Here is a 144179-nt window from a genome sequence, read left to right as displayed (position 1 = left end):
TCAGGGTCTCTCTCTCTCTTGAAGTATCTTTTGCTACTGTATTTGCTCTCTTATCTCATTGTTGGAGTGATCAATTTTTGCATGTATTTGCTCATTTAGGTCATTCTTTAATTCACAGATCACTTAATTATGAACCTTCTGAACTCCTTCTCTGACATTTCACCAACTTTGCTCTCCATGGGTTGTTATTATAATGTCCTGGTTTGTTTGGGGCACTTTCCTCCCTTGTTTTTTCACATTGTCTATGTGTCTTCCTTTCTTGCAGTGCGGATCTGAGATATTACAGTTTCTCCCCTATATTCTTGTAGTACCTGTGCAGATTGTCTGTACCTCACCTTGATGTTGGGCTTCCAGACCCTGCTGGTGTCCCTCAATAGACGCTACTGCATCCTGGGTCTGGGACCTGTGTAAGGTAGAGTGGGTGGATCTGGGCTGCTGGGCTTGACCTCCTGTGGTAGTCTGCTGGTCGGAAGGGGCAGTCCTGTGCCAAAGGCTAGGCTCTGGTGGTATCTGCCCTGCCAGGGGAGGAGTGGACCTGGCCTACTGAAATCCTGGATCCTGGGTGGGCTGTTGTGAGCCGTCTGGTCTGGATCTTGCTCTTGGGGTAGTGCACTGGTCAGAAGGGATGGTCCTGCACCAGAGGCTAGGCTCTGGCGAGTGTCTGCCCCACCAAGAAAGGGGTGGGCCTGGCCTACTGTGTGCCTGGGCCCTGCAGAAGCCAGTGTGGGTGGATCTGCTGCTGGGCTTGACCTAATTATTTTCTTATCTTTTTGTTGTGGTAGTTTAACATACATGCTGTCAAGTGCCCAGATCTCAACATATTTTTACCAATTAATATGATCATAACCACCACCCAGGCAAAAATACGGAACATTTACAGAGGATTCCCCTATGCCTCCACTCAATAAATAAACCTCTGCCCAAAGTGGTCATTAGTTGAATTCTATCTCTATAGATTAGTTTTTCCTGTTCTTAAATTAAATCAAATGGAATCATAGAGTGTCCTTCCTTTGTGTTTAGTTCCTGTCATTGAACATTACTTCTGTGAACTTATCCATGTTGTTGAATGTAACAGTGGTTTGTTTTTTTTTTATTACTGGGTAGTATTTCATTTGAGTTGTTTCCATTTTGGGGCCTACTATGAAATAAAACAAGCATTATATTTCAAAAATTGGTTTTGTAGCTGGATATGGTGGTTCACCACTGTAAATCCAATGCCTCAGGAGGCTGAGGCAGGGAGATTTCAAGCTGGGGGCCAGACTTGCCAGCTTAGTGAGCCCTGTCTCAAAAAAATAAAAATGAAAATGGTTAGGGGTATAGCTCAAAGGGTTAGGGTACAACACCCCTGGGTTCAGTCCCCAAGACCAAAAAACAAATAAACAAAATTTGGTTTTGAGGACACCAAAATAACAAAATAACGGCAATTACAATTGATCTTCCCACAGGGGTTTATTGAGTGAGAGAAATAAAGCTTCACTTACTCCAGGAAGGTCCAAGGGCAGAGTCATCCTTCTCCAGCATGTCCCTCACCTGAGCCAGGTCCCTCCTGGTCACCTTTTCACATTAACGTGTTTCTTTGTCACTTCCCTGAAGGGGGCCTACAAGGTACTGTGGATGTGGGATGTATTCTGTCCATTCTTTATCTTCTTCGCACCTTCTGTCCATTCTTTATCTTTTGGAGGACATGGGCAACATCATTCCTGGTAATAATAGATTCTCGAGAGAGACCTCTAATCTAAGCTGGAAAAAATCAAAAATGTTGGGTGGGGTAATTTTTTTTTTTAATATCTTGTTTTACTTGTAGTTGGACACAATACCTTTATTTTTATGTGGTGCTGAGGATCGAGTCCAGCGCCCTACATGTGCTAGGTGAGCGCTCTACCACTGAGCCACAACCCCAGTCCCTGGATGGGGTAATTTTTAATAATCTTAAAAACATCAAGAGCTGATTCAGCAAATGGAACTTACAGAAAGGACATTCAAAGAATGGAAGGACAAAGGTAGTTAGGCGTTCACCCCTCGTTGGTGGGTTCTACACTGTCCCACTAAGCACAGCCATGGCCACTAGAGGTGGTATATTTTTCTACGGCAGTCTTGTTAATTGCCGCAGTCTGGCTGGGCACAATTCAGGAGCCACTTGTCAAAAGAAATGAACTTTATTTTTAGAACACACACACCCCACCACACAGCTCTTCAGGAAAACCTTCAGAGCCCAACTGCCACCGCCGGCTTCCCACAAGCCTCTCAACCTCCCCCACTCCTCCTGCTCTTGAGGCCGATTGGCTGGGTCATGTGGGCGGAGCCAAAAAGAGTCCCCCAATGAGCAGCTCCGTGGTCTGAAAGGGCGGGGAAACAGCCCAATGAGCATCACCGCAGAGGAGCCAATCAGTTGGCAGCTAGAAGTTTGCTGGGGCCGCTGTGAGCCAATCATCAGCTGGCAGCTGGAAGTTTGCTGGCAGCTGGAAGTTTGCTGGGGCTCCTTCGGCTGTGGCTCTCAACAGTTAATATCCAGTAAACACTCCAAAATTGATTCCTGGCCGGGAGGGTGGCTCTTTTAGAGTCAAATATTGACTGTAAATGAGCAACCAATTCTAGAAATATAGGAAGCCAGTAAGTTGAAGAATAACCATCAGGATGGTAATACTGTATGATTGTGTTAACATTCCAGGCCTTTTGTAAAGTTTCTTCCAAATCTAGAGTTTTCATTTGTTTGTTTGTTTGCTTTATTATCCAGACGGTAGACAACTCCTAGAGGGTGAATTTCAATAAATCATTTTTTTTCAGACTCTGCTATTTCATAGAAACTACACTGGTTATACAAGTGTTATGGTTTAGATGTGAGGTGCCCCCAAGGCTCATGTGTGAGACAGCACAAGAAGGTTCAGAGGAGAAATGATTGAATTGTAAGAGTCTTAACCCAATCAGTGATTTAGTCCTCTGTTAGGGATTAAGCCAGTGGTAACTGAAGTGGTGGGGTGTGGCTGGAGGAAGTGGGAATTGGGGTGTGACTTTGGTGCATATATTTGTATCTGAGTAGTGAAGTCTCTCTGCTTTCTGATCACTGATCATCGTGATGGGAACTGCTTCCCACCACCACTCTCTCCTGCCTGATGAATGGAGCCAGCCTTCTATGGACTAAGACCTCTGAAACTGTGAGTCCTAAATAAACTTCTCCTCCTCTACAGTTGTTCTGGTCAGATCCTTTAGTCATAGCAGAAAAAAAAAAAAAAAGCTGACTAAAACACTGAGAATGTAAAAATTTATCGATCATGTTCAGTGGGGAGAACTATATAAGCAAATAACCATATTATAAAGCATCACATGCAAAAATGCATTTGCCTCTTCTACAATATTGTAATATTCAACAGAGTGTATGAAAAGAGTCTTTGAGGCTGCATTTATTCATCTACCTGGCCTTGGTTCTAAAGTTCTGGATTGGGTTCATACTTAACCCATATTACTTGACAGAAATACATGTGAATCAAAAGCAATGACAAACAACCTATATTTTACTGAACAGGACGCAGAGAGGACAGGGACCACGGAAAGAAGAAAGAAAGAAAAGGGAGCCAGAAAAGGAAAGAAAGAAAGAAGGAAGGGAGGGAGGGAGATCCTCCAAATCAACCATTTGGGAAGTCTATATGCTCATTAGCTATAAAAGTAGCTATACTATATACAGCATTGGGAATCTTAAAGTATATAAGATTAAAATACGTGATAACAAAGGCATAAAAATCAAGAAAGTGGTGAACAGAATTCACAATAAACCTCTAGAGAGCAATTAGAAATACATAATGAATCAACCTTGAGGAATGATTTATATACAATAAAATGTACCAATTTCAAGAGTACAATTAGATAATTTTTTGACAAACACACACACACACACACACACACACAGAGAAAACCATATAACTACTGTCACAAGTAGATACAAAAGACATTTACATCTTCTCAAAAGATTACCTTGTGTCTCTTCTCAGTGGATTCCATATATCCATTGAAGATTCCAATCACTGATCAGCTCTCTATCCTCATAGATGAGATTCTTTCCTAGAATTTTATATGTGTGTAACTATAATTGATATATTTTTTGGTGTGCCTGTATTTTTTACTTGGCATAATAATATTGAGATTTCCCAGTGCTGTTGCATGTATAGCTCACGTTATTCCTTTTCGTTGCTGAGTACTATTCCCTTGTTTGAAGGTAGCACAATTTGTTTAACCAGTCACCTGCTGACAGACTTTTGTATTGTTTCCAGTTTGGAACTCATGAGTAAACCTGTCATGAACCTCAGTATACAAGTCTGGGTATGGATATATTTTCATGAGTGGACGGTTCACAGGGAAATCTACAAATAATCAAACAGTTTTTAAAAGAAACACAAGTAAAACACAGTCTCTCTGTTGTTGCCATATGCCAGGAAGCACTTCTTGTTGGTGCCCTTCCTTTTTCTTCTCGAAGTGTTTCCTTGGTCATTCTTTCTGAATATTCTTCCATGAGATGTGTACAATCAACTTGTCTAGCTCCAGACATTTTTGTGTATGCATGAAGACTTGCTGTTAATTTCCTAACATATTCCTTTATAACAATCTGCAATTGTTTATAATGGCCAACAGAAAAAAAAATCATACACACAAAAGAGAATTCATAGGCAAAGAGAGAATTACATGTATATTTTTACAAATCAAAAGAGTTTACAAAAATCATGAACAATATACGTTTTTCAAGATATGAAATATTCTACTTTTTCCCAAGAGTTAAAAATTTTTTTATTTTACAAAAGAAATGTTATTCTAAGTATTATTATTATTATTATACACATTATTTACTTTATTTATAACATTACTCAAATATAAAATAATTTAACCTCCCCAAAATGCATGACTTGTTTTAGTGAACCTACTTTGGATCCTACTCACCATTAATTAAACGTTTTTCTAAATTATCACAAATTATTTATACAGCAATCCTAGAATATTTCCAGTACTTATTGCTAATAATTCTAGTGTGTGTGTGTATATATATATATATTTTATATTTTAGTTGTAGTTGGACACAACACCTCCATCTTTCATTTTTATATGGTGCTGAGGATTAAACCCTGGGCCCTGCACACACCAGGCGAGTGCTCCACCGCTGAGCCACAACCCCAGCCCAGTATTTATATTTTTTTAATCTGAAGAATTTCCATCCTCAAACTTTTGGCAAAGATACTACTATTAAAGATTGCTGGAAATTATTATTAAAAGAAAAATTTTGGTTTTTTTTTTAATAACATGGGAATTTAATCTGTACATGTGCAAGACAACTCATTTTTAGTGGTCTTCTGACAAACTTTGAATATTTTCTTTGTATTTTCTGCTTACTTTTCTATCACTATAAGCCCCTGTCTTCATTCCCAAATTCTACCCACTTGGGCCCCAGTAGAATCTAAAAACCTACCCTCCACTAATTTTCACTAAATAATTACAATTATCCCTCAAGTCCTAATAAGACAGTCTTATGGAATTAAAAGACATAGGACTTAAAAACAGCATACTACAGGGACACAGCCACATCAATGTTTATAGCAGCACAATTCACAATAGCTAGACTGTGGAGCCAACCTAGATGCCCTTCAGTGGATGAATGAGCCCACGAGGGCTCTGACCTCATCAGTGCACTAACACTGAATGGACTCCTGGGAGGTGTGAGAACTGTGGGCAGCTGGGGCATGGTTGGAAGAAGTCGTTAACTGGGGCTGGGGGCATGACTTTGGGGACTATATCTTATCCCCGGCCCTTTCCTCCCTTTCTCTCTCCCTCTCTTCTGTCTTTACCCCCTGAGCTGAGCTGCTTTCCTGTGACATGCCTTCTGCCACGGTGTTCTGTGTCACTCCAGGTCCAAACAATGTAACCAGCCATCCATGGGCCAAAATATTAGCCAAAATAAATATATGCTCCTCTCAGTGTTCTTTTCAGGTATTTGGGTCACAGCAACAAAAAAGCTGACTAACAGCTGTGAAATTAAAATAATACACTCAGAGATGAGAGGTTAGAAACTCAACGCAGCCTTCTACGACTGTGGTCAGCAGAGATGGCAAGAAACAACTCGAGCCAAGGAAAACAAGACCATTAAAATAAAATCACGAGGCAAGACGATAGTCTGCCCTGTTGTAAAATATGAAGAACGGTCCCAGAGAAGAAGGAGGAACTTGCAGGTGGGAAGGCACAAGATGTCACTGTTACCTTTACTTTGTTAGCATAGCAAAAATCACACCCCAAGGTGGAGACTTGAGATGGCAATGACACCTAAAGAGACAGGAGGGAAAAGAGAGGAGGTGCCGCTAGGTTGTCACCTCTACAGGGGATGACAGGAAGAGAGCGGTGGGTCCCAGCCAGCTATAATAGACGCTATAATAGCTTTGCCTCTCTGTCCTTTGCTTGAGTCCGCCTGGGATTTCCGCCTGCTCCCTGCTGCCTCCCTCCTGCTTGAACACAGCAGTAAAGACTCTTGTTCCGGTCTCACCTGTGATTCTCCTGATAGCACAAAAGCCAGGGGGTTGATAACACTGGACACCGCCAGGTGGACCTTTTCCCAAATGCCCCGTCTTCATTCCAAAATTCCACCACTTGGGCCCTAGTAGGATCCCAAAATCCACCCTCCACTAACTTTCACTAAAATGTCACTTCAAGTGTCAGCAAGGAAAGGTGTAAAAATTACTTACCTCCCATAATTTTCAGCCCTTCAAAACATGTAATTCCAAAATAAGAAATGTAATGAAATAATAATTTTTAAAAAGCCATCATTTCCTTGATTTATTGTGAATGTATGCAGACTCATCTTTGGACTCAGGAGCTGTTTTCCACGTGTTCAGTTCAACTGACCTGGAATAAAGGAAATAGGCCTACCTATTTCTCTCTCTCCCCACCCCCCCACCTCCTTCTTTCTTCAAAAAGAAAACAAAGAGGCTTATTTTGGTTCTAGTTCTGAAGGTGAAAGGTCAAGGGCATCTGGTGATGGCTTTCACGCTGGTGATCCACTGATTATTGGTGCTGCCTGCTCTCTGACCTGTTGAAGTATGACATTAGAGAAGCACTGGGGCAAGCAGATAAATCAGGGTTATAAAGGGGGTAACACAGACTTCTCCTGGGAGGCGAAGGGGGCCCTAGCTGGTCTCCTGGTATCCCTAGACGGGGGTGTTTTGCTGTCCCGGGTTCCTTTGTTCTCCTGCTCTCTAGCCCTTATCTTTCCCTCCTGTGACCATGATGAGGCCCAGGAGAAGCAGATGAGCTGGAGGGGCCATGGGTTGGAGTGATCTGGGCAGGAAGGGGGCATAATCAACAACTCCCTGGAGACAGTGATGTTACCTTAGTGACAGGTAATCTTGATAAGGGTGGAGGAAGGGCTCTGAGGGAATTAACATTTCAATTCATTTTTCTCTGGATTCACCCTTGCCTATCTTCCTGCCTAATTCTGGATTTGGCCTGGAGACACAAAGGGACAGGGAGTGTGCATGTGCATGTCAGTCTCTGGTTCTCTCTTTATTTTCTGCAGTCCTGGGGATTGAACCCAGGAGAACTCTCCTACTGAGCTATATCCCCAGCCCTTTAAAATTTTTTTTTATATTTTGAGATGATCTTCCAAATTGCCCAGGCTGTTCTCAAACTTCCTGTCCTTCTGCCTCAGCCGCCTGAGTAACTGAGATACAGCATGTGCCACAGCACCCCACCTTCTTACCTGGCCCATGGGGCTTCGCTAAAATGACCTTATGGAATCCTAATTACCTCCCAAATGTTTCACCTCTAAATACCATTGAACACCACGGTGAGATTGAATTTCTACCCTTGTAATACTGCACAATGGGAATTCAGTGTCAAAATGTGAAGTCTTGGGAGAGGCTCAGACTACAACAGGATCTCGCGCCCCCCCCCCACCGCCCCCAAACTTGGCCACCTTGCCAAGGAGGAGGGGGTCTAAGTCCAGTCACATTTGTACTTGCAAACAGCTAATCAGAGAAATTTAGGAGGCAACTCTTCTCTAAGAAACTCTCCCCCCTCTTTCATAGACCTGTATTCCTTTATAGGATATTAAAGTGTGAAACAGAAAAGTAGCCTGACAGTCATCAGCGGCTATGGCCCCAGCTGAACATAAACAATTTCACAGAATGTGAACATCAGATGTGGACTGACCTTGACTGTGAATGGAGACAAAAACAAGACATTTCTGCAATCATGTTTGAACAGATCTAAAAACTAAGAAGCTCTGCAACCAGATACACAACCAAAACATTCCCGTGTGAGTAACTGCTTTGTCTCCAGGGACAATCTGAGCCCCTTTCCAATCCTTCTGCTTTGTAGATAAAAACCACCATACTAAATCCCTGAAATGCCTCCACTTTCTGATAGTACTCCATCTTGAGCAAACTACCAGCTCTTGAACCCTCTCATGAAAGACCACGCAAGTCCACACTCTCCAACCAGCACCTTTCCACTCCTTTTCCAGGATGCTGTGTATTTCCCCTAGTGTGTGGTCTTGAAGCAGCTAGCATGCCAAGCACCCCTTTGCTACAAGGTATATTTATGGTGGTCTGACCGGATGGGCCTCTTCAGGTGCAACTAGATCCATTCTGCTGTAAACTGAGAGCTTTAACCCAGCAAGAATGTCCTCACCTACAATTCTGGTCTTCCTTGACGGTGGCCACCTTTGCCTGACACAGCACTGAGTATTTTGAGCTGGATCTGAACTCTGATTATTTGGTGGGAGCTCTTCAGTGTTGGATTTATTTTATTTGTGTTCCTAGACACAACTTCTCTCTGGACTCTTCTTGGCTGTTTGGTCATATTTTTGTCTTTCTTTGGTGAAAAGACACTTAGTCTTCTAAAACGTGCTTCTGTTTTATGGTGATTATCCACTGTCTCATTTTTCTTTAACAGGAAAAGCCTCGGAAAGAGAGAATATGCACAGGCCCAAAGAGCCCATCCACCTGGTGTTCCCAAGGACAGAGGAGCTGCAAAGGTCTCCCGGGACCTCTCCCTTTTGCTATAAATTTTTCCTTAGGTCACCATTTCAAAATCCTTCGAGACTTCAAGAATTCTACTTCATTTTTTTTTCTTTTAATTTTTATCTTCCTAGAAGTGGGAGGGCTCATTTATGATGAAATCTTTGGCCAGGTTTGGGAAATGTGCGATTTCATAAGTGAAAGCGAATCATTCTAGTCAGTCTCAGAAGTCTCCTTCCTCTGAAACTGCTTCCTCCAGCCAGACACGGGCTTTGCTGTGGAGGCCACCTCCGCACCTTTCTGATTTTTCTTTCTTTCATTGTCCTGAGCATGCTGTGTCATTGTCATAGACCAGACATGTCTGTGTCTGAACCAAGGCAAAGGCAGAGAGCAGATATGGATGCAAAGAGTCACTGTATGGGGTCAGATAAGATTAGGAACAAGCGGAAGAACTTGTTTGGGGCGCAAAGCTGTTGAAGTGCAAGAATTGATTCTAGGTCAAGTTTGGATGGACGGCAGCTTCCTGTGTCCCTTTGGAGTAGGTCTTGTGCAGTCACCACAGGCAGGAGAAACCTCACTCTGCGAGAGCCTGCAGACAGAGGTTCTGAGGCTTATCACTGAGGCGGTTTTCCTAGACAAGGTTCGTGATGAGTGACCAGCTGATGGGGTCAGGGTGCCACCGTGTGTCTACTCTTGGGGCACCCCCCTTTTATGTATTGCAAGTGGGGGGTTTGCATCTCTTGATGGTCTGTTGTGTTCGATAAGCTCGTGGGCCTGGTTTTTCTATTGAGTTTGATACACTTGTGAATCCATTAATTAACTAACCCATTAATTAGTTTTGATTTAATTTGATAAGTCATGTGTGAGTCCAGGGTCAGCCTGAGTTGTTTTATCAAAGTTGATTTTTGTGCCATATGTCTGCCATCGTGGCAGGTGATTCCTTTGTTTAATTCCATCCTATGGACCTTTGGAAATATGAATTTTATATCTTCTTGTATGTAGTCTGGGCCATGTGGGAATAATAAAGTGTTTATGTAATAATTTGTCTTGTTTTCATAGGCATCTATGTTTGTACTGTGTTCTGCCTTAAATTTTGTTCATGTGCTCTTCATTGGGTATGTCTTCAGTGATGGAGAGTATGGCCTAATGGCTAGTGGTGAGCTGGAAAGCACCATCACAATTTGGAAATGATACCTCAATGTCATTTATAGTCTAGTGAATTTAAAGAAATTGTATGCTCCATATTTTATTTGTTTGTCATAATGAGTCCATTGCCGCTGCGGAGTAAAGCGTGGGGCATATGACTTACCTCTGAGACTGTCTTTGTTAGGCTTCGGGAGCTGCCTTGAGTGTTCACCTGAGTCCAGGGGTAGTAATGGAATTCATGATGGGATTCTTCCAAGATGATACTGACTTTTGTTTGTCCTGGAAGGTTAGTACCATTTAAATGTATCCATATCTATAATCACATATTTATCCACATTTTCTTCCCATTTTGCAACTTCAAAATGTGTAGTTCATGGAACTGTGTGATGGGAGATCAAATTCTTGGTTTCTCTTAATATTGTGTGTTATGCCAGGCATGGTGGCACACACCTGTGATCCCAGCATCTTGGGTGGCTGAGGCAGGAGAATCACAAGTTCAAAGCTAGCCTCAGCAACTTAGTGAAACTCTGAGCAACCTAGTGAGACCCTGTCTCTAAATAAAATATAAAAAGGGCTGGGGATGTGACTCAGTGGTTAAGTGTCCCTAGTTTTAATCCCCAGTACCATATATATAAATACACACATACACACACAGACACACACACATGTGCAGTGTGTGTGTGTGTGTGTTATGTTGTAATGTGTTTGATTACAGAAAAGTAATGTCTGCATTGTATGGAAAGGATTTTTTTCTGCCAGGAAATTGTAAGTTTTATTTTTATAAAAGAAGTCTTTGATTTGTGCTCTTTGTGCTGCATATAGGTCATGAATTCTTAGGTGTCTTTGTCGCTGTGTGAAAAATGTGTTCCACAGTGGGTAAGGTCAACCTTAGCTTAAAGCATAGCAGGGTTGCTCGTAATTCTATGTATTTGTGTTGGAATATTTATACTGTCAAACTCTCGTGTATTTCTGCTGTAGTTTGGCTAGTAGTGCATCCTGGCATGTGAACTAAGTTAGGGCTAGGGCCAGCTGTGTCAAGCCTGGTGTGACCCTGTAAGGTGCCACGTCCCTATTCCTGATTGTATGTATAGGTTTGGTTGTGTGACTATGGTAGGAGGATTCTGTGTTTCCGGGCTAACTCTGCAGTGACTGCATATGCTAGGTTTTTAACAACATTTTCCTGGTATCATGGGATCTTTGTCTGCCCTTGCCAAGCAGCATTGGTCTGATTGATTCATCATAGGGTCAACTCCAGTGCAGAAGAACGGGAAACTTGGGACTCCTGCTTGCGAAGTGGTAAGCACACCTGGTTCCATGGATCCTTGCTGATGTTGGAAGTCTATGTGTGTGTTCTTCTGGTGGCTGAAATTTAGGATAGATATTGGTAATTAGAAGTCAGTTTTTCATGTTGTTTGTTGCGTATGTTGTATTGTCAGTGCTAGTGTTGTGGTCACGCTATTATTCTTATCCCCATCATCCTCATAAGCATCATGGTCAGTTCTGTCCTGCGTGAGTCCCTGGTGGTTCCAGAACGCATAGAATAAATTTATTAGCCCTTTATAGGAATGTGTAGTGAGATTCATGCATGTAGTGCTTATTGGATTTACATAGGACTCTGTGTAGGATTGGCGAGCATGTGTGTATATGTGTTTTGTATGTCTTGTGTCCTAGTGCCATTTTATATAAATTTATGTGAGATTTTTATACTACTTATTCTCCTTATATTTGTCCAATGAGAGGACTATGGCTGTGTAATATTGTTAAAGTTATATTGCTGTATGGACAAAATTCAGGCTCATCCCATCCACACATGTCCTCTATGCATTCTGATAAATCATGATGTCATGCATAGGCAAATTCCTTCCATCCTTTTGCTGTCTGAATGGCTTGGAAGAATGACTTAAAGCACTATTTTATATCTATGATATAAGAACAAAAAGATCTGGTGGTGACAAAGGTTTCTCTCTTTCAAGATCTTCCATGATATAGTTCTTTCACTAGTCTTGTTGTGTAAGCCATGTCATCAGCAAGGATGTATATAGGTATATGCTTTGCAAGCCCTGAGATGGTAGGGGGATGGTCTCATCCTTGATTGTGGGCTCCCTGTGTGGTTTAAGTATCTTAAGTGGATTTCTTTCCTTCTATAATATTAGTAAGGTTATTAAGTACGTTTTTTAGTCTCCGATAACAAGACAATACTTAGTGCTATTTACATAACATGAAATAGCAAGGCAAACATGAGACCATCAGCATTAAGTGAAGATCATCTGAACAGTTAAATTCATCCTCCAAGTCTGCACATATCGGACCCCCAAATCAAGAGATCACAGGCAATTCACTCAAATGTAAGTTTCCATTCTGTCCTTCACAAAGACTGACCTGTGTCAGTTTAGAAATATATCCAATCAAGTAAATGAGGAGCCAGGATAACTCTGGCAAGCCATAAACTTCAGAGGTTTCTGCTAAACCTTGGATATTGCTTATAGGCTGCCATCAACTCCAGAAGTCTGGGTATATTCCAGTTACCAAATGCGGGTGTGATATCTAACGCTGGTGCTACCAACAGTGCCCTTCAGTTGTGGGATATGAGTCGTCTCACTCACCAGAGTTGTTTTTGTTTGAAGATTTATTAAGGTGAGAGTAGAATATATCCATCAGGATGCATGGAGGTGATGCTGGTTGTGGTGGACCTCCACAATTGGTCTAATAAGACATCACATCTCACCAATAGTTTCTGTGACACAAAGGTCCAGTTGGTACGTTTGCTGCAGTGATGTTTATGGATGCTGCAAGTGGGTGCCTATGCACGTGGAGTTAGAGTGTGTGCTCGTGGTAGGTGCTGAGGTTCAGATAGTGCCTGGGCACAATACCTCCTTTGTAGACAAAATAAGTAATAGGATGTGGTAGCTATGGTGGCACAGATAATTCAAAGTTGAACAATGATGATGATAAGTGTAAGAGGCCGGTAGCTCTGTTTTGTTTTGTCTGAGCTTGGATATTACTGCTCAGACATAAATGCCTGTTATAATCGTATTCCGAGTTTAAATTTTGCATTCTTCATATCCCTGTATTGACCTTCATATCTCATGCCAGCTTACCTTCTGCTTCCTACCAGTCTGAATGCCCATCTGTACTTTGAGTGCACCTACAGTTAATCTCTTTTTGCATGTGAATCTTTCTTAATTGCCCATTTTCTCCTTCTCCTTTTATTTTAATGTTTGTCATGTTGGGTATTTCCCATGTGTCTTCCTCTCCTTTTCTCAGAGTTATAGGTGGGAGTGAATATTGGTAGTTATTATCTCCACCCTTCATTAATTTCAATTTTGATATTTTATCCTCTGCCCTTGAACTTCATGCTAGTGTATCTACTTGGTTATTGTATTTAGTTGTGTCCAAATCACCCTTCTGATGTACTGATTTATGTGTTGTCATCCTGATGCTAAGCTTTGGTGAGGCTTCATGTAATTATTTCCAATATTGACATGACCATAGGTCTTTGTATTTATTTTAAAATTGTTTTGTGTCCATTTGTGTGACCACAGGGCTACCCCATTTGTTTTTTTTCCCATCTAAATAAAACTTCATACCCTTTTTTTTTATTGGTTGCTCACAACATTACAAAGCTCTTGACATATCATATTTCATACATTAGATTCAAGTGGGTTATGAACTCCCAATTTTACCCCAAATGCAGATTGCAGAATCACGTCGGTTACACATCCACAATTTTACATAATGTCCTATTAGTAACTGTTGTATTCTGCTACCTTTCCTATCCCCTACTATCCCCCCTCCCCTTCCCTCACATCTTCTCTCTCTACCCCATCTACTGTAATTCATTTCTCTCCTTGTTTATTTTCCCATTCCCCTCACAACCTCTTATATGTAATTTTGTATAGCAATGAGGGTCTCCCTTCATTTCCATGCAATTTCCCTTTTCTCTCTCCTTCCCTCCCATCTCATGTCTCTGTTTAAAGTTAATCTTTTCTTCCTGCTCTTCCTACCTACTCTGTTCATAGTTGCTCTCATTATATCAAAGAAGACATTGGGTATTTGTTTTTTAGGGATTGGCTAGCTTCACTAAGCATATTCTGCTCTAGTGCCATCCATTTCCCTGCAAATTCCATGGTTTTCTCATTTTTTAGTGCTGCATAATATTCCATGGTGTATAAATGCCACATTTTTTTATCCATTCATCTATTGAAGGGCATCTGGGTTGGTTCCACAGTCTAGCTATTGTGAATTGTGCTGCTATGAACATCGATGTGACAGTATCCCTGTAGCATGCTCTTTTAAGGTCTTCAGGGAATAGTCCGAGAAGGGCAATAGCAGGGTCAAATGATGGTTCCATTCCCAGCTTTCCCAGGAATCTCCAAACTGCTTTCCAAATTGGCTGCACCAATTTGCAGTCCCACCAGCAATGTACAAGTGTACCCTTTTCCCCACATCCTCGCCAGCACTTGTTGTTGTTTGACTTCATAGTGGCTGCCAATCTTACTGGAGTGAGATGGTATCTTAGGGTGGTTTTGATTTGCATTTCTCTGACTGCTAGTGATGGTGAGCATTTTTTCATGTATTTGTTGATTGATTGTATATCCTCCTCTGAGAAGTGTCTGTTCAGGTTCTTGGCCCATTTGTTGATTGGGTTATTTGTTATCTTATTGTCTAATTTTTTGAGTTCTTTGTATACTCTGGATATTAGGGCTCTATCTGAAGTGTGAGGAGTAAAAATTTGTTCCCAGGATATAGGCTCCCTATTTACCTCTCTTATTGTTTCTCTTGCTGAGAAAAAACTTTTTAGTTTAAGTAAGTCCCATTTGTTGATTCTTGTTATTAACTCTTGTGCCATGGGTGTCCTATTAAGGAATTTGGAGCCTGACCCCACAATACGTAGATCGGAGCCAACTTTTTCTTCTATCAGACACAGAGTCTCTGATTTGATATCAAGCTCCTTGATCCATTTTGAGTTAACTTTTGTGCATGGCGAGAGAAAGGGATTCAGTTTCATTTTGTTGCATATGGATTTCCAGTTTTCCCAACACCATTTGTTGAAGATGCTATCCTTCCTCCATTGCATGCTTTTAAGGGCTACCCCATTTATAACTGCCCATGAGTCTGTGAATATATAAATCCTGGATTGTCTGATAGTGAGTACCACCACTATGAGTTCTGCATGTTGTATAGACTTTGAAATACCTTGCTCCACGATGACCACATTGTCCTGGTTTCTGAGGGTGCTGCTTTCTGTTTCATTTTCCCTTGGGCCAAGGAGGCTGGGCCATCTGTAATTCAGGCATTATGGAGGTTATTTTGCCGCAGCCTGGCTGGCTGGGCAAAATAACCGGGGGGTGACGAGGAGCTTGTGTAGATTGATACAGCTGGAGTGGGAGCCGTTTATTGTAGGACAGGAGGGGTATTTATACATTCCACACAGCTTATCTTAATTAACATAAACTAGATACAGCAGTCAACCAATAAGGAATCTCCACACTTAATGGCTCACTGGCGTTACTTCACAAACCACTCCCTCTGGCAAAATCCCAGGCGCCATCTTGACTTGTTTACAGACCCTAACATATTTGACCAGGTGGGACACTCTATCCTATATTAGCATGGATTTGTCCTGCCCTTGGAATGAATTCTGGTGAGTTGATCTCCATCTTATGTATCTTCTCGGCGAGGAGCCTAGGCTGGCTGTTTCCAAGTAATAATCAATTTGGATCATTTTGGATACCTGACAACTCTTTGGGACTAAACTTTGGAGCAAAGTTATCATGCTATCATATGCCCGATTGTAATAGGTCTCCCACCAGTCAGAGGCTCATGTGGAATCCTGTGAGTTTCTTGTGATTTCATACATAGGATTTAATATAATGTTTAGACATTATATTATGCTCTCTCCCATAACCAAATAGTCCTGTCAGCCTCTGTGCTTCTTGTGTAAATGTAGATGTTTCTATTTCCATAGTTTTTGTCTGTCACTGTTGCTGATATTTGTCCTCCATATGATGACCATATAACTCCTAAAAACTCACATGTGGTATCACGTCTTATTGTCTTTTCTTCATTTATTGTCTACTCCCTGTTTCTAAGTTCATTGATTGTTTCTTTTCTGCTTCTAGTTTTTTCTTACTATGATTTATCATTTTTATATTATCTATACAGAATAAAATCAATGAGTCATAATTAGCTTGATGAACTTTGGAGGATAGTATGGAATGAGCCATTCAAATAGCCTGTGGGAGTCTCACAAGTAGATATTGTTTGCCTTCCCATATAAAAGTGGTCTATTCTTGGGCTGGGGTTGTGGCACAGTGGTAGAGTACTTGTCTCATATGTGTGAGGCACTGGGTTCCATCCTTAGCACCACATAAAAATAAAGATATTGTGTCCATCTACAAGTAAACCAAAATTTTTTTTTAAAGTGGTCTATTCTTGGCTTTCTTTATCTATAGGTATTGCAAAGAACATATCTGACATGTCAATTGTCATATAGAATTTTCCATTATATTGTGTCATTTTATGGATGGCTTCTTCTACATGTGGTAAAGCACCTGAGTTGTTTGAGAGATACCTTGTTTAGGTATCTATAATTACTATTAATCTGTATGACCCCTTAGGTTTCAGAACTGGCCATATTGGACTATTAAAGTTCTTACATATACCACATACTATTGTATTTTACTTGATTAATTCCATTATTTTTCTGTAATTTCTTGATGTCTACTCTTTAATGGGTATTGTTTTATACATGCTGTCACCAGGGTGGGGGTAGGTGTGATGGGTGTTATCTACACATTTGCTAGTCTGCATTTCATAATTTTTATGTGTTTTCTTGGCCACCAATTTTTATATATTATATATACATCCATGCCCCAGATGTTTTTTTCTTTAAGTGAGAAATGCATGTTTACTTCTATTGGTTTACTATTAAGAGCATAAAATTTTTGTTCTGGATGGGCTGGCTCAGGTTATTTTGCCACCCAATCTTTCTTTTTCTGTGAGACTATTACATTTGTTAATTAGTCTCTTTAATGAGGTTATCTGTGATCCTGTGTCTATTAAGAAAGTGTCTTTCTATACTTTCCTAAATTTTTATTATCCCCAAGTCCTATGAAGATATTTTTATCCTGAAGCTTTTCTTATTTTTTTTTAAAGAATCACTGTGTGCCTCTTATTCATTTTTTATATGTTTCTTTATTGGTTTCTTGGAAGAAATAAATTCCTTCTCTGAAAGTTGTTTCTAAGTTGTGGGTTATATTCCTGGAATGGTGATGGTGTTGATTTGTTTCTAGGTCTGTTATAGTTCTGTTTGTCTGTTGTGATGTGTTGTTTGTCTTATAAGTATTTGGTTTATTGAATCTTCGGGTGTTGAATGTGAAAAAAAATTGGGGGAGGGGGGCTTGTGATGGTCTGATTTGAAAGTAATTTGGACACAAATGTTATCCTGTGTGACCAGATAGCCCTAATGACAATTTGAATGTCTGTAACTGGTCATGCCTGTTCTGGAAGCCTGCTAATGCACACCAATGAGAATTTCAGATGTTCTGGTGTACCTATTAAGAATACCTTCTTCATCACATTTGTTGCTGATACTTCAAAGGGTGTTGCATATGTCTTTGTCTGTTTTTTATTTTTTATCATTGCTAAGATTGTTAATTTTCTGGTTTTTTTTAAGTGCTTGATCTAGATGTGTTCATTTAAAATTACCCCCAAATTTTGTGGAGTCACAGTGAGGGTTTATTGTTCTTCACCTTATTGCTGTCCAGTCCCATAATGACTGGACTTTGGGCAGTTACTTGTGAGCCATAGTACCTCATCATTTAGATATGTATTTTCTGATAAGGAGTAATAAGCTCATTTTAGAGCTGCTTAAGGCTGTAATATATGCATTACTGTCTAGGCATGCTGGGTTCATTGTGTCTGATCAGCAAAGAATTGAATAGAACACAAAAACAGCAAGCAAGAAGCAGGTTTATTCAAAAGCAACTGGGATACAGAGATAGACTTCTCTAAGAGAAGGGGCCCCAGAGCTGCTAATCTGGTGGGAGACTTTTGGCCTGTTCTTTTCATGATCGCTGGAATTTCCTCCTTTCCTTATCTCCTCCCTGTTCATGCTCTTCGCACCATGATTGATGAGTGCCTTCTCTGTCCTTGCCTCTGTTTTAGTTTCTCTATTGGATCCCCCCTGCCCGGCTTAGGAGTGCAAGTATGGAAGTGTCTGGCTGATGGGGTGCCCCGCGTGTGTCCACGTGTGTCCACAAGCACTGTCATGGACCTCATCACAAGACCTTCTCCATGCTCCTTTGTTCTCTCTCTTCCTCTGACCTCCTCACTCAACATCTTGCCTTGGATGCCTGAGCCCTTCTCCCTCATCTGCTCTTGCATTCCACTGGTGTATAAGCCAATGAGCATCTGCATAAAGACTGTCCTACATTTTTGCAATTCTGTCCTGGTGTATTCCCTATCTTTTACTATGTTTCGAGGCTTTCTTGTTCCTGGTTATAATCTATTACTGTTTTTCTACTTATAATGGATCATGTTGCATTAATCCTTCCCCAAGGATGCAGGATCCCAAGGACAGGTCATGTGGTCCCAGGAGGTCATCTGTTATGGTATCTGTTATTCTATTATCTGCATAGATGTAACACCTGAATACTTCAAATTCCCATTGTTCACCCTGATGTTCATTTTGATAAGGCTAAACAAAACAAACACCCCCTCCCCAATACTGCAGGTACCTCTTCTATTGGTGTTCTCTATATTAATAGGTTTACATTTTTAGAATTCTTTAAATCTAATTTAATATCTTTTGAGGCTGCTATTGGAAACTTTCTTTTAACATCCTTCTCTGTTGGGTACCATAGATCCCTAGAGGCAAGCTCCATTTTAGAGCATTTCCTTTTTACTGTATCCTTTCTCTCTCATCCCAGAGGTAACATGTTTCTTAGCTAATTTTCTTGCCCACTCAAATAATCTCTTAGTAGAGTATAACTCTGTAGTCCACCTTACAGATAAATAATCACAGATGTGTAATATGAGGTTTGCTTTTCTTTCTGCTGCTTTGTATTTTTTTTTTTTTTTTTTTGTTGCTGACCAGTTTCTCATGAGATGAGACCCTGCAATTTAGACAATCTGCCTTTCCACCTCTCCAAAATTAATCCCTGGATCTGCAAGGATCAGGGAGGTGACTGAGCTAGGTTTCACCCCAAATGGCTTGTAACATGATGTGACACAGTCCTTGAATTGCAAAGTGAGCTTTTAGTCTCTGTTCACAAGTCTTTGGTATGGGTGGAAAATTTTATCTATATTGCCAAATGACATAATTTATCTGAAAAAAATTGTGTTCTTCCAATTATTTTGCCAATGATTTGTTTACTTATTGGGTTCTTTCTTCAACAAATGGAATCCTGCCAGCTACACCAATTGTCATGAGGGTGCTATGTCATTAACATAGACCAAACAAAAATTTTGAGTCTTTCTACAATATCATCATAATTTATAGAATAACAATAAATTCAAAAGGATACCCCACTTTCATCAGGGGCCGTTCACTGAATACTTGTGGACCACCTGGTAGTCATAAGCTGTGCCATCACAGGTTCTTTTACTCCAATCTTAATTTCTAATATGTATAACGCTCAAGTCACAGATCACACTTCACACCGTGAGAGCTGCTTAAGGCTGTAATGTCTGTATTACTTTCTAGGCATGCTGGGTTCATAACAGAAAGGCTATGAAAGGGTTAAAGTGACCAGAGGTTCAGAAGGGGTTCCAGAAGGCTGAAGGAGGGCAAAGGCAGAGAGCAGATATGAATGCAGAGTGCTGTAGGTGGTCAGATAAGATTAGGAGCGACCTGAGGAGCTTATTCAGGGCACAGAACTTCAAAGCACAGAAACTTATTGTGGGTCAAGTTTCTGGATGAGGGACAAAAGGACGTCAACAAAGGGCAGTTCCAGGGGTGTCAGCCTGAGATATTAAAGTGGGACTCCTGGGGTCCTCACTTGGCTAAAGCCAGATTTTTGCTGAGGCCATTTACCTGGGCAAGGTTCCTTCCAGTGACCAGGTGATGGGTCAGGGTGCCTGTCCTTTTATGAGTCTGCAGTGAGGGTGTTGTATGATATGGTGGTCTGGTGTGTTTGATAAGCTTGTGGGCCTGGTTTTTAGCAATATGAGTGATACACCCATGCATTCATGTGCTTCTGATTAATTGGATGAGTTCACAGGTGGTCATTCTTATTAGCTCGATTAATTTATTTATCAGTCTGTGCCTTATGGTGGTGCCAGGCAGATGGTTGTTATTTATTTACACAGACAAGATGGGGAGTCACTCCACCTCAGCACTGCAACTCAAAATGGAGTCACTTAGGGCAAACTATTGTTTTACAAAGATGTAGGCACAGCCTGAAAACTGCTTTGCTGCGAATCATGGAGTAACAGAGCAGAGCACAGTCTGCCCCCACACATCTCTCCTTCCTTTCTTCTTTCCTTGTTTTTTTTTTTTTTTAAGGGCAGGAGTAAAATGAACTATTTTTATTTAGTCACTTATTTATTTGTTCTTAAGCAACAAGTAACAATTATGTCTATTTATGGTGTTTCGCAGATACTCATGTACTTATCTTTCCAAGTGGCCCATTTTCATAGGGACAATTTGGGATTACAGTGGCCACTTCTAGAAAACTTTGATATGAACAAGATTGTTCATTTGAGATGCTCCTTGGAACATCTTTTTAAATTCCATCTTGCTGAAAGCCTGCTAGAAGCAAAGCGAAATTCTAACTGTCCAATGGTGGGCTTTCTTTTTTAGTGGAAGGAGGCTTCCAGACACAATTCACACTCTAAAATTACCTCTCTCAAGGACCCTTTAAGACCACTGAAAACTTTTAGAATTTAAAACAGATTCTCATGACTCCGTCTGAATCCTGCTTTCCTTCTTGTTTGTATGATTCCTTTCCTTTTCCAGATTTCAATTGTTATGTACAATTCAGACCCTGATCATATTCAGATCCTTAGACCGTTTTAAGAGACTTTTCAACCCCCAGGGTGGAAAGAAAAAGCTATGTTGAAAAACTAAGAATTGTACTGGCAATTGTCTTAGATGACAACTTTCTAATATTATACGTGTCCAGTATGCATTTGAATTTATAGAGTAGAGGTTTATTTAGCTGACAGTTCTTCAGGGCCAGGAGTTTAATAGTATGACACTGTATTTGCTTGGCATCTGGTCCTACCTGGTGTTTCCTAAGGTAAAGAGGTCATCTCAAGGTGAAACACACCCAAACAGATTTTGGTAAGACCCAGAAGATAATAAACTTGGTTTAAAAAATAGAATTGACATAATCCTGAAATGGATTGGCAACTTGATTTTTAAAGAGAAATTTTAAAAATTTAAACAAAGACATCTGTCAATATTTTAAATACAGGGATTATGGGAAAATTAATAACCCCATCCTCACTAAAGGGGGGGGTCTTTTAAAATTCCATCTTGCTAAAAGCTTGGAGTTCAAAAGGAAAAAATAGGAGGTGGGTATAATTGTGAGTTAAACTAAAATAAATCATAATATCATTCCAAAGCCACTTTACATATACTCTTATTCTGTAGTCATTATAAGAAATAACAGCAAATTAAACTATGTTTATTGATAAAAGTTCTATGTCTTTGTGTTGTTAATATATTGTTCAGGCATTGTATTAAAATTTACTGATGAACTCAAATTTTTTCTAAGGTCTCAAAGCTAATTAAAGGTCTGGAAATCACAGTTTTATGTAACACATTAAGCATTTATGCTCTGTAGCAGTATGACAATTTCACATATTAAGCCTTTTAAAAGACATCTTCTAGATATCTTTAGATTTAAAAAGTTGAATACAAAGAAATTTTGGCAGAACTTGAGTCTTTCAAATTTGGTTATTAAAACAGAGGCTCATAAAATATTTTTTAATGGTCCCTGTGGTACTCTTGACAAATAGAAAAATCTTAAGACAAATTGAGTGAACTGAAAATACTGATTTAGAGACAATGTAGTATCTTCCCCCAGATTTTACCATTTAAAAATTTTATTAGCAAAATATTTTAGTTTTTACAAGACTGAAGTTTAATTTATTAAAATTTAAACTTTCTAAATTTCTTATGTTTGTCAAGTAAACATAAGATGATCAAACATAAAATTGTATTCAGTGAATTGAAATTGCCATAGCAGATGTCTTTTAAAAGGGCTTAATATTGTGTAATTGTCATACTGCTACAAAGCATAAATGTTTAATGTGTTACCCAAAACTGGGATTTCCAGATCCTTCATAGCTTTGAGACCTTAGATAAATATTGAGTTCATCAGTAAATTTTAATAGAATGCCTGAACAACATATTAGTAACAAAAAGACACAGAACTTTCGTCAGTAAACATAGTTCTAATTTGCTGTTATTTCTTAGAATGACTACAGAATAAGAGTATATATAAAGTGGCTTTGGAATGATATTATGTGTTTATTTTTGCCAATTTTTACTTGAGATAATAATGTAAAATGTATGTTTACTGAAAAAAAAAAGAGAGTTTTCTGTTCCTTAGTTTTCTTTTGTATTTGAGGAAAACAGAATTGGTTATTTTGTGAAATATAGTAGCCAATGTAAATGGTTGAGTATCCTAGGTACAATAGATAGGGAAAAACACAGAGCATACAATATATGATTTATGCACTTATCAAGGAAATTGTTGCAGATTATTGAGGTGGTAAATTCAGCATGATAAACATTTATTTCATATGCTTATAAAATTATATGTTAAGAGTAATGTCAAAACTTTTATATTTATCATTTTTGTAGATTTATGTATCTTTATAAGTCTAAATACTTACACTCAAAGGAGAATTAGTAAAGTCTTTATTACTAATTGTTATATCAATAGTGAAATAAAAGAAGAAAAATTCCGATTTGGATTTTTTCTTTTTATAAAACAAGTCAGTTGTTTTATGTTACAAGTTAACTTTTTTGACAGGTATGGTGGTGGAATCCTGTAGTATCATTTATTTGGGAGGCTGAGGCAGGAGGATTGAAAGTTTAAGGCAACTTAGCAAGACCCTGTCTCAAAATAAAAAATAAAAATTAAAAAGGGCTGGGCACAAATCCTTCCCTCAGTTTTATATTCTAATAATGAATATTAATCTTGACTCTTGACATCTCTTCCACTGAATCAGAGTTGCTTTCTCATAGTTTATGTTAGAAAGATGTTCAATAAACTAAAGCAAACCAAAATTTTAAAAAGGAGGTTGGGGGTGTAGCTCAGTGGTAGAACACCCCTGGGTTCAATCCCTAGTACCACCAAAATAATAAAATAAATAATAATAACAACTTTTCAAGATAGATTTTCTTTGGCCTTGATATTTCTCTTACATTATGAATTCTAGCTATCAACCTTAGGGGGAAAAAAAAACCCAGATTTTGCCTCCACATCAGAAAGTACTATGTACAACTATAATGCACCAGTAAAAAATGTAAAAAAATCATATGACATAAAAGAAGTCTGTATTACTATTTCTCTTAAGTAACTGGCTGATGAATTACTTTTAAGCAAAGAAAATACCTTATCTAGGTAGCCTACAAATCTAATGGGAAAAATTTAAAAGTACTTATGATTTCATAAACCCTGCCAACTAGTCATTAACACACAAACTTCTTAGTGTGTGAGGGGTACTGGTTTTATCCCCATTACCACAAATAGAAACAAACAAAAAAATTCCTGCCAACTAAACCTGGTTCATCAGCAATGGGAACTACTCTATTGTCTGTCTGCAGAGTCATTATATCTATAGGAACTGGTTCACTTCATTCAGAATACACATCTTCCCTTAGGGCCCAATGATTGGTTCACTCCTTCTAAGATAAGCAATATTTATATTCTCCATGCCCCACTGGAGAACTACTTCTTATATGGACACTGCCACCTGAAGCCCATCAAAGCAGTTTAAATTCATTCCTGGGGACATTTATGGATGATCACATGGCCCAGAGTTTCTTCTTAGCTAACCAAAGGGAGTTTATGATACAATAAGATCCACTTGCATTTTTAAAAAATATTTTTAGTTGTAGATGGACACAATACCTTTATTTTATTTATTTATTTTTATGAGGTGCTGAGGATCAAACCCAGTGTCCCACGCATGCTGGGCAAGCGCTCTACCATAGAGCCCCAGTCCCAGCCCCAACCCTAGCCCCAGCTCCTTGCACTTGCATTTTTAAAGCACACTTTTGAGACCTGGGGTTGGTGATGTAGGCCACTAAATGAATAATGTTTCTCCTATCTAATAATTTTTCTTGAAATAAGGTAATTGCCTGTATTACAGTAGGTCAGTGCCTCTTGTCTAGATTCTTAAGTTTTACTATGTAGCTAGTTTCATATCGGATGGTCCAATAACTCATTCTATAATAGAAAGACCAGAAGGGACTGACATTTGTCCAAGTTAGAATATTCTGGTGAGCAGAATGTTGAAGATAAAAAGACCTGGACATGAAAGCTTATCACCCCACCCAGATAAACTCAAAGAAAAATAGCAGCCCTGATACCTGGTAGTTGACCTAATTTCTTTGACAAGGTCATAGTGTTCTCCTGCTGAACACAAATAATTTCATACAATATCAGTGTTAGAAGAGGATTCTTCATGATGATGGTGGAATGGGAAAAGAACCAGGTCTGCTCCATAATTACACCTGACAGAGATCCCTTGCAACCATAAAAATGATCAAATATTTAGCTAAGAGGAATGACTGCTGTTTTTTCTCTCATGACAATCTAACTATATTCTGTTTCTTCAGCCTCCTGGAATAAAATTAACATACCAATTACTGCATAGACACACAAAATATACCTGTGTCTTTTGACTTTTCCCCAAATCACTTAACATCAATGCAATTTCTTTAACCAGCTCTTTTCATATCCCTCTTCCTGAGATACCCCATGGTCTCCTGCAGAGTGCCAGAATCCCTTGCTGTGGGAAGTTGATAAAATAAACTTCATTGCTAACATGTGTGTTCCTAGTTTTGGTCCTTGATTGGTAGCACTGACAAATGATTAAGTGGTGTAAAATGCCATGTCAAATACCTGACTTAGGGTATACTCAAGAGTTCAAGTCCAAAGTCTTCTCTTAGGCTCAAGGCAATCTTGCATTGTGAGCTCCTATAAAATTAAAAGCAATTTACAAGTATCGAATATATAATGGTAGACAGTAAACATTTCCATTTAGGAAAAAAGGGGGCATAGAAAGAAGGGATAGAAACAAAGCAAAACTGAAATTCAGCTGGGCAAACAAGTCCTGTAGCTTGACATTCAGCATCTGGGGCACACGGCATGGTGATGTTCTATCCAAAGGGCTTGTGTACCTCCATCCCTATGGCCGTGTTAGCTGCAGTCCAAGTGGCCTTTTTGTTGGCTTGTCTCAGCTTGATGCCTGCAGCCTTCCTTGGCAGACATTTCATTGTAATGGCATTTCTTAATTTTGGGGTCTCCACTGCAGCTTTGGCTTCCTCCTCATATCTCCACACATGGCCCTCTCCGGGGCTGCCTGCAGGAACTCTGACCCTGCTGCACTTTGCCTGCTTCCCAAGCCTTCCTTTGATATCTTGGTGGAAGCCTCCATGGCCTCCTAACTCCAGCATCCTGCATTCCTACAGCACCGTGTGGTTGACACCAAGTTCTGCTGCCATCTTGAGCGGTAGCCAAGCTTCCAAGGACCCTGGCTGTAGCAGCCTCTGAGTGCCTGGGTGGCTGAGCACATTGAGAAAACTTCCAAGTCCCCCTTGTGCAAGAAAGATTTTTCACTGGTCTCTTCTCATGAGAATTTTCACTTTTATTCCCTGGAACCTGAGATGGGTGTGGTCTTGCCAGCTCCTGAATTGCCCATAAGCCATCTTTCTTATTGTCTCTAAACAAAGTCTTCAGGATTTCTTTTGTGCCAGTAACAACTACAACTTCCTTAGCCCCAGTTTTACTCCTACCTTTCAAGTCCAAGTTTTTCAAATCTTTCTGCTCTGCTTTCTGCTTCTGAATATCAAAATAAACAAAATAAAAGCTGCCAGAAATATCATGCGATTTCCTGAATGCCACGATGCCTAGGCATTTCTTCCACCAGATTAAGAAGTCCATCACTTAATATCAGCCTCACAGAAAGTATCAGAACTTGGGTAAAATGCAGACAACTTCTCAACCAGAATATAACATGAATGGCCTCTACTTTAAATTCCAATAGAATTCTCCTTCTCTGAACCCTCTTGAGCCCTGTCCTCACTGTCCACGGTCCTATTGGCTTCCTGGTCTTCTGAGCTCCCACCATAATCGGCCATTAAGCTCCACTTACAACAATCTAAAGCATTTCCAGCTTGCACTGCTACACATCTCAAAATTTCTCCAACTGATTCCAAAAACCTCCAAAAGCGTCTGAACCACATGGTCAGTTTAGTCACAGCAATGACCCCACTTCTCGGTACCAATTTCTGTTTTAGTCAGCTTTTTTGCTGCTGTGACTAAAGGACCAGACCAGAACAACTGCAGAGGAAGAAAAGTTTATTTGGGGTTCACAGTTTCAGAGGTCTTAGTCCATGGGCAGCTGGGTCCATTTCTTGGGGCTCAAGGTGACAGAATCTCATGGTGGAAGAATGTGATGAAGGGAAGCAGCTCATGTGACAATCAGAAAGCAGACAGAGAGACTCCACTCGCCAGATACAAATAAATACCCCACAGCCAAATCCCCAAAGCCTCACCTCCTCCAGCCACACCCCACCTGCCTTTAGTTACCATTCAGTTAATCCTATCAGGTGATTAATTCACAGATTGGGTCAGGACTCTCATAATCCGATCATTTTTTCTCTGAATCTTCTTCCATTGTCTCACATGTGAGCTTTTGGGGGACACCACACAGAAACCATAGCGTCAACTTTCACTTTTCAAGGCTTCAGCTTCCCACTGTCAACTGTGATCTGAAAATATTAAATGGAAAATTACAGAAATAATATTTCACTAGCCTTAAATTGCACACCATTCTAAGTAGTATGATGAAAACTTGTGCCATGCCACTCCATCCTGCCCAAGATGTGAATCATCCCTTTGACCACTGTACCAACACTGTATATGCTACACACCCTTCTATAGTTTGGAGAAGTATAAATAAGATTTAATTTCCAGGAAAATAACGTGTGTATTACAGAGACTGGACTGGGATAAAAAGGTTAATTTTCATCACAAGGATGTTCCAGTAAACTAGGGGGTAGGGTGAGGATGGGGGACAGAAATGGTTTTAAAATCTGGATTCGTAATGCAGCACATAGTCTTCTGCCGAAGTCTGGCTGGACACAAATAACCAGGCTCACGAGCCACTTGTAGGTTCAAACAGGAACTGCTTTATTGCCCGAACCCAATGGGAACTCTCTAGATCTCCACGGAAACTCGAAAACCAACGGGAACTCCGAGAGAACTCAGAAGTAGCAGGCACCCGAGGTAGCAGGAGCCGCCTTATTGCCAGACAGCAGAGGTTTACATACACAACTGAATACACAGCTTGCCTCAATTCAGCATCATTCAGTTACAGCAGTCAGTCATTATCTTAATAATTATACACAACCCAACTCAATTATCATCATCTTAATGGCTCGCTGGCGTTACTTCTCAACCACTCCTTCCGGCAAAATGCCAGGCGCCATCCTGACCTGGCTGTGGCTCTCAACAGTCTTCCTACCCATTGCCCCTTGCTCCTCTTTTCCCTCCCTGTAATGTCCTCCAATGTCCTCTGTGTTAATGGCTTGCTCCTCAGCCTGGTGCTATTGGGAGATGGCGAAACTTCAAGAGTCAGAGCCTAGTGAAAAGAAGGTGGGTCTTTGGGGCTGTACCCTTGAAAGGATTTTATCCTGACCCCTTCCTATCTCTCTCTCTGCTTCTTAGATGCCACATGGTAAAAAGACCTCTTTCTTAGTGTATTCCTGTAACCAAAGAAAAGCCTAAATAAGTTCTCTTACTTCACTTGCTGTTAGTTTACTTTAAAGATCACTAATTTGGAGGTGATGTACCTGAGCAATACATTATTAGTCTCCCATTAGCTTCGCTGTGTTTGAAATCTCAACTAAATCTGCCTAATGCATTAAAACTGTTCTTCAACAAAAGCCGATTTTTGCTTTCCTTTCATATTTCTATCCTAAACTTGTAACAGAAACTAAAAAGACATGAATCATAAAACTTACTAATCACTTTTTTCTAAACTTATAGAACCAAGGACATGTGATGACTATCAGATAACATCAGAATATGAATCATCTAACACAAAACACAACTTGCTATCCCTATTTTTAAACTAAAAGCAGAAGTATAGATAAGGCTTAATTTCCAGGAAAATAATGTGTTTATTACAGAGACTGGACTAGGATAAAAAGGTTTATTTTCATCACAAGGGTGTTCCAGTAAACTGGGGAGGGTGGGGTGGGGATTGGGGGCTGAAATGGTTTTCAAGCCTGCATTCATAATGCAGCACATAGTGTTCCTACCCATGGTTCCTTGCTCCTCTTTTCTCTCCCTATAAAAGCCTTTTGTATTCCTGAATTTCCAAAGATGGTCTTTGTTTTGGGAGTGATGTTTCCCTCTACCTTCTCAGGGCTAGCCCTTGAATAAACTTTATTAACTTTCTCCCAACTCTCTTCTCCCAAATAGAGGCTTTTGAATGGCAAGCAGATGGAATGGGGTCTGGTAGCACTCCCACCACAATGTATTGTGTCACCACAGACCAAAAGCAACAGGGCCAGGTGACCATGGATAAAACCTCTAAGATTGTGAGCCAGAAGGAATTAACTTGAGGAAATCGGATTTACATAGGAAATTGATACCAGAAGTCAGGTGTTGTGATTACACCTGAAAATGTTGGTCAATAGCAAGAAGAGTTTGGAAAAGTTTGGGCAAGCAGGCTAATAAAGTCTAGAATGCTGTAAACAGAAATTAATGGGTGATTTTGGTGAGAACACAGAAGACCAGAATGTTGTTAGAAGCATGGACATTAAAGGTTATGCTCATGAGAATTTAGATGTAAATAAGGACTCGATTAGAAATTGGGCTAAAGACCACTTATTTTACTCTGTGGAAAAATTTGGCTGCATTATGTCCATGTCCTGAGACTTTATTGGAGGCTATATGTAAAAGGGATGAATTAGCTTATCTACTAGAAGAAATTTCAATTATGGCCCCAAAGCACAAGAGTAATGATGCTGGATATTCAGATAGATCAAAGAGAATCTGTAAAGTACTTCATTTAAGTGAAAAGGTAAAAGTTTATCAGATATATATATGTGTGTGTGTGTGTGTGTGTGTGTGTGTGTGTGTGTAGGAAGAAAACATAATTTATATAGAGCCTGGTACTATATATCTGCAGTTTCAAGGCATCTACTGGGGATCATGTAATATATCTCCTACAAATAAGGAAGGGCTACTTTATTTGAAGATGGTGATTTGTGGAGGTAATTAAATTTAGATGAGGTCATGAGAGTTAGGTCTTCATAATGGACTTAATTCTTTATAAGAAGAGACCAGAGAGAGCTTCTCTCCCTCTCTATTCCATTCTTTCTTTCTCTCCCAAAATATTCCGAAAATATTCATTCATATTTTCAGAAATATGAACGAATAAACTCCCTTATAGTTTAAGAAAATTTAAGATTGATCTCTGTTATTTGCCAACAAAACATTTTAATGAATAGAGGCCAGATTGATTTCCCTCTGTTTTTTTCAATTTCTTTTTTTAAAAATAAAAAAAGAAAGAAAGAAAAGAAAAACAAGAGAGAAAAAAAGAAAAGAAAAAAGTAAACATAAGCTCTCAAAGTCGCAGTAAGTTTGATTATCTGCATGCATTGATGAAGTTCAAAGGATAGCCATGCTTAGGAGTTCTAGGAAGACCTGGGAAAAAAAGATAAACCCAGGTTGAGAAATAGATTTGTTCATCTCTCCTCCCTCCCCCAGCTCCTCCCCACAGCTCTCCTTTCTTTAGACTCTAGATCACCTTGTCAAATAAACTCTCCCTGTCCTATACAGAATCACTCTTAGAAAGCTGAATCCTGTGACTCTCTTTCCAAGATGTACCTCAGTGCTGCAAATCACCGCATACCTCTAAGCGATGGAAACAGCATTCCCATCATTGGACTTGGGACTTTCTCAGAACCAGCATTGGTAAGTTTCTCTTTCTTTTTTTAACATTTAACTTATGAATAATTTGTAATTGATTTTGAGTTGATATCATTGATTGTCTTTATAAACAAAGCAACTTCCAAGGACTGCTGCCCTTTGCCTAAATGGGAATCAAACCAAGGGTTACACTGTATCTGCTCATGGTTAACTAATTTAGATTAGAAAATAGTATTTTTTTCTTTCTTTACTGATATCCATCTGAAAGCTAATAACTAGAGTGAACTAAGACATATAAAATTTGTGAGTTATGATTTATGGAGTTTTTTTAAAGGTTATATTTAAGAATTTTTAGTTCAGCCTAACAAATCTTTAGTAAGTACCTGCCATGAACTGAGCAATAGTCTATAGAAGCTTCAAATATGCAGAAAACACATCTCTGCTATCTAGGCATTAAACAGTCTAATGGAGGATGCCATTTCTTCAACAACTAAACAATCGGAAAGGTCAGATCTCTGTTACAATGGAACTGTAAACAGTGTATCTCTGAAAACAGAAAAGAATTAAATTTGACCATGAGGATTGAAATGGGTTTCCTTTAAAACATGGTAAATTTCTGCTGAGAAGAACAATTCTTCATTACAGTTAACATTTACTGCCTTCTGTCCTGTTAACCATCTTTCTGTCCTGTGACAAAATGCCTAAGATAATCACCTTACACAGAGGGAAGATTTATTTTGGTTCATGGTTTCAGAGATTTCAGTGTATGGTTGCTTGGCCCTGTCACTTTGGGCCTGTGCAACAGGAGAACATAACAGCTGGGTATATGTGCCAGAGCAGAGCTGCTTACCTCTTGGCAGCAGGAAGCAGAGACAGAGAAAGAGCTTGGGCTCCCAATAGCCTCATTAAGGGCACACCCTCAATGAACTAACTTGCTCTTACTAGTCTCTCCTCTTAATGGTTCAACCTTCTCCCAACAGCTCTCCAGGCTGGTGACAAAGCCTTTAGCACATGGTCTTTGGGGAACATTTGAGATCTAAACCTTAGCATATGTGGAGAAATGCCATTGAAATCTGAATGATCATGTATGATTGAACTCTACAAGCTGAGTGTGAATTAGCTAGGCAGAGAGTCAGAGCTGAGGAAATATGGGAAGTCTGGAGATATAGGACATACGATGTGTCCAGGCAAAGCCATAGAGCTGCAACACGGAGTTAAGAATGGAGGAGACGGAAGGTGAATATGAAAAATTTGAAAAATTTTTGAAAAAGTTGAGACTGGAATACGTGCAGAAGAGTTCATGTCATTGTATAGAGCTGAGAAATCATCTAGAGCTTAGGGGCAGAGGACTAGCATCCCAGGATCTGTTTTTGAAAGATATTCCGGGTGGCAGCAAACATAATGGAAGTCAGAGGAGTAAAACCAAACTCTCGGTGCCATGAGTAGTTCGCTCTTGTATCACAACTCCACCTTCACTGTAACTGCCCACGCCCTTTGTTGTTGTTGTTGTTGTTGTTGTTGTTGTTGTTTTGTTTAGTTTGGTTTTTTTTTTTTTTTTTTGGTAATGCAAAGGAAAATCATTCATGTAGTAGTTTTAGGTCCTTGATCTTTGCCTCTTCTTTCTTTACCTTTGTCTCTGACCTTGTCCAAAATCTTGGCTCCAACCAACATATATACAGAGATTACCAATCCATACTTAATATTGTGTTTGCTATATCTTCTCCATACAGCTATGGATTGGCTCTATCAGAATTCCCTGGGACACTCTGAACATACAGATTCCTGGGCCTCATCCCCAATGTCTTGAATCTGGATCTCTAGGGGTAGAGATTAAGAATCTTGGGGCTGGGGATGTGGCTCAAGCGGTAGCGCGCTCGCCTGGCATGCATGCAGCCCAGGTTCGATCCTCAGCACCACATACAAACAAAGATGTTGTGTCCGCCGAAAAACTAAAAAATAAACTAAAATAAAATAAAAAGAATCTTCACTTAACAAGATCCTGGGGTAATTCGGATGTACAAATGCATTTGTACTCCATCTAACCAATGAGGTACCACTACACAGGTCATCTCCCCTTTCCCAAGGAATACTTCTCCCAGCAAGTAGCAGTAATGGAGGAGCCCCACATCAGAACACATACCTTCCTTCTGTCCTCGTTAGCATGCCTCCCTTTCTCCACATTGTTCCAAGTGACTGCTGAGTTCTTGTTGCTTTTCTGTCCTGGTTTCCCAGCGCACACCGTCGCTGCCTTGGATTGGCTTTTATTTATTTTGGGCTAGTCTTCAAGTTTCTTTCCTTTCTAATTAACCACCCTGATGGAGACCACTAGAATCTTTCTAAAACCTCAATCTAGGCGTGCCACAGGTTGGCTTAATCATTTCAGTGGCTCCATACCAATGTTTGTTGGGGAGAATCCCACAGTCCCTGCCCTGCCAGCAGACTGTCCCTCTCTCCCCACAGTCTGGGTTCCCAGCAGCGCTCCAGGCTCCATTCCTGTGAGCTGCTGCCTTCTACCTGCGCTCCTGAGGCTCGCTCCTCTGTGTAATGCACCTGCAGCCCCTGGCTCCACACGGTGGCAGCACTCGCTGTGCTCTGTGGGAACCACTGTTTCTCTGCCGTCTTCCTCTCTAGAGGGTGAATCCATGAAGAAAAGGGCCACGTTCTGTTCAGCTCTATATTTTCTAGTATAATATAGTACCCTATATTCTAGGAGAGTGCCTAGGATGTCCTGTGGGTTCAGCCAACGCCTGTCCACTGAAGAACCAACTTGGGAGAGGTGTATGTATGTGTGTGTGTGTGAGTGTGGATCAGAGGGCGTGGGTATGGAAGTGGATTGCAAAATATTAGCTAAAATTTTTCTGAACTTGACCATTTGACCCTTTTAAGGTTTATTGTTTTGTTTTGTTTTTGTACTGGGGTTTGAACCCATGGGGCGTTTAAACACTGAATGGCATGCCCAACCGGCTTTTTTAAAATATTTTATTGTGAAAAGAGGTCCCACTAAGTTGCTTAGGGCTTCCCATAGTTGCTGAGGCTGGCTTTGAACTTGTGATCCTCCTGCTTCAGCCCCCGGAGCCACTGGGATTACAGGCATGTGCTACTGTACCTGGCGGCCTTTTAAGGGTTTTATATTACACATGTTTTCTAATTTAATCCTCCCCAAAGTACAAAGTCTGTACCAGTTAACCCTATTGACAGATAAGAAAATTGAGCCACAGAGATTAAATAAATGACTCCAAGTTGATAATGCTAAGGCACAGAGCTCTAATTTGAATCCATATAGCTTAAGTTCAGACCCTATGCTATGAATCCCATAGTATATTGCCTTTTATGAATATATCATATCAATAAAACAGCATATTTGTAACTATGATCTTCTATATATATTTCTGTAAATGAAAGTGTCTAGAAATATGTGTGTGTGTGTGTGTGTGAATGTGTGTGTATATTCTGACATTCAGTGGGACTCAACATGTTGTGTCTACCAATAAGAATGATTAAGAACTCGAGCATGGTAGTGCACACCTCTAATCCCAGGGACTCAGGAGACTGAGGCAGGAGGATTGTGAGTTCAAAGCCAGCCTCAGCAACTTACCAAGACCCTAAGCAACTTTGTGAGATCCTGTCTCCAAAAATAAGAAGGACTGGGAGCATGGCTCAGTGGTTAACCACCCTGAGTTCAATCCCTGGCACCAAAAAACAAAACAAAAACAAGAACCTTCTAGCTGCCTAGCAATATTAAATGCTAGGAGGAAAAAATATTCAAAAGCGGTCATGTGCCAGTTCCCACAGAGCAGTGTGACTTCAGACGAAAAGACATACAGCAATCAGAGAGTAGACATAAGAAGAGTGCTCTTAGAAATGAGCACCAGGCACCAGGAGACTTGGGGCAGGGGTGGGGGAGATGAGGATGTGGAGAAGGGAGCATCTCAGAGTAGACTCATGGCTTTCTGTTCTGAGCCACACACGTAACCAACTCCTTATTTTTCTGCCCCAGGGATGATGAGGCAAAGGTAGAACCACCTGTACCCATTTCAATCATCCTGTAATAAAAGTGCTGACTTATATTAATTTCAGAATCAGTCTCAGTTCTCGAGGTGGCGTTTGATGTCCAAATGTAGCCTTCTCCACTTGGCGTGCCTGAGATGCTTTTCAAAACCTTTTAATGCCAGGCCGAGGTATCTCTTGAACTGAAATTTGTCCACCATCAATATATATGATCAAGTCTATCAGTGTTTGTCCTGGGATCCCATTCTGTTTTGATAGGGCATTTGGACTGTAGCAGGGTGCCAGTGGAAGCGTTAGGGATGTCTTCAGAGGCACGTGGAGATGGGAGCAGATATGGAGGCTGAAATACAAAAGACAGTGTGTGGCCCCCAATCTGCCTGATTCATCCCCCACTAGAACAGGTGGAGAGGGAAGCCGTGGGAAAGGACTTATGTGGAGCTGGTGAAGCCAACCAGCCCAGGTTCTCCTGCCTTACAAAGACTTCTTTCTCTGAATAGGTCCAACTTCTTGTAAGGGGTTCAGGGGATTGAAATGGAACCAGTGTTCAGTAGCACTAGCACCCTTCCTAGGTGGCCCTGGTTGAGATTTCTGTAGTCCATGGTTCGAATCTGAAGAGTGAACCTATATCTTTGCACAAGGAGAAGTCAAGTGCAAGCCCTTGAGTACCCAGGAGGAACCTAAAACAGGAATCCATTTTGCCCCAGAGTTGGGGGAGATGGTGGGAGCGGGTCTGAGGACCTCAGAACCCCATCTCAGGGGCTGTCCTTTCAACATTCTTCACTTTCTTCCTTCTGCCCATCTGTGCCCTCTCCTCCTCTCAACCCAGGGAACCTCGTCTCACCAGGGGAAGGCACAACCTTGCTTTTACACTAAGATTTCTTTCTTTCTTTCTTTTTGGTTCGGATCTACATTTAAGCCTGGAGCAGGGTGAGGGTGGCTTCCCCAGCTCTGCCTGAAGAGTCCAGGGACCTGGCAGGAAGCTTACATAAGTGGTCCCAGGGAGCTAAGTCCATTTCTCAATTTTGTTCTTCTATCCCATTCTGATAGAGACATGAGTGCAAGAAGGGCTCTATTTTTTTCTTTACTACAAGCAACACACACACACACACACACACACACCACAACTATCACTCAGGGGACTATTTTTGAGAATACAAAAGTTGCTGGGCACAGTGGGGCAGGCCTGAGGCACAGGATCGCAAATTCAAAGCCAGCCTCAGCAATTTAGTGAGGCCCTAAGCAACTAGCGAGACCCTGTTTCAAACGTAAAAAAATTAAAAAAGGGTTGGGGTGGGGATGTGGCTCAGTGGTAAAGTGCCTCTGAGTACAATCCCAGGACCAAAAAACACAATAAGTAGAGCCTGAGATTTAGATCACACATACCCTGTACATAACAAAAGGGTCCAGTTGTCTGATTTTCAAATATTTTTCAGAGAATCCTGTAAAGGAATTATTCATTTTAAAGACAACTCATTCTGATTTTCCTAAAGCTGATATGGACTATTATTTTGAAGAACAAAAAAACAAAGGAAAAAAATCCAGTTAGTGTTTATTTGTTTCCCTTTTAGCATAGCGGGGATTGGAATTCTCTCCAGTTGCTATGACAACTGCACACTCACACTCCGTGCCACAGAAGCCTTGGCTTTCTTAGTGTTAGAAACCAGGCGCTAAGAACTGGCCCACCATGAGCTGGGTTAGATGTGACTCCCTGAGACTCCCATTTAGCAAGCACAGTAAGCGTATTGGAGGTGCCATGGGCACATCTGTGACTGGACACAAACTGGACACGACATGTCATTCAGATGTCCCCCTGTACTGTGGCTTCAGACTGAATGACAGGATAGTCTTATTCTTCTGATTAATTCAGATTAATAAAATGAACAAAGATTTGGCTACCAAATTTTACAAAATATATGCATTTTGAAAAAATCAAACATGACCCCAGTGATCCTTCTTTCCTAAATCTATTGAGGTATCGTTGACACATAGTAAGCTGCATATATTTAAAGTACACTGCGTGCTGGAGGAGGGGAGGCTCTGTCTCCACTCACTGTCTACCATTCACGCTGTCTACAACAGAGTGGAATTGGGAATTGTCATGTTAGTTGTAAAACAAGGCAATGCAAAATTTCCTGATTAATGGTGGTTTCCCAAACTGCTTGTCATTTCAGACCAAAAAGGGGGACTGTGCAGCATCAGTGAAGATTGCCATCGACATAGGGTATCGGCACTTTGATGGGGCCCATCTCTACCAAAATGAGAATGAAGTGGGAGACGCCATCAGTGAGAAGATAGCAGAAGGGAAGGTGAAGAGGGAGGACATTTTCTACTGTGGAAAGGTGAGATCTTGCATTCACCCTCCATCTCCATTTGCATTCATGGCACCTTTTCTCTTGGCTAAAGAAAGTTGGACTTCTCAAGACCTGTCCCTCCTCCTCAACTGCCAGATCTCAATCATCCCAAGAATTTAGAGGACTGATTCCCCCTGCAGGTTAGGGAGAGGCTCCTTGTTCATACGTAGGCATTGATTTTAGGCATTTGAGCAAAGCCTGCTTTTTCTTTTGCATGTGACTATTTGTGCATCTATTGCTATTTTTTAGATTGAGATACAATTCACTGACCATAAAGTCACTGCTTTAAATCAGGTCTTTGGTTGTACAGAACATTTTCATCACTCCAAGAAGAAACCCTCCACCCATTAGCAGTCATTTCCCATTTATTCTTCCTGCCTAGTCACTAGCAATCACTGAAGTACTCTCCATCTCTACAGGCTTCATATCGTGGACACTTCTCAGAAACAGAATCACACAATCTGTGATCTTTTGTGTCTAGTTTCTTTCAGTTAGTATAATGTTTCCAAGGTTCATGCATATGAGGCTGAAAATGTGCACACCTTATAACTTAACAATTCCTCCCCAGTACATATTCCAGAGAGCTTTTGTCTTATATGACTAATACCATTTGTAAGGGTGCCCACAGCCCTTATTATGATAGCCCCAAGCTAGAAAGAACCCAAAGGCCCACCAAGAATAGAAGAGGCAAATGAATTGGATATATTCAAGCCCAGTACATAATAATGATGAATGAAGTCCAGCTAGAAGCACCAATAGGGTGGATGTGAATTTTGACAACCTGATGGGGGAAAAAGCAAGTTCTCAGTAGAATTCCATTTATACAGAGATAAAAAGGCAAAATTATACACTATTATTTAGTGTATTCAAGCTCTGCCTGAAGAGTCCAGGGACCTTGCGAAACCTATAAAGAGAGTGAAACCTATAAAACCATGCAAGGAAAAGATAAACACAAATTTTAAGATGGAATATCCTCTGCATAAGGATATGGTCCATAGTGGGCTTCTTAGACAGGTAAGGTTCTATTTCTTGACTTCACAAAAGTGGGGTAATGTCAGATGTTCATTTTATTTTTCATCTCTGTGTGTCTGTGTGTGTGTGTAAATAAACTCTTATAAGTACAGTTGGCCCTCCATATCCATGTATTCTGAATTTGTGGATTTGACCAACTGTGATTATAAAATATTCAGGAAAAAAATGCATCTGTATCGAACAAATACAGACTGTTTTCTTGTCCTTATTCCCTTAAAAAATACAGTATAATGACTACTTACATAGGATTTTCACTGCATTCAATCTTATAAGTAATTTATTGATTATTTAAAATATACAGGAGGATGTACATAGGTTCTATGCTAGATCCTCAGATTTTGGTATTGTTGGTGGGAGAAGGGTGGTCCTGGAACCAATATTCCCCACAGCAACTGAAGGATAACTGTACACTGTGTTTAATTAAAATAGTTTGTATTTTTTTAAGATAAATATGACAGAAAAATCATGCAAAACAGAATTTTTGTATTATTGTATTATTTATTTGTTTTGGAGAAGTAATAGTAATAGAGTTACATTTTGTGGCGAGTAAGAGGGTTAAAAGGAAATACTTGAATAAGTTTAATAGACTAAGAAATTGAATCCATTTTTGAAACCAATAGATTTTGTTTAATAAAAGCAAACAAATATCAATCAAAAAATAAGTTCAGGGGCTGGAGATGTAGCTCAGTGGTAGAGTATTTGCCTAGCATGCACAAGGCCCTGGGTTCAAACCTCAGCAACACACATACACACACACACACACACACACACACACACACACACAAGTTCTTAAGGTCACAAATACAAAAGCTAGCTGTAAACACCTGGGGCAGGTGTACCATATAATCCTTTAGCTTAACCTACTTTATAGCCATTTCTTACTATGATGGGTGCTGAAAGTAACATGTAAGAAGGAAGGGGTCAAATTATCTTTCAAAATCCTTTAAATTGCCCTCAAAGTACAGTTGTGCATGTAACTCGATATTTGTACATGTACAAGATCAATAATGTGCTAAATATCATAAAGTACACATAAGAACATATGATAGTAAGTAAACCAGAAAGGGTGTGTGTACCTGAGTTCACATCACAGCACAGGCTATGCCCCATAGGATCAGCTTTCACTGCAGCTCTACCCGTGCCTGAGAGGCAGTGGGACAGTGGTTAAGTGCACAGACCTTGGAGCCAGATTGGCTGTCAGAGTGCAAAACAATGTATACAACTGCTCATCCCAGATTCCCTGCTAGCTGTGAGCTACTTGGCATTGGTTACCATCTCTGTAAAATGGAGAAAATGATGTCAATCACTTCATAAAGTTGTTATGACTTAACATTTATAAAGCACTTAAACAGTATCTGGCATGATATCTGGCATGAATCTAATACTATAAGTGTGTTGATTAAAAGCAAATTAAAATATGAAATTTTTAAAATATAAAATCCCTATATGAGGGATTTTCCCTCAGATAGGTTGGCAGCAATAACAGTGAAGGGACCCACAGTCATAACTAAAACACTTTTTCCCACTACTCTCTCCACATTGTGTTTTCTTCTCTGTGGTTTTAGGGCAGGAAAAAAAAAAATCATTGTCCAACCCAGCAGCAAAAATTTAGATTTTACCAATTTTGATTGTCTTTCTTGTGACAAAAGAGTACAAAAAGTCAAAACCTTTTTTACATTAAAAAAAATCTTTGTGTAAGATTGATGCTGTGAGATGATGTATTAATTTTTCCTGTGAGTCTGAGTACTCCTTGTCACTCAGATTTACATACCTAAGGGTATATATGCTGTGACAAACCAAACCTTCATTATGTAATGTTTTAGAAATGGAGTAAATTCTTGTAGAAATTGGGAGAATTCCCTGGGTCTATAAGAACAAAGCAGAACAAAAGAGCAAGGAAGAATCTAAAGTCGTGCAATAAATTTTGCCAGGTTTCTGTACCACCTATCACAAAGCGAAGGATCCCCTGAAGCCATGCGCATAATTATTTTCTTTACTCATTTGAAGGACACATTTTTATCAAAATGGCATTAAAAAAATGTGCCAGCCTAATTCACAACATCTAGCTAGATACATGTTCTCTGGTTACACAGTGAAGAAGAGTGAAAGCAACATGGATCAGTTAGGAAATTAGCACAGGGTGACCAAAAGGCTTTGTCATATAATTGGGTTCTTTGCAGCCAGGTATGTCTTTGCAGCCATGTTCCGATGGAGTGATGCTCTGGTGTCAAGAGTGTTACCCGCTCATCCGATACTCAGTTAACACTGCAGCATAGCCCTATTTTTGTGAAATGAGTGAATGGAATGTGCATGAATGCTTTGCAAAAAAAAAAAAAAGTAAAAGAAAGTTGCATTAATGTGAAAACAGTGTGGACATTAGTTCTCTCCCCTTGATTCTTTCAGCTGTGGGCTACAAATCATGTCCCAGAGATGGTCCGCCCAGCCCTGGAGAGGACACTCAAGTCCCTGAAACTGGATTATGTAGATCTTTACATCATTGAAGTACCCATGGCCTTTAAGGTGAGTTCAGATGCCTAAAGGTTAGGCCTGCACCCAGTGACCATGAGCCCACAGCTGTGTGCATGGGCCTTGTTCATTATCTAGCACCACAGAATGTTACCATGTTTTGTTTCCATAGATCAGAGTACTAACCTGCCCTGTCAAATGCCCAGAAAGGTTAATTTCGCAGACTTGGGTGGGAACCCCAAGTTTATTGATTCTTAACTCAATGTGGTTTCCATTATACCATGTTTTTACAACTATAAATTCTTTCCATTAAACAAACAAGCAGTCCCTTGACTGTGATTCACATTTTTGTTGCCCAGAATCCAGATACACCCTTCTTCCTATTCACACAGTCATAAAAATGTCCCCACACAACATAATGTAACACAATTTGTGCAACTGAAAACATACTGCCCCTCCCCCCCCTCCAATGGGAGACAACCTAAAGATAGTTTTAGAGACAACTCCAAGGACAGAGCGTCTACATGTTATCTATTCCTCTAGGTCAAATGCCATCCTTGAACTTTCTCAATCTATAGATAACATTGATAATTTAACACACAGCAGAGCAGTAACAGCTTAAAATTTAATTGAAAGAAAGAGATTAAGAAATGAAACTGGCCACTTGTTCATAAGGTAAATAAGGTCCTGCTGCGGGAAGAATGGTCCTGCTGCAGGAAGAAGGAACTCTGCAGTGGCCAGCGTTCCTTTAGGCAACCAATTCAACTTGTACCCATTCTATTCTGTAGGAGCACCGTTCTGTTGTCTCTCTTCAGTGGTCACACACCCAGAGTGCATTGATTTGGGGAAAATTCCCCTTTTGCATCCCACTTCACGGAAATATGGATTTGGAGGCTTCACAATTGTCCTGATAATTGCCTTTTTGTTTGTCAGCTAAGGATTTAATGGACAATAGATTTCTTAAAATATCTTAAAACGTTGATAGGCTTTCAGTAAATTCACTGTCAGCTTCATGAATGGATAGTCTTAAACCTAGAAATCTTATAGGGTCACATTTCTCATATCTAATCCTTAGCCTGTGGGTTTCCCCCTCTTACTATAGAGCTTCCTTGCTTTGCTCATCTGCTTAGTCCTCAAATTAATGGCCTCCATCTTGGTCTCTGGCTCAAAACAATACAGAAGAGGAAAGCACAGATAATATGGGTTTTTTTGCATTCAATTTGCATCTCATTAGATGGTGCATGTCTGTTTGACAGGACAGCTGTGGCCTAAGATCTTGCTTTCAGAGAGACCTTGAGAACTATTCTTCTCCCGAGGCCTTACTGAAAGCCAGTTCACCATATACCAGTTACCCTAACACCAGCCCACTGCATCTTGGGCTGATTTCATCCCCTGCACAAGTCTGGAGAGACAGAACATTCACACAAGTGAAGCAGCTTTATTAGTCACAGATAGGCATCAAGGGACTACAGAAGCCTGGAATTCATGACAAGCTAGTTCCCCAAGGCTAAGGAAAGCTGCCCAGAGCAGATGGAGACTCATTTACAAATGCCTGTAACTCCACAGCTGAGAGATTCCAAAAGGTGGGTTTTATAGCCCAGGGGAACATGCCTGATGGGCAAGGGCACTGCAGGAAACCCTGTTCTATGAGGGAGAGGAATAGGGACCAGGCTCTTCTGGACAGTTCCTCTTTTTCTCAGGATGCTACATTCCCAGTCCATCCAACAGCTATTCTAGAGAACTCCAAGCAAAAAAAGGGGTGGGGGGCTGGGTCAGCCAAGGTCCTCCAGTGACCACTCTTGCACCAATTTTATTTCCCACTCAATTTGCTTTCTGACTGCCTTGGCTGACACTGACTTCTCTAACTCTGTGAGACTCAGATACCACCCTTTGCCATCTTGGGCTGCATCCAGAAGCAGGAAGAACCCACTTTTGTAAAACATCATAAAGTCACCATTTTAAATGAGGAAGTTGAGCCAAAAACCATAGAATGAGAGAGGAGGGAAGAGGGATGGTAGAACACAAAGGTCACAGAGGTCATTTATGACAAATGATAAGGATCATGGGCTCCAGAGCCAGGCTGCCTCATCTGAATCCCGTCTCAGTCCCATAGGAGCCAGATGGCTTGGGTGAGTCATACCTCATCTCCTTCCCACATCACCTAAATATGGTGTAGTGGAAAGAATATGGGCTTTGGAGTCACCCAAACTTTTTGGCTTTATTACTCCCTAGAGGAATCACTCTTTAACTTTCTGAACTTCAATTCCATTGTCAATTGTCACTCTTGACTTTTGGCTTTATTACTCCCTAGAAGAGTCCCTCTTATCTTTCTGAACTTCAATTCCATTGTCAATTGTCACTCTTGACTTTTGGCTTTATTACTCCCTAGAAGAGTCCCTCTTATCTTTCTGAACTTCAATTCCATTGTCAATTGTCACTCTTGACTTTTGGCTTTATTACTCCCTAGAAGAGTCCCTCTTATCTTTCTGAACTTCAATTCCATTGTCAATGTCGTGAAAACAATAATAGCTAATTTGTGTCTGCTTCGAGGAGTCACTAAAAGGCCATGTTCGGAGGTACTGACACAATGCCTGGCATTGAAGAGATAATAAAATAAAAGATACTATTATGAAATATTTGGGTGGAAAGGATGCTTAGCAATTATACACATTAATAATCTCATTTCAAAAAAGAGAAAGCTGAGCCTCAAAATCTTGAAGTCACTTACTCCTGTTCCAAGTTCATCAGATTTAGGGGTCAGACCCTGGGTCACGTGACGTGTGGTCAATGCCATGCTCATCTTTACACTCCACTGTCCCTTCTGACTTCTCCTCTTGAGCCTAACACCCAAGGGCAGCATTGGTTTCTTGGTATCATGATCTCAACTCTCATCTCACTCAGTGATTGTTGACTATTGTTTAAGACTCAGATTTTCTAAATCTGAGTCTTAAAATTTGGGGGAGAACCTGTATTTAAAAGTGATAAGATGAAGTTTATCTGGGTGCAGGGGCGCTTATCTGTAATCCCAGCCATCCAGGAGGCTGAGTCAGGAGACCAGAGAGCTCAAGGCCAGCCTTGGCAACTCAGCAAGGCCCCAAGCAACTTAGGGAAACCTGTCAAAAAATTTAAAAAAAAAAAAAAAAGGGCTGGGAATGTGGCTCAGTGGTTGAATGTCCTTGGGTTCAACCTGTGGTACCAAAAAAAAAAAAAAAAAAAAAAAAAAAAAAAAAACAAAGTTTACCTTTCTATGGACGAAATAACTTTTTTAAGTCTTTTTTTTTGGAGAAAGCAAATAGAAAACTTCTATTTGTACTCTTGAAAGGATCAAAGCTCAGGGACACTGAAGATCAAACTAACAGTAAGAATTGACACAATATAACGATACCTCCCAAGTGGGCCTGTAATTGGGAAATGAATATTTAAAGCTAAAACATCATAAGCATTTGAATCTCATAATTTTTTAAGTGAAAAAAATCTTTTTTGTCAAAAATCTCAGTGTTTTTTGAAAGTGTCAAGTTGATAAGCAGACATAATTCCAGAGCAACAAAATAGAAAAAAAATTAGAAGACATTTTTAAAAGATGAATGAACAGAAATAAGAGTAAGTAGCATGGATTTTTGGAGGGCTGAATTAATCTTCCAATACTGCCTGACAGTGTAGGAAAGAGAAAAACCAACTTCTCAGGATAAAGCAGACATGGTGGAAGTTCAAGGGGACACGTGGAAATACCTAACATGGGTTAGGGTGGCTTGATAGTAGCATCTGGGGAAGAAAAAAAATCATGTAACAGAACTCGTGAAGGAGGAATAAGATCATTTCAGAAGATGAGTAAAATGATGAAATGCAAAAGGCGAAAAATATGGAGGAAGAGTGGAGTAGAAATTTGGGTCATAGATGTTGAGAAAATCTGAGATGAAAAATAATTAATGTGAATAATAACGTACATCAAGGAGAAAGGAGACTGGTTCTTCCTTTCAATGACACAGGAAGAAACAGGAGAAATTCTCTTTGCTAATAGAACAATGTGGAAAGTTATTACTAAGGGAAAGTTGAGTTTTGTGAAAGTAAGATGGTAGAGGAAAAAATGAGAAATATATTTAAGAATAAAATGTGTATTGTCCAATTACTGCATTCCCTTCTCATTCTGTTTTGTGCTAACAGAACACTCAACACTGCATCATTTATAGAGAACAGATATTTACTGTCTCCTAGTTCTGGAAGCTGGGAGATCTATTATCAAGGCATCTGAAAAGAGCTTTCTTGCTGTCAGTGCATGGCAGAGGTGGAAGAGGAAAGACTGCAAGAGAACAAACTCACTCTTATAAGTCCTTTTTATAATGGCACCTGCTATTCTCCTAACCACTTGTCATCGGTCCCCATCTCCCAGCACTGTTGCAGTGGGTATTAAGCTTTCAACACATAAATTCTGGTAGACATATTCAAATGGTAACAGCTCCCAACAAGAGATTTCTATCAAAGTCAGCAAAGGTGTCCATCCTGCCAAACCCAACAGATACTTTGTCCTAGTGTTATTTGATCTCTTTCAACACAGTTGTGTGTTCATCTCCCTCTTTAAATATTTTCCTCTTTCAGCTTGTATGATAATACATTCTCATGATTCTTTGACAGCTACCCTCTGCCAACCTTCAAATGTTATTATGCCCACTGCTCTTTCTGCCATAGTCTTGTCTTATTGGCCTCACTCTCTTCCCAGGACCAACAGCGTTTAGCTTCCAAGGTCAGATGAGGTTCTATATGCTCAGTGTGGAAATGTATAGGACCTAGGCCTACTATCTCTGTAAATTGATTCCACCCACTCACAAAGCCTTAAGACCGTTTTACAGGCTGATGAGTCCCAAATTTAATCTGTAACCATGATCTCTTTCTGAACCCTAGGCTTCTCTGTTCAACTGTCTCTTCAAATACTCCCTTGAATGTCCGTCTAATGGTCATTTCAAAGTCAAACAGAGACTAAGGGTGTAATTCAGTGGTAGAGCTCTTTTCCAGCAAGCATCCCTAAATTCAATCCACAGTGCTACAGGAAAATAATAACAGATTGGTCAAAACATCCAAAATATTTCTGGGTGTGGTAGTTCATGCCTATAATCCTAGCAACTCAGGAGGCTGAGGCAGGAAGATTGTAAGTTTGAGGCCATCCTGGGCAACCTAGCAAGGCCCTAAGCAACTTAATGAGATCCTGTTTCAAAAAATTTTTAAAAAGGCTGGGGGTGTTGGTGAGGAGTTGGTGCTAGAGCACCCCTGGGTTCAATCCCCAGTAATGGAGAGAGAGAGAGAGAGAAAAAAAAAAAAAAAACACTCTTGAATCTTGGCCCCAACCTCAGGAAATGATTACCACCATTCAGCTAAGGAGCTTAGGAATTATCCTTGATTTCTCTCTGTCCCTCACTGCCACCACTTCACCTTATTTCCAAGCCAACATTAAAGGTATTGGCCCCACTCCTAGTTCTTATGTTAATCTCTTCTCTTATTTTCATCTCTACTGCTCTGGCTCCAGTCCAGAGCCAGACCCTGAAATGAAGAGGTACATGAGAGTGAATTATTATGACCTGCAACTGGGGAACACTGTTGGGGAAGTGAGGAAATGTGACTGGAGTAAAAGGGGTCAAGCAGAGGTGTGACAGAAAAAGTCCTCCAGAAAGCAACTTTGACTCAAGGTCCTGGGAACCTCCAGCCAGAGTCAGCCACATCTCAGATTCACTTGATTGAGGAACAGCAATACTTTTACCTCTGCAGCTCTAGGTTAAGAGCTGCCCCTGGTGAGTGTCAATTCCTGGGCACACCCCATGTGAGGAAGCAAACAGGTTCCATCGGTCTGAGGTCTGTCTTCTAACAGACAGATTCAAGCAGGTGCTGGCTGTGGGTAGTGAAAGCAGAGCATATGCAAAAATGGTAAAGGCATCTGAGGGGGTACCATCTTAGTCCATGTGGGCTGCTACCACAAAATCCATTAGACTGAGGAACTTACAAACAAGAGAAACTTATTGTTCACAGTTCTGGAACCTAGGAAGTCCAAGATCAAGGTGCCAGAAGATTCAGTGTCTGGTGAAGGCCCATTCCTCATGGACAGCACTGTCTACCTGTCCTCACAGGGTGGAAGGGTCAGGGCAGATGCCTGAAGCCTCCTTTATCAGGGTATCAGTCCCATTCCCAAGGTCAGAGTCGTCCTGACCTTATCCCTTTTCAAAGGCTCCATCCTCTAATGGTGATCAGGTTTCAACATGTGAATTTAGGAGGCTTATAAACATTCGTTCAGACCAGAGTAGCTGAAAGCTGACAGATCCTTATGCAGTATCCTAATACGTTTTGTGTGTTCTCACACTTATTCATTGCATTAGTTTTCCATGATTTTTTTTAAGTACTACAAACTAGATAGCTTAAACAGAAATTCATTTTTTTTAAACAGTTCTGAAAGTTAGGATTCTAAAAATCAATGTGTCGGTTAGGTGGTTCCTCTGCCTAAACTTTTCTTCTGAGTCTTCCTATAGTTGTCTTTATCTCTAACCTTTCAAGATCCAGTTTCATTGTCATCTGACTATGGAGGCCTTCCCTAAAAATTCTATCAAAACTCATCCTGTTCAAGTTATTTTCTATTATGCAGGTAGCCTTTTTAGCATCTATCAGTACCTAAATCTTATTTTCTTGCTCATCTTGTTTGTTATTCTATCTCCACTAGAATGTCATTCCCATTAGACTTGGAACTTGGTCGTCTTCTCCACCATGATATCCCCAGATCCTAGAACAAGCTCAACAGGGAGCTGTGGGACTGAGCTCAATAGATGAGGAATTGGAAGAGGATAGCTCAATAGGAAGAGGGATATCAGGGGATAGAATATAAAAATAATGGTGATGAAACATGCGGTCCAGGGAAAGTATGAAGGCTTATGTTACTGGCCAGAAAAGAAATTTGCTGATGGGGAAGAAAAGGAGATCTCATTAACTTCAATATTACAAGGGTAATACTGGATCTGGTACTATATCTGTGGGACATATCTATAGAATAGAAAGTGGTAGTATACAATGATGAGCTTCACCAGTACTGGACTGTAATCACAGTAAAGTTGAAATCTAATCAGTGTCACCAGAGTGAGGTGGCCCTTCCAAAAAGCAAAGGCCTGAGCATGAGGCCAGGATGACCTTTCCTTAAATCGGCGTCTTATCCTTAGATTTTTGTGTCCATCTAGGAAGTGTGTTTGGGATTGTTTTGTTAAATATCTAGAAATTTTCAACACCACCTTATAAGTCATGTCAGTTGGAAATATCATGGTCCTCCTTACTAAATAGTCATGAATCCCCTTTCAAAGATTTGGGTTCACAAAAGAAATCTGAAGGACTGTGTTCCATCGTCAGGCTTAGTTAGAAGAGGACCAACCAAAAACCAGAGGAGGAGTTTGACCTTCAGATCAAACACAGGGTAGAAAAGAAGACACTAAACTCTTGGTGGGCCCAAAGAGAGAAAGGAAAGCACCCCCAGGACAAAGCAGTCACCTGCTATCAGTTTTCTGACACTTAGGGAACCTTCAGCCATTAGCTACACTTTTCTTACCTGAAGCATTTCTTCTCACTCTTAGTGATGATCTTTGGTTTCTTAAGACAGTAGGAAATTTGCTGCCTTGAACCTTAATAAGGATAGACTGTCAAACCACAAATAGGCCACCACTTTTTTTTTTTTAAATAAAAGTAATTTTCTGTCTAAGAGAGAATTCCATGGCTTAAGAATAACTTGTCATTAAATAAAGAAAAAATAATAATTCAATTTAAAATGAATGCCAGGTGAGATTATGAGACTATGAAAGAATTCTTGGGCAGTGCCACAAAAGGTAAAAGGTAGTATGTATAATATAATGTGATTCCTATATATTGCACATTAAAACATTAATTCTACACATGACCGGGTGACACTTAGACATTCCTATTCATGCACACAGATTGATCATGTCTGTCCTCCATGATGTCCTCTCTCCCTGCTTACATGGATCCCCTTTCTAGTCCCTAACAGTCAGTCCCCCTTCTACTTTCAGTTCATCTTTTCATTTCATTTTGTTTTTAGTTTCCACATATTGTTTTTCTTTCTGGGTCTGGATTATTTTACTTCACATGTCCTCCAGTTTCATCCATTCCAACAAATGACAGGATTTTATTATTCTTTATGGCTGAAAAAAATCTCCATTGTGTATGTCTACCATATTTTCTTTATTCTTTCAACTACTGACAGGCACATAGGCTGTTCCCATATTTTGTTATTATATATGCTGCCACAATAAACACGTTCATGCAGCGGTTTCTTTTGTAGGCTGACTTCAATTCCTTCAGATGTATACCCAGGACTGTGATAGCTGGATCATAGGGTACTTTTATTTTTATTTTTTGAGGAACTTCAATACTGTTTTCCAAAGTGACTTATTAATGCACATCTCCACTAAATGTGTATAAAGGTTCCTTTTTCTCCACATCCTCATCAGCATTTGTTGGATATATTTTTTTTCTGTCTTTTTATGAGGTGAGATGGAATCCCTGGATTCTCAATGGAGTTTTGATTTGCATTTCCCTAAATGCAATGAGAGGGGAAGATATCAAGCATTTTCCATATAATTATTGGCCATTTATACTTTGTCCTCGAGAAGTGCCTATTCAGGTCATTTGTCCTTTGTTGTGGCTTGTTTATTTTGTAGTTAAGTTTTTGCAGTTTTTTTTAACATGTTCTGGATAATGATCCTGTTAGATGAATAGCCTATAAAGGTTTTCTCCCACTCAGTAGGCTCTCTCTTCTGTTAATTGTTTCCTTTACTGTACAAAAGTTTTTAATTTGATATAATCCCATTTGTCAATTCTTGCTTTTGTTTCTTGAGCTATTTGAGACCTATTCAGGAAATCAAGCACTGTGCCAATATCTTGAAGTGTTCCTCCTTTATTGTCTTCTGGTAACTGAAGTCTTGGGTCTTATATTAGGTCTTTGATCCTTTTCTTTTCTTTTTTTTTTTTTTTTTTTTTTGTGTTGGTGTTGGGGATTAAACCTAGGGCCTTGTGCCTGCAAGGCAAGCACTCTGCCACCTGAGCTATATCCCCCAGCCCTCTTTGATCCACTTTGAGTTGACTTTTGTTCAGGATAACAGACAAGGATCAAGCTTCTGACTTCTACCAGTGGCTATCTGGTTTACCAGACAGCATTTGTTAAAGAGTTTGTCCTTTCTCTAATGTCTGTCTTTGGACATTTATCAAGGATCAGTTGACTGAAGATACCTGAATTTCTTTCTGAGTTCTCTAGTCTACTCCATTGGTTTACATGTCTATTTTTTTTTCTTTTTTGGGCAATATCATGCTGTTTTTGTTACCATATCTCTACAGTGTTTTTTGAGATCAAGTATTTTGATGCCTCTAAGCATTGCTCTTTTTATTCAGAATTGTTTTGGCTATCTGGGGTCTTTTGTGCTTTCGTATGAATTGTAGGATAGTTTTTTATAGTTCTGTGAAGAATATAGTTGGTCTTGTGATGGAGATTTCATTGAATTTGTAGATTGTTTTGAGTAGTATGGACATTTTACAATATTAATTCTCCTGATCCATGAATATGGGAAGTCTTTCCCCCTTCTAGTTGCTTCTTCAATTTCTTTCTTCTGTGTTTTACAGTTTTCATTGTAGAGCTATTCCTACATCCTTAGGTTTATTCCTAGGTTTTTATTCTATTTTATTTTGTTGATTGTAAATGGGGTTAACTACTGATTTCTCAGCAAGTTCATTATTGGCTTATGGAAGATCAATTGATTTGTGTATGCTGATTTTGTGTCCTGCTACTTTACTGAATCTGTTTATCAATCCACTAAAAGTCTTTTGGTGGAGTCTTTAGGATTTTGTATGTATAGAATTATATTGTCAGCAAACTGGAATAATTTGACTTTGTCCTTTTCTATTGTATACCTTTTGTTTCTTTCTCTCGTCTCATTGCTCTAACTAAAACATAGTGTTACATTGAACGAGGACGGTGAGAGTGGACATTCTTGCTCATCTTAGAGGAAATGTTTTCAGTTTTTCTCCATTCAGTATGATGTTGGCTATAAGTTTGTCATTATAGTTTTTATTATGTTGAAATAAAAAGCTCAAATACTAATTTATTCAAATACTAATTTATTCAACATCCCTTTTATCATAAAGGAATGTTGAACTTTATCAAAGATTTTTCTACATTTATCAAGATGATCACGTGATTTTTACCCTTTACTTTAGGAGCACTGCTGTTAATTCTTCTTTAAGAGTCTGATAAAAATTACAGTGAAGTCACCCAATCCTAGACTATCTTTGTTGACAGTCTTTTTATTACTTTTTTTTTTTTTTTTTTTTTGGTACTGGGACTTGAACTCATGGAAGCTCAACCACTGAGCCACATCCCCAGCCCTACTTTGTATTTTATTTAGAGACAGGGTTTCACTGAGTTGCTTAGTGCCTCACTTTTGCTGAGGCTGCCTTTGAACTCTAGATCCTCCTGCCTCAGCCACTGGGATTACAGGCATACGCCACCATGCCCAGCTTTGTATACTTTAATAACAAGCTATGAGATTATAAATCTATTTAGGGTTTTCTGTATCTTCTTGGTTCAATTTTAGGTCAGATATCCAGAAATTTGTCCATTTCTCCTCAATTTTTCAATTTATTGGCATATAGATGTTCAAAATATTCCCTAATGATCTCTGGAATTTCATTGATGTCTATTGTAATGTCTTCTTTTTATGTCTAATTTATTTATTTAGTTCTTCTCTTTCTTTTGGTCACTTTAGATAAAGATTTGTCAATTTGGTTTATCTTTTCAAAGAACCAACTCTTTATTTCATTGGTCCTTTGTATTGTTCTTTATTTTATATATTACCTATTTCTACTCTGATTTTTCTTCTACTGATTTGGGGTTTGGTTTGTTTTTATTTTTCTAAGACTTTGAGATGGATCATTAGATTATGTACTTGAGAGCTTTTATTTTATAATGTAAGCACTGATGACTATAAACCTCCCTCTGAGTGTTGCTTTTGTTGTATTCCATAAATTCTGGTATGTTTTGTTTCAATTTTCATTTGATTTTTAATTTCTTCTCATATTTCTCCAGTGAGTCACTGTTTGTTCAATAGTGTGTTTTTCAATCTCCATGTATTTGTAGAATTCCTGTGGTTTAACTTGCCGTTGATTTCTAGTTTCTTTTCACTGTGATCAGATAAAAGGCAAGAAATTATTTCCATTTAAAAAAATTTGTTAAGACTTGCTTTGTGGTCTAACACAGGATCTATTTTGGTAAAAACTACATCTTCTGATGAAAAAATGTATATTGGGCTGTTATTGGGTGGAACATTCTGCAGATGCCTGTTTAGAACATTTGATCTATGTGTGATTTAACTATCATGTTTCTTTGTTGAGATTTTTGTCTGGATGTTTTAATGGAGAGAGAGGGGTATTTAAGTCATCCACCATTATTGTACTCAGGCCTACTTCTCCCTTTATGTCCAATAGTATTTGTTTCATTCATTAGGTGCTCTAATATTTGGTGCATATACATTTATAATTGTTATATCTTTTTTTAATTTGTACACAACTTATCATTTTTATTTAAAACCTCATAAACAGATGGGTGGTGTTTGTTTTCATTTCCTATCACTTAAAAAAATTATTTAATTAGTTATACATGACAGTATAATGCATTTATGCATTTGATATGTCATACATAGATGGGATATAATTTCTCATTTCTGAGTGTACATATGGTAGAATCACAATGTAGGTATGCAGTCACCTACATACATAAAGTAATAATGTCTGTTCATTCTACTATCCTTCCTATCCCCACATCCCCTCCCCTCCTCTCCCTTCACTTCCCTCTACCTAATCTAAGGTGACACTATTCTTCTCTAGTGCCCCCCACCTACCTTACTGTGAATTAGCATCCACATATTAGAGAAAACATTCAGCATCTGGTTTTTTGGCTTATTTCGCTTAGCATGTTGTTCTCCAACTCTATCCATTTACTGGCAAATGCCATAATGTCATTCTTCTTTAAAGCTGAGTAAGTCTATTGAATATATGTACCACATTTTCTTTATCCATTCATTGTAGCAACACACAGCTAAACCTGTCAGGGTCACTCCAGGTGAACTGGGCTGGCACGAAAAAAAATCCCACAGAGACAGAGAAACAACTTTTTCCTTTGGACTCTGTGATGTATCCTCTGACCCCTTTCCCACAAAGGAGGCAAAGCAGGCAAGAAACAGAGAGAGAGAGAGAACATGCCTCGCACCGGGTTTTATTGGGGGAGGCTGTTCCATGGAATAGTCTATCCCCCAAAAGGGCACAGGGGTAAGATTTCAAAGGAAGAGGCGAGTGTAACTCAACCCCAGCTGGTGACGCCTCCTCCTGGAGCCACTCCTGGGGTAACACCCAAGTTACTGCACCTGGCACTGCCCGGACAGATGGAAGGCAATAATTGTTCAGTGCCCCGGGGACTCAGGACTTAAAGACATGTTCATCCAGGGCAGTTCCCACAATTCATCTATTGAGGGACACCTTGGTTGGTTCCATAGTCTGGCTGTTGTGAATTGAGCTGCTATAAACATTGATGTGGCTGCGTCACTGTAGAATGCTGATTTTAAGTCCTTTGGGTATAAACCAAGGAGTGGGATAGTTGGGTCAAATGGTTTGCTATATCTTCTTGATGAATTGTCTGATCCAACAATATAGTGACTTTCTTTGCCTCTTTTGGTTTTTGTTTTCACGTCTCTTTTGCCACATGTAAGTAGAGCCGTTCCTGCTTCATTTTGGATTCCACTGGATCTTACCTTTTCCTCTCCTTTCACTTTCATTTGCATGTGCAGATGGGGTGATTTTCTTACAGGTCACTTAGTTGTAGGTATTGTAGTTTAATCCATTCAGCCAGTCTGTGCCTTTCAGTTGGAGAATTAAGACCCTTTACATTCTGGGTTATTAAAAGGTATGTACTACCTCCTGTCTTTCTGTTGTTTTTTCATCTGGTTGTTTTGAATAATCTTTGTTTACTTCTTCCTTATTTATCTTAGAAGTGTGATGGTTTACTGTGTTGATTATGTTTGATTCTCTCCTATTTTTCATTTGTGTGTCTTCTGGTAAGATTTCTTCTTTGGTGTGCTTTTATGATTGTGTCTATTTTTCTTCTTCTTCTGGATATAGGATTTCCTTAAGTTTCTTTGTAATGCCAATCTAGCGATCACGAATTGTCTTAGATTATGGTTATCTTGGAAGGTCCTTAATTAACCTTTAGTGCTGAAAGATAATCTTGTTGGATACAGCACTCTTGGTCAGCAGTTATTTTCTTAGAGGACTTGAAATGCATCATTCCATCCCCTCCTGGCCTTGAGAATTTCTTCTGAGAAATCTACTGATATTTTAATAGGTTTGTCTCTAAATGTGATTTGGACAAATAACCTAGTCAATAAATGGGCTAAAGAACTGAACAGACACTTCACAGAAGAAATAGAATCAATCAACAAATATATGAAAGAATGTTCAACATCACTAGCAGATAGGGAAATGCAAATCAAAACTGCTCTTAAGAATTCATCTCACTCTAGTCAGAATGGCAATGATCAAGAATACAAGCAATAATAAATATTGGCAAGGATGTGGGGGGGGGAGGTACACTCATACATTGCTGTGGGACTATAAATTGGTACAACCATTATGGAAAGCAGTGTGGAGATTCCTCAGAAAACTTGGAGTGGAACCACCATTTGACCCAGTTATCCCACTCCTAGGTTTATGCCCAAAGGACATAAAAAATCAGCATACTACAGTGACACAGTCACATCGATGATTATAGCAGCTCAATTCACAAAATAGCTAAACTATTGAACCAACCTAGGTGCCCCTCAACAAGATGGGATAAAGAAAATGTGACATATATACACACAATGGAATATTACTCAGCCTTAAAGAAGAATGAAATTATGGCATTTGCTACTAAATGGATGGATGTGGAGCCTATCATGCTAAGTGAAATAAGCCAATCCCAAAGAACTCAAGGTTGAATGTTTTCTCTGACATGCAGATGCTAATTCACAATAATGACGGCAGGACCAGGGGCTAGGAAAGAATAGAGGTAATTTGGATTAGACAGAGGGAGTGAAGGGAAGGAAGGGGGTACAGGAGTAGGAAGGACAATAGTATGAATTGGGAAATTATGACCTTAGGCGCACATATGACTACATGACTTGTGTAATCCTATATCATGTACAACCAGAAGAATGAGAAGTTATATTCCATTTCTGTATGATATTTCAAAATGCATTCTATTGTCGTGTATAACTAATTAGAACAAATTAAAATAAAAGAGTTAAGGGAAATGCCAGTAAAAAAGATCTATAACGGAATGACAAGAGAGCTAGTTTGTGATAAATGTTGAGTTCAGGAAGTTATATGGGTGATTCAGCAATTTATGTCATCATCACCATTGTTCCCCTCATGGATCATGTGTGGTGAGTATATGTGACCAGGATGGCGTTTTACTGATGCCGTGAAATGTACTCTTGGGTAAAATGCTAAAATACTAAAATGATTTGAAAAAAATGTGGGTTGCTGCCCCTCTTTTGAGGATATTAACATTCTTTCTTTGTCCTGTACTTTGGCAATTTAACCGTAATAGGTTATGGAGAGTTTTTTGGTGATCGCGTCTGTTTGGGGTTCTAAATGCCTTCTATGCCTGGATGTCCGTGCCTGTCCCAAGATGGGGGAAATTTTCTAACATTTCACTGAACAGGGTTTTGTTCTGCTTGGTTTTTGCCTTCAGCCTATAGCTTCTTCCCCTCAGGCATGCTGATGATGATGCAGATATCTGATCTGTGAATGATGTTCCAAAGATCTTGTAGGTTCTGTACATTCTTTATTATTCTTTATTTCTGTTTGGATGTAATACTTCACCAGATCTGTCTTTGAGTTATGATACTTTTCCTTCCACTTGATCTAGCATGTTGCTGAGGCTTTCAACAAAGTTTTATCTGACTTACCAGGTTTTGCATTTATAAGATTTCTGTTTAGTTCTTTTTCAAAACCTTTCTTTACTGAATTTCTCATTCACATTCCGCATTCTCTTCAATTGTTTACCTGTAGTCTCTTGAAATTCATTGAGCCTTTTAGAAATTACTCTTTTGAATTCTTTATCCATCATTTCACCCACTTTGATAGATCTACAAAATTATGAGATTTATGAGGTGTCATATTGCCTGTTTCTTCACATTTCTTGTGTTTCCATGTTGGCATCTCTTGGAATGAATAGCTCCTCCACTTTTATTTGAGGGCCTTCTTAGTAGGTGGCCTTCTCTTGGTGATATCTTAGGGAGGTGGTTTGTTCTGCAGTGGTGGGTTTAAGTCCAATTGGACTTTGTAGTGTAATCTCCCTCTGTCTTTTGGGCTGAGATGAGTGGATTTTGACAGAATACACATTGTATCAGGGCCCGAGCAGCCCACTTGCTCTGTAGGTCTTATGAGACTGGGGTCCCTCTGGTAATTCAGGCAGATGTGGTGTAGAGGTGACCCTCTGGGATTATTCCTACAGTCGGAGCAGAAGCCCCTATCATGGAGGGGGATTTCCACAGACACCGATGACATTGGCTGTTACTTGGAAGAGATTCTGATACTGACTGTGCAATCATGGTGAAGGGCCTGGAATTTTACCCTCTGTTTACACCCTGGCACAGTTCCTGGTGTGTTTCATGCGGGAAGCCAGGGACCAGGATCCCAGCTCCCCTCTGTGGCACTCACATCTAGTCTTGTGCAATCTGACAGGGTGTGTTGGTAACAAATGCTGAGGGCCCTCATAGGTACCATGTCCCACAGGTTCCAGGGTCACCGATGTAGCAAATTGCAGGAGCCTCTGATTCCCAGAGCAATAAACTCAGATTCTTCTCAGCTCTATGGGAATATACTACTGGGAAGTGCACAGAACTTACCCAGATCCCACTCACTGCGCGGTTCCCAGGTCTCTCGTCGGTCTTGACTGTATATCTGCTAGGGGCTGAATTCTGGGCTCACGGAGCTCTCTGGGACTCTTCCTTTTCCCCATCCCCACTGGAGTGGGGACTCCTGCTCCCCCTGACATGCTGCTGTGTGATCAGTGCTGGGGTCTCTTTCTCCCAGCACCTGGTATCCAAAATCTTTGGGTTTCTCCAGGTCTCTTTCTTCTCTTTTGTTGAATTCCAGCACTCTCCCACAGTCACCCACCTCAGTAAGCAGCTACCCACCTGCTGACTTAATTCTAACTCATGGAGAAGCAGGCGGGTGCTGGGTGCCTCTCACCTGTCATCTTGAATTCCCAGTACAATATGGTGATGCTATAATATAATGATATGTTTTAATATGATTAATTACATAATTATCATACAATTAAAGTATAGAATAATAATTTATCATTTTATATAATTATACATGATATTTATTATGTAGTTATAGAAACATATAAATAAGTCAGCTTGAATTGCTTTCTCAGGGCCAGGATATATTGGTATACTGAAAAATCAAATTCCATAACTTTATTTCCCAGATATAAATAAAATGGATAATGTTCTGTTGTGTTGTTTTGTTTCGTTGCAGCCTGGAAATGAAGTGTATCCTAGAGATGAGAATGGCAAGTGGTTGTATCATAAATCAGATCTGTGTGCCACTTGGGAGGTATGTTCACATGGCCTCTTATTTAAAAAAGAAACTACATTTTCAGGGCTGTGATCAAATTGTTCCTGTTGGGTTTGTGGCAAACCGTAGCCTTTACTCCCGGTGGAAATTAACAGTCAGAGCCAGTATTTCCAACCCTGAGTACGGACACATGAAATCTCCATTCCTGGTGCTGCTGATTCTTCGTTTTGTTTTGCTGAGGAGAAGAAGGCCAAGGAAAGGGAAGAGGAAGGTGTGGAAGTAGGAAAAAAAAAAAAGGAAAGGAGATAGGTTCTCATAGAAGGGCAATGGAAAATACGTAAATGAGATATACAAATTTTAAAAACTGAATTGAAAAAATTAATTCTATGATGTCTAAAAGAGACAAGATGATACATCAAAGCTAAAAAATAATTCTGGTTCTATTTTTGAACAAGTTGTTGGCTCCTTCCCCAAGATCACAAAAGTGGGGAATTATAGGAGGACAAGAGTTTGAATTCATGGAGATGGGAGGGGCACTTTGAGCTGGCTTGTTCCCGAGGCGGGGTGGACGCTGTGACCTAGACGAGAAGGCGACCCAACAGGCAGTGAGAGGATAGTACACGCAAGAGAGAGTACTGGCCTTCTCTCTGCACTTTCTTCTCCTCTGCCACAGTCAGAAACTCACGTTCAATGGCCAGGAATCAAATCAGATCGGCATTGAACTCTGCACTGATCATAAGCTGAGAAAAACAGGTTGTGAACTGATCTCTGGCAGCTGTTTTACACACACACACACACACACACACACACACACACCATTCCAAACTCCAAAGGCTAGGAATATGTAATTTACATTGAGTGTATCTTTCTCTACACTCTCTCTGGGAAGTAACAGTTGAAGATCTGAACTACAGTTTTGAGGGTGCAGGAGGCGCTGAGTAGGTTTTCTGGTACCTACGCTGTCCATTCAGGAGACGATACACGCATTGACTCTGGACCTCCCTGTTGCTGACCAGGTTTGGAGGCTGGTATTCCAGTCTGCGGGACGGCCAGAGAGAGTGGCCCATATCCCTAGGAGAAGATGAGTTCACAGTCCAAAATGGCAAGGCACTGTTTCACTAGGAAATAATATATCTCAGTTGCAGATCCCAATATAAACAAAGCAGAGAACCAGTAATTTTTAAATTAGCCAATTAATATATGAAAGGATATAAGAAAAGATATTAGCCATGTGGGGGAAAAAGAACAATTAAACATTTTAAATGAGCAAAAATAATAACCAGAAAAATAAAAAAAAAATCAATGAAAGAAATTGGGATAAATAGTAGAATGGATATGGAAACGAAAAACACTTTTTTTTTTTTATGTTGGATGTTGAACCCAGAGATGCTCTTAACACTGAGCTACATCCTCAGACTCTTTTTATTTATTTGTTTATTTTGAGACAGTTACTGAAGCTGGCCTTGAACTTGAGATCCTCCTCTGCCTCCTGAATAACTGGGATTATAAGTGTGCACCACAGAGCCCAGCTAAGAAAAAAATATATTAAATTAAAAAATCAGAGTGATGAGATTTCCCAACATGAAGAAGGGAAGAAGGAAAGAAGAAAAACATTTTAAAGAGAAAAGCTAAGAGATGCAAAAAGTGAAATTAGAATTTCCAGAATACACATAATAGAGTTCTAATTTAAAAAAAGGAAAAAAGGTAATAGTTGAATTAAAAAAAAAAAAGATATTGAGCAAATCCTGGAGTACTAACAAGAAAACACACACCTAGATGAATTGGGGGTGAAATTTCAGAATACCAGACGTGAGGAGAAAATGTTAAAATTTCCAGACTATCGCAAATGAGCCAATGAAGGAAGCAAAACCAAATAATGAAAAATAATCAGCCCAGGAGAAGGCAGGAAAAAAAATGGAAAATGAAAAGATGGGAAAACAGAAAACAAATAGCAAGATGAGAGATGTTAAGTGATATCAGTAATCACAGAATGTATAAATAATCTAAGCATCCTAGTTCAAGACATGATGTCAGAATGGATAATAACCAATGTCACTATACATTTTCTACAAAAAACTCATTTTAAGTAAAAAAAAAAAAAAAACACAAAACTTGTTGTGTTGGTGCATGTCTATAATCCCACCTACTTGAGAGACTGGGGCAGGACAATTGCAAGTTTGTAGCCAGCCTCAGCAATTAAGTGATATCCTGTCTTAAAAAAAAATTAACTTAAAAAGAATTGAGGGTGTAGCTGAGAGGTAGAGTGCCCCTCGGTTCAATCCCCAATTCTGCAAGGGAAAAAAAAAAGTTAAAAATTTTTTTAAAAAATAAAAGGATAGAAAACAATATTCTAGGCTAACACTAATCAAAAGAAAACTGGAGTGGCAATTTTAATATCAAGACTTCAGAGCAAAGAGTATTAGCAGAGATAAAGGGGCAGTCCTAAACACTATGCACCTAATAACAGAACTTCAAAATATATGAAGCATAAACTAAGAGAACTGACCAGAGAAAGAGAATAATTCATGTTCATAGTTAGAGATTTCAAAGCCTCTCTTCCATTAATTGAAATAATAAGTATATGGAAAATCTTTACAATATTTGAAATTTAAACATTATCAACATTTTGACCTTGTAATATTTACGGAACACTATTTTTCAAGTACACATGGAACACTTAACAAGATAGGCCATTTTTTGAGAAATAAAATAAATTTCAATTTTAAAAATATTCTAATTACGCAATGCACTCTTATCTAATTGGAATTAAGTTCAAAATCAATAAAAACTGTTTGAAAAAGCCACCAAATATTTGGAAGCCTAATATGAAAAAAAAACCCATAAGACAAAAAGGAAACAAAATCTATGCATCCATGTCCTAGCAACACACAATTAGAAATTAACTTTTTAAAATATTAAATACTTAGAGATAAATTTAACAAAATAATTTAAAAACCTATACAGTAAAAACCACAATATGTTCTAAGAGAAATCAAAGATCTAAATGAATGGAGAAGCATACAATCCCTTAATGCTCAATATGGTTAAGATGTTAGTTATTCCTAAATTTATATGAAGATTTGATGCATCTGAGTCAAAATAGAAATTGAAAAGCTAATGCTAAAATTTATAGGGAAGGGCAAATAATCCATAATGGCCAAAGAACTTACAAAAAAGAAAGAAAGAAAAGAAGGAAAGGAAGAAAAGGAGGGATAAATTTGGAGGACTTCTACTAACTGATTTTGAGAATTGTGATACAGCTATAGGAATCATGACGGTGACATAGTGTCAGCATAAAGATGCATATACAGATCAACGGGACAGAGTAGGGAGTGCTAAAATAGACCTAAATGGGTCAAATGAGTTTCAGCAGAAAGGCCAGGGCAGTTCAGTGGGAGAGGGATCATCTTTCCAGTGGTGTACTGAAACTGGCTCATACCAGCTTGCGAGAACTGTGCAAATCTTCCTAACTCCAACACTGGTGATGTCCTGTTAGATTGACTGCCACTAGTGTGAATAATTAGACAACAAATTGATGAACACCATAAAATGGGGCTTCTCCCCACCCACAGCCAGTTGTTAAACAATTATTTATCAGCATTCTACTAGAGGTGTTCAAAATCTTGATGGTAGTGATAATCTTACTGGTACATCCATATGATTCATCAAAATGCAGGCTTCAAATATGTGCAGTTTATTGTATATCAATTATAATTGATCGATTTTTTTTTTAAATTAGAAACTTCCAGAAAGAAAGAGTTAGTCACATAAAATTAATTTGATGTGAGTTTTGTTTTATTACCAACACCACTGAATGAAAAAAAAAAGATATAGTATTTTCAAAGTGTTGAAGAATAAAGATTGCTGTCTTTGTATTTTATATACAAACTATAAGGAAAAATTATGTGTGATAAAAATAGCTTTAGATCTTACATGTGCTTAGAAATTTGGCTACATACAAAACCCATCAAAAGGCTCTTAGGGGAAAAAAAAAGAAAAACCATTAGGGGCAATGATCTAAAAGATACTTCAAGAAATGTATAAACTGAAAGTGATCAAATTAAACTTAAAACTACTTAATATCTATAACATAGTTAAGAATATAGTCATAATAAACTACAATTAAAGTTTCAGTATTAACATCACAGATGTTGGGGGTAGACCAAGAAATGTGGCCAGGTGTGGTGGTACACGCCTGGAATCCCATTGGTTTGGGAGACTGAGGCAGGAGGACACATGGTGAATACAAAACCAGCCTCAGCTACTTAGCAAGGACCTAAGCAACTTAGAGAGACGCTCTCTCTAAATAAAATATAAAAAGGGCTGGGGATATGGCTCAGTGGTTAAGCTTTCTGGGTTCAATCCCCAATACAAAAAAAAAAAAAAAAAAGAAAAAAGTATAAACATGCTAACATCTTGTCCTTGTTAAGGAAAACATTATATGGACATATATATTTTTTTTAAAGTAAGAATTAAACAGAAGTAGTGAGATAAACTGGAATAAGAAGATACAAAGTCCTATTAAAAGACAAACTGGAAAAAAAAGACAAGTATTGACAGATTAAAATTAAAATGAGGCACATAAGCAGAAAGCCACCTTAAAGTTAAAAATTAAAGGTGAAAAAGAAATATGGTTAAATACTTAGAAAAAAGTTAATGTAGTTTACTGAGAAGATATACAATTTTAAACACATATATACTAAATAAAATATTTTCAAAACATATAAAGTAAAAGAATTGATAGAATGCTGGAAGACACTGACAAGTCTACTAGTTCATGGGAAGCTTCTGACACATTCCTTTCAAGTACCCAGAAGCCAATTTTAGGTATAATGTGGGTTTGTGTGTACACAGACATAGATCTATGAGAAAGAGTTTGCATCCAAACATAGGAAAACTTACATTTGCCACACACACTAGAACATTTATGAAAATTTATCATGTACTATGCCATAGAGAAAGTCTCCACAGATGTCAAGAAATAGATCATCATTGGCATGCTGGTATGCATCGTGAAAAAACAAGGGAAGGTACAGTAGAGAATATTTTCCAAACTCATTCAGTCAGAGCCCTGCCTTTCTCCACCTGCTTTTGTTTCTTCCTTCACAGAACAGGTGTCAACCTACCCAGCTTTCCCATCTAAATAATTTATAGTTGGCCTTACAAGTATTCATCCTGGCTTCTTGTGAGGTTTATTTCATAACTTGCTGACGTTTACCCTACAGGCCTTGGAAGCTTGCAAAGATGCAGGCTTGGTGAAATCCCTTGGCGTCTCCAATTTTAACCGCAGGCAGCTGGAACTCATCCTGAACAAACCAGGACTCAAATACAAGCCAGTCACCAACCAGGTACAGCCTACCAGCTTCCCCTGGGGTGGAGGGGGGACCCGGATTTAAGTAACAAGAAGCTTGGACTGTGCGTCACGAAGTCTTGTTGCTCCAAGGAATTTCATCAGAGGATCCTGGGCAAATCTTAATTTCTCTCAACTTCTGTCTTTAGGAAAAAAAGATTTGTAAATTCAAATCTAGGCAAAAGTAAGCAAAAAGGTTTTTGAAGCAGAAAAGGAATGAGGTGGAAATAAATCAGACTTGCCAGATATTGAACAACATGAGTATTTAAAACAAGAGTTCAGTGGGGCAAAGTAATATGGGACAAAATTATGGAGATGATGAATGTTTAGAAACAGGCCAAAGTATAATCAAAACTTAATGTAGGGGCTGGGGATGTGGCTCAAGCGGTAGTGCGCTCACCTGGCATGCGCCCCGTGGCCCTGGGTTCTAGCCTCAGCACCACATACAAATAAAATAAAGATGCTGTGTCCACTGAAAACTAAACAATAAATATTAAAAAATCCTCTCTCTCTCTCTCTAAACAAACAAACAACAACAAAAATAACTTAATGTAGCCAGGCACAGTGGTGCCTGCCTGTAATCCCCGCAGCTCGGGAGACTGAGGCAGGAGGATCACGAGTTCAAAACCAGCCTCAGCAAAAGTGAGGTGCTAAATAACTCAGTGAGACCCTGACTCTAAATAAAATACAAAATAGGGCTGGGGAGGTGGATCAGTGGTGGAGTGCCCCTGAGTTCAATCCTCAGTACATCCTCCCTCCCCTCAGCCAAAATGAATAAGTAAATAAGTACTTAATGTAAAATAAAGTAGCACAAACTAACGGTAGAGGGATGAAGTCTTCAGCTGATGGTATGAGAAAAACATGTCTAGATATGAGGAAATAAACAAGCACTTTACCTCCTACTGCACTCCAAAATTAATATCCTTTTGATCAGAGTTGTTTTAGTCAGCTTTTTTGCTGCTGTGACTATAGGACAACTGTAGAGAAGGAAGAGTTTATTGGGGGCTCACGGTTTCAGAGGTCTCAGTCCACACACAGCCAGCTCCGTTCCCTGGGGCTGGAGGTGAGGCAGAAGAGTGTGACGGAGGGAAGCAGCTCACATGGTGATCAGGAAGCAGAGAGAGACTCCACTCTCCAGATACAAATAAATTCCCCATGACCACGTGCCGGGGTCCTGCCCCAGTGGGGTCCAGGGAGTCCTGAAGGATGAGTGGTGTCGGTGAAAAGATGAGACAGGAGTCATTCCGTTTGAGCAATCTCCAGAGAGAGAGCTAAAGCAGCTTTCTCTGGGTCCCCTTTTTATTACAATTTTTCTCATCATTATAGATTCACAATACGTCATTAATTATATAATTTAAAACTTTGCCAAGACATGACATTTCCTTAACCATGATTGAGGGCACACCAATCTACATCCTTCCAGGATATGACCCCCAGCCATACAATCATCAAAAGTACAGAATCATCAATAAAACATGTCACCAATTTACATCCTTCAGATTTTCCCAAGATTTACTATTTTTCCCAAGATATGTTATTTTCTTATTAACTAATGCCAAACTACATAACCAGACTCTAAGTCTCCTAACTAATCATTAACTTAAAGTACACTGGTACTTTATTTCTAATCTAAAATTCCCATCTAAAAAAGTCCCTTTAAATCTTATATCCTAAAGTTTATGAATCATCCTTAAAGCATATCAGAAACCTATACAACTAAAGACTTAAGAATTTCTAAATTTTAGAATCTAAATAAAATAATATTTCCAACATTATTCTAAAACTGTGTCTTATAAAGCTATTTTAATTAATTCCTAAATTTATTCTCATAAAACTGGTTGAGCTGCTTTCTCAAAGAGTTTCTTTGTTTCTCAGTCAAGGTACACTAGTTCTCAAAGAGTTTGTTTCTCAGTCAAGGTGCACTAGTTCTCATGTCCTTTCAGAGGATGATTGTTGTCCGTTATTAGGTTTGTCCACAATGTACTAAGATAGAAGAATAGCCTTTTATTTTGTCCTTGATATGCTGAGGGATGGTAGAAAGGCCTCCAAGGCATGAACTACCTGTTCTGTTCTAGCCACCTGAAATTTAATTTGTTTGGCATTTAACATACTCATGCCTCCTGTGAGAAACATAAGCAAGAAAATGCAAAGTCCCAATTACATAAAAAAAGGGTCTCATGGTTTCGGTTACCCACCAACCAGCGTGGCTTTGCCAGCATTCATCCTCACTGTGACCCTGTCAAGACAGTGGGAGAGCGGCTTTGCCAACACTTTTTCTCACTGTGACCCTGTCAAGACAGTGAGTGGGGGATTGCCTTCACCAACCACATCCCCAGTGACTCACCTCCTCTAGCCACACCCCACCTGCCTTCAGATACCACCCAATTAATCCCATCAGGTGACTAGTTCACTGATTGGGTTAAGGATCTTGTAGCCCATCTTGCATTGTGTCACAAGTGAGTTTTGCAAACCATAACAGTTTTTTTCAAAGTGGAAATCATTTACAAATACAACAAAAGAATTTTAGTTTTCTGGAGCTATTGATACAAAGAGAAGCCATGGAAAAAATCATAAAGAAAACTGATATATTAAAGAGTATAAAAATACTAAACTCTCAAAACACTAGAAACAGAGAGCAAGCAAAAGTAATTATGTTTTTAAATATATAGGGTTCATATCCTTATGAATTCAAAAGCTAGCGTAAATAATCTTCAAGGAGAAACATTAAGGCTCAACAGAAACAATGACAGAAATGAACAGAAATCCACAGAAGACTCATTAGAAAATGGATAAACATGACAAATGTTCAACTCACTGGTAATTAGAGAAACTTTACGTTTAATGATTTTGGACTGTGTCAAATTAGTAAAGCTATTGTGTTCTGTATTATTATAACACTCCCGTAAAGAAAGTGATAAAGTACTGGCAAGTGCCAATTGGTTCAGCCTTAATAGAAAGTGATTTGACCACACGTATCTAGAGCCCTAAAAAAAAAAAAAATGTTAGTTATGAAAAAAAAAACAAAACTGGCAACAACATAATATGAAAAACTAGGGGAATGATTAATCATGAGATGTCCATACTATATGAAACCTTAACAAACTATATTCTGGAATGATTTTGGGGGGGAAAGAGAAATGAACATAAGATTTAGGGAAAAGACCAGGATACAAAATGCAATATACAGGATGGAGGTGATTGTATTGTTAAAAGGGATTTCACTGAAGAACGGTTTCTTAAAACTATGTAGAAGTGCATTAAACTACAAGGCCTTAATCCTGCGCCCTGATCTTCTATGCCATCACTTAGGTCGAGTGCCACCCCTACTTCACTCAGCCAAAACTCTTGAAATTCTGTCGACAACATGACATTGTCGTTGTTGCCTACAGCCCTTTGGGGACCTCTAGGAATCCACTCTGGTGAGTAAGGCTGCACGTCTCTTCAGGAATTGTTACATGGGGTGGGGTGGGGGTGAAGGTGGTGGGAGCTCCTTCCCTGGGAGACTGGCTGAGTGATCTTGAGAAAGGAACAACCTTTTCAAGTGTTTTCCATACAAACAAATTAGAGCTGATACTACCTTCCTCGCTGAGACAAGTGTTGATCACATTCAATCTACGAAATTATCTCTCGGTGCTTAACAAGTAGGAAATGCTCAATGAATCTTAGTTTAATTATTATTTGACAAAGAGTTTCTAGGGCCATGTTCCTAAATTTTTGAATTTTTGGACTTCTGGATTCAGTGGCAGCATTTCTCTTGGAGGTGTAGGATTTTTTTCTACTCAGATTCCAAGAACTGTGCCTCTGTTTCTTCTGCTCCTGTTTTCTTGCTTTCCCTTCTATGTCTACTACTAATCCTGCGAAGACTTATTGAGAAAATATTAATTCATCCTCAAAACATCAACTCCATACACTTGCCTCTCTTGGCCTCCTTGTGTTAACTGCCATTCTTCCTTCAATGAGTTCTTCATGCTCAGAGGCATTGTTACAGGTGACCTCAAGTGTCCCCATAAGTGACCAGGTGAATGGGGAGGCAGGAGAGGGTGACTGATGAACTCTTAGTTCTCATCTTCCCAACCTAATAGGCATGTGTTACTTCTTTTTTAAGGGTGAATGTATCTTCTCCACCTTTGTTAAATGATGTACTTCTAAACTCACTGGGGAAAAAGTATCGCAAGACAGCAGCTCAAGTTGCTTTGCGTTTCAACATCCAACGAGGGGTGGTGGTCATTCCTAAAAGTTTTAAGCCTGAAAGGATCAAAGAAAACTTTCAGGTAAGGAAATTATTTTTTGAAGTGTGGAAAGATGGCTCTGTTTGTTGCTTTGCTTTCAGAGAATGTTCTTGAAAATTGTAATTACTAACACCCAATAACTCCCCCATAACCTCAATTTCAAATATCCCCTTCCCCTGGGTCATCAATTATTCCTCTCTATTATATAACTCCCACCAACAAAGAAACAAGCTGTAACCTCCAATCTTAAAAAAACAAAATCCTATGTTTGTATAAATATGTCAAAATAGACTACTGTCATGTATAACTAAAAAGAATGAATTTTTAAAAAAAATTTAATGTAGACTCACTTTTTTTCCTCTAGAAGTTTGACTTCTCTCTTTCCACTTACAGCAAACCCCCTGAGAGAGAAGTCTGTTCTAGTTGCCCTGAATTTGCTTCGCTTTGCATCTCTTAGACCCATTCAAACCAAGACTTTATCCAAACCGTCCGAGGGGAACAGAGCTGATCAAGGTGCAGGGATCTTCTCATGGCTAGTCCTCATAATTAGCTCCCAGTCCTTGTCCTACCAGACCTTTCCACCAGATTTAATACAGTTGCCACCTCTCCTTCTTGGAACATTTCCTGTTATGGAAAACTATAAGAGATGCAGGTGCTGAGGAGACCATCAGGAGTTTGGTTTTCTAATGTGAAATCTCCATTCACTTAAGACGGCAGGAAAAGAAGAAAGTACCATTGAAAAATCAGTCCACATTAAACAAGGGAAATCAGTGCCTAGAAGTAATGCAGAGAGGAAAAATTTGGAAGTTTATCTTAAAATTGAAACCAAAGTTTATGAAAGCAAGTATGCTTATTTTATTCTCAACAAAATTTAGCTTCCAATTGCATATGTGCACTGACTCCTAGAAGAAACAAAGTGAATCGAGTGTTGATGTCTCAAAATATGCTTTGAAATTATGTGAAAACACAGGATGATGTCCCATATTTCTCAAAGGCTTTTGCAGAAAGATTATAAAGAGAGGGCTTTATCTGAAAAGGATTCTTAATCCTTGGGATTTTTTTTTCTCCCAGTCTTATTCTTTTGGTATATCTCCCAAAGTAGATTTGAAACTGTGCCAGATTCTTATTTTTAAAAATTGTGGCTATAATTAGAATAAATCTCTGAAGTCACTCCCATTGAGCTCATGAAATCCTGTGTTGTTATAAGACTTTATTCACCTTGTAGTTAGAATTCCTGGCTTTTCACAGGAATGGAAAGCTGACCTACCAGCGAGGCACAAAGGAAGTTTGAATAGGATTCATTTTTTAAGTGATTAGCTTATTCATGATGTTTTATATTATGAAGTTTTTATTCCTTTTTCTATCTCATAAACTCCAATACTTCAGTGATGAATAATCAAATAAAAACATTCCTTGAAAGAAAAACACTTGGAAATAATCCATGGTGGAATGATTTAAATAAATCATGTTAGGTGTGTACTATGAAAAGTGATTAAATTAATAACATCAGCCTATGCATTTTTGATTAAAAAAGACCATTAGTATCACTAAGACACTGCATAAACACAGAAAAGTTTAGGATAATAAAGATATTCTGTGTTAACTACCATTTTCTTCCTAATGTGCTTAATATCTGTGAGGAATAGAGTATGCAGGAGGAGAAATAAGACAGGGTGTTGAGTGACGAGAGGAATTTTCCCTTTTTACTCCATATCTATTAATTTAGTTGTGTATAGACCAAAAAAGCATAAGTATTTCTGTAATTTTAAAATTTATAAATCATTAAGTATGTTAAAATAGAAGTTAAAGGGTAGAAAAATAAGCAATAAAGAGAAGAAAATTATAAACAGATTAACTGTTAAAAATAAGTGAAAATAGAATATAAATATGCTAATGAAGGACAATTACAAAACCAGAGTGCAAAAAGAAATGTATAAAACTAAGAAAAAACAATAAGAATGAAAAAGTAAAAAAGACATTAACAATGACGAGAGAAAGTGTTTCACAGATAAAACAAAGCACGTCAAAAGTTTAAAAACGGGCAATTTTAGAGACAAGAAAAAATATTTCTTTTAAATGAAAAGTGTAAGAAGGCAGTAGTCCATAATCAAAAATTCAGCATCATATATGGAAATAAAAAGGGTTCTTGGCATTTGGAATTTCAGATTGCCTGAACATGTGTTGTTTCAGAGCACTTGCAGTTTCTGTAAGATGTCCTCAGCACGACTGTCTTAAAGACCAAGAGCAGAGAGTCCAGCTCCACATGATGGGTGGCCCCCAACACTAACCCAACTCGGACAACCCCAAGATGCTGGTCCACCTCTGAAGGGACCCCACTGCTGGCTCTGCTCCCTGATCTAATCTTGACCCATGACTACCTTCAAGAATATTCTTTTGAAAAAAAAAAAGTTCTTTTGTTTTCCTGATTTCAGATCTTTGACTTTTCTCTCACTGAAGAAGAAATGAAGAGCATTGAAGCCTTGAATACAAATATCCGCTTCGTGGAATTGCTCATGTAAGTTCTGGGGGATGGCTGGTCTGGCACTGCCCCTTAGTATTGGATTGGCAAGTATCAAGGGACAAGGCTCCTAGGAACCCTGACGTTGGTTCATAGAGAGCACCGGGGTAAAGAATGGGCAGCATGTTCTGAATACTAAACACACCTGGGTGAAATACTCCCCTGGAGGAACTTCCTAGAACATCTTATGACATCCTGTGGCAGGTGAAGGCATGGCGGACTCAGCACCTCTAGGGAAATTAATTCATAATGTACATAGGTCAAAACAATAGCAGCACAAACATGGAAATAACATTTATTTCTTCCTAAAAATCAAAGCAATGTCCAAATTAGAGAAAATTTATTTAAAATTTTTTCTTTCTGGCAGAGAAGTATAATGATGTAGGAGAAAGAGCACAAGGTTGGGACCAGGAACATAGTTTCATACAAATACTTTCTTGCTAATAAGACTTAGAAGTTATATTCCTTCAAGGTATTGCCAAGTTCAACCAATTAACTAAAGTGGCCCTTTATTTTCTAAACATTGCAGGTCTTTTAAAATAAAAATAATATAATTTATACACATACATATGCAAATATATATATTTGTATTCTCCCCACACACTTTTCTTCTTAATCACTCTCCATTAATCTTTCCAGTTCTTCAAGTCATTTTAATTGCCGTCATCTTTTGCAATCTTCTCTTACAGTAGACTTTTCAAAAACGCTCATTAAGTTGATCCTCATAGTTTGGACACTTAATGATCTCACTGCTTTTAATGAGACAGAAAGTGCTCTGACTGGGTTAATATTGAGTTTATGAATTATTGTCACAGAATAATTTCCTAATGCGAGTTTTCAAGGAGGGGAATTGGTGGACATCCAAAGTTCCACCCAGCCTCAACCAAAAAAGAAACAAACATAAAACTACCAATTATAGGATACTCAGTGACTCTAGAAGAGAAATGATTTCTATTGAATAAATATCATTAAGAAGAAATGGTAACATGTAATCAACCCACCAATCTACTGATTTTTTTAACAGGCAGGTGGTGACATTATTTAACATTTGATACATTGAATATTAGTTCTAACAATATTGAGGGCAAAATAACTCATCCAACTGGAGAAATAAATAAGCTAAAACAAAGACTAGCCTCCATTAATCAAAAAAGGTATTATTTAAGAGTGCTGGGCCATGCATCTTTTCTGGTTTTCATTCAGTTGATCATTGACATTTGAGAGCCTTTTTAGAAAATACCTTTTAGTGTTCCTGGTACTTGCAGAGAACTAGATCTTGGCTGTTCAATGACAAGGACACACACATACTCCACATTTCTATAGACTCTTTCACTGTTGTTATTTAAGAGATAAGAGCATCACCATCAGCACAAAATAATACTTCACATGCAAAAGTGGTGTTTTAATAAGCTTTCTTGCTGCTGTGACTTAGACACAACCAGAACAATTGTAGAGGAGGAAAAGTTTATTCAAGGGCTGATAGTTTCAGAGGTCTCAGTCCATATACAGCCAGCTCCATCATGGAGGAAGAGTATGGCAGAGGGAAGCAGCTCACCTGGTGATCAAGAAGCAGAGAGACTTTACTATCCAGATGCAAATATATCCCCCAAAGCCATGTCCCAGTTCCCACCTCCTCCAGCCACACCCTACCACTTCAGATACCACTCAGTTAATCCCTGTCAGGGGATTAATTCACTGACAGGGTAAAGACTCTCACAACCCCATCAGTTCTCCTCTGAACTTTCTTGCATTGTCTCACACATGAGCTTTTGGGGGACAGCACATCTAAACCCTAGCACATGGGCAGGTAATGATAATACTTCACATGCCAACTCAGCGCTGTGCTTTGGTTCCTGGCGGAAGGTCAATGTGGTGGCAGCCAGTCCTTCCACACCCTGTCCTTCTCCCCTGCCTCCTACTCTCACATCCAGGGTGCTGTCCAGAGCCCCCAGTAAAGGTGCTGGCCAGAGGGGAACTGGGGGAAGAGAAACAGGCCAGTGCAGGAGGTGGGGGAGGTCATGGGATTCTCGCAGCTGAGTGAACCGTTTTCCTCTGATAAAACTGTTTTGGCAGGTGGTGTGATCACCCTGAGTACCCCTTTCATGACGAATACTGACTTCAGAGAGGACTCCCCGGATTCCCCTCTGTCTTGGGTGTCGGCGCCTTGGCTGGTGTTTCCTGGATATGGAAATAAAAGGGGTTTCACTGTCCTCCGATAGATGACGTAATGATGGAAACGTTCCACACTTATCTTTTGTGACCTTTACTTAGCTATGAAGAAAAAGTGTTTAAATCTGAAATAACTCAGTAATTATCTAGTAGCATATTTTTTAGATCAGTGTCTTCTGGGTTCCAGACAGAAAAACTTTAGACTTTAGAAAATATTTGAAAGGCAACATATAAAGACAAATAACACATGGATATGGGCATTATCAAAAGTCGTCTTGGGTTCTTAGACCTTTAACAGGGCGGCAAAGAGGGTGGGGAGCTGGCATGGGTCAGGGTGCTGGCAGTGGCCTGATGGTTTGGCACTGATTGCAATACAGGCACAGCTTAGAGAAGACCACACAAGCATTATTTTTATTGTTATTTTGTTTGTTTTTGTGGTGCTGGGGATTGAACTCAGGGCCTCTGTGCTAGATAAGTGCTCTGTCCCTGAGATACGTTCCCAGTCCTTCCCTCATATATTATTAACAAACAAGTGATTTCTTGCATCTTGAGTAGATAAGGAAGAAATGTAGAAAAGTCTTAAAATTGAGCTTATTAAACAGTTGTAAGCAAAGTCTTTCATGTTACTGCTCGTTTCTATGCAGTGTGTGCCTGTTTAGCTTTTAGCTAGTTTGAAGGATGGATAGTTACTGGTTCACTGATGCATCTTTACAGGACCCCAGCACCCCGGTAATCCAGCTGTATCTTACCATTACTCTTGCCCTAGTTCATCATGCACCCTCCATTGTGTGAAGTGGCTTGAAACAACCAACATACACCAATAAAGCCTGTACCAGAAAATAGTCAAAAGAAAGATATTTTAAGAGAAGGAATTTTTAAAGGAGGCTTTCAAAAACATTGGTAGATGAGACTTTATAAAATTATTATTCTTAAGACCTGAAGAGTATTATTGGGATAATATGAATTTTGAAACAGTAGCAAGTTCAAAAGAACACTAATAATTGTACTGTGTGTAAATTTTTAACAAGTGAATAAGATTATGAGAACTCAGCTATAAAGATACACCTATTTTCAATTCAACTAGAGAAATACATTTTATTCATTCATATTAGGTCACTTCCAGGGGTTTTTTAGAGAGCTTTTCAAAACTTGTTGTTCCAAAATCAGTTGATTATAAATAAAGTTCAATGATCTGAAGAGACATGTTTCTGAGAAATTATCCCTTAAAAAATTGATCTATTCACATTGTTTCCAATGATTCCAATGTTAACATTTATCGTGCTTTCTCTAGAAAATGTTTTGTTCACAAGAAATAAAGTGTGATGATTTGTTCCACCAAATTAATCTCTGTTCTGTTTCTCAGGAAGGAGAAGGGAACGAGTACATTACAAAGCTTTTGGTTGTGTTCCTACTGTGCATTTAGTACTGGGAAGAGAGGAGAGGTGGGGGTACTATGATGAAAGAAGAGAAAGCTCAAGTCCTGATCCCTGTTGTCAGAACCCTTCAAAGTCCTTCAAGGGGGCTGGTGTGGGGGGGTGGAAATAGAGACAACACCTCTTGTGTCATTTTTGAAAGATAAGCATTGGGAAAGAGTCCCAGCATTTTTCACGGAAAAAAAATATTTCAAAAAAATTGGAGGTGGGAAAGTCTTCTCTTAGTCATAGCTGAGATGGAGGGAAACGAGTAGGAGATAGAAAAAGGAGAATTCAGGAAAGAAGACCACCCTGACCTGAACTTCTGCCTGTCGGCTCTCCCCCACTCTCACCCCATTCCAGCTGTTGGTCTGTTACGTGATGAATTGTATTCCCACAAATTTAGATGTTGGAGTTCCAGCCTCCAGTACCTCAGACTGTGATCCTATTTGAAAATAGGGTCAGGTTACAGAAGCATGAGCCCTACACCACACGAGGGATGTCCTCATCAAAGAGGGAAAACTTGGACCCAGACGACACCCAGGGAAACGTTCTGTGAGCATGAAGGCAGAGGTTGTGGTGGCGTTTCTTCAAGTCAAGGAACAACAAACATTGCCAGAAGCCACCAGAAGTTGGCAAGAGGCACAGGACAGATTCTCCCTCAGTAGGAAACAACCTGCTGCTCCTTTGATCTTGAGTTCTAGCTTCAGAACTGTGAAACCCAATAGATTTCTGTTGTCTAAGACACTGGCTGGTGCTACTCTGTGATAGCTGCCTTACAAACTAATACATCAACCTTTAGTAAGCATTTCCATTCTTCCCCCGACATCCACAGTGAGCATGGCCTTAATCAGTCAATACTTTGCAGAGGCCAGATAGCAATAACCCAGAATGATCTTCTCCTCAACTTCTGCCACCCCAAAGAGATGGGGCTTTGCTTTCTGTAAATATATTTCTGAGTATTTGTGCTTTGTTATTTACTAATTATTTGAGATTGTAAGTCTTAGGGTGGCTTGTATTATCCTGGGCAGGAAGAAGGACTCCTTAATGAGACACTGGTCGTCATCCCCCTAATAAAGGTGGGCATGTTTTGTGGCTACAGTCATGAAGACTGACAAAAGTTGAGCATACTTATATACCTAAGACTTTGTCCCTCTGTGAAACTATCTTAAAACTTCAGGTTTCCACTGTTTAGACCAATTTCTGACATCACACACCAGTAACTAAATCTAGATATCTTGTGGGGCCCTGGTTATTGAATGTGAGCCTTCCTTGTATCTAAATTGTAACCTTAATATTTCTGCCTCTAGATACCAAATCCCCAAGTTCTAACTTTAACTTCTTCCACCCAATTCTCTGCCCACATTCATGAGAAACAGGCTAAGTGGGTCATGCCCAGCTAATAGGCTACTGAAGGAGAGGGTTCTTAGCAGACAAAATAAAAATGCCTACAAAAGGGACTTTCCGAGCAATGGAGTACCAAGTTTTAGCTTCCTGTTTCCCTCACTTCAGATTCCCACAAAGGAGATCTCCCTCAGCACCAAAAAGTCAGTGAGGTTGACTATCAATCAGAGTACATAAATGATTGCAATTGTCAAAGTATAAATTTCAAAAAATTAAAAATAGCATTATCATATAAATACAAAGTGAATGCATATCACAACGTAGTCGCCTCACTAAAGATAGAATTAGTGAGACGGTGTGAAGACTACCAAGAGAATGGAAGACAGTGAAACATTCAGAGCAGCTGAAAGACAGTTTGCTGGAATGAGATGGTTTGTTTAGTTCCCAAACTGGGTAGTATTATAAAGGGAACTAAAACTATGTACCATTGAGTTTATTTTCCTACCCAATGTAATAATTTACACCCCTCTCATAATTCTTATGGCACTATTATTTCCAAGAATGATTTTCATCACTACCAACCACCCTTACCAAATTTTAAAATACCCTAGTTAATGATTAAATCATCAGATCCAGAATGTTCAAACCCTGCACAATCCAAAGAAAGGCCTAGCCCTTGATCACTCTTGGAAGATGACCCCTAAGCCCTTGGAATATCATTCCTGAGAAGAATGTAATTTTGTTATTGGAACCTTGGGCCACATATGACATTTTATGCTACTGATATGACTTATGGTGGTGGTGGGGGGGACCTTCAGCCACAATGGTATTAGTCTGACTTTTACAGGAACTGGAGACTGAATGACTAAGGGCAGCCATACAAATACTCCATGCCTACTAAAAACGCTGGACCTCAAAGCTCAGATGAGTTTCCCTGGTTGGCAGTACTACTCAGAAGTTGTCATTCATCATTTCTGGGAGAACTAAAAACTACCTTTACAACTCTATTGGAAGTTTGTGCCTGGTCTCCCTTCTGGACTCATCCCTAGGCTCCTTTTTCCTTGGTTAATTTTAATCTGTGTCTTTCACAACAACAAATCATAACCATCAGTTAAGTGCTTTCCTGAATTCTCTGAGTCCTTCTAATCAATCATTGAAATTGAAGGTGGTGACAGCAGCCTGAGAGGTGAACTGTGGGTGGCAGCAGCGGCCATTGGGGGCTGAGGTTCATAATAAAGGTACTAAGAAAGAATGTAAGATAGGAAAATAATGAAATATTTTTACTGTGAACCCTCAGCGTGGTCAGTGCAGACAGAAGGCAGTGCAGAACGCAGAGGCTTTGCTTGTGGGTCACCAGACCGAGCTCTGAACACAGCACAAGGTAACCCCAGCACCCCCCACCTCAACAAACATTCTATGCAGAAAACAGACAGAATCCATCTTGGAAAACCTTACTCGACATCTATTGGTGGGCATGGCTACCAGCGCAGTTCTGCAGCTGATTGGAGAGATTTTGGAACTATAGAAGAGCAATATAAATATATAGGGAAAAAACATTCACACAACAGTCATACAGAGCTGGAAAGAAACATGAGCAGTATGAAAAGACAAGGAAAGAAAGGACCACAAATGATGCAGGACAATTCAACATTAGAAGAGGTAACATATCAGCAGAAGGAATGTCAGATAAAGATTTCAGGATATACATGGTTCAGATGATCTGGAGTCTCAAGGAAGACTTTAGACAGCAAATACAGACAATGAAGGATCACTTTGACAACTAATTACATAAACAAATCCAAGAAGCAAAAGATCAACTCTACAGGGAGGTAGAGATTATACAAAAACAAACAAACAAACAAACAAACAAACAAACAGAAGTCCTGGAAATAAAGGAAATAATAAACCAAATTAAAAACTCAAATGAGAGTATCACCAGCAGAGTAGAACTCTTAGAAGATGGAACATCAGACAACAAAGACAAAGTATATCATCTCGAAAAGAATGTATACAGCACAGTGACACTGATAAGTAACCACAAGCAGAACATCCAAGAAATATGGGATAGCATAAAGAGACCAAATTTAAGAGTTATTGGGCTACAGGAAGGTATAGAGGTCCAAACCAAAGGAATGAGCAATCTGTTCAATGAAATAATAATAGAAAACTTCCCAGACATGAAGAATGAAACAGAAATCCAAATCCTAGAAGCCTACAGGATGCTGAATGTGCAAAATCACAAGAGATCCACACCAAGACACATTATAATGAAGATGCTCAACATAAAGAAAAAGGAAAGAATTTTAAAAGCCACAAGAGAAAGAAAACAGACTACATTTAGGGGTAAATCAATTAGGTTAACGGCTGATCTTTCAACACAGACTCTAAAAGCTAGAAGATCCTGGAACAACATATTTCAAATGCTGAAAGATAATGGGTTCCAGTCAAGAATCTTGTATCCAGAAAAATTAAGCTTCAGGTTTTAAGATGAAATAAAAACATTCCATGATAAACAAAAGTTAAAAGAATTTGCAGCTAGTAAACCAGCTCTTCAAAATATCCTTGGCAAAACATTACATGAAGAGGAAATGAAAAATAACAATGAAAACCAACAGTGGGAGGGCTGGGGATGTGGCTCAAGCGGTAGCGCGCTTGCCTGGCATGCGTGCGGCCCGGGTTTGATCCTCAGCACCACATACAAACAAAGATGTTGTGTCCACCGAAAACTAAAAAATAAATATTAAAACACACACACTCTCTCTCTCTCTCTCTCTCTCTCTCTCTCTCTCTCTCTCTTCTCTCTCTTTAAAAAAAAAAGAAAGAAAACCAACAGTGGGAGGTAGCACAGTAAAGAAAAACTAATCAAAGAGGAAAAACAAATCAAGTTAAATAACAAAAATAAACAAATATAAGAGCAAATACAAACCATATCTCAATAGTAACCCTAAATGTTAATGGCTTAAACTCATCAATCAAAAGATATAGGCAAGTAGACTGGATTTAAAAAAAGATCCAACTTCTGTAGACAATATGCTGCCTACAGGAGACTCATCTGATAGGAAAAGACATACATAGACTGAAGGTGAAAGGTTGGGAAAAATCATACCACTCACATGGACCTCGGAAGCAAGCAAAGGTGTCCATACTCATATCAAATAAAAGAGACTTCAAACCAAAGTTAATCAAAAGGTATAAAAAAGGACACTACATACTGCTCAAGGGAACCATACACCAACAAGACTTAACAATCATTAATATATATGCCCCAAACAATGGTGCAGCTACGTTCATCAAACAAACCCTTCTCAAGTTCAAGAGTCAAATAGACCACAACACAATAATTTTGGGTGATTTTAACACACCTCTCACACCACTGGACAGATCTTCCAAACAAAAGTTGAATAAAGAAACTATAGAACTCAATAACACAATTAATAACTTAGACTTAATTGACATATATAGAATATATCAACCAACATCAAGTGGATACACTTTTTTTTCTCAGCAGCACGTGGATCCTTCTCAAAAATAGACCATATATTATGTCACAGGGCAACTCTTAGCAAATACAAAGGAGTAGAGATACTACCATGCATTTTATCTGATCTTAATGGAATGAAATTGGAAATCAATGATAAAATAAGGAAGAAAAATTCCTACATCACATGGAGAATTTTGAGATGTTTCATTTACCACTAAGAATTTTTTAATTTCCTTCTTGATGTCTTCTGTAGCCCATTGTTCATTAAGTAACATATTGTTCATTGATACAACATATCAAAATCTCTGGGTCACTATGAAAGCACTAATAAGAGGAAAATTCATTGCATGGAGTTCATTCCTTAAAATAAGAAAAAGCCAACAGATAAATGACCTCACACTACATCTCAAAGCCCTAGAAAAAGAACAAATCAGCATTAAATGCAGTAGAAGGCAAGAAATAATTAAAATCAGAGCTGAAATCAACGAAATCAAAACAAAAGAAACAATTGAAAAAATTGACAAAACTAAAAGTTGGTTATTTGAAAAAATAAATAAGATTGACAGACCCTTAGCCATGCTAATGAAGAGAAGAAGAGAGAACCCAAATTACTAGCATATGGGATGAAAAACACAATATCACAACAGACACTACAGAAATACAGAAGATAGTTAGAAATTATTTTAAAACCTTATACTCTAATAAAATAGAAGATAGTGAAGGCATCAATAAATTCCTTAAGTCATATGATCTGCCCAGATTGAATCAGGAGGATATACACAACTTAAACAGACTAATATCAAGCAAGGAAATAGAAGAAACCATCAAAAGATTACTAACCAAGAAAAGCCCAGGACCAGATGGATATACAGTTTTACAAGACCTTTAAAGAAGAACTAATTCCAATACTCTACAATCTATTTCAGGAAATAGAAAAAGGGATTACTTCCAAATTCATTCTACGAGGCCAATATCACCCTGATTCCAAAACCAGACAAAGACACCTCAAAGAAAGAAAACTTCCAACCAATATCTTTAATGAATATAGATGCAAAAATCTTCAATAAAATTCTGGCAAATTGGGTACAAAAACATATCAAAAAGATCGTGCACTGATCAAGTGGGATTCATCCCTGGGATGCAAGGTTGGTTCAACATATGGAAGTCAATAAATGTAATTCATCACATCAATAGACTTAAAAATAAGAACCATATGAGCATCTCGATAGACGCAGTAAAAGCATTTGACAAAATACAGCATCCCTTTATGTTCAAAACACTAGAAAAACTAGGGATAACAGGAACTTACCTCAACATTGTAAAAGCTATCTACACTAAGCCTCAGGCCAGCATCATTCTAAACGGAGAAAAACTGAAGGCATTCCCTCTAAAATCTGGAACAAGACAGGGATGAGCTCTCTCACCACTTCTATTCAACATAGTTCTTGAAACACTGGCCAGAGCAATTAGACAGATGAAAGAAATTAAAGGAATAACTATAGGAAAGGAAGATCTTAAATTAGCACTATTTACTGATGATATGACTCTATACCTAGAAGACCCAAAAAAACTCTACCAAGAAACTTCTAGAACTAGTAAATGAATTCAGCAAAGTGGCAGGATATAAAATCAACACCCATAAATCAAAGGTATTTCTGTATATCAGTGACAAGTCCTCTAAAAAGGAAATGAGGAAAACTACCCCATTCACAATATCCTAAAAAATAAAATAAAATACTTGGGAATCAACCTAACAAAAGAGGTGAAAGATCTGTACAATGAAAACTATAGAACCCTAAAGAGATAAATAAAAGAAGACCTTAGAAGATGGAAAGATCTACCTTCCTCATGGATAGGCAGAATTAATATTATTAAAATGACTATACTACCAAAAGCACTATACAGGTTCAGTGCAATTCCAATCAAAATTCCAATGGCATTCCTCATAGAAATAGAAAAACCAATCATGAAATTCTTCTGGAAAAATAAGAGACTCAGAATAGCTAAAGCAATTCTAAGCAGGAAGAGTGAAACAGGTGGTATCGCTATACCAGACCTTAAACTATACTACAGAGCAATAGTAACAAAAATAGCATGGTACTGGCACCAAAACAGGTTAGTAGACCAATGGTACAGAATAGAGGACACAGAGACTAACCCACAAAACTACAATTATTTTATATTAGACAAAGTTGCCAAGAACATGCACTGGAGAAAGGATAGCATCTTCAACAAATGGTGCTGGGAAAACTGGAAATCCATATGCAACAAAATGAAATTGAATCCCTATCTCTTACCATGCACAAAAGTTAACTCAAAATGGATCAAGGGTCTAGGGATTAAACCAGAGACTCTGGCATCTAATAGAAGAAAAAATGGGCCCTAAACTCCATCACTTGGGGCTAGGCTCCAACTTCCTTAATAAGATGCCTATAGTACAAGAATTTAAACCAAGAATCAACAAATGGGATGGATTAAAACTAAAAAGTTTTTTCTCAGCAAAAGAAATAATATGTGAAGTGAATAGGGAGCCTACATCCTGGGAACAAATTTTTACCCCTCAAACATCAGATAGAGCTCTAATCTCTAGGGTATATAAAGAGCTGAACAAGATAAGCACCAAAAAAAACAAACAGTCCAATCAATAAATGGGCCAAGGACCTGAACAAACACTTCTCAGAAGAGGATATACAATCAATCAACAAATATACGAAAAAATGCTCACCATCTCTAGCAGTCAGAGAAATGCAAATCTAAACCACCCTAAGATACCATCTCACTCCAGTAAGAATGGCAGCCATGATGAAGACAAACAACAACAAGTGCTGGCAAGGATGCGGGAAAAATGTACACTCCTACATTGCTGGTGGAAATTGGTGCAGCCAATTTGGAAAGCAGTATGGAGATTCCTTGGAAAACTGGGAATGGAACCACCATTTGACCCAGCTATTCTTCTTCTCGATCTATACCCAAAGGACCTAAAAACAGCATATTATAGGGACAAAACCACATCAATGTTTATAGCAACACAATTCACAATAGCTAAATGGTGGAGCCAACCTAGATGTCCTTCAGTGGATGAACGGATTTAAAAAAATTGTAGCATTTAGACACAATGGAATATTACTCATCAATAAAAAAGAATAAGATCATGGCATTTGCAGAGAAATGGATGGCATTAGAGCAGGTTATGCTAAGTGAAGTTAGTCAATCCCCAAAAAACAAATGCCAAATGTCTTCTCTGGTATAAGGGGGGGTGACTCAAAATGGGGTTGGAAGGGAGAGCAAGGGAGGAAGATTACCACTAGATAGGGAATAGGGGTGGGAGGGAAAGGGAGGGAGAAGGGGAATAGCATGGATGGTGAAAGGAGACCCCTATCATTATACAGAATACATGTATGAAGATGTGAATTTGGTGTCAACATACCTTATATATAATCAGAGATATGATAAATTATTGTATAATGGTGTATTAAGAATTGTTAACAGAAAATCGAACAAAAGTACAGTTTCCCCTGGGAAACCAGATAACCCTTGAGGAACGCTGCTAGACGATGCCCATTGCAGATCTGAGGTTGATTCTGTAATGCTACCATTCCACTTTCAAATGTCAGGTGAACTTTCTAAACACATCTTAAGAGAAAATACAAAGCTTTATGCTTTCAATGAGTGGTGGTGGGGATACAACACCATCAAGGCCATGGTAGGCACTTATCTATTTTACAAATGTGAGATATCAAAGTATGTTTATTTATTAGTGCAGCTAAATATTTATCAATTTCATTCATCTTTTCAAAAAAGTAACTTGGGCTGGACATGTTAGTGCACGCCTATAAACCCAAACCCATTACCTTGGGAGGCTGAGGCAGGAAAATAACAAGTTCAAGGTCAACCTTAGCAACTTAGTAAGACCCTGTCTCAAAATAAAAAGTAAAAACCATTCAGAATGTAACTCAGTGGTAAAGTGACCTAGGGGTTCAATCCCCAATACAAACAAAAAACAAAATAAAAATCTCTTACTTTCATTGATGTTTTCTATTATTTTTCTAGTCTCTATTTTATTTATTTCTGTTCTGATCTTTATTTATTTATTTTTTTTTATTGGTCGTTCATAACATTACATAGTTCTTAATACATCATATTACACGGTTGATTCACGTGGATTATGAACTCCCGCTTTTACCCCGTATACAAATTGCTGTATCACATCAGTTTCCCTTCCATTGATTGACATATTGCCTTTCTAGTGTCTGATATATTCTGCTGTCTGTCCTATTCTCTACTATCCCCCCTCCCCTCCCCTCCCCTCCCCTCCCCTTTTCTCTCTCTACCCCTTCTACTGTAAATCATGTCTTCCATTTGTATTATCTTGTCTTGCCCCTCCTTTCCTCTTATATGACATTTTGTATAACCCTGAGGATCGCCTGTTCTGATCTTTATTTCCTTCCTTATACCATCTTTGGTATTAATTTGTTCTTTTTCTAGTTCCCAGAAGTGTAATGTTAGGTTACTTGGGATTGTTCTTCTTTTTAATATAGGCATTTAGTACCTAAACATAGTTGAAAGGCAAAATTTGGATGTGAAATATGTGAACAAATAAATATATGTATTCAATTTGGTATATATTTAATACAATTAAATAATTTAAAATTTTAAATGTTTTTAATTGAATAAAACTTGTAAATAGTTATAGGGTATGGTAGAAGTACATGATATCTTTTCAAACTGTGTATCCATTAACAAATTTCTGTAAATGTAGTTATTTTTCTCTTTTATTCCTTCTAGTACAGATATAGTTGACACATTATCATCATAATATTAGAGTGTTTTGAGTTTGACTATATACTTATTTTCCCATTGAGATTTGTTTTTCATATTTTTTCGTGTTACTAAGTGGCATCCTTTTATTTTAGCCTGAAGAACACTCTTCCGTAATTCTCACCAGGCAGGTCTAGGAGTGATAACTTCAATCAACTTTTGTTGGTCTGAAAAGGCTTTCATCTCTCCATCATTTGTGAAGTACAACTTGACAAAGTACCAATATATATTGTTTTTTGAAAAGATTATTCTTTTTTTTTAATTAGTTGTCGATGGACTTTTATTTCATTTATTTGTATGTGGTGCTAAGAATCGAACCCAGTGCCTCACACATGCGAGGCAAGTGCACTACCACTGAGCCACAACCCCAGCCCTCCCAATATATTTTTGGTTGAAAGGATTTTTTTTTTCTTTTCAGCACACTGAAAATATCATTCCAGGGCTGGGGATAAAGCTCAGTAGTTGTGTTTACTTAGTATGTGCAAAGCTGTGGGTTCCATCCCCCGTACCACCAAAACAAAAAAGAAGAAAAGAAAACAAAAACAAAAAACAACCCTGCAAGATAATATTCCCCCTGTCTCTGTCTCCCTCTCTGTCACTGCCTCCCCACCCACATGCAAGGTTGTTCTGAGAAATACACTGATAGTCTTATGGGATTCACTTGTGTGCAAGGAATCCTTATCTTCTTGCTCCTTTCAATATTCTTTGTTTTAGGGACTGGGAACAAGTCAGTGGTAGAGCACTTGCCTACCATGGATAAGGCCCTTGGTTTGATCCCTAGCACCACAGGGAAAAAAAAAATAATCTTTGGTATTTGATAGAGGTTGTAAAATGTCCTGGTGAGTCTTTGATCTGAACATAATTGTAATTGCAGGTTGATAAGTTTCTTGTACCTTAACAGTGACATCTTTCCCCAGATTTGTTAAGTTTTCAAATACTTTTTTATAATCAGAAGTATGTTCATCTCACTATTAGAGTGAAGTTTTCTTTCGTGTATAATTATAATTATGTATTAGATAATTATCATAATTACAAATTTGTTAATTATGTAAATTAAGTATGATTAAACTTATATGTTACCTGCAAGATTTATCTCTTGTCAACAGGAAGCCCATATATTTTCTATTCCACCTAAGTTCAATTTTACAAGTTTATCTTTTTTCTCACAGTGTACTGATATCATGTGGTTAGCAAAGTGTTTATATTTATTTGTTTATCCATCAAATATTTTTGTATGCCTCTTCTGTGCTAAGTTCTATCCTAAGCACTTGGGTTGCATCAGTGAACAAAACAAATATCTTTGAGTTCTCAACACTTACATGCTTATACTCTCATGACTCCTTTCATTTTCCCATACCTATGGTATTTTCTTCTTTCCATTCTTATTTTACGCATTACTCTTTTATTCCTTTTCCTATTAATTAGTTAATAGTTACTAAACTGGTTCTGTCTTTTCATTCTCTCTTTCTGGATTTCACTTAGAGCAAACTTTCCAAAGGAAAAGAAATGCATTTATTAGTTCTGGTTTTCTGGACTTTTTTTTTTTAACGTGGGGATCAGATCCATGCCTTATACATGTTAGTCAGGCATGATACCACAGAGCTGTAGTTTCATTACAGTTTTTGCATTCATTAATAGCTCATATCTTACATCTTTTTCTAGCTTATGAATAGGCTTCTAACTTTTTCAGTTAAATAGATGTTTCATTAATTTTTTTCATTTTTTGATTTGTTTTCTTTTCTCTATGTTAGTGCTGGGGATCAAACCCAGGGCCTCATATATGCAAGGCAAGTAGTCTGCCATTGAGCTACACCCACCACCACCCTCCAGTTTTTCTTTTTCTTATTTAGTAATATAAACATTGAATGCAGTGAATTTTCTTCTGAGAACTGTTTTACATATAATTTCATAAATGTAATGCTTTCAATTTTATTTTCAAGACATTCTGCAATTTGACTTTGCTTTCTTCTTTGATGAATAGTTGTTTACAAGAGTTCTTGTTGTATTTTACTTTCTAATGTTAGAGCTTTATCTTCTAGCTTTGATATTCTACTTTTAATCATGCTGAGCTCAGATAATATCATTGATCAATATTTTTAATAATTCATGAGATTGTGACAAGATATATTCTACTTTAAAATATTGGGTTGGGCATAATGGACATACATTCCTGTGTTATAAATCTTTAGCATTTAATATTGGAAAAGCTGTACTGAATGAGTGGCTTCATTCCTTTATCACAGTGGTTCTTACCTAGGGCTAATTTTGTCCCACCTCCCCCAGGGGACATTTGAAAATGTCTACAGATATTTTTGGTTGTCCCAACTTGGGTGGGGAACACAGAGGTGACATCAGCACCTGGTAGGTAGAGGTGGGGAAACCGCTAAACATCTTATAATGCTCAGGCAATTACAGCAAAGGTTTGTCCAGCCCAATGTGAATAATGCAGAGATGGAGAAGCCTTGATGATACAAAATCCTTTCTTGATAAATGTTACAGTGTGCAGATTCCTAATGCCATAATTTCAGTTCATTGCATATAACGGTCAGCTAATCCATTTAGACTCGTTTCTATAGCACTTCAAGTAAACAGTCCATCTCTTACAATTTGTCTGTTTTTTCATGCATTTTATCTTTTCTTGTATTGTTAAGCTCATAATGGATTTTATGCTTTTAGTATTTGAGTTTAGATAACAGGGAAAAATGAGTCCCAATGAAAATAAGGTAAGAAAAAACAGAAATTGTAAATTATAAATTATTTCCTCAGTATTGAGAGGTTAAATAACTACTGATACAAAAGATGGAGGCAATCAGAGGGGCAGATTAAGCTAGTCTTCTGCTTTCCTTCTTTCCTCAAATTTCTTGAAATCACCGTGCAAACAGATAACTAAAAACACCAAATTCATGCCACCTGTAGAATAAAGAAAGGGTAAATATTCCAGGATAGAAAGAAGGGATGAGACTGGCAAATAAATAAAAGTTGAGAAAACTACAATCCAAAATACTTACAGTAAACAGTTTCTGCAAAGATTAGTGCAATTTTAGACATACTCCAGCCTTACGGTCAATTAAAAATTTAAAAAGTAAAAGCTTTTAGAGAATCATCCGATAATGTGTTAAAAAATCTCCATGTAGCTGGTCATGATGTTTCAAGCCTGTAATCCCTGCAACTCAGGAGGCTGAGGCAGGAGGATTGCAAGCTTGAGGCCAGCCTCAGTGATTTAGTGAAAGCCTGTCTCAAAATTTAAAAAAAAAAATAAAATAAAAAAGAATCAAATATGTAGCTCAGTAGTAAAGTGCCCCTGGCTTCAATTCCCAGTGCCAAAACAAAACAACAACAACAAAAAAACTGTTTAAAATCATTAGACAAGTCATGTATTCTGCCAGCTCACACGGCTTCCTGTACATACAGCTCTGCGGGTCAGTAGCCAGTGTGTTCTTCAGGCTGCGGTTCACTCCTTTCTAATCCATGGGGACACTAAGCCTGGAGAAGTGGACTAGCACAGTGCCTGGCCCGCAGGGGAACACAGCCTGGAGCTGGGTGCATTCCAAAACCACACAATGGCAGAAGGAAGAAAAAACAAGAATGAAGCTGATTTTGACACTGACTTCTGGGATTCAGCTACGGAAGTGAGGAGGGAGATGATGTGGAGGGAGAAGTAGGGAGCTATGTCAGTGTGTAATGTGTCCTTGGGGCTACATGAGAACCAGGCACTGAGTATGTCTTGTGTAAATATTATCCTCCCAACATCTCTCTGGTAAAGACAAAGAAACCAATGACATGAACTCCTGCCACGCGTACCATGAGACCAGATCTCTCTCTTGCCAACTCCACCTGCCTTCTGGGCAAGTGGCCTCTAGAGGACATCTAAGTACAAGAACTGGGCAACTAGGAGTCTAGTAGGAAGAGCCAAAAACTGGCAAGGCTTTGAATACACTGACCACAACCCAGACTCCAGGAGCATTCTTCAAAGGTAATTGACATGAAAAATATCTGTCCTTCTGCATGGTTGTCATTAGTCAAAGCTTCACTAGGTACTAATACCATCAGTTTCCATCTCCATTCCCAGGACCTTTGATCTAAAGACTGCATTACACCTGGAATTAGGCCCCTATCAAATGCCTCACACGATGTCCACTGGGAGAATTCCTTGAAGACAGAGCTTCGATATATAATGGGAAAGAATCGCTCTGTGCTGGCTTCAGGTGACCTTGCACACATTCACCAGGGAACATGGGGAAGCTTGAACTGCAGCGGACCTGTCTTGGTGGAATATCCTGAATCCTTCTGGAACATGCATGCATGAGACTTTGGAGAAGATTCCCCTGAAGGGATGTTCCTCCCTCGTTTCTTTTGTCAGTCAGCTTTTCGTCCCTGTGGCCAAAATACCTAACAAGAACAACTCAGAGGAGGAAAGGTTGATTTTGACTCATGGAATCAGAGGTTTTAGTTGGAGGTCAACTGGCACCATTGCTTTGCACCTAAGGTGATATAGAAGATTATGGCAGAAAACCAGAGTCCAGGCCCAGGTCAGGTCCACGACTGCCCCCACTGTCCTGGGTGAGAGCCCAGATCCAGAACTGCTCCTGCAGAGAGTGGAGGACCACACTGGGGCTCCCATTTACCAACATGTTGCTCCCCCAGCCTGCCTCCGCCTTGGGACAACAGACAGAAGCCATCGACATCGCCCTCCCCACGTAGTAGCCTCCACGTTGGGACAACAGACAGAGCCTGGAGGCAGCTGCTTCTCCAAACAGGCAGCCCAAAGCCATTTTAAGGCCCACCCTTTCAGCCCCATCTCTGAAAGCGGTTGCAGCCACCTTGGGACACCCCCACTGCTATCTTGAGGTACTTCTGCTATTGCCGCCACCATTTTTAGTTGTGCAGTAGCATCCCTCTTGGGACACCAGCTGGGGGATAGAATCCCAGCACCATAGTGAGGTACAGGTAATCTGCAGGGACACTACAGATTATAGGGTAAAAACTGTAATACCTCAGATCCGCACTGCAAGAAAGGGAGACACATAAACAACATGAAAAAACAAAGGAAGAAAGTGCCCCAAACAAACCGAGACACGACAGTAATAGAACCCATGGACAGTGAGTTGATGAAATGCCAGAGAAGGAGTTCAGAACGTACCTAATTAAAATGATCTCCGAATTAAAGAATGACATCAGAGAGCACACACAGGCAGAAATGAATCCCTCCAACAAAGAGATAAGAGAGCAAATACCGGCAACCATTGATCACATCAACAAAGAGATAAGGGAGCAAGTACAGGTAGCAATAGATCACTTCAAGGAAGATATAGAGATTCTGAAAAAAAAAAGAAAATCCAATAAGAAGATTTATGGCAGAAGACTATGGCAATAGCAGAGGCATTTGGGAAACAGAGACAGAGTGAAATGGGACAGGGACAAAATATAGCCCCAGAGGCTATGCTCCTGGTGACCTAGTCCTCCAACCATGCCCTACCTGCCTACAGTTTCCACCACCTCCCAGGGGTCCATTCTGCTATTAATGCGTTCATCGACTGATGAAGTCAGAACTCTCACGAGCCAGTCACTTCCTCCAAAGCTCCTTTAGCACTTGAGCTTTGGGGGACCTTACAGATAGAAACCGTAACACTTCCTTATCTGGCCCTGTAATGAGGCAGTTTCTCATCTTCTCCCAGTTGCTGACAGGTCGAAGGGTTTTTGTCAACTAACCAGGAAACAGCTGCCAGCTATGAAGCCACCTCCCAGCAACAAAGCAGAGCTCCTCAGTGACGGAGTCTATCCTCATTCAGGTTTCTTTTATTTTGATTTGGCCCTGTACAAGAGAATAACAATAAAAGATGGTTACTAGACACTGAGAAGAGAGACATAAAGATAGAGATTCCACTGCTGTATTCAGAAGGATACAATAAAATGACTCAGATTTCAGTAACAATTCACCTTAGGCGTCTTGAGGATCCATAAATAGATGTCTATGTTTTTTTTATGACAAATATTTTTTACATTGTTTTAGTTGTAGATGGACACAATGCCTTTATTTTATTTATTTTTGTGGTGCTGAGGATACAACCCAATGCCTCACACATGCTGGGCAAGTGCTTTACCACTAAGCCACAGCCACAGCCCAGTAAATTTTTTTAGTAGACCCCGACACCTGTGTTCCGTGCTGACAACTGCTGCTTCATCACCAGTGCACAGCTAGCTTGCACAAGAGCTGGTAATTTTTCCCACTTTATAAATATAAATATTTGGATTCGCGCCCCGGCTGGGTTGCTATGGGTTGGAGGGGAGCGCTGGATAGTGGGTCTCTGGGTCAGGCCCTTATCTGCCATCAGACTCAGTGAAGCGGAGCCACTGTCACATGGACCTGTGGAGAAACTTAATATATTAAGTTTGTTCTCCCTGAGGCTAGAGCTGGAGCACTGTCTTTTGGAGAAAGCCAGTGAATTAAACTCCATGAAGAAAACAGTCAGTTCTTGTGTATAACAAGGAGTTCAAACTGGGACAAAAAAAAAAAAAAATTAACCCAGGAGAACTTAAATAAGCAGAGAAGGATAACTCTCTAAAATAGAGACATCAGCTTGTCCAGTTAGAAGAGGAACAAAAGTTAATATTGACTCCATTGAAATGAAATTTGGACTTTGGGCGCCAACTCTGGAGGGCCATTGAGAGAAGTGATATTGTGGTCCAGATGGTAGATGCTCAAAACCCACCCCTGTTCAGATGTGAAGATTTGGAATGTTATGTGGAGGAGACAGATGCTGAGAAGGAGAACACTGTCCTGATAAACAAGGCCGACTTGCTGAGCAGCCGAGTGCCTGGGCTGCATACTTTGAAAAAGAAGATGCAAACGAGGTTATTTTCTGCTCCACTTTGGCTCAAACTGCTCAACTGAATGGTGACTCTAAGGAACAAGTGAACAGAGATACCGGAGAAGGGAGCATCTGATTTCTGAAAACTCCAGTTTTGAGGAAAATAAAATTCCACACAACGAGACCAACCATCTCCCCAACAGGGATTCTCTCTCATTTGATGACTCCTCTTGGATGAGGATGATAGTGAGGAGGACTGTCAGGAGGAGGAGGACTGGCAGACATGCTCAGAAGAAGACAGCTGCCCTAATGAGGAGGCCTGTGGTCAGGGCTGGAAGAAAAGCCACACTGAGGATTCTGAGGCTCAGGACAGGAAAACCCAATGGAGGAGGCAAATTCACAACGTTAGCCACCTGGTGTCAAAGCAGGAATCACTGGTGCTCTTTACGCAGCTGCACACTGGGAAGCAGGTGAAAGATGGCAGCTGGACTGGTAGGCTACCCTAACACTGGTAAAAAGTTCAACCATCAACACCATCATGGGCAACAGAAAAGCATCAGTGTCTGTCACACCTGGTCACACCAAGCATTTCCACACTCTCTACATGGAGCCTGGCCCATGCTTATGTGACTGACTAGGCCTGGTATTGCCATCCTTTGTGTCTATGAAGGCAGAGATGATTTGCAATGGAATTCTCCCAATTGACCAGATGAGAGATGGTGTCCCACCTGTACCACTAGTATGCCAGAATATTCTACTACATGTTTTAGAAGCTACCTATGGCATAAATATCTTAAAGCCTAGAGAAGATGAAGATGCCACTCGATCTCCAACCTCAGAAGAACGGTTGACAGCAAGGATTCATGATAGGATGTGGACAGCCAGGCCCACCTTGGTCTGCACACTATATCCTAAAGGATCATGTCAAAGGGAAACTACTATACTGCCATCCCCCTCCTGGAAGAGATCATGTGACATTTCAGCATCAACACCACCAGTGACTCCTAAGGAATGAAATGAATAGTGTTAAAATAAAAATGCAGCCAGGTAGAAATAAAAACACAACAGTGGACACAACTTTTGTCATCAAAGAATATGAGCACTTTGATCAAAGGGGTTCAGGCTCTGGTGGGTTAACAGCCTGGCAATGGCCTGAAGACTGCAGCTACTCTAGGAGTCAGGAAGCGCTAGATAAAATACAGCTCCACAAGCACCTAGATATGTGATCGTGGTCTCCATCTGCACTGTGCATATGGAAAAGAGTAGAAGCTGTTTGTTGCCTGTGGAACTTTTGACTCCGGTGCTGTGGAAAGGACTCTGCTCTAGCGGATGTAGCCATACCCAACAGTCTTGATGTCAGGGCTGAAGGGCTCCTGATATACTGCCTCTGACTTTAGTCATCATTGGTGCCCCAGAAACGTATTCCTGTAAGATGATGAACTTCAGGAAGTTAAAAAAATAATTTTGTATACCCTGGAGATTAATGCTCTAATCAAGAAAAAAGCAAAAACACAAAAACCAATATCAACAGTAAGGGAGCTATTAAAATAACCCTTCAGATACTGACAATATATTAAGGTGACTAGGACTGCATGCTAATATATGTGATAGCTTAAATAACATGGTCTGCATCAGAGAAGGATCTGTGTGTTGCTAAAAAGATAATGGGTTCAGTGACTGATGGATGAAATGTTCTATATGTGTCTGTAAAGTCTAAGTTATTAATGTATTGTTCACTCCTATAGCTTCTTTATTCAGTTTTTGTTGGGAGGATCTATCCAGTGGTGACTGAGTCATGTTAAAGTCACCCAGTATTATTGTGCTTTGGTCTATTTGATTCTTGAAACTGAGAAGGGTTTGTTTGATGTACATAGATATTCCATTGTTTGGGGCATAAATATTTAGAATTGTTATGTCTTGTTCATGTATAGTTCCCTTAAGCAGTATGAAATGTCCCTCTTTGTTCCTTCTGATTAACTGTGGCTTGAAGTCCTCTTTATCTGATATGAGGATAGAACCCCCTGCTTATTTACAAGATTCATATGAATGCTATGTTTTTTGCCCATCCTTTTACCTTCAGTCTGTGGATATTTTTGCCTATGAGGTTAGTCTCTTGAAGACAGCCTATTGTTAGGTCTTTTTTTTTTTTTTTATCCAATCTGTCAGACGATGTCTTTTGATTGATGGGCTTAGACCATTTACATTCAATGCCATTATTGAGAAATGATTTTTATTCCCTGTCATTTTGATTTATTTCTGGTTTTTACTTTGAATTAGTTTCTCCTTTGATTGATTATTCTTCTAGTGTAGTTTCTCCCTTTGCTGTTTTTTTCACTTTTAGTTTTCATGAAATATTTTATTCAGAATGTTTTGTAGTGCAGGCTTTCTAGTGAATTCTTTTAACTGTTATTTAACATGGAAGATTTTATTTCATCATCAATTTTGAAGCTTAATTTTTCTGGGTATAGTATTCAACTGGCTTTCTTTTTTTCTTTTTTTCCAGTGCTTGGTATATATTATTCCAAGACCTTCTAGTTCTGAGGGTTTGGGTTGAGAAACCAGCTGAGATCCAGATTGCTTTCCCTCTAAACGTTACCTACCGTTTTCCTCTGGCAGCCTTTAAAATTCTATTCTCACTCTGTTTGCGAGGCATTTTCATAAAAATGTGCCTTGGTGTGAGTCTGTTCTAATTTTGTATATTTGGGGTGTTGTAAGCCTCCTTTATTTTATTTTCCATTTCATTCTTTAGGTTTGGAAAATTTTCAGATATTATTTCATTGAAAAGATTGGGCATTCCTTTGGTTTGTATCTCCGAGCCTTCATCTATCTTGATAAATATTAAACTTGGTCTTTTCATGTTATTCCATATTTCTTGGAAGTTCTATTCATGGTTTTGTAACATCTTTTCTTCCTGGTCAACTTTGTTTTTAAGGTTATATATTTTGTCTTCATTGCCTAAAACTTTGTATTCTAAGTGATCTAGTCTGTTGGTGATGTTTCCATTGAACTCTTAATTTGGTTTATTTATTTCTTCATTCTGAGGATTTCTGCTTGAATTTTTTTCCAGAATATCCATTTCATTATTGAAGTAATCCATTTCTTCCTGTATTTTTTCTTTTCTGATTTTACTCCTTACATCATCCTTTACTTCACAGACAGACTATGTACATTCTAAATTCTGTCTCTGACATTTCTTCCACTACAGTGTCATTATATTCCATTACTGAAGTATCTTCATTGGTTTGGGGCAATTTGTTCCCTTGCTTTTTCATGTTATTTATATGACATATGACCGCTACCCACATATGACTGCTACCCATCTAGCAGTATGAATCTGAGGTAGAAGTGTTTCTACCTTGTGGAATTATAGTGTCCCTGAAGATTTCCAGTACCTCACCTCTCCCTTTAGGGGGAGAAAAATAATAACAATGAATGCAAACAATATACAGTATTAAACCAAATAGTTTCTACTATGACATCTACAATGTTAATTGTCACAATAAACAGACATGATGGGATCAGTTATTGCCTACAAAAAAACACAAGTTTGCAAAAGGGTTTAGAATTTTAAATGGTGAACAGGGAAGGAACTGAGGTTGTATAGTATGTAATGATTATGAGGGAGTAGGAGAAAAGATAGAAGTAAAAAATTAAAGGAAGGATGAAAGAACAATAGAAATTGTAATCAGGAGAAAAGAGAGAAAGAGAATCAAGGGAAACAGGTAAGAGAAAAAAATATATATATACAATAAAATTTTTTTAAATTAAGAATAAAAATAAAAAAATACAAAGTAGAACTAAAGTATACTAATCAAATATCTGCCTCCTCAAAAAAAAAACTGATCTATAAAAAATAACTGGCTTCAATGAAAGTCACATCAAGGAGAAAAAATAAAGTGTACTATGCAAAGATACTTGAGTTCCCAGCCATACTAAAGAAAATGTTAGGTTCTTGTGGCTGTGATAGAATGTGGAAATATGAAGTAGATGAGTTATAGTGTCCATTGTGCAACCATCTTGGATCATTTCTAAAATATAATAAACTGTAGTTACATACAAATCTGCAGTTAAAAAAAATAAAACAACTGGCTTCAAAAATGTTAAAAACGAGAAAAAAAATGAGTATGTATAAATGTCCACATACCATTAAGATCACAATTAAATAGAGAAAAGAGAAAGAAAAAATGGAAAAAGAAAAAAAATCAATGAAAAACTAAAGAATTCTTTCCTTTGGAGTTCAAAAGATTTTCAGCTTCTCTTCTCAGCAGTTTTAGGTGGGTCATCTGAAGCATAATGCTCCATCCTCTGAATTGCTGAAGTATAAGTGGTAATCCATTGGTGGAATTCCTTGAGTCAGGATTTAGGCTCAGGTGAGCTCCAGGCTATTCTCTGAATGCCAATTGGTCTGGAGATTTTAAATCAGTACACCTCCAGGTCCCAGTAATTACCAGTCCATGCTGGAAGACTGTATCACAGATATATCCCCTGGGTTCCACTCATGTGATGAGCCAAATCTTAGTTACATACATCACCTGTGGATACCACTTTTCTTGGTCTTCCTGGGTTCAATCTCCAAACAATTTCTTCCACCTCTGCCCTTCTAAATTTCTAGCCAGAGGTGTCTCTCCCAGCTTGTCCTGCAAGCAGCCAGATTGGAGGGGGAGAGGTAGAGACAGGTTGGTTTCCATGACCAGTTGTCCCCTGCATAAATCTCTCTCCATGTTTAATTTTCTCCTGGTCACTTAAGCACACTCCATGGTGTGCAATGTGTGTTTACTGGGTCTATATTTTGAGCCACACTTAGGTGTGTCAGGAATGGGCTCCCTCACCTGCTGGCCACTGTGCTGTGGCTGCAAAATTGTTCTTTTTCTGGTCCTCCACATACTGCCTGGAGAGATGGCAGCTTCTTTCCCACACAAGGATATTGTGCAGGGTGTCTTTCAGTTTAGTCAAGCAATGTCCTTGATCTCTAAATGCTCTGTACTCAGACATGCCTCAAGTCTCCTAGGAATGTGGGTCCCTTTAATTCCCTTATCCCTCCACTTTGCTCATGGAGGGATTGTTCTGACTGATGCTGATGCTTCCAGCTGCAGAAGTGGCTGTGCTGTGGGGATTTCTTCCTTATTTTTATTATATTCAAACTCCTGAGTCCCCAATCTGCTTTGAATGTCCAGTTTTAAATTCTCCTCTCCTTTTTTTTTTTTTTTGGTTCACTCACCTTGCTAAGAAGTTGCCAATCTGTTTTCTTAGTTTTACTCCACAAAGGAGTCAGGAAAGTGACCTCCTTTACTCCATTGTCTTGAGAAACTTCATTTCTTCCTCATGAAATATTTGCTGAGAATGTTCCATAGTTCAGGCTTTCTACTGATGAATTCTTTTAACTTTTGTTTATTGTGGAAGGTTTTAATTTTATCTTTAAATCTGAAACTTAATTTTGCAGGGTACAGTATTCTTGGTTGACATTCATTTTCTTGCAGAGCTTGGTATATATTATTCCATGACCTCCTAGCTTTAAGGGTTTCGGTTAAGAAATCAGCTGAGATCTGTATTGGTTTCCCTCTAAAGTAACCTCTCATTTTTCTCTGGCAGCCTTTAAATTTATGTCCTTATTCTCTATGTTAGGCATTTTCATAATAATGTGGCTTGATGTGGTTCTGTTGTATTTTTATATATTTGGGGGTCCTTTAAGTTTCCTGTATTTGGTTTTCTACTTCTTTCTTAAGGTTTGAGAAATTTTCAGATATTATTTCATTGAAAAGATTGTGAATTCCTTTGGTTTGTAACTCTGAGCCTTCCTCTAGTCCCCCAAATCTTAAATTTGGTCTTTTCATATTATCCCATATTTCTTAGAAGTTTTGTTCATGTTCTTTTAACATCTTTTCTCTATGGTCAACTTTATTTTCTCAATTATATATTTTGTCTTCATTGCCTATGTTTTCCAATTGGTCTATTCTGCTGATGATGTATTCTAAAAAAATTTTAATTTGGTTTATTTATTCCTTCATTTTGAGGATTTCTGCTTGTTGGGTTTTTTGTTGTTGTTGTTGTTGTTTGTTTGTTTTGTTTTCTTTTTTCAGAATCTCTATTTCTCTATTGAAGTGATCTTTTGCTTCCTGTATTTTCTCCATTACATCATTTTTTTAACTTACAGAACAATTTAACTTTGAACATTCTAAACTCCTTCTCTGTCACTTCTTCCACCATGTTGTCTTTGGATTCTATTATTGAAGTATATTAGTTTTTTGGTTTTTTTTAGGTGATTTGTTCCCTTGCTTTTTCGTGTTGTTTGTGTCTACCCATTTGACAGTATGGTTTTGAGGCAGTGGAGCTTCTACCCTATGGACTTGCAGGGACTCTGAAGGTTCCCAGTACCTCATAATTTAGGGGGAAACAGATAATAAAACAACAAATGCAAACAATTTATAGCCTCAAGCCAAAGAGTTACTGCTTTGGCATCTACTATGTTAACTGTCACAATAAACATAGATGATATGTTCAGTTACTGCTTATAATCAATACAGTAAGTTTATTTACAATTTTAAGTTATGAATGGGATAGAAAAGAAGTAGTGTAGGATGCAATGTTTGTGAGGTAAAGGTAGAAATAATAGAAGTAGAAAACAGAGGATGAGTGACATCAGTAGAGATTGGTTGGTAGCAGAGTAAAAGAGGGAAAGAGGATGAAGGGAAACATAATGGAAAGGAAAAAGTGTCAAGCACAAAAACTAAAAAGTTAATATTAAAAATAAAAGTAAAAGAGTACAAGAACAAAACTACTATATTCTAATTAAACACCTTAGTCCTTAAACTATTGATTTATGAGAAATAAGTGCCTTAGAAAAATGTTAGGAATGAGAAACAGAGAAAAAAGAAAACCAAATCAAACCAAACAAAGAAACAAAAAACAAAACAAAACCAAAAGACATGTCTGAGTACATATAAGTGTCTATGAACATTCAGGTCACAATTGAAAAGTGAATAGAAAAAAATAAAAAAGTAAAAGCTAAATAAAATTAAAATAAAGAAGAGGATCTTGCTGAAGCATTAGGAAATTGTTTTCACTAGAGTTCCAAATATTCTTCTCAAGTGTCACAGGGTTGCTGGAGTGATGGGAGGTCTCACAGGCAGGAGTTAGGGGTAGGGTTTAGGCTTTGTTAGCTTCTAAGCTCTTCCTTGAATTGGTTTGAAGAGTTTTAATCAGTAGACCTCCCTAGCCAAACAGACGGTGGGCCATGCTGGCAGACTGTCCTCTGAGAAAAACCCCTTGGCTTCATTCCTGCAGAGCAGGGGTCAATTCTTGTTCCCCTCAGACACACATGAACTGTGTGTTCTTAGGACTCATGTTCAGACTCCAGATTGAATGAATTCCTTCCCACCCTTTTGAATTCTCAGCCAGGCATGTCTTTCTAGCTGTATTTTCAAGCAGTCAATCTTACAAGCAAGAGGAAGCAGGGGAAGCCAGGTGTGTTTTCCCCTGTAAAATCCCTGTTCCACTTTTGATCTTCTTTTTCTGGTGTCTTAGACACACACTTTGCTGTCTATTATAGGTTTGCCAAATCTGTTCTTTGGGCCAGGCACAGCTGTTGGAGACCCAGCTGCCATTCCCCTCTGCTGGAGTTGCAAAAATGGTTCCTTCCTCTGATTTCCTGGGTAGCCTGGGGAGATGAGAGATGTGATTTTTTCTTTATTTCTCCTCTGTACAATATTGTTATGCAAGATACCCTTCAGGTTAGTCATGCAATGACTTTGAACTCTGATTGCTCCATATCTACACTCAACTCAGACCTCCCCAAATTGAGGGGTTTTTAATTGAATATCACTTCACAATTTTAATGCAGGAGAAATTTCACCCAATGGAGCAGCTGCTGGGAGCAGAAGCCCTGGGGATTTCTTTCGTTTTATTCTATCCAACCATCTGATTTCCTGCTCGGTTTTGAATGTCCAGAGTTACTTCCCAGAAAAGATCCCTGCTCTCACCTTGTTGAGAAGCTCCATGTCTGAGATCTTAGTTTCACCCCTCAGAGCAACCAGGAAAGTGGCCTTCTCTAATCTGCCATGTTTCTCAATCTCTCCATTGCGTTCTTAAGATTTGGGAAATTTTCTCATTTTATTTCATTGGAAAGATTGTGCATTCCTTTAGTTTGTATTTCCAGGCCTTCTTCTATTCCTATAAATCTTATATTTGGTCTTTTTATGTTATCTCATATTTCTAGGAAGGTCTGATCATGATCTATTAACATCTTTTCTCCATGGTCAACTGTATTCTCAAGATCATATACTTTGCTTTTGTTGCCTGAAACTCTATCTTCCAAGTGGTCTAGTCTGTTGGTGATACTTTTCATTGAATTTTTAATCTGGTCTTACTTATTTCTTCATTTCAAGAAATTCTATTTGTTTTTTTTTCAGAATCTATACCTTTTTTTTGAAGTAATCTTTCATTTCCAATTTCATTTTTTACCTTGCACATAAGGTTAACTATGAACTTTTAAAATTTTTTCTCTGACATTTCTCCCACTACGGTGTCAGTGAATTTTTATTGAGGCATATTTCTTTATTTGAATTGATTTGTTCCCTTTCTTTTTCTTTTTTTTAATATTTATTTTTTAGTTGTAGTTGGACACAATACCTTTATTTTATTTTATTTTTTTATGTGGTGCTGAGGATTGAACCCAGGGCCTCACACGTGCTAGGCAAGTGCTCTACTGCTGAGCCAAAATCCCAGCCCCTGTTCCCTTGATTTTTCTCATTCTTTGTGTGTCTACCCATCTAACAGCATGGATCTGAGGCAGTAGGTTTTCTACCCTGTGAACTTACAGTGTCCCTGTAGGTTCCCAGTACCTCACCATTTAGGGGAAGACAAATAATAACAATAACCAATACAAATGACATACAGCATTAAACTAAGTAGTTCTTGTCATGAATTTACAATCATTTTTGTCACTATAAACAACAAATGATCTGAGCATATATTGCCTCTAGTAAAAACAGTAAGTTTACAAAAGTGTTTGCGATTTCAAAAAGTAAACAGGGAGAGATAGAAGAGATGTAGGATGTGATTATGAAGGAGGAGGGGGGAAAGAAAATGAAAGTAAAAAATTAAAGGAAGAGTGAAAGAGAACAATAAATTTTTGTTTATTAGCAAAAGAAAAGAGATAAAGAGAATCAAGGGAAACCACTAAGTGAGAGGAAAAAGAAGAAAAAGAAATATATATATATATATATATATATATATATATATATATATATAAAACAAAACCAAAATATATTAATCAATACCCTATCCCTCAAAAGACTGAGTCTTGAAAAATAACTGCCTTCAAAAAATGCTAGAAATTAGAAAAAAGACAAATATATATAAGTATTCACAAAGCACTCAGCTGACAATTAATCAGGAAAACAAAACAAAACAAAATAAAAGTTCTCAGTGAAAAGTTAAGGAATTTTTTTCCATTGCAGTGGTCAAAAATTGTCAGTGAAAATATGACATTCGTGAATGTCTTTCATTTCATTTCTTCCTGATGTATACAGCGTGTAGGAGAGTACTGGCCACCGACTGTCAAATCCTTCCTCTTTTTGAGTTCAGAAATTCTTGGCTTCCCTTCTTGGCCACGTGAGAGTGTGCTGGAGAGTGGTGTCTGCTCTACCCTCAGGGAGTGTCCTGTGAGGGGAATTCTTGAAGGTAGAGCTCCTGAAGATGGGATGTAGGTCTAGGTAGGCTTAATTGAATGGTGGTTGGTCTTCAGATTTTAAATCAGTGCACCTCCAGGGCCCAGCAACTGTTGATTCATGTTGGGAGACTGCACCCAGAAATCTCCCCTGGGTTCCACTTATGCCGTGTGGAATCAATCCTTTGCCCTCTCCATCAGCTATGGGCCCTACCTTTTCAATCCACAGCCTGGCATGGCCCTCCCATTTGTCCTGGTAGCATAGCTGCTAGACTCAAGAGGGAGGGGGAGCTGGGCCGGTTTCCCCCACCCAGAATCCCCTCTGTAAAACCCTCTCCACATCCGATATTTGTGTGTGTGGCTGAAACATGACTTCTTCCTCTGTTCTCCCTCGGCAGCCAGAAAGAGAGAGAAGTGTTCTTTCCCACACAAAAGTATTGTGCTGCACGTTTTCAGGTTAGTCCAGCAGTGTCTTTGGCCTCTGATGCTTTAATACCAAGACATGCCTCCTAAAAATGTGGGTTCCCTTTAGTCTGTTCTCTCTCCACTCTGTCTGTGAAGGGCCTGCTCTGGCAGGTGCCAGCAGTGGGGAAGGGGATTTCTTCCTTAGAAGTTTATACCCAGCCTCCCAAGTTCCCAGTCTGATTTGAATATCCAGTATTAATTCCCAGTATAGTTCCCCCTTTCCTTTTTACCCATCTTACTGAGAAATTGCCTTCCCGTTTTCTTGGTTTTATGCCATGGAGCAGCCTGAAAAGCGACCTCCTCTATTTCACCATCTTGAGTAGCTTTCTTTCCTAAGTTTTTTCACTATTCACAAAAGTCCAGGTTATAGGCTTGGGGATTTACCTTAGTGGTAAAGCACTCACCTTGTGTGCATGAGGCCCTGAGTTCGATCCCTAGTACTACAAAAAATAAATAAATAAAATAAAAGTCAAGGTTATGGTTTTGAATAAAAATGCCAATGTAAAACCCTAAGTTTTTATCACTTCAATTTTTCTTGTACTCAATTGTGATGACAATCTTAATAAGATGTTATTTGGTATTAAAATGAGGACATTCCTAAATCATTTTTATAAAATACTGTTACCAGTGAATCATTCTAATCACATAATTCTGATCCAAGCATGCTGCATTACCAGAGGTTTAAGAATCAACGTCTTTATTCAATGTCAAGAATCAACATATTTAATAGATATGATTCTAAAGTTGTTCATAAATTTTTCATGCTATGAAAATAAAGGAGTTTTCTGTCTCCTTTACAAAATCCTATAAAATTATTAAAGATAAGCCAAAATCCAAAGAAAATCTTATTTATTAAGCTTAAAGCTAGTAAAGAATATGCATTATCTGACTTATTATGCAACATCATTATACCTACTTACATGGTTGTATTTAAGGAGTTTATATTTGTACAGCACTTAGAACAGTGCATAGTACACATAAGTACCTACTTTGAGGTGGGCGTGGTGGTACACATTTGTAATCCCAGTTACTTGGGAGGCTAATGAAGGAGGCTCTCAAGCTCAATGCCAACCTGAGCAACTTAGCAGGACCCTATCTCAAAATAAAAAAGGTTTGGGAGTGTAGCTCAGTGAAAGAGCATCCCTGGTACTACAACAAAAAAATTATCCACTTAGTGATGGTTGTCAGCATTTTCCTGGGTTGAACAGTTCAGATAGAACTTACTCATCTGCATTGCTCCAACAAGAGGGAGTCATCCAGGTCATAGTTAACATTGCTCCCTTAGGTCCCCAAGAAACTTCACGAGCCTCAGGACTGAGGCCAAGCCAATAGTGCAACTGATGAAGACCCTACCAGTGAACATGACTCCTGGTCTTTGGTGACAAGTCTTGAGGCTAATTCTTTCCATACAGGTTGAGGAGAGAGTCAAAACCTGAGGGAATGTGTATTCCAGAGTAAGTGATATTGGAGAGCCATTAGCACTTAGTAATAACAGCAGCAGCTCCATGTTGAGTACTTACATGCATCATGGCACTTAGTCTTCTCAGAAGCCCCATGGGGTGTTAGACCTATTTTATTGATAAGCAAATGGAACTCAGAGAAGTGACTATCCCAAATTCTTATAGCTGATAAGTAGTAAAGGTAGGATTCAAACCCAATTCAAATTTTTAAAACTGATGTCCTTAATCCTGGTAATATAACCTTGTATTCTCAAATTGTGGTCTGTTAACCTCAGGGGGGCTTCCCAGGACCCTTCCATGGGATTGGCAAAGTCAAAACTGTTTCAGAGTAATGTCAACATCTGGTTTGCAGCTTTCATAATATTGACATTCTCCCTAATGATGCAAAAGCAACAGTGGGTATAACTGATGGATTCTGAACACACATCAAAGTTCAGTAGTCATTGAATTGATCACCACCGCTCACCTACAGTGAAGGAAAATGCTGGCTTCCCAGCTACTCGGGAGGCTGAAGCAAAAGGATTGTAAGTTCAAGGAATCAGAGGAAGAAAAAAGTCAGAAAAGAAAAAATGAGAGAAAGAAATAGCAAAAGAGAGAAGGAATGAAGGAAATGTTTTTGATGAAGCATTTAAAAATACCAATTTTATTAAATGGTATAAACAACACTTTTGGTACTCAAAAGAGGTAAAACCTTTATAGTCAATAGATAGTTTTTGTTTAGTTGGTTTTGTTTCTTTTTGTGTATGGTGCTGGGTATCAAACCCAAGGTCTCACATGCTAGGCAATTGTTCTAAGACTGAGCTACATCCCCAGCCTGAAAGGTAATTATATAATCTAAAATTTAAAATAATAATAATAATAATAATAAAGACTTAATTATTGGTAAAAGTCTTGTCAGATATAAGCCAAAGACTAAAATCCCTACATAAAGAATCATTTGAATAAATAAATAAATGAATACAAATAAATAAATAATAATAAATAAATAAATAAATAAATTTTATTTGTTTAAAGCTTTGATACATATTTTAATAATTATTTATAAATAGATGTTGTGGTTGAATGAAAAGCCCTTGGCTCAAAGATGATCATGCTGATACAAAGACTACACAAATTTTGTTCTCTGCCTAAAAATTTCTTAAATAATCAATAATGATGCAAGCACATTTTACCAATAACATTTTTTTAAAAAATGTATACAAAGTACTTATGTTGCCAAAAGCTGGGTCTTTGTCCCCAGTGTCAATCCAAAAATGCGGACATGGTTTTGAGAAAAAGGAAAGGAAGTTTTATGGCTTTGCTAGCAAAGGAGAAACACAGAGGACTCCTGTCCCAAAGGCTGTGCTTCTGCCCATCAGCAGGAACAGAGGGCTTTTAAAGAGAGGATCCAAAGGCTACACACATTCCACACTTTCTCTGGTGGGGTTGTAAGTCACCTGTTAATTTGGGAGATAGTCATTTCTGAGATCTTCTGCATTACTTGTTCCTATGGTGGGTGTGTGCTCAAGGACAGATAACTCTGCCCAGGATGAGGAAGAAAGGTGGTCCTGTTTCCCCTGAGATTAGGGAGGGGAAGAGATTAGGGATGAACAGGAAGAGAGGAAGAGAAGGAACAGGTCCATTTTAGAAGTCAGTTGCAGTGGCAGAGCAGCATAAGGTGGACCACTGTTAGGCTTACATCAAACTGAAACATTCTGTCTGCGTCATCTCCAAGGATGTAGGAAGAAAAAGGCAAGCAAAGGGCATCTTGAAGTCAATCCTTTCCAGCCCCTTTAGGACCTTACTCTTTCTTGATGCAAAGCTTTACCTGAACCCAAATGATAATGGCATCTTGATCCCAAAACTTCCATAAACCGTTTACAATAAATTGTTACTTTTAAAATTCCCTTGAGGCTTGGCTTGACACTTGTACTGGCAGACTTGAACTTGGTCCACTCTAACTTCTTTGGCTATTATTTAACTAATTTGTATATTTAGTTATTTACTAGCAGATGCCACCCATCCAAAAGGAGCTCCAATAACATATTTCTAGACTCCCAGTTTAGAAATGCTACTTGCATAAAATTCAAAGACATTGCTACTGAGGGAAAACTTATATAAACCTTCTAGCTTTGTTGACTTTGGAAATCACAGACGTGCACAATATACGCTTCCTCTCCTGCTGGCCCTGATATGGGAGTGAGGTTGGTAACAGTTGCCTAAGCTATTTTCAGGGACATGAAGGCTCCCTTGCTGAAAACACTGGCTCATCACTTGGACCTGCAGATGTCCAAAGGGTGATGGAATGAGAGGAAAATACACTTCACAGCTCTGCCTTCATATTGCATCTGTTTCCTTTGTTGCTTTAACCTTTGGGTCAGATTTTACTCAGTTCTGCGTGTAGACATGTTGGTCAATTGAGAAATGTTTTGTCCCAAACTGTAACACAAGGTTAACTTGACCTGGACTTGCCTAGTCTCTCTCTTCTGCCTTCAAGGATAAAGACACCTACCAGCTGCCACGATTAGAAATGCAAGACCATGAAAGGAGTAAAAAAGAGGTAGCATCCAAGTTTCTGGAAGGTCTCCATCTATTCCCAGAAAGAATAGGAATATCCCTTCCCTTTATTAGTGTAGCTCTCTCCTTTATTATCCCTGTTCTATGTCTACAATCTCTTGGCCTCTGGAGGGGAGAAGCTGACTCATGAGCAGAGCTCCTGCTTTTCCATCCTATAGTCACTGGGTAAAGCTCTGTCTTTCCCCATCTCTTTGCCTCTTGAGTCATTATACTTAACCACCAGCAGCAGAATTGGACTTTTCTTAGTTATGTTATGTGAGTCATACAAGGATAAGTACTGAAGGAGTCCCCTCATAGGAGGCTCCTGGAGAAGTCAAGTCCTTAGAAACAGAAAGTCAAATGGTAGCTGCAAAGGCTAGAGGGAGGGAGGACGACAGAGTTAGTGTTTAATGTGTATCGACCCTCAGTTTAGGAAGATGAACATATTCTGGAAATGGATGGTGGTGATGGTCGCACATTAAGTTCAAGGTGAATTTACTAAATGCCAGTGGACGGTACAATAAAAAATGGTTAAAATGAAATGGGCCTGATGGTGGTTCATGCCTGTAATCCTGGCAACTCAGGAGGCTGAGGCAGGAGGATCTCAAATTTGAGCCTGGGAAACGTATGTAGTCAGGGCCCTGATGATCCAATCACTTCCTAAAAGCCGACCGACCTCTTAACTCCAAACACATGATATTTGGAGGGACAATCCAGATCCAAGCTATAATATAATCATAAGAATATTCAAAATGAGGCAGAATACACAGGAATAAAGAGTAGATGGGGCAAGCTGAATGCTTATAGAAGAATTGTAGACAAAAAATCAATCAAATGGGTAATCACATCTCATGTAATTTGAGATTCAAAATAGAAGGAAGAAATTATCAACATGGATAAAAATGTGAGACCAAACTATATGCACTCCAAAATATAATATTTTAATGTTTTGCATTATGAAGCCCAGCATGGTGGTGCACTCCTGTCATCCCAGCAACTTGCAAGGCTGAGGCAGGATCACCAGTTTGAGGTCAGCGTGGGAAATATTGAGACTCTGTCTCAAAATTAAAAATGAAAAGGGAGGGTTGGGGATGTGGCTCAAGCGGTAGTGCGCTCACCTGGCATGCGTGCGGCCCGGGTTAGATCCTCAGCACTACATACAAACAAAGATGTTGTGCCCGCTGAAAACTAAATATATATATATATAAATTCTCTCTCTCACTCTCTCTCTCACACTCTCTCTTAAAAAAAAATAAAATGAAAAGGGAAACAGATATAGTTCAATACTAAAGCACTCTTGAGTTCAACACCTGGTACCCTCCCCCCAAAATAATGTAAAAATAGAAAATTATGTGTCTGCCCTCAATAATGAAAAAAAATCTTTCCAGCAATTAATGAAGTAATTAATGGAGTATAGTGTGCACCTGCTGTGATAGCCAGTTTGGCTAGGTGTCTCACACCCTCCCTCTCTCTGACCACATGATGCCCTGTGCCACCTTGGGATTCTGTCAGCAAAAGGCCATCAATAGATGTGAGCCTTTATCCTTGGTCTAGAATTGTGAGTCAAAATAAAGCTCCTTTTATTTATAAATTAACAGCCAGTGGTATTGTGTTATTAGTAATAGAAAATGGACTAAAAATCTGACAAAATAGACTCTAAGAAAATACGGTACGAAGACACAAAGAAATTCACTACATAATGAGATCAATTCTTCAAGAAGACATAATGATCATACATGAGTATGTACTGAATGTTGGAGCACTTGATCTTATAAAACAAACACTATTAGACCTAAAGAGAGAGAGAGGCTCCTATACAATAACAGTGGGAATTTCAATACATGACTCACACCAATAGATAAATCATTCAGATCAAAAAAATCAACAGAAAACACCAGAGTCAAATTACACTGCAGATCAAATAGACTTAATGGGTATCTACAGAACATTCCAGCCAGGAGGGACAGAATACATATTCCTTTTCTTAGCACATGGAATTTTTTTCTAGAATAAACCATATATTAGGCCACCAAACAAGCCTTAACACATTTCAAAAATTTGACACACCGGAGTTTTACTTGGCCTCAAATAAGACTGAAATCGTGTTATTTGCTGGAAAAGGGATTAAACTGGAGAACATTGTGCTAAGTGAAATAAACCAGACTCAGAAAGTCAAAGGTTGAATGTTTTCTCTTGTATGCAGAATCTAGAGAGAAATGGGAATTTTAAAAGGGGGGGGGGTGATCTTGTGAAAATAGAAGGCAGAACAGTGGAATAGAGAGAAGAAATTCAGAGGAAGGGTGAGGAATGGGAAAGGGAAGGAATTGTGGAATTAAATTGATCAAATAAATTCCATTTTTATGCATAATTATAATTTCCAATTTAAAAAGCAATAAATAAATGGAATAAAGACCAGTAGAGGAAGGGCATTAGGGGATGGGAGAGGTGGAGGAAAAGGGGAAGTGCTGGGAATTGAAATGGTACAAATTATGTTAAATGTATTACAAATATGTCAAAAATAAAACCCACTGCTATGTATAACAATAATGCACTAATAAAAACAAAATAATTTTTGAATAGTATCCAAAATATTTTATGATTACAATAAATCAGAAATGAAACTATAAATCAACAGCAAGGGAAATTATAGAAATTATATATATATACATGGATATTGAACAAACATTTTTGATCAAACAATGGGTAATTGAGGGAGTCAGAGGAAATTTTTAAAATTCCTTAAATAAATAAATGTGGAAACACAATATTACAAAACAAGGAATGCAGCAAAAGCAATATTAAAGGAGAAGTTTATAAGTGCCTACATTAAAAAAGAGAAAGATCTCAAATAAATAGCCTAATGATGTATGCATCATAATGTCTTAGAAAAGCAAAAACAAACTCAAAGTCATTAGGGGGGAAATAATAAAGACCAGAGCATAAATAAATAAAATAGAGATAAAAAACTATACAAAGAATTTATGAAATAAAGATTTGGTTCCTTGAAAAGATAAAATTGAAAAATCTGTATTTATAATTATGAGAGAAACAGAAGGGGGCGAGGAGAGACAAAAGAGAAGAGGAGAGGAGAGGAGAAGACCAAATAAATAAAATTAGAGGTGAAAACGAAGATATTATAACTGATACATAGAAATTCAAAAGATCTTTAGGGATTATTTTGAAAAAAAACTATATGGTAATAAATTGGAAAATTGAAAAGAAATGGCCAAATTCCCAGATACTTAATGACATAACAAAATTCAACCAAACAAATATAAAAAGTCTGAATAAACCAATAGCAAGTAATGAGAGTAATGAGATTTAATAAATAATAAAAAGACTCCCAACAAAGAAAGCCAGGACCAGATGGCTGAATTTTACAATTTTTTTTAAGAGAGAGAGAGAGAGAATTTTAATATTTATTTTTTTAGTTTTCCGCAGACACAATATCTTTGTTTGTATGTGATACTGAGGATCGGCGCTACCGCTTGAGCCACATCCTCAGCCCCAAATTTTACCGAACTTTTAAAAAAGAACTAACACCAAAGCTCCCCAAACCATTGCATAGAATTGAAAGAGATGCAACCCTTCAAACCCATTTTATGATGCCAGTAGTACCCTGTTACCAAAACCAGAAAAATATATGACATAAAAAAGAAAACTACAGGCCAATATTCCTGATGAACATAGATGCAAAAATCCTCAACAAAATATTAGAAAATTGAATTTGATAGCACATCAATATGACTGTACATGTTATCAAGTTGATTTCATGCCAGAGGTGCAAAGATGGTTCAAATATACAAATTAATAGTTGGAAGAAATCACTTAAATGGAATGAAAGATATGAATCATATGATTATCTCAATAGGTGCAGAAAAAGCATTTAGCAAAATTCAGTGCTCCTTCATGATAAAAGCCTCAAACAAATTAGGCTTAGAAAATACACATACCTCATACCTCAACAGAATAAATCTATATATGAAAAACACATAGCTAACATTATACTGAATGGGAAAAAAACTGAAAACATTTCATCTAAGATCAGGAACAAGATAAGAATGTCCACTTTCACTGCTGTTATACAGCATAGTAGTAGAAATATTAGCTATAGCAATTAGTCAAGAAAAAGAAGTAAAAGACATACAAACAGGAAAGGAAAAAATCAAATTATTCCTGTTTGCTGGTGATATGATTTCAAATGTAGAAAAACCTAAACACTCCACCAAAAGAAACCATTATAACTGACAAATGAATTAAGTAAAGCATCAGGATACAAAATCAACATATAAAAACAGCACCCTTTCTATATGTCAATAAATAATTCACTGAGAAAGAAATCCCATTCATAATAGACACACACACACACACACACACACACACACACACACACTAAACTAAGGAAGTGAAAGACTCCTAGGATGGAAATTAAAAACACTGAAGAAAAAAATGAAAGAAAATACCAAAAGGTGGAAAGACCCTATATGTTCACAGACTGGAAAAATTATTATTCTTTAAATATTCATCCTACCCAAAATAATCTACAGATTCAATGCAATTTCCATCAAAATAACAATGACATTCTTCACAGAAAAAAAAAAAACCTCCTAAATTTCACATGGTAGTGCAAAAGACCCCAAATAGTAAAAGCAATCTTAATCAAAAAGAGCAAAGATGGAGGATCATAGTACCTGGTTTTAAAACATACTACAGAACCATAGTAATAAAAACAGCATGGTACTTTGCATAAACACAGACACATAGAGCCAAGGAACAGAGAGAGGGCCCAGAATAAACCCAGGCATCTGCAGTCGACTAACTCATGACAAAGGTGGTCAAAACACATATGGGATAGAGGGGGAAGCTGTATATCCATATCCATGTCATTGTTGTTTTGATGGGAATTGCATTGAATCTGTAGATTATTTTCGGTAGAATGAATATTTAAAACTTAACTAAAATTTTGACCTCTATCTTTCACCCTGTACAAAAATCAATTGCAAAAATGGGTTTAAAACCTCAAGGTAGAATCTGAAACTCCAAAACTACTAGAGTAAATCATGGAGAAAACACTTCAAGATATTGGTACAAGCAATTATTTCCTTGATTAGACTTCAGAGCTCAGGAAACAAAAGCAAAAATTAACAATCAAGACCATATCAAACTAAAAATCCTCTGTACAGCAAAAGAGATAATCAGCTGAGTGAAGAGAAAACATGTGACAGCTATTCATCTGACAGAGAATGTCTAGAATATATAAAGAACTCAGAAACTTTAACAAACAAAAAAGCAATCCAATTAAAATTGGAAGAATTATTTAAATAGATACTTCTCAGAATAAGAAATATAAACGGCTGATACAGAAGCCCACACCTGTAATCCCAGCTACTCAGGAGACAGAGGCAGGAGGCTTGCAAGTTCCAGGCTGGCCTGGGTAACTTGGTGAGACCCTGCCTCAAAATAAAATAAAAAAGACAGGGGATGTAACTCAGTGGTATAGTGTTTAAAGAAGCCTTCAGTTTAATCCCTAATGCAAAAAATAAAATAAAATAAAAAAGAAGGAAGGAAGGAAGGAAAGAAGGGAGGGAGGGAGGGAAGAAAGGAAGGAAAAGAAAGGACAAATGGTCATAAAAGTATGAAAAACTACCACTCACCATCAGAGCAATGCAAATCAAAATTACAGAGAGAGCATCTCCCCTCAGTTAAAATGATAACTATAAAAAAATAATTACAAATGCTGATGAGGATGTGCAAAAATGGAAACTTTATACACATTTGATGGGAATGCAAATTAGTACAGCCACTATCCAAAAAAAAGTATGGAAATTCTTCAAAAAATGAAAAATAGCCCTAACATATGATCCAGCCATCCCACTCCTAGGTATATATCCAAAGAAAAGGAAGTCAGCATACAAAGAGATACCTGTATGCTCAGTTTTTGTTTGTTTGTGGTGCTGAGAATTGAAACCAGGTGTGCTTGACCACTGAGCTATATCCCCAGCCCTTTTTACTTTTTGAGACATGGTCTTACTAAATTTCCCAGGCTAGCAATCATCTTGCCTCAGCCTACCAAGTCACTGGAATTACAGACGTGCCCAGCATACCTAGACATGCCCACATTTATTATTCAGCCATAAAGAAGAACAAAATCTATCATTTGCAGGAAAATGGGTGGAACTGGAGGACATCGTATTAAGCAAAATAGGCCAGACATAGAAAGACAAATAATGCATGTTCTCATGTGCAAAACCTAAAAAAGAATAATAAGTAAATAAGTTGACCAGAAAATAGAAGAGGGATTATCAGGGACTAGAAAGGGTGTGGAAATTTGGAGTGGGAGAAGAACGTGGATGGACATGATAAATTCATGATGTATGCAAACATCTCATTAATCTGTACATTTTAAAAAATAAAAATTATAATTTAAATTTTAAATTAAAAAAAAAGAAGAAGAAGAAAAATGGACTAAAATAGCTGTGGTCCAGTTGTGCTGCACCTAGACCCAAAAAAATTTCCACCCAAGTCCAGAAGGCTGCATGCTCAAAGATGTTCATGGCAGCATTGTTTTGGTGACTGGTAGTTAGAAGCAATGTTGTTGCTATGGCAGGAGAGAGGAGAAGTAAAATATGCTGTGTACACATCAGGGCACACTAGACAGTCAGGAGATGCAAGAGGCTAATAGTAAACAGAGCGATAGTGATATTTAAGTGCAGAATGAGATGAATAACATGATTCAGTTGACATAAATTGGAGACGAGTATTCTGTGAAAGTTGACAGAGTCAAAATGGAGTTACTTGTGTCAACCCTAATATAAATAAATAAATAAAGTCAGGAGGTAATAAAGGAAGGATTCCCAGTATCGCTGCCTGATAGTTGGCTATTAAAAAAGACTGCCCTTGCACAAAAGCCATTGCACCCTTATGCAAAATATACTTCTGCAAGGAGTCTCCCCAGCCAGAGTCTGCTTACCTTCACAGTGATGCCACTCTGGTTATTAATCCTTATGGCCAAGGATTATTGTTTTATTGTTTCAAAATGGTATGTGATCCTCCTCAATTTTTCATTTAAAAATTTCCACTTGGGTTTGGGTCATAGATCAGTGGTAGAGTGCTTGCCTTGCAAGTGTGAGGCACTGGGTTTGATCCTCAGCACCACATAAAAAATAAATAAATAAGTAATTAAAGGTAAATATATTGTGTCCATTTATAGCTAAAAAAAAATTTAAAAACAAACAAACAAACAATCTTCCCCTTGCCTCAACCTCTTTGAATACACTCATAGTTCACTGTGGCAAACATATCCCCATTGGAATTCTACTCCCACATACATATTGTTCTTTGGAAAATTTCACTCTGGGTGTTACTTAGGTTGATAATTCAAAGCTTCACTAGCCATTTTACAATGAGGCAAATGAAAGCCTATGTACTTAAAACACTGATAATAGCTGGGCACACTGGCTCAGGCCAATAATACCAGATACTCAAGAAGCTAAGGCAGGGGAATAGCAAGTTTGAAGCCAGCCTGGAAATCTTAGGGAGACCTGTCTCAAAGCAAAGATAAAAAGGGCTGGGAATGTGGATCAGAGATAAAGAACCTCTGAGTTCAATCCCCAGGATGGAAAAAAATACTATAATAATTGCTAATAAATATTAGAGGATGAGAAATAAAAAGGGATAAACATACACCTATGTAAAAACAAAAGACCCTCACAGAGTTGAGATAAATGTGCCATAAAGTATGATTATGATTAACTCAACCCTCTCTGTACATGAAGTTCAACTAAGAAAATATACATGTGTTAAAATGAAATGTCATCTAATCAAATCAGCCAGAGATTTCCTTTTGATGTTTTTTAACTGCCTTAAAATTAAAAATGTCACCCCTATTTTTCTAATCATTGCAGTTGTTTTGCTTGATATTTTTATATTTAGCTCTTTATTTCATCCAAACATATTTGCAACAGTTTTCCCAATGTCACTTTGTTCCAGGGGCCACCCTTTCCTCATTGATTTTAAAAGCCCCACAAATTATACACCCCACTCCCATATGTACATGGGTTTATTTCTGGGTTCTTTTTTTATTCCTCTGATATGTTTGAAATATTCCTCCACCCAAACTACTCATTAGTGTTGCTTTATAATATATCTTAGTTTTCTGTTAGGTCCTCCCTCACTATTCTTATTTTTCAAAAATTTCTTGATAATTTTCATTTTCTCCCCCTTCAGATGAAAACAGAATCTTTTCTTCAAGATTGACTAAAATAATGTTTTGTTGGGGATTCTATTTGGAATTGAATAAAATTTATATATTATTTTGAGAAACATCAACATATTTTAAATCTCCTCATCCAGAAACATGCTGTTTCTAAGTTCACCATAGAAACACTCATTTTTTTTTTTTTTGTCCACCAGTAAAACTGTATAGTTTTCTTCACAGAAGCATTCCTCCTTTCTTGCTTAAATTTATTCTTGGGTAATTTATAAATTCATTGGTACTGTAAATTATTTTCAATTTCCACTTTTAACTGAAATGCTGTTATTAAAAAAAGCTACTGATTTATTACTCTTTATTTTGTATTTAGGGATCATTCTAAAGCACTTTTCTCTATATAAGACTTTTGTAAATGTCAATATGTTGAATTTTAAATTATCAGAAGGTGAAAGGTGATTGATGGTTTTTTTCTTTCAGAGTAAGCAGAGAAAAAAAATAGAATTTAGATTCGATTTATTTGTATTTTATTTTACACACACACACACACACACACACACAAACACATACACTGGTGAGCAGAATGTCTGCAGTATTATTTAAGAATTGGAAAAGAGCAAGGATATAGCTCAGCGATAGAACATGTGCCTAATGTACATAAGGTCCTGGGTTCAATCCCGAGCATGGAAAAACAAACAAACAAACAAACAAAAACTTTATCTAGAGTTTTAAGGCTGAACAGTTTTTACCTCTATTTTACATAACTTATGATAGAGAAAGCATCTTTCTATGTTTGGGGGAATTGTCGTACTCCTAAGCCTAGAACTGACACCAACATTTTATCCTTATTGCTTTCAATGTCATGAAATATCTCTGAGATTCCTTTGATGTGAAATGTTTGGTTTGGTTTGGTGGCGCTGGGAATGGAACCCAGGGGCTACCAGTGAGCAACATTCCTGGTCCTTTTAACTTCTATTTTGAGAGACAGGATCTCATGAGGCCAGACTGGCCTTGAAATTTTCAATCTTCCTGCCTCAGCCTCCTAAGTCACTGGGACTACAGGTGTGTGCCACTGAGGCCTGCTAATGTGTTTTTTGCTGGTGTCACTTCTACTAAGACATCTTCATTTATGTCAATACATTCACCTGTACCAGTTCCTCTGACAGCACATCTCTTGAATGGTGGCATTGTCAACTTTTCCACCATCAGCAATGTATTCAATTACTCTATTTATGATTCAAATTTCCTTTCTAACATTACTTTCTGATTTTTTTTTTCCTGCATCCAATGTTCTTGGCCAAGTCCCTATTTCAACTATCTGCTTTTGTAACATGCTGTGTGTGTTTGCCATTGGGAGACAGGAAGCAACACAGTCACATGCTTTGCTGCCTGGTGTGTGAGCTGAGGAACAGACACACGGTGACCACAACTCAACTTAGAAATCCAATGGTGGATGATGAATGAGTAATCAAAATCTAGTTCATACTACTCACATAATGCAATACTATTCAGACATAAAGAGAAATGAAGTCTGGATGTTTGCTACAATAAACATAGAATTTTGAAAACATGAAATCTGAAATTATGCTAAGAAGCCATTGTATGATTCCAAGTCAATAAGGACAGAAAGATTAGTAGTGGCTTAGAGTTGGAGAGTCAGAGAAAGGGAGTGACTACTAGCTGATGTGAGATTTATTTGGGAAATGATAAAAAATGCTCTTAAATTTATCCAATGATGGTTACACAATGTTGCAACTAAAATCAACACATTGTATACTTTTAATAGGTGAATTTTATTGTATATGAATTGAATCTCAATAAAGCTAGCCATTAAACAAATCTTATTGAGATTTAATTCATATACCATACAATTTACCCATTAGAAGTATACAATGTTCATGGGAGGGAAGGCAGAGAATCAACACCTTAGGAAGCCATTCAAGGCTTAAGAAAAATAAAATCATTGAGAAATTATGATAAACATAGTGATTAGAAATTATAACCATAAAGACTAAAACATGAAAAATGCTTACAGTATAAGTTTAAGTGGAAAAGTTGAATGCAAAATTGCACCCACCCAACAAACTCTGAAGTGTTCCCTGGAACACAGTTAATACTCTATCTCCACTCCTTTATTACAGGACCTGAAGTTCCTAAGTACACTGGGCATTCACACTCTCCCTGCTCATTCTCTCACATGAGAGCATGAGAAACCATGTTATAGAGACCTATTCTGTGGATAACGAAATTCCTCCTTACACTGGTTATCTATACAAAGCAAATGAATGAAGGAATAAATAAATAAATAAATAAGAAGGGATTTCATTTCTCTTACTCAAAATGACAATGATGATGATGATGATATCTGAAAGAGAGAGAAATTATTTACTAAGTTTCATACTCTGAGTAGAGGACTTGTTTTGACAAGTTACAACTATATATATAATTAAGGAATACATGGTGGAACCATGACATTTGTATGTATACAGTGTGGAATGACTGAATGAGACTAATTAACATCTTTCACTTTGAATTCTCATCATTTCTCCCTCCTGTTCAACTGACCCAACATCACCCCATTCCCTCTACTCACCCACCCCATGCTCTGGGAACAAACGTTCCCTGAGTAGAGGAATTTTTATCACTATTTTGCCTTCTACCTTGTAAGGGATGGAAACAAGAGTGGAGGAAAAATATGACAATAAAAGCAAGACTTTCTTCTGATCAATCTGTAATAGAGAAAAGAGATGTCATGAAAATATTACTAGCAGATACAAACATTGTCTATGAGAAAACCATTGAAACCAATAGTTATTTTTTAAAAAAATTATATGTGAATAACTTTAATGACTATATGCAATACATGTAGTCATTAGAGAGAGTCATTCTATTTTAGTGATGTAAATACAAGCTTTCTATCAGGATATGTTAGTAGTTTCAGACTAGAAACAGTCCGTTGTAATAAAACTGGATGGATGTAGAGTTAGGGTAGGTTATGGAAGGGACTTATGCCATAATGTAGCTGGCATCTCTTCAGGCCAAGTCCAGCAAAAATGAGAAAAGAATACTTGAAGAAGTCCTTTTACAGGTAGACCTAGATTTGAATCTGTTTCAAAACTCCTCAACCATGTGCCTTTGGGCTATTCAGTTTACCTGTCTCTGAGCTTCCATTTTCCTACTGGGAAATGGGAAACAGAATATCTACCACAAGAGTCTTTGCAAAGATTTGAAAAAGTAAAAGGAAGCAACTAGCATGTTCCCCGCCTCATGATGGGGTCTCAAAACTATAGAGTTGGGAAGAATAGCAGTCCTGAGAGATAATACAGTAACAGTGGTATTTACAGGCAGGGTAGGTGAGTGTTCCAATTGACAAGCCAAGGGTCAAAAGCCCAGTGATTAGGCTAGGGGAACAAACCCAGGAGTTATTCAGGAAATCATCAAACAAGCAAACAAATGCAAAGGTAAGAGCGAGGAAGCCACATTTCCTAAATGAGCTCAGGAGTGAAGGAGCAAAAAAAAAAAAAAAAAACCTATAAGCAAGAAGGAAGGGAAGCCAGCCTTTTGCAAGAGAACATAACTGCTCCAAGGCCTCCTACTGCCACCTGGGGGGCCACACACAATGGCCACTTCGATGTTGAGAGCCACAGCCAAAGGGGCCCCAGCAAACTTCCAGCTGCCAGCTAATGATTGGCTCACAGCAGCCCCTGCAAACTTCTAGCTGCCAACTGATTGGCTCCTCTGTGGTGATGCTCATTGGGCTGTTTCCCCCGCCCTTTCAGACCACGGAGCTGCTCATTGGGGGACTTTTTTGGCTCCGCCCACACGACCCAGCCAATCGGCCTCAAGAGCAGGAGGAGTGGGGGAGGTTGAGAGGCTTGTGGGAAGCCGGTGGTGGCAGTTGGGCTCTGAGGGTTTTTCCTGAGGAGCTGTGTGGTTTGGTGTGTGAGTTCTAAAAATAAAGTTCGTTTCTTTTGACAAGTGGCTCCTGAATTGTGCCCAGCCAGACTGCGGCACTTCTCATGGCATCTGGACACATCCAAGGATAGTATTCTCTTAGGGCAGTGTCTGTACATGTGCCAGCCCACACTGTCCCCTGCAGCCCATGGGTTCCCATGAGTCTGCACCAACAGCTGATGAGACTTCCAAGTGGACCATGAGGGATACCAAAGTTCCTGAAATGCCCTGAGCTGATTTTTCTGCCCACACTGGGTTAATTCTCTTCAAAATGGGACAGATGCTCCCTGGTGTATGCTGCAGTCACCTCCCAATAACTCTATCAGAAACCTAAAACATTGTCCATTGAAAATGCATCAAACACCAAATCGACTGGCCATCATAGCCTCATATCACACCTTACAAAGAATCTTGGGTGCTGTTCCCTCTGACTGTGATGGGGCTGTCTGGAGCTGTGACTCACTACCGCTGTCCAGCATGGCAAGAGGGTGTTGAACCACATTATCGCAAGATCAGGAAAAGGTCAAAATTCAAATTTGGAGTCTGATTTCTACTGAATGCATATTGCGGCTGTGCCATCGTAAACTGAGAAACTGTAAGTTGAACCACCACCAGCTGTGTGTGGTTGAGACCTGACGATTTCAAGCCTAGTGATTTTCAGACTTTTTAGCAACAGAGTCCATTTTGCAAATTTATTTTTGCAAATTGAACTGTATTTGGAATTGCATTTGGGACTCTACTATTTAAGAAAAATAAAAACCACTTTTGGTTGACAAGCTACATTTTATAAATTCAAATTTGAAATATTTACCTATTATGTCAATTAATGAAAACAATGAGGCTGTTTTTTATATTTATTTTTAGTTGTAATTAAACACAATACTTTTATTTTATTTATTTTTATGTGGTACTGAGGATTGAACCTAAGGCCTTGCATATGCTAGGCGAATGTTCTACTGCCGAGCCACAACCCCAGTCCACAGGAGGCTATTTTAATACACTCCCCAAATTAAAAAGGATACTGAATGTTAAAGCAATCTCTGGAGGCAATTTTTTTAAGTGTACACTGTAATACAGAAATAATTATAAAGAGTTAACAGGCTTTATTTTTTCTTATTTTGAAGCATTTTCTTTATTATGCTGATCATTGTTTCTCAGTACTGATTTAAATGACATCAAAATAACAAATTTTGCATGCTCAGATCATTAATATGAAATCAGTAATCAATATTTTAGTAGCACTAGAAAAAAGGGTAACATGAAATATTCATTTGAAAGTTGAATCACTGGCAATGTCTTACCCTAGTCGATGTCCTTAAAAATAGAAAAACCAAACAAAAAGTGTACAACGCTTACAATAAGAGCTAAAATTGTTGTACAATTTTATCATTGTACAGCACATTGAAAATTTAGTTTTTCGGAATAACAACAACTACACAACCACCGCGAACATTTCCAAAGAGTCTCAAGACAAGTGCAATCCCTGCCTTTCATTGTGGGACAGAATAGAAATTATAGATTTATAGCATACTTGTTTTCAGTTAATAATATTAAAGATTGCCTCACATATAATCATATATATGTATATATGTGTATACATGCATATACACATAGGTACCTGAATTTAAATATATCTGTAAGCTACATATTATTTGTATATAAATAAAATTTACATATTATTCAGTATTAAAATGCTATATAGCTCAATGGTAGAGTGCTTGCCTAGCATGCTTAAGGCCCTGGGTTCCAATACTGAAAAAAATAAGATAATAAAAAACAATAAAGCTAGAAAGCTATTATTTGCCATATAGTATGTTTAGAAGGAGTTAAGGGGATAATAAATCTAAAGTTCATGGTTAGCTAAGAACTGATAAAATCTGATGTTCTACAATCATTGTAGCCATCATTTTGAGTTTGTTGCTATTGCAATATTGTATGACCTATCAGATTTGGGTAGCAAATTTGCCCTGGAAAGAAGAAAAAAATTTCTTTATTTATTTAATTTTATTTTGGTGCTGGGGATTGAACCCAGGGCCTTGTGCATGCCAAGCATATGCTCAATTACTGAGCTATATCCCTAGCAAAAGGTTGATTTTTTGAGATGAATATCCACATAGCAGTGTTTGCATGAGTGAATTGGAATCAGAAAGAAAAAAGCAAGCTTGTGTTTCCTATCCCAAGCTGAACCCCTAGTTTGAGTTCTAAGGCTACAGCCCCCACTTTTTCTACCAGTGAGCAGAACAACGTAAACACCACAGCACCTCCAGGGCAGTACTGTTTCTGAGGAGCTATGGCCACAGTCCTATCTCCAACTGAGGACACCCCATACCTGCTTTTTCAGGCTGAGAACACCAGGTGGCATATGGTGGCTGAATCAGAGCCTTGGTAGCTATGGCAACCAGCTACCATTCCAGCTCTGCAGCTGCCATCTTTTATCAAAAGCAGTGTTTTGTGCACACTGGGAGTTTTGCTTTGAAATGGTTGTACTATGTGCTTGCCATTCTTCGTATAGTCAGAGTTCCTACTTCTGGGAGATAAATTTGGATACAAGAGATAGATAAATAGCTTTGGTCAGTTGCATTAATTTTATTTTCTGTGGGTTATTCATTGTGTCTGCATAAAGCAGACCATGCACTGATGTTTGAGAGGGCCACACCTTCCACAGCAGGCTTTCATGGAAGAGCAGTGAGACTTCATGGAAGGGAAATAAATGATGGAGTGAGTGATGCCTCTTGGACCAAGGTTAAGAGCAAATATGAATGCCTAGTTCAATGCTAGAATTGGTTATAGTTACAATGACCCTGAGAGCTGCCTGTACCTAAGGGATATCTGCTGTAATTATTGCTGATTTATAAATGGAAGATGTCTGCTCACCAAACTACTGGAAGGATGTATTTAACATAAGCAGCATTTTCTTGCAACATTTGTTTTGTGTCTACCGTGCACTAATAAGCCAAATATTTATAAATTGGAAACTAGCTCTTTCCTTTCTTATTAGTCAAGAGCAATGAGATTTTCTAAGCTAATTGTCAGGCATTGCCCCTGGTGATTGGCAGTATGTCACAAGCCCAGCTGCCAAAAACATTCTCTTTACTGTTGGGAAGAAAACTGAAATGAGTAATATTATCCAAACTTCTTTCTGAATTCTAAAATGGCTTTGAACTTGGTCTGGGACTTATAAACACATCTATTTAAGCAACGTTGTTTCTCACTATTAGAGAGATCATATCTTAAATGAGCATGCTTTTGATGAAAGATCCTTGTTACAGCATGAAAATTCTGTTAAAAATTCATTTTTTTATGTCACATGAAAAATGAAAAATTCACCTTGCTTGTGTAGTATATAACCATAAGGATGAAAGAGAGGCACTGCTGCTTGGAAAATGACTCAAAAGAAATACAATAAATATAAACAGCTATAAGTCTTTGAATGGATTTTAAAAAATATTTCCACTCATATCCTTCCTAGTTTTTAATCAGAATTTATTATTGTCATAAACTTGCAAAACATTAAAATGTTAAATTTTAATATTATGCTTCTCTTTTATTAAAGTTATTAAAATATTACATTTTTTAGTGCATTTAGTTTTGTTAACGAAATTTCATTGTTTTTCACTTATGTTTTAAATGTAAACCTGCTAACATTTTGTCTGAAATCATAAACTTCCCAAATAAAACAATTTTAATTGTTAAATAAATTGTAATATGCTAACTTTAATAGAAAACAAACATTTTCAAAATCTATAAGAAACAACTGTAAAAACAGTTTTCACCTGGTATTCTCTATGAATTAAAAGATTATTTAAAGGTATGAGAAGAAGGAAAAGATTACATTTAATTTTATGTGAAGCTCAGTTTTCTGTTATAAAATTAGTCATGGAGTTTTCACACATTTGCTGGTTTTGTACTACCACATAATGCAGCTCTCCTGTCCCCCTCTGTCTTCTGCTTAAAAAGAAGGAGGAAAGGAGGGAGGGAGAGAAGATTTTGATAAAACTTAACCAAGAAGTAGGCAGTTCTGGATCAGGAGAGTGGACAAACCATGCAGACTACAGATTTGGCACTATGTCATCAATTGGTCCATTGTAAATGTGAAGGAGCGAGGAAGAGAGAGTTCCACTTACTCTCCTCCCGAGCAGTTTCCTACCTGAGCCCGACTTTAGACACTGCCCACAGCACAGTGGAACCCCACTGAGCTATTACCAACCCTGTTCTAGAAGCATACCTGAGAACAGGGAAACATGTTGAAATTGTTACCACATGTAAAGAATTATGATACTGAGAGAGATGACAGATAGATGCACCCACTAAGTGATTAAGAACCATCATCTCTCCTCATTGGAGTAGTGCAATTATATTTTCCAATATTTTTTTTATATGTTGCAAGTATTTTCTGTCACATTGTTTTTAACAGCATTTTTTATAATACCATATCTTAATATCTTGCTTCTTTCTAATGAAGTCATTTTGTTTTCTCCCTTCCCTTCTCCTCCTCCTTTTCCCTCTCCTCCTCCTCCTCAGCTTTGTGATGATGGAGTTTAGGACATGCTACCATAAGATACAACCTTGGCATCTGAGAAAAGGGAAGCATAAAGATTACTCCCACCTTCCCCCACCCTTCTGTCCTAAAGCAGGACATAAAACCTAGGAATGATTTTTCTGGCCGTCTCCTAAAAGTAGGTCATAAGATTCTCATAGGAGAGGTGCCCTCCCCATACCTGGAGGAAAGGAGCCTTCTCATCTCTGGAGACACCAGGACACAGTGAAGAATCTGAGTAAACAGACTTTGTTAAGTGCTCCTCAGTTTTTCACCATTAAGTTATTTCCCCCTTTCAAGAGTTATATTTCTGCACCACTACTCTTTTTGTTTTCCATCAAATCTGGCATTAAAAAATAAACAGGTCTACTCACTTCTTTAGACTGTCATCTCCTTATGATGCCACCCAGATCATGTAAAACTTATATTAAATAAATTTGTATGCTCTTCTCTTGTTAATCTGCATTTTGTTTATGGAGCCTCAGCCACCAATCTAGCACTGACTGAAGAAAAGATATTTTCCTTCCCTAAAGTTTCATACCTGAGAAGATTTCCTGACTCCCAAACATTAAACTATTATCTGTGTCTTATGATTTTTATGATGTTTATTTCTTTTCCTTTCATTTAACTTAAATGCATTTTTGTATATGCCAAGAGCTAGAGTTCATTTTGCAATAAGGAAAAAAGGACTATTTTTACTGTCATAATTATCATTTTTATTAGCTCCTCTATGGAGCTTGTTCCTTCTCTCATAATCTGATTCTCTGAATCAGATACAAAAATTTAAATTCTAGCTGGCATAATAAAGGGTAATTTGAGAAAGAAGAAATGATTTTAAAAACAAATGCAAATTTTAGAAATATAAAAAAAAATTATCCTATTTACTTACATGCATTTGTGGCCAAAAGAAGGATCTGTGATACTGTTTCAAATGACCCAAAAGAAATATAATAAATACTAAGAGTTATGAAACTTCAAATAGATTTGCTGGTTTTGTACTACCAAAACAAAAACAAAAAACAATCATACACTTTGCTCATGCACCCTGATTAGTTGATTTTTGATAGTCATGCATCATTGCAAATAGTTAGAAAGAGGTGACAATCACAAGGACCTCACTTCCAGATGGTATGTTACAATGAAAGAGAAACACAGACCTCATTCTGCAACATGTATAAATATGTATTAGCAATCAGGTCCCCAGACATATAACACTTCACGTGAGCTTGATGAAGTCTTAGTTCTCTGGCGTCTCAAAACTGCACTAGCACCTTATAAGTGTTGTGGGGCAGGTAGCTCAGAAAGCACACCAAGTCCCAATTTTGTCCAAATTGAAGAGTCTTTGTTTAGCTGGCCGGCAAGTGACTGTACCCCACAGGACCCATAATGTCTCTGCAAGGAACAGCCCGAAGCCTGAACATTTTAGGATATTTAAAGGCAAAAGCCACTTCCAGGTTGATGTAGCTGCAAGCAAGCAGGTACAGAAGCTGATTTGAGCAGTTAGTGAGACAATACAATGGTTACATCAGTATTTCCCACAGGACTTTCCAGATTGGCATAGCAGCAAACAAGCAGAAGGGAAGTGGGTCAAAATGACCCTAGTTCAGTACAAGTTAGAGAATGGTTACTAATGTCTAGACAATCGATCTCTGACAAGGCACGTTGCCCAGGAAAAATGGAAATCAAAGAAAACAATTTTACAATGTATAAGAATTGCTATTTTGTGTTGCCAAGTATGTTGTGCTAGGTAACTATTAATGGGTACAGAGGCAGAGCTTTCCCATGGGAGATGCATTTCTTAACATGATATGGAGTCTCAGGGTAAAATGGAATCTGTCTGGTCTTTGCCCATATAGCCTGGTCTATAACAATAAGCAGGGCAGGATTGAGCTAACCTTGAAGGAATTAAGGGTGTCCCATGCAAAAATATATTAGTATATCAATGACTTTACACTGAAAACATTGGACAAATCTTAGGTACAAAAAGTGGTATCTGGTCTGCTTTTTCCTACACATAGCAGACCACAGATTTGTTGGGGGTGAGGGGGTAACTTCCCTATACTAAAGAAAGAAAATATCCCTTATCACCAGAAATGAGAGTACAATGGACTTGAATAAATAAACTCACTAATCTTTAACTTCCATTAGCTTTAATCCCCTATACATCCATGTGTCACATAACAACTCAATCAATGACAGACTACGGGTACTATGGTGGTCCCATGAAATTCAAATGGAACTGAATATCTTCTGTCACCTGCAATGTGTTTGTGCTTTAAGTGAAGTGTTATTGTTTTCAGAATAAGAACTGCTCTGCTCACCACTCACAGGTCAATATTCGGAAGATGAGAGTTGGTAGAAAGAAATTGGGTTTATTCAAGGGCCAACCCTGAAAGAAACAGAGAAGCTATCATCTCAGATTCCATCATGGTGCTGGGTGCCTGTAATCCTAGCTACTCAGGAGACTGAGGCCAGAAGATACCAAGTTTGAAGCCATCCTGGGCAACTTACTGAGACTCCATATGAAGATAAAATAAAAAGGGCTAGCTATGTAGCTCAGTGGTAGAGCCTCGGTTCATTTCCCAATATCACAAAACAAAACCAAAGAACATTGAAATGGACCTCTAAGGGCTAATTCCTTTAATTCTTTATACTATTGCTTTTCTCCAAGTTAAACCTCACATTAATTTCCATGCTTTGTGTTAGTTGATGCAAAAGACTAAGGAACCAGGGACGGTGGTGCATACCTATAATCCCAGCATTCTGAGAGGTTGAGTCAGGAGGATCATGAGCATGAGGCCATCCTGGATAACTTAGCCAAACCCTATCCCCCAAAGGAAAAAAGATGGTGGTTGTAGAGCACCCCTGGGTTCAATCCCCAGTACAAAAACAAACAAAAAGGTTAAAGAGGGACATTACAAAGGTCACCAGATGGTCTGAGATCTTAAAGATTTTAAATAATCTTTAACTTCTTAACCATGACAGTTACCATCTGAACCATTTTCTGAGATCTGTAAATCTTTTTTTTTTTTAAATATATTTTTTTAAAGAGAGAGTGAGGGAGAGAATTTTTTTTAATATTTACTTTTTAGTTCTCGGCGGACACAACATCTTTGTTGGTATGTGGTGCTGAGGATCGAACCCGGGCCGCACGCATGCCAGGCGAGCGCGCTACTGCTTGAGCCACATCCCCAGCCCCTGAGATCTGTAAATCTTAAAGAAACATTTTAGACATCTTAACCACTTCTCCTTAGAACTTTAGAATGCCAGGACAAAGGGAAGGGAGAGTGATACTTGAAGAAGAATTAAGGAGGGTCAACAACTTTGCAGAAAGGCAAAGGGAGGGGGAGGCAAAGTTAACTTTGCCAAAGACATCCTCCCAACGGAGTTGCTCTGTTGTATTACAAAAGCATCAGTCTTTTTTTTTTTTTTAAATTTAAGTTTATAAAGTAACCATGTTACCGTACATTAAGGTTAATTCATCATCATTATTTTAAATTATAATTTGAGTGTCACCTAGATGCAGTGTTTCTAGAACATGCTGTCGTGTCACTACCTTCTCATTCACACACCACCCACTGACCCACCCAGAGCAGCTACCAGTCCTCCAGGCTCTATTCATGGTAAATGCCCTGTCCAGGTGAACCATTTTTTTCCTTCATGCCATACTTTTACTGAACTTCTTCTGTGTTTAGATACATAAATACTTAGCACTGTGTTGCAACTGCCGACTCTGTTGAGCACAGTGGCATTCTATAGGGGTTTGGAACTCACAAGCAATAGGTGGCCTATTGCTATGGCGTGGCACCATGTAGGATAGTGGTGCGGTGGGCTATCCCATCTAGGTTTGAGTGAGTACACTCTATAATATTCACACAACAAGAAAGTTGCCTAATGATGTATTTCTCAGAAAGTATATTGTATATCTCCTGGTGACTACCCTAAAATTTACTGCTCTTAGCCCAGATCCCTTTGTACTGTGATTTCTTCACAAATTTATTATTCTGTGTATAAAAAGTAGAAAAAAAAATTTGTGCTTTGGTGTGGGAGGCCAACCTTATGGGTGACTGAGTTACACTCCCCAGCTGGGTGCTGAGGCGCTCAGTGTGTCTTGCTACAGCCCCATGGGTGAAGCTATGCTCACCTGTTCCTTTGTATTATAATCCCTTGCCCTGTTCAGGATAGAATCTTCCATGGAAGTGCCTTGTGTGTGTCCCCTCCTCTTACTGGGCCCTTGGGTGTGGCCTCCCCAGGTGTCAGTCAACCTGCTGACAGTGGACATCATGAAGATAGACTCAGCCCTCTGAAACCTGACCCCTTGCCTCATTTGAATAGCTTCTCCTCGATAAAAGGGGTCATCACGTGCTCTCTCTTTCTGCGGACCCTTAAGGTCAGAGGAGCCGTCACAGCAACCCCAAAGAAAAAGGTATTTGTGTCTCTTGCGTGGTTATTTCGTGCAGCCCAGTTAGCCCAGTTTAACTAGAGTGACCCCTGAGCCTTTTAATCGCGAGAACAGAAAGCCGGCACTTTGGTCTTTCTTTGGGTCTCCACTTGTAAGGGTCTTTATATGTGTAGAATTAACCAAAATTGTAGTTTTCTTTTGTCAATTTGGTTTCTTGACGAAGCCAAAGAGCCCACATGAGAACTAAAGGGTGGGGGAGAAGTTACATCATCTTCTCCCTAACACTTTCCAAGTAGAGTCAAGGAACAGAATCTTCCCATCACCCCTCTTGACACAGTTTGGAATCTAAAGCCTGAAGAGAAAATTCAAAGTGTATAGCTCTGGATTAGGCTGGCTGGATTTTTAGATCTCATTTACATGAAGCCAAGAGTATCCATTAAGCATTTTTAATCAATCCACTCAAAACAAACTCACTTTGTCCATGAAAGATCATTTCAAACATCTATTATGCTAATTCACATAGTTCCTAGGATCAATATGGAATAAAGATTGTTGGAGCCATAATACTGATACCAATGGTTATCAGTGAGGAGTCCTGCTCCCTGACATGTTGAAGCATAACAATAGAGAAAGCACGCGGGGGCAAGGAAGCGAGGGTGTTCTGCCTCTTTTGTACATCCTAGATTATCTATGTTCTCCTCCTCTCCTCCCACTTATTGCTCTCCTTCCTGCTTAGTGACTAGGCCCAGGAGATACCCCGGTGGGATGGCCAAAGGTGAGAAGCAAATAAGCTAGAGGGGCCAAGGGAGGCTGAAAGAGTCCCAGGGTGCATTAACTAACAGCTCCTAGACTGCTCAGGAGTTTCTTCACTAACAACTTTTTGGGAGGGTGCAGTACAAGTAGGGTTCTGGGGACACTAACATTTCAATCTCCTAGGGGCAGTCTACAACTTCCCAGACCCAAATCGGCCTTCATTTTCTCAACCTGACCTGATTTACCTATCTATACTGATTGCATGTTCTTAATTCTGGCTTCAATACAACCCTTCTGGAATGAGGCTTCTGGTCTGAGAATTTCAAATGTTAGTCTACCACTCTGGAGTATTTTCCCCATTAGAGCTCTTCAAATACCAACTAGCCATTTCCAAATGAAGAATAAAAATAATCATGACACATGATACCTCAGGGTCCAGGCTGAAGCACTGTAAAGTAAATGTAAAGACAACCCACAGACACCTCCATTTGTCTCATGGCCATTTTTTAGGATATTCTGTTTGTTTGTTTTTAATATTTTTAGTTGTTGATAGGCCTTTATTTTATTTATTTATATGTGGTGCTGAGAATTGAACCCAGTGCTAGGCAAGGGCTCTTCCACTGAGCTACAACCCCAGCCCCAGGATATTCTGTTTTCTATCTCCCCGTCTGACTATGGTGATGCCAGTATTTCCATCATCACTGTGCACAAAACAGGACTCACCACCCGACTTTGAGGACATCTAGTTAAGGCCTGGGCATCACCAGGGTAGCCCAATCAATCTATGTCTTAACCCCAGCCAGTATGAATAACGCCCTCCTCTAACTACAGTTAGTGATTCTGGCAGGCAGGCTGGATGTCAGGAAAAGATCCATCTCCAAGTTTAGCTTATCAGAATCTACTACAGGAAGTCCTCCTCATCCTGTTGATCCTACCAGAAGGAAAAATTACTACTTATTTCCCTAAACTCAGCATTCCCATAAGGCTTCCACTCTAGATTCTGTATTTTATCATCTTCTTGACCTGATTCAGTAACAGAGGCTTTCACAATATACTAGCCCTGCGTTGCCCCCTAGCCCAAGTTTAGAAACTGCTTAGCTCCCTTGCCTCTGGGCAGGTCTGTCTATTTCATTTCACAAAAGAAGAAGAAAGAAAGAGCAGAGCAAAAGATGTCTAGCCCTAAGCCTTCTTTCGCATCTGTATGCTGGCTGTCTTGGATCCCTGAAGCAGGGGAAGGTACTTTAAGCCTTTGGTCTATTCGTCCTTTGTTCTCTGAACTGAAACTTCACTCCCAAGGAGATTTTCATCTCAGATTAGACTTGGAGAGGTCTCTTTTTGCTTTGTGTAGACGATTTAAACTGATAGTTTGCATCTAAAAAGGGAACTAAGAAATATTGAATGATTATTATTGCTGCAGAAGACACTCTGGGGCCATTCCATACCATAATCTGTCCTCTGCTCTATGGGAGAGAAACTCCAAAGTGAATGGAAAACGCAAAGCAACACTTTCAGGGCCAAGTGTATTCCCAGACTGTCTCTAGATAGCTCTCTCTAAAATCAAACAGGTTTTAAATTACCAAATTTAAAACCAGCATTCCCTTCCCCCAGAAAAAGAAAAAAGATCCATATAATTTTAAGAAAAATAAAGATGTAAGATCAAAGAAATGAAAACAAATTAATCTAGTATTATAAACCAAAGTAACTCAGTATTCCAAAAACAGAACAAAAATAAAAAGCAGTAGAGTAAAGACTCAAGTGAAAAATCTCACAACCCCCCCTACCCTGATAGAATTCCTTCACACACTACAGGATTTAAAAAAATATATATTATGCAGTTTGCTCCCAGCAAGGCAAAAGAAAGTATCATTTTCCTTTATTAAACCAGAGTCGACTTTCATAAGAAAAATAATATAACAAAATGTGCAGCAACTGAAGTAAAATAAAGAGATGATAAAGATGGAAGGAGGGCAGGCATGAATCAGAACAAATGGAACAGAGGCACGATCAAAGTTATAATACCAAAAAATACATATATATATCAAAGGAAAACAGATAATGGATTGTGAGAGATCATCATGTTGTGGAGGAGGGCTGCGAACAAAGAGCTGTGCTCATAAGTACCTGGGGAATAGTTTTAAATTCCAAACACAAAGACAGCAGGGACTCTGTAGACACGAATATGCCAGCAGCTTTCTATTGCAGAATTCATGAGGTTCTCAGCCCCTTCATCTAGCACCTAATAGCAGTGCCACCTTTACCTGAAGACTCTCCCTCTTCCCTCGAGCGCAATCATTAAACACATTATAAAAGCAGAGCTTTCGGCTGCTTGAAATGCCAGATAATGACAGAGTTCTGGGGAAACCAGAAAATATTAGCTTTGATTTCATCAGGCTAACAATAGTGATTGGAATGTCAGTTATGGTTGTATTTAATAAGATGCTTGATGAAATTCAAACCGCTGGGCCAGACATTCTTATTCAGTGCAATTGAGAATCAGCTCAAGAAATATTTACCGTCTGGCGATAATTATTTTTTAAAAAGAATTAGGTAAGACAAATAGGCTTTCAACCAAATATATATTTGCCTCTGCCCATCCAGAAATTTTATGGAAAATATTGATAAAGTAAACTTGAGACATGTGGAGAAAGAGAGGATCCCTTTCCTCCCCATCATGGTTGACAGACACTGTTGTAACAAAAGACAGGTAAACAGGAGAAGAGCATAACACATTTGTTTAATAAAGCGGCACAGGAGACTTCAGAAATGAAAGCCAAAGACACAGAAAACTATTGCTTTTTATGCTTGGAGAATGAACGGATCTGTAGGAATGTGATCCGGTGATAAGGATATGACCTTGACCACAGACTGTGCTGGGGGGTGGGGGGCACCAGCAAGGCCTGTCTGTTCTATCTGTCCAGATGATTCTCGGTCTGTCTGGGTGCTTCAGGTTTTTCTCTTGGTAGGAAGAAATACAGGACACAGACAAACAAGTGACCAGGAAACCGCCCCTAATTTCAGAGAGACCCTTAATTTCAATCTGTTTTAATTAATTCAGAGAATTTCTTCTTGGCTAGTTCTTACACAAAGAGGTAAGGAAATGTTAGAGTAGTGTTTCTGTATTTTATGGGTTTGGGGTCGAGGGGTTCTAGTTTCTATGAACTGTCTTGGAGAAGACAAATTCTGCTCTTAATGACTTGTCTTGATGGAGAAAGGAAAGCAAGAGAAAGAAGGACAATGGTTTATGGGTGCTTTTCTTCTGAGACTCAGTATACCTTTGTTTTGGGTATCTTCCAATTCTTATTTCATTTCTTGCCCAACTCTACACACACAGCAGACTTGTGATCCTTTATTCTTGAGGGTCAATGAAGGGCCAAGGTCCATCTTGTACAAATACTTCAAGCTGGCGAAGGGTGATGACTCAGTCTAGCCAGGGATCTAAAGTCACTGTCTGTCTGATCTACTGAGGCTGGGGAGACCAGTCTCAGTTGTTGGCATGTGCTGGAATCCATGCATTTTGTCTTAACCATGTACCTTGCTGTTAGGGTCTATAAACAAGTCAAGATGGCGCCTGGCATTTTGCCAGAGGGAGTGGTTTGTGAAGTAACGCCAGCGAGCCATTAAGTGTGGAGATTCCTGATTGGTTGATTGCTGTATCTAGTTTATGTTAATTAAGTTAAGCTGTGTGGAATGTATATATACCCCTCCGGTCCTACAATAAACGGCTCCCACTCCTGCTGTATCAATCTATACAAGTTGTTCGTCACTCACCGGTTATTTTGCTGCAGCCGGACTGCGGCACCTTGCAATCTGGAAAATACAAACTTACTAGAAGATTAGGAAGTACAGTAACCAACATCCTAATGGCAGTTAGGCAGGTGAGCTTTAATAGTTTCCCATCTGTACACATATCAAGATACGGGTTTCGTTCGAACAGCAGGTCTTTTAGATCAAATTCAAATTAAAATTCAGGACAAATGTGATTTTGGCAGAGTCCCTTTGATAATTATTGTCAGGCACCCACCCATACATAGGAACCCTCAGCTTCACTTACTGACACAAAGTGTTCATCTCAAGTTCCATTTAAAAAGATCACCTTCTGTGCCTTTTAAATCTCCCTGCCTGACTGCTCTTTTCCCACCCTCATATTTTTGCCAGGTGGCTCTAACTGCCTGGGAGAGAAGAGGGAAGGCTACAACCCCTGCTTCAGGAATACTCGGGGTCAAATTGGTGAGAAAATAAGTTTTATTCAGAGCCTTCTTTGAAGGACAATGGAAGACACTTAATTGGCTCAAGGTTTCTGTCTCTGAAATCTCTGAAAATGAGTAGAACTTTCAATGGAGAAGAGGAAGGGAATTGACAAAAGACAGGGAATGTACATCTGCAGATGTATGCTCCCATTTTCTTTAGTGTCTGTTGTGGTGGGGAGTCGCAGCCTCCCAGCCTCCGCTCTCAGCATGAGGAAGCCATTCCCAATTTGAGGGAGGGGAAGTGCAAATTCAGCCTGTTTCATATCCTGTCTGTTTAGCTGATGCCCTTGATTTTGAGGGAACAGGGGCCTTGCAAGTCGTCTGGCTGGCAGTCCATTGCTGAATCAGTGTGCAGAACTCAAACATAAGAGGTCAGATTCTTATTCTTTCTATTATTTATTTAAATAAGGTATATATGACGGTAAGCTGCATTTTGATTCATTGTACACAACTGCAGCACAACTTTTCATTTCTCTGGTTTTACACACTATGTGCAGTCTCACAGGTACCTAGGGTAATGATGTCCATCTCATTCCACCATCTTTCCTGCCCTGCTGCATCCTCCCACCTTCCCTCCACTTTGTCCAATTAAAGTTCCTCCATTTTTTTCTTTTTCTTTTTCTTTTCTTTTCTTTCTTTTCTTTCTTTCTTTCTTTTTTTTTTTTTTTTTTTTGTGTGTGTGGTGCTGGGGATCAATCCCAAGGCCTTGTGGATGCAAGACACGCACTCTACCAGCTGAGCTACATCCCCAGCCCAAAAGTTCCTCCATTTTTTTTCTATGCCTCCCTCCTCCCCGTTTTGGATGAGCATCTACTTATCAGACAGAACCTTCAGCCTTTGGTTCTTTGGGATTGGCTTACTTCACTTAGCAAGATATTCTCCAACCCCATCCATTTACCTGCAAATGCCATGATTTTATTTTCTTTTAATGCTGAGTAATATTCCATTGTGTCTATATGCCACAGTTTATTTACCTATTCATCTATTGAAAGGCATCTAGGTTGCTTCCACAGTTTAGCTATTGTGAGTTGAGCCACATTGATGTGGCTGTGTTACTATAGTATGCTGATTTTAAGTTTGGGTATAGACCGAGAGGAGTGGGATAGCTGGGTCAAATGGTGGTTCCATTCCAAGTATTTTAAGGAATTTTCATACTGCTTTCCAGGTTGGTTGCACAAATTTGCAGTCCCACCAGCAATGTATGAGTGTGATTTCCCACCCCCCGACATACTCACCAGCATTTATTGCTGTCTGTATTCTTATAAGTGCCATTCAGAGTGGCATGAGATGAAATCTTAGAGTAGTTTTGATTTGCATTTCTCTAATTACTAGAGATGTTGAATATTTTTTCAAATATTTGTTGACCAAATGTATATCTTCTTCTGAGAAGCCTCTGTTCAGCTCCTTAGCCCATTTTTTTTGCTTGGGTTGTTTGTTTTTTTGGTGTTAATTTTTTTGAGTTCTTTATATATCCTAGAGATTAGTGCTTTATCTAATGTCTGTGTGGCAAAAATTTGCTCCCAAAATGTAGGCTCTCTGTTTACCTCATTAATTGTTTCTTTTGCTGAGAAGAAGCTTTTTAGTTTGAGTCCATCCCATTTATTAATTCTTGATTTTATTTCTTGTGCTTTAGGAGTCTTGTTAAGGAAGTCAGCGCCTAATCCAATGTGATAAAGATTTGGGCCTACTTTTCCCTTTATTAGGCACAGGGTCTATGGGCTAATTTCCAGGTCTTGATCCACTTTGAGTTGACTTTTGTGCATGGTGAGAGATAGGGTTTTTAGTTTCATTTTGCTACATATGGATTTCTAGTTTTCCCAGCATCATTTGTTGAAGAGGTTATCTTTTCTCCAATGTTTTTGGCACCTTAGTCTAGTATAAAATAACCAACCATATTTATGTGGGTTTGTCTCTGTGTCTTCTATTCTGTACCATTGATCTACATGTCTATTTTGGTGTCAATACCATGCCATTTTTGTTACTATAGTTTTGCAGTATAGTTTAAGATCTGATATTGTGATGCCTCTTGCTTCACATGTCTTGCTAAGGATTGCTTTGGCTATTCTGGGTCTCTTATTCTTCCAAATGAATTTCATGATTGCTTTTCCTATTTCTATAAGAAATGACATTAGGATTTTAATTGGAATCTCATTGATTCTGTATAGCACTTTGGGGAGTATGGCCATTTTGACATATTAATTTTGCTCATCCAAGAGCAAGAGAGATCTTTCCATCTTCTAAGGTCTTCTTCAATTTCTTTCTTTAGTGTTCTGTAGTTTTTCTTGTAGAGGTCTTTCACCTCTTTTGTTAAGTTAATTCCAAAGTATGTTTTTTTGTTTTTTTTTTTTTTAGGCTATTGTGAATGGGGTAGTTTTCCTAATTTCTCTTTCAGAGGATTCATCACTGATGTATAAAAATGCATTTGATTTATGGGTATTGATTTAATATCTGGCTGCTTTATTGAATTCATTTATTAATTCTAGAAGTTTTCTGGTGAAGTTTTTTGGATCCTCTAAGTATAGAATCGTGTCATCAGCAAATAGTGATAGTTTGAGTTTTTCTTTTCCTATTTGTATCCCTTTAATTTCTTTCATCTGTCTAATTGCACTGGCTAGACTTTTAAGGACTCTGTTGAATAGAAGTAGTGAAAAGAGGGCATCCTTGTCTTGTTCCAGTTTTTAGAGGGAATGCTTCCAATTTTTCACCATTTAGAATGATATTGGCCTTGGGTTTAGCATAGATAGCTTTTACAGTGTTGAGGTATGCTCCTACTATTACTAGTTTCTCTAGTGTTTTGAACATGAAAGGGTGCTGTATTTTGTCAAATGCTTTCTCTGCATCAATTGATATAATCATATGATTTTTATCTTTAAGTCTATTGATGTGATAAATTACCTTTATTGATTTCTGTATGTTGAATCAACCTTGCATCCCTGGGATGAACCCCACTTGATGATGGTGAACTGTTTTTTGTTGTTGTTGTTTTGTTTTGTTTTTAAATATGGTTTTCTATGTGATTTGCCAGAATTTTATTGAGAATTTTTGCATCAATGTTCATCATGGATATTGGTCTGAAATTTTCTTTCCTTGATGTGTCTCTGCCTGGTTTTGGTATCAGGATGATACTAGCTTCATAGAATGAGTTTGGAAGCATTCCTTCCTTTTCTATTTCATGGACTAATTTGAGGAGTTTGGTACTAATTCTTCCTTGTAGGTCTTGTAGTACTCAGCTGTGAGTCTATCTGGTTCTGGGCTTTTCTTGGTTGGTAGGCTTTTGATGTGTCTTCTATTTCTTTGCTTGAAATTGATCTGTTTAATTGTGTATGTCCTCTTGACTCAATTTGTGTTGATCATATGCCTCTAGAAATTTGTTGATGTCTTCAAAGTTTTCTATTTTATTGGAGTATTTTCAAAATAGTTTCTAATTATCTTCTGTATTTCAATAGTGTCTGTCATGATATTTCCTTTTTCATTGAAAATTTTAGTAATTTGAGGTTTCCCCCTCCTTCTTTTCATTAGAGTGGCTAAGGGTTTGTCAATTTTATTTATTTTTTCAAAGAGCAAGCTTTTTGGCTTGTCAATTTTTAAAATTATTTCTTTAGTTTCAATTTCATTGATTTCTGCCCTGATTTTAATTATTATTTTTTTTGTTTGTTTATTACTTTTGGTATTGGTTTGTTCTTCTTTTTCCAGGGCTTTGAACTGTAATGCCAGGTTGTTGCCTTTTTCTTCTTTTAATGAATTAACTCCATGCAATGAACTTTTCTTTGCAGTAGTTCATTTAAGAAGAGTTACAAACTAAGAGAGATTTTAGAATGAAGCTTGGAATAAACATTAACCCCTATAGGATTTAATATTCTGTTAAGCAATAATTTTAAAAAAGAACTAGAAGCAACAACAACAACAACAACAAAACCCAGCAAACTTTTTTTTTTTTTTTGTAGTTGTTTGTTTGTTTGTTTGTTTTTGGTATGAGGGATTGAACCCATGGGCACCCAATCACTGAGCCACACCCCCAGCCCTTTTTATATTTTATTTAGAGACAGGGTCTTGCTAAGTTGCTTAGGGCCTCACTAAATTGCTAGGGCTGGCTTTGAATTTGCAATCCTCCTGCCTCAGCCTCCCAAGCCACTGTAATTACAGGTGTGTGCCATCACAACTGGCAGGAAATTGTCTTAATGAAACAAAATCTTTGTTCTTTAAACCAGTTTTTGTAAATTTTACTAAGAGTAGTCAGACATTGCCAGACTGTTAGATCCTACTTATAAATGCAATTTTAATTTTTATTATTTTATTTTATTTTATTTTACTTTGTTGGTACCAGGGATTGAACCCAAGGGTGTTTAACCATTGAGCCAACCCATTCTTTAATTTGCTGAGGCTGACTTTGAACTTGTGATCCTCCTGCCCCAGGCTCCCAAGCAGCTGGAATTATAGGTGTGCACCATCATGCCTGGCATAAATGAATTTTTAGTGGTCATTTTTATTCCTCTAGAATTTAAGCATTACTAGACTTTTGACATCAGACATATAACAAAATCCATTTAACATTTTAAGGATGCAGTGAAGCACCTTGCTGACTGATAGTTAACTTTTGAAAATACTATTGGTGTCAACAATTTGTTAACAACAAAAAAAGTTCATAATTTGTAGCTCATTATAAAATTATGTCATTCCACAAATCAAAAACAGAAACTATACATAGGTTATTAGTACTTTAAATCATCTGTTTTTTCCTTTGGCTTATCTCAGGTCTGGAACAAAGAAGGTATGTGAATTTCCGAATCAATTGAGAAATTTTTGTCTAACTATAATTTTATATATATATATAAGAATGAATGAATAAATAAACAAAGGAGTACTCACCAAATCAACATAATTGTTGGAAATTTTTTATGCCTTCTAAATTTTATCTTACTGGATGGTACCCAAAAATCAAATGGCTAACAATGACTCACTCAAGCTCCAACTTAAATTTAAATGGCTCACTTGAGCTCCAAACTTCAGCTCACTCAAGCCCCAAGCTGATACTCAAGCTGACTGCAGGTAGCAAGTATTGAAAAATGACCACTCCAGGTTTCAAACCTCAATTGGCAGAGATCAAGTCCTCAGCGTGAACCCACTGGGACTACCAACAATGGCCTGTTGACCAATTCCAATTACCTTATTTTCCTCACCAATTAGGCGATTTTTGGAAGCTGAACCTGCAGAAGGAAGCAAAAGAGAAATTCCTCAGATTTAAGTACCTTCAGGTAGCTGTGGGACCCTTCCCTGTGGATCCTATTGTAGGTTCAGCGAGTATGAGACAATCTCAGCCTTGAGCCATCTCCTTCTCGAAGATTGCTAGTGGCCCGAGCTATCTTACTCAAGGGCAAGACAAAATATTGTTCCTGCCTAGCTTGCCCAATCTGTCACTGGGCAACTCAAATACCACATGTAAGGAAAGAGTCTAGGCTATAACACTCACTGCTGCAGAAATACTTAGAACTCAAATTGGTAGAAAAACAGGTTTTATTCAAAGCTAGCTTTGAAGGAAGATGAAAGAAACTGAATTGTTTCAAATGTTCTGTCTCCAAATCCCTGAAAATTAGCAGAACTTTTAAAGGAGAAAAGGAAGGGAGATGACAAAAGGCAGGAAATATAGACTGACGTTAGTCTGCATAATGTGATTTGGCAGTCTACACTTCCATCTTCTTTGGGTGCCTGTTAATTGGGGGTTTACAATCTCCTCAGCCTCCACTCTTAGCAAGAGGAAGCTGTTCACAATTTCAAGTGGTGGACCCAAATTCAATCTTTTTGAATTTTAGTATATTTGTCTTTGGTATACCTTCCTGCTGGGTGCTCGACGCCAACTAGGTGATCCCTATGTTGGTCCAAAATCAAGTTCTTCCTTCTCTACTGTTCCATGCAGCCAAGACTCCTCAGGGGTTAATTTTAGGAACTTGTGGAAAGCCTCTTGGCTCCATTAATCTTTTTCCTCTAGCAGTTGTGCCATCTGCCAGGGTAAATCAGGTTCTTAACGATCATGTGGCTTCTTTTGGAAGTGTTAGGCATAGTATCCTCTCCAATGACCCTCCTCTTTGCAGAATGTACACTGGTTATCTTCCTGTTCTCTAGAACCCTCACAAGCCCCTGATCAAGAGGTCAAGTGACTCACCAAAATTAGAGAGCTCTTAGAGGGGGCTTAATTTGGAAATATCAATCTATTTAGGAGTATAAATAAACAAGGTCCTTATATTTTGCTCCTGCATCTATTTGAGTATCAGTTAACATAATAACAGCACATCTGAAATCTGAGTCCAATGAACAGCTAAAGCTAATGGAAAAATTGACCAAATATTTTCATATAGCACACTGACAAGCTTTAAATCAATGAAGCCTTCATTATTTTTTTTTCAAAAACACTTTTGAATTCTCACATTAGTATAAAGAATAACAATTTTACATATATATAACTTATTAATAACAGGTTATTTTATCCAATTAGAATATGTTACATGATCTAAATAAATCCCTATTTAATTTTGTCTTTTAAGAATAAACAAAATGTTTAAAAAATTAAGTACAATACACTTGCTTATACATGTACTCCCACTAGGTGACCAATGCTTAATCTTTTTAATTATCTGAGTGGTAGAATTTGGAATGACAAATGTCTGGGCACATCTAATTACCTTTGCTCACAGATTGTCACAATGCAATTAGAAACACACTAACATAAACCTCAAAAAGTCTGTCCCTAGAAACAATTTTATGTTGGAGGACATCAACTTAGTAAAGTGCTTTCATAAGCTTTACATATTACAAAGCGTATGTACTTGGAGAACAATGATACATTTAACATATTGGGTGTAGTGGAGCATGTCTATAATCCCAGTGACACAGGAGGCTGAGGCAGGAGGATTACAAATTTGAGATCAGCCTCAGCAACTTAGGGAAGCTCTCAGCAATGAGATCCTGACTCAAATACAAAATAAAAAGGATTGGGCATTTAGTTTGGTGGTAAAGGGCAACTGGATTCAATCCTCAGCACCAAAAATGAAATTAAAAAAAAATTTTACCTTTTTCACCCAGAACTAGTCTCCAAAAATATTTTCTCATACTCCTAACTTTCTTATCTCTTTCCTGCTGATTATTATTTTTTTTACTTTTTCTGCTTTCCTAAGTTTATAATCTAACATGATCCTTACAAAATTTCTGTATTTAGACAACTTGTTCCTTTTGTAAATAAGATAAAAATACTTTATGCTTGTTATAGCATATTTTGCATATAAAATTGAACATGCTAATTAGCATTTTAACTATAACAAAACTTGATTTTTTTAATGAAGACCAAGAAACAAAGTGATCTTAAACTGTTTTTTTATATACCAATAATATATAAAACACATATATCAATAGACCCAAATGTATGTATGTACGTGTGTGTGTATGTATGTATGTATATATATATATATATATATAAACACATACATATTTCTATACATACATAACACAAACATACTATACAATACATATATTCCTACAGAAATCAAAAAGTCAAGAGCCAGGCACAGTGGCAAACTCCTGTAATCTCAGCTACTTCGAATGTTGATAGAGGAGGATTGCAAGTTCAAGGCCAACCTCAACAAATTAGGGAGACTCTCTCAAAATAAAAAGAATTAAAGAGTTGGGGATGTAGCTCAGTGGTAGAGTGTCCTGGGGTTCAATCCTCAGTGAAAGAAAAAGGAAAAGCCTATTTGAATTTATATTTGGCAATTGATGTTCCAGTTTAACTTACAATGACTCCGATATTCTTTCTAACAAGTACGTTGGTAAATGTTTATCCCATTTATATCAAACCTAACTTACCCATTTTAAAAGATATTCATCCTATTTATCCATTGAAACCAAGATATCAGACAAATGTAGTTAACATTTGAAGCCATTTTTCATGCCAGGAAAAAAAAAAACTAAAAGAAAAGGACATTGTTTAAATACAGAGAAAATTATAGTCCTGAATGAATAGTAACCTATATGGAAAAATCTGTGTGTTCATAATTATAAAGACAGCTTTCCCTAAATTATAAATTTAAATTATCTCATTATTTAAAAGATTTACCTAAGTTATTTTTTTTTTAATTTTTTTTAATATTTATTTTTTAGTTCTCGGCGGACACAACATCTTTGTTGGTATGTGGTGCTGAGGATCGAACCCGGGCCGCACGCATGCCAGGCGAGCGCGCTACCGCTTGAGCCACATCCCGAGCCCCGATTTACCTAAGTTATATGAACTAAAATGTTTTTTACTTTATGGAGCTTAGAAAAAATTATCAGTGTTCTTTTATTCATAAGCCAATCTGGTACTATATAGATAATGTGCAAACACAAGCACTAATATAGACACATACACACATACACAAAAATAGGCAGAAAACAAAATTGTACGGTTGATTTTTTTTCTTTTTTCTTTTTCTGTTTTTTTTTTTTTTTTTTTTTTGAGGTACTAGGGATTGAACCCAGGAGGGCTCAACTACTGATTTACATCCCACAGCTCTTATTTATTTATTTATTTATTTATTTATTTATTTATTTTGAGATAGGATCTCCCTATGTTGCGTGGGCTCTCTCTTGTCTATCGGGGAGATCCACAGAACAGGATAGAGGAGAGTGTGGTTTTGGAGTCACAAATCAAGACCTCCAGAGACCAAGCTGGAAACAAGTCTGATTTTATTGCAAAGTTACCATGTATATATACTCGGGCAGTAGCTAAACAGACTATAGGCAGCCACCAATATAAATTCTTGCTAACTCTCCTTGCAACAACCATTGAGGAGTGGGCCACAGAGCAAGCGCTGTGACTGCAACATGTAGTCTTACATCCACGGCCATGCCTCCAGGGTAAGTGGTTTGCCGCTCACATGCCTAGCATGAGGGGAGTGGTTTGCCACTCAGATGCCCTTAACATAAGCCATGTATGTAGTACTCCATGCACTTGTCCCCACACTGTGTGTCTGTTTTATGATGGTACCATGAAGTTTTTGTTACTCTAGCTCTGTAGTTAATTTGAAGTCAGGTATTGTGATGGCCCCAGAATTGCTTTTTTGGCTTATAATTTCTCTGGTTATCTCAACACTTTTATTCTTCCAAGTGAATTTGAGGTCTATTTTTCTACTTCTGGGAAGTATGCCATTCATATTTTGATGGGAATTGCATTAAATGTGAAGATTACTTTTGATAGTATGTCCATTTTGACAGTATTAACACTGCCTATCCATGAACCTAGGAAGTCTTTCCATCTTCTTTCTTCTTCAATTTCTTTCTTCAGTGTTCTAAGGTTTTCATTTTAGAGGTCATTCACCTTCTTGGATAGATTTTTTTTTCTGATTTTTTTCTAGTTTTTTTTTTTAACTTTATTTTTTGAGATTATGGTGAATGGGATTGTTTTCCTGGTTTCTTTCTCAGCAGATCATTATTAGTATATAGGAAGCTAGTGATTTTTGTATATTTATTATGTAATCTGCTAATTGGAAGAATTTGTTCATTACATCTAGCAGTCCTTTGGCAAACATTTTGAATCTACTAAGTATAGGATCATGCCATCTGAAAATAGTGATAATTTGACTTCTTCCTCTCCTATTTTGAGCCCTTTTATTTCCCTCTCTTGCTTAACTGCTGTGACTAGAATTTCTAATGCTAAATAGAATAGAAGTGGTAAGAGTGGGCATCCTTGTCTTGTTCCAGATTTTAAAGGAAATAGTTTAAATTTTCCCCCATCCATTATGATGTGAGCTTTGGGATTTTCATATATAACCTTTATGATGTTAAAGTAGGTTTTTTCTATCCTTGGTTTTTTCAGTGTTTTTATCATAAATTGGTGCCAAATTCTGTAGAAGGCCTCCACTGTATCTGTTAAGATGACTAAGAGATTTTTGTCTTTAATTCTACTTATGCAATGGATTACGTTTTTTATTTGTGTATGTTGAATCATTCTAGTATTCCTGGGTTAAAAGTAACTTGGTCTTTATGTACAATATTTTTAATATATTGTTAAACATGATATTTTAATATTTTGTTAAGGATTTTTTCATCTTAGTTCATCTGAGATATTGGTCTGTAGTTTGTTTTTGTGGATATGTCCTTACTTGGTTTAGGTGACTGTGATACTGGTTTAACAGAATAAATTTGGAAGTGTGCATCCCTTTCTATTCCATGGAATAATTTGAGGTACATTAAATTAGTTCTTCTTTAAAGGTCTGGTAGAATTCAACTGAGAATCCATCTGGTCCTAGACCTTTCCTGGTTGGAAGGCTTTTGGGTTTGTTTTGTTTTGTTTTGTTGTGGGTACAGTGGATTGAACTCAGGGACACTCAACCATTGAGCCACATCCCCAGCCCTATTTTGTATTTTATTAAGAGACAGGGTCTCACTGAGTTGCTTAGCACCTCACTTTTGATGAGGCTGGCTTTGAACCTGTGACCCTCCTGCCTCAGCCTTTCAAGCTTCTGGGGTTATAGGAATGCACCACTACATCCAGCCCCTGAAAGGCTTTTTATTACTGCTTCTATAATGGCCGGTTATTGGTCTGTTTAGGTTTTCTTTATCCTCTTGATTCAATGTTGGCAGGTTTTATGTGTCTAGAAACATATCATTTCTTCTAGGTTTTCCAATTTATTGGGGTATAAATCTTCACAATAATGCTGAATGATCATCTAGATTTCTGTGGTGCTTTCTCCTTTTTCACTCTAACTTTTTTTTCTTTTTAATTTGGGTCTTCTCTCTTTTTCTTTTGATTAGTTTGGTGTAGGGTTTATCAAGCTTGTTTATCTTTTCAAAGAACCAGCTCTTCACTTCATTGATTCATTGTATCATTTTTTAATTTTAATTTCATTTTTTTGCCTCTAATCTAAATTATTTACTGCCTTCTACTGATTTTGAAGTTGGTTTGTTCTTCTTTTTCAAGGGCCTTGAGACTAATCACTTGGTTGTTTATTTGGGTTCTTTAGGATTTTCTTATGTAGGCATTCATAAATATACAATTACCTCTTAGAATTGCCCTCATAGTATCCCAGAGGTTCTGGTATGTTGTGTCACTGTTCTTGTTTGAGTCTAAGAATTTTTAAATTTCCCCTTTATTTTATTCTATCACCCATTTATTATCCAAAAGCTATATTGTTCAATTGCTATGTGTTATAGTTTCTGTATGGTTTTTTTTAGTATTGATTTCTAGTTTTATCCCGTTATAATCGGATAAGATGTAAGGAATTATATCAGATGTTTTTGTATTTGCTAAGTGTTGCATTGTGGCATAAAATATGGCTTACTTGGAGAAGGTTCCATGAGCCACTAAGAAGAAAATGTATTCAGTTATTGTTAGATGAAATATTCTATAGATGTTTGTTAAATCCATCTGATGTTATGTTATTTTCCAGGTTCAAAGAGTCTTTACCAAATTTATATCTGGATGACTTATCTATTGGTGAGAGAGGTGTTAGGGATCATCTATTATTATTGTTCTGGGGTGATTTTAATTTGAGTAGAGCCTCTTTAATGTAGTTTCACCCATGTTTGGAGCACAAATATTTACTATCATTATATCTTCTTGTTGGATTGTTCCCTTTACCACTATGAAATAAACTTCTTTGCCTCTTATGACAAATTTTGGTTTGAAGTCTGCTTTATAAGTTATGAGAGTTGCTACTCCTGCTTGTTTTAGGGCTCTATCCTCATGGTACATCAATTACCAGCCTTTTGCTTTTAGCCTATAGCTGTTTTTGCCTATAAGGTGAGTCTCTTGCAAACAACATATGATTGGGCCTTATTTTTAAATACATTCTGCCAGTCCATATCTTTAATTGAAGAGTTAAAACCATTGGCATTTAATGTTATTTTAGAGAAATGTTTATTAATTATGTATTTTTATGTTCTTTTAAAGTTTAATTGGTCCTCTTTCTCATTTGCTTGGTTACTCTTCAAATGAGGTTTGCTTATGAGCTCTGGAATTTGTTTTTTTATTTCTTCTGTGTGGAATATTTCTTTAAGAATGAGGTTTTAATCTTTAATTAATGTCTGGTAGGTGCTGCTTAAAATATGGGCTAATAATGCTTTTGTTTCCACCTATCTTATTTTAAGAATAACTTTGCCTGATAAAAGAATCTTATTAACAAAATTTGCCTTAGAGGCAAAGACACAGTTTCCTATCCATAGTGTAAAGGTAAAAATCAAGTAATTCTAATGTAGTAAACTATTTGTGCTCCTAACATTAAATGTGACTCTTTTTTTTTTCTTTTGTACTTCTTGTATTTCTGTGTTGAATTTTATGCATCTGTTGGGATAAATTTCTCTTCCACTCTTATCTGTGGGCATTTTTAGGGCATGTTCTTCTCTTACCTGGAGTTATCTAGATTGAGACTTCCTCATATTTTTCTCTTTGAGATTTTAAAAATTCTATCCTGATTCTATATGTTAGGCATTTTAATTACAATGTGTCTTGAAGGGTTTTTTGTTGTTGTTATTGTTGTTTGTTTGTTTTATCTTGTCTGTTTGGCATTCTAAATTCCTTCTGTATCCAGACGTTCATCTCATTCTCAAGGTCTGGAAGTTTTTCTGTTATTACTTCCCTGAAGGACTTATCAATTCCATTAGCCTGCATCTCATGACACTTCTCAATTTCAATGATTCTTAAATTTTGTCTCTTAGTGTTGTCCCAGAATTCTTGCACGTTCTGATCATGGTTACTTCTTCTCTTTTCTTTAATATTGTCTGAATATTCAAGACTGGCCACTTTGTCTTTCAGCTCTGAGATTCTGTCCTCACCAATGGTGTACTTTATTAGGCTTTCAACTGAACATTTTATTTAATTTATTGTGTAATTCATTTGCAAATTTTCTGTTTGGTTATTTTTAATAACTCTGCCTCCTTATTGAATTTTTCATTCATATTGTGTACTGACTTCCTTAGTTTATTCATTTTTTTCCCTGTGTTCTCTTAGAACTCATTGATCATTTTAATAATCATTATATTGAGTTCTTTTTCTGACATATAATCCACTTTGATATCTTTGTAGTCACTTGCTGGTGAATTATAAACTTTAGGAGGCATTTTGTTACCTTGGGTCTTTTTTTTTTCTTTTGTACTTCTTGTATTTCTGTGTTGAATTTTATGCATCTGTGGGGATAAATTTCTCTTCCACTCTATTTATGCGCATTTTTAGGGCATGTTCTTCTCTTATCTGGAGTTATCTAGATTGAGACTTCCTCAGAGGTGTTGCATCCATGGCCTCTGTGTTAATTCTCTTTGCTTTTGCTCTAGGAGTTGATGTCTGTGAGTGGGGCCTGAGGGTCCAGCCCTAGTCATTCCTACTTAGGTCCTGTCAATTTACAATTTAAAAATTTTAAAGTATTAAATAAATAAAACAAAATGTCAAAAGAACAAAATCCCACAACCTAGAATTACATTTCCAGTGAAACTATCCATCAGAATTCTTAAAAGGAAAATTAAGATGTTTCTGTTACCATAAGGGGGTTTGAGGATAATTCTCCAGAAGCATAGGAGACCTCTATCCTTAAATTCCAAGTTCTTGACACATCTAAGAAAAAGAATTTAAGGGTGCAGCAGGGTACAGCAAAATGGAATTGCTTTATTAGAAATTGAAACTTGGATAGTCACATTTTCAGAGAAGAATGTGACTTATTTCAAGAGTAAGATGTGCTGCCAGAACTTAAAGTTAGTTTCTTTCTTTCCTTTCCTTCCTTCTTTCTTTTCTTTCTTTCTTTCTTTCTTTCAGTATACCCTTATTGCTCACATTCTCTCTCTCTCTCTCTCTCTCTCTCTCTCTCTCTCCCCCCCCCCCCTTCCTCTCCTCTATGTGTGTGTGTGTGTGTGTGTGTGTGTTACTAGAGATAAAACCCAGTTTGGTCTACTCTTTTTTTTTTTTTTTTTTTTTAAGAGAGAGAGAGAGAGAGAGAGAATTTTTAATATTTATTTATTTTTTAGTTTTCAGCGGACACAACATCTTTGTATGCGTGCTGAGGATTGAACCCAGGCCGCACGCATGCCAGGCGAGCACACTACTGCTTGAGCCACATCCCCAGCCCAAGTTTGGTCTACTCTTGACCTACTTTCCTAAGCCTTTTGTTTTTATTTTGGGCCAGGGTTTTCTAAGATGGATGAAGCTGGCCTCAAACTCATGATCCTTTTACCTTAGACTCCAAGCAGCTGAGAATACAGGCATGTGCCAGTGCTCCCTGCCTAAATGTCTCTTTCTATTGAGTTTGTATTCCTATTTTGCCACATTCCAGAAAACTCAAAGGGAAGTGGAAAGTTACAAGGTAATTTATAGGTTGTACAGTGCATTCTTACATTCTGTTCTACTTCTGTCCCTTAGGCACAACTGTCCAGCTCATGAATAGTTCACAGTCTGTCCATTCCACATTCCAAGGGGGATATTTCCTCTTTAGAGACTCTGAGTTCTTTTGCTTTATTCTTAAATTTATACCTAATTCCCAGACATATCAAAAACTGGGTATACCAGACACAGTGGTACACACCTGCAATAGGAGCTGCTGGGGAGGCAGAAGTAAGAGGATCATAGGCCAGGCTCAGCAACTTCGTGAAATCCTATCTCAAAATGAAACATAAAAGGAACGGGGACGTAGTTGAGTGGTAAAGCATTCCAGTACCACAAACAAATAAATTAACTAAATAAAAAAATTTAAAAAACTGGGGGCGGGGGGCTTTTAGATTTGCCTTTTAATAAGAATTAGCAGAAGTTCTTCTTAGAGAAAGAAATGACTTAGGCCAGAAATTCAGGTCTATATAAAGAAGGGAAGAGTATCAGAGAAAGAATAAATTAAAAGAAAATAAAAATCTTTTCATTTTCTTACTGGGTGTAATGATACACACCTGTAATCCTAGCAACTTGGGAGGCTGAGGCAGGAGGATCACAAATTCAAAGCCAGTCTCACTAATGTAACAAGGCCCTGAGCAACTTAATAAGATCCTGCTTCAAAATAAAAATAAAATGGGCTGGGGATATGGCTAAGTGGTTAAGCACCCCTGGGTTCAATCGCCAATGTG

At 38.3% G+C, this 144179-nt stretch overlaps 1 protein-coding gene and 1 pseudogene across 3 annotated transcripts; both read left to right on the top strand.

Annotated features, from left to right (window-relative positions):
- The first annotated feature begins 30217 nt into the window (after nucleotides 1-30217).
- On the top strand, nucleotides 30218-70979 carry Akr1d1 (aldo-keto reductase family 1 member D1). 3 transcript variants are annotated; one of them, XM_026398576.2, is made up of 10 exons: nucleotides 30218-30314; nucleotides 34074-34088; nucleotides 36467-36612; nucleotides 40060-40176; nucleotides 56728-56805; nucleotides 61992-62114; nucleotides 65426-65535; nucleotides 66222-66387; nucleotides 68778-68860; nucleotides 70937-70979. In XM_026398576.2, exons 1-10 carry the CDS (start codon nucleotides 30218-30220, stop codon nucleotides 70977-70979), a joined length of 978 nt encoding a protein of 325 aa, XP_026254361.1. The 3 variants fall into 3 exon arrangements, with proteins under 3 accessions (XP_026254361.1, XP_026254360.1, XP_026254362.1); XM_026398575.1 differs by lacking the exon at nucleotides 34074-34088 and having other exon boundaries at nucleotides 30218-30310; nucleotides 36445-36612; XM_026398577.1 differs by lacking the exons at nucleotides 34074-34088; nucleotides 61992-62114 and having other exon boundaries at nucleotides 30218-30310; nucleotides 36445-36612.
- A 14668-nt stretch (nucleotides 70980-85647) lies between these two features.
- On the top strand, nucleotides 85648-90087 carry LOC113189658 (large subunit GTPase 1 homolog; annotated as a pseudogene).
- Nucleotides 90088-144179: the final 54092 nt, after the last annotated feature.

The sequence above is a fragment of the Urocitellus parryii genome, chromosome 3, assembly GCF_045843805.1.
Source record: "Urocitellus parryii isolate mUroPar1 chromosome 3, mUroPar1.hap1, whole genome shotgun sequence".
Classification (NCBI taxonomy): domain Eukaryota; kingdom Metazoa; phylum Chordata; class Mammalia; order Rodentia; family Sciuridae; genus Urocitellus; species Urocitellus parryii.
The sequence above is the reverse complement of the archived record's forward strand: the minus strand, read 5'-3'. Positions and strand labels throughout refer to the sequence as shown.

What these genes read in the sequence shown, in the direction of transcription:
- Akr1d1 (XM_026398575.1), top strand. Translation starts at nt 30,218, where the DNA reads ATGTACCTCAGTGCTGCAAATCACCGCATACCTCTAAGCGATGGAAAC. An exon ending in AAGTACCCATGGCCTTTAAG is followed by an intron (nt 40,177 to 56,727) that starts GTGAGTTCAGAT and finishes GTTTCGTTGCAG; the next exon opens with CCTGGAAATGAAGTGTATCC. An exon ending in ACCTCTAGGAATCCACTCTG is followed by an intron (nt 65,536 to 66,221) that starts GTGAGTAAGGCT and finishes TTCTTTTTTAAG; the next exon opens with GGTGAATGTATCTTCTCCAC.